Genomic DNA, 144,179 nt, shown 5'->3' with positions numbered 1-144,179 from the left:
CAACCTTAAATATTCCACTTGATGAGTTTGGACAAATACACACACTTGTGTAACCCAAAGCCCTAGAACATTGCCATAGCTCTAGAAAGTCCCTTCACACCTCTTCCGTCAGTTCTTCCCCATAGGCACTGTTCTGAGTTTTTTCACCGTAGACTCAGTTGCCAGATCTTATGTAAATGGAAGGTTAAACATACAGTACGTATTCTTCTGCATAAGGCTTCTTTCATTTCATTTCTGAGCATCCTCCATGCTGGGTGAATCAGTAAATCATTCCTTTTGATGATGGAGTAGTAGTGCATTGAATGAATATATCACAGTTTGATTACACATTCTCCTGCTGATGGACACCTAAGCTGCTTTCAGTTCTGGGCAATTATGAATAAAGCTGGCATGAACAACACTTCCTGTGGACATATGCTTCCATTTCATATGGGTAAATATCCAGGAATGAACTTACTGGGTTCTAGGTTAGATGTATGTTTAGTTTTATATTAAAAAAAGAAAAAAAAATGAAAAGAAAAAACTGCCAGAATGTTCCAAAGCAATTGTACCATTTTACACTCCCATCAGCAATATATGAGAATTCTAGTCCCAGATCCACATCCTTACCAACTGTGGTGCTGACAGTCATTTTACCTTTGAGCATTCAGATGGGATCGCAGTAGTATATCAGTGTAGTTTTAATTTACATTTTCCTGATGACTAATGATATTCAACATCTTTTTTTATGTGATTATTGGCCATTCACTTATCTTTTTTGTGAAGTGTCTGTTCAAATCTTTGTCTATTTTTATTGCATTGTTTGTCTTTTTATTATTGAATTGCAGGAATTATGTATATATTCCGGACACTAGTCCTTTGTCAGATATATGTTTTGCAAATATTTCCCTCAATCTGTGGCTAGCCTGGTTTTTCCTCCATAGTGTTTTTTGATGAGCAGAAGTTTTTAATTTTTATGAAGTCTGATTTAACAACGTTTTCTTTTATGGTTATTGTCTTCCTTAATCCTGTCTAGGAAACCCTTGCTATCCCTAAGTCACAAAGATATTTTCCCAGTTCCTTCTGGCAGCTTTATAGTTTATGATCCATATCAAATTAATTTTTGTGTGTGTGTAAGGCAAGGGCTGAGATTAATTTTTTGTGTTAATATCCAATTCTTCCAGTGTTATTTGCTGAAAAGACTTTCCTTTTCTCCATTACATTGACTTGGTGCCTTTGGAGAAAATCAAATGTTTGTAGGTATATGAATTTATTTCCAGGCTCTCTAGCCTATCCCATTGATATATTTACTGATCTTCATGTTAGTCATACTATTTGGATTAATACAGCTTTTATAATAAGTCTTTGAGACAAATAGCAAAAGTCCTCCAACTTTGTTCTTTTTTAAAATATTGCTTTATATATTCTAAGTCATTTGCATTTCCATATAAAATTTAAAATTAGCATGTCAGATCTGTTAAAAAAACCTGTTGGGCATATGATTGGAATTGTACTGAATCTAAGGGGAGACTCTAATTTGGGGAGCCTTGACATCATGCCAATTTTGAGTCTTCCAATTCATGAACATGGGATATCATTCCAGTTATTTAGATCTTCTTTACTTTTCCTCAACATGTTTTATGTCTTTCAGTCTTGCATTTATTTTCTTAAATTTATTCCTATTTTATGACGTGTTACTATTAAAAGTAGGATTTTAAGAATTTTTCTTCCTGGTATGTAGAAATCCCATTTCTTTTAGTGTTTGACCTTATATTTTGTGATCTTTCTAAAGTCACTTATTAATTCTAGTAGTTGTTTTATAGAACAAGTCCTAATTCCTGAGCACTTTCTATGTAAACAGCCAGATCATCTACAAACACAGTTTTCTTTCTTTCTTTCCAATCTCTATGACTTTCTTGGACTCCTCACTGGCAGTCATGTCCGGTACATTGTTGAATGAAAGTGGTGAGATGAATATCCTTCACGTGTTCTATCTTAGGAATGTTGGGAAATAATTCTCCATAGATCTTATGCAAGAGATTTCTTGTGCAAGAGATTTCTTTTCTGTAAGAGAAATGGTGACAGAGATACTAGCTTCTGGACTATCTTTTATTCTGAACTATCTTTTCAAGAATGTTTATATAGTGGGCCACCTGGGTGGCTCAGTTGGTTAAGCGTCAGACTGTTGATTTTGGCTCAGATCATGATCTCATGGTTTGTGAGTTTGAGCCCCATGTTGGTGTCTGCAGTGACAATGCAGAGCCTGCTTGGGATTCTCTCTCTCTCCCTCTGTCTCTGCCCCTGACCAAATAAATAAATAAACTTTATATTTAAAGAAAGAGTGTTTGTATAATGAACAGCCTAGGAAGACAGAGATAATGTCTCCCTCTGGAAAAGAGGAACAACTTGTGTGCTGTCCAGGATAGTCCTTCCAGGGCAAATTCCAGGCAGATTTCCATGCAACCTCTTATAAAAGATAGGAGTTCCCTACATTTAGCATTCCTCAACTGTGACACAAAACTACCTTGTGCAGAGTATCCATTTAGGTCCAATGAGACCTCAGGGACAATGATGAGAACAGGAAGCTCATGCTACCTGCTGTGCTGTGAGTAATTAAGTTCTTTGTTTCTGACAACAGAGGTCTCCTGTCACCTGTCAGCATCTGCTGTGGATCAAATCGTGTTCCCCCAAATTCATATGTTGAAGCACTAAACCCCAATGTGACTAACCCCAATGTATTTAGAAATAGAGTCTATAAGGAGATGACTAAGGTTAGGTGAGATCTTAAGAATGGGGCCCTGACCTTTTATGATTAGTGTCTTTATGAGAAAAGACACCAGAGAGCTTGTTTCTCTCTCTCTCTCAGACTCCCCCATCTCTCTCTTTCTCACTCTCTCTTTCTCTCCATCCCCCACTCTATCTCTATCTCATTCTCTCTCTGTCTCTCATTCTTTCTCTCTCTGCCACACTCAGAGGAAAGGCCATGTGAGGACCAAGTACTGTCTATAAGCCAGTAAGGGAGCTCTCACCTGAAACTAAACCCTGCAGGAAACTTGATCTTGGACTTTAACCCTGCAGGAAACTTGATTTTGGACTTTCTCACCTCCAGAACTAGGAGAAAATACATGTCTATTGCTCAAGCCACAGTTGGTGGTATTTTGTTAACGGCAGCCCCAGCCAACTAATACAATATCCACAACACTGTGGTAGGCTAACGTGTTAGCTTGCGAGTAGGGTAAAATTGAGATTCTTCATATTTCTTGACAAGAGGGAAAGCATTAAATCTTTACCTATTAAGTATAATGTTTGCTATGAGATTTTTGTAGACATTTTTAATCAAATTGAGGAAGTTCTCCTCAATTTTCAATTTGCTAAGAGTTTTTAATATAATTGGATGCTGCATTCTGTCAAATGCTTTGTATGCATCTGCTGATGTGGTCATTTTTTCTCCTTTATTCTGCTAATATAGTGAATTACACTGATTGATTTTTGAGTGTTAAACCAATCTGGTATTACTGGAATAAACCTTACATAGTCATGATGTCACATAAATATGTATGCATTGCTATACTCATTTTGCTAATATTTTGTTAAAGATTATTATTATTATTATTATTATTAAAGAATCTGTGTTCATGAGGGATATTTGTCCATTACTTTTTTTTTCTTATATTGTCTTTTTCTCATTTTTGGTATTAGGGTAATGCTGACCTCATAGAATTGGTTAGAAAGTTTTCTCACCTTCTTTGTTTTATGGAAAAGCTTATATTAGTCAGTTCAGATTGCCATCACAAAATATCATAGACTGGGTGGCTCAAATAACAAAAATTAATTTTCTCACTTTTTTGGAAACTGGAAGTCCAAAATCAAGGTGCCAGCATGGTCAAGTTCTGATGGGAATCCTCTTCCTGGCTTGCAGATGGCTACCTCTCCTCTGTGTCCTCAAATGGCAGAGAGAGAGAGAGAGCAATGGAGAGAGAGAAAAAGAGAGGCTCTATGGTGTTTCTTCTCTAATCCCATCATGGGGCCCCACCCTCATGACCTCATCTAAACTTAATTACTCCCAAAGATCCCCTTCCCAAATACCAAATACCAATATTAGGGTTCAGGGTTTCAACATCTGGATCTGGGAGGGGGGGTACAATTTATTCCATTGCAGAGTTTGAGTAGAATTGCTATTATTTCATTCTTAAATGTTTAATAGAATTTATGAACAAAATCACCTGAGTTTTCTTTGTGGAAATGTTTTAATTACAAATTGAGTTTCTTTGCTAAATAGAGAGCTATTAATACTTTTCTAGCTATTCTTGAATCAGTTGTGGCAATCTGATTCTTTCAAGAAATTTCCATTTCATCTAAATTATTAAGTTTGTTGGGACAAAGTTATTCGTATTTTCTTACCATCTTTTTTTTTTTTTTTATTATCTTTAACATCTATAGTTAGGGCCTCACCTTATCCCTGAGATTAGTAATTAGTATTTTTTAAAATGAATCCAGCTAGGAGTTTTGTTGTAGCTTTTGATGAATAATCTTTTCTGTCACCTCTTTTAAACTTCACTGATTTCTGCTTTTATCTTTATACTTCTTTTCCTTTCTACTTACATTGTGTTTCCCCTGTTCTGTTTTCCAACTTCTTTTTTTTATGTTTATTTATTTATTTTGAAAGAGAGAGAGAGAATGAGAGAGAGAGAATCCCAAACAGACTCTGTACTGTCAGCACAGAGTCCAATGAGGGGCTCGATCCCAAGAACTATGAGATCATGACCGGAGCTGAAATCAAGAGTTAGGTGCTTACCAACTGAGCCACCAAGGTGCCCATGTTTTCCAGCTTCTTAAGGTGTAACCTTAAATAATTGATTTCAGACATTTCTTTTTTTTTCTAATATAAACATTTAAAGCTATAAATTGCCCTTTAAGCACTGCTTTAGCTATCTCCCACAGATTTTAATGTGGTGTATTTCTTACTATCATTCATTTAGAAATATTTTGTAATTCCTCAATTATAACAAGCAATTATAGCAATTATAAGCAATTATAGCTTCTTTAATATATGATCCTTTAGAAAAAATGCTCAATTTTCAAATCTTTGTAGTTTTTTGGGTATTTTATTGTTATTGATTTCTAATTTGGTTTTACAGAGATCAGAAAACATATTCTATATACCTCCCATCTTTTAAATGTATTGAAACTTGTTTTATGGCCCAGAAAGTTTCCATCTTGTACCACATACCATGTGCACTTGAAAAGAATGTGTAGTCTACAGTTGTTGGAGGTAGTATTCTATAAATATCAATTAGGTCAAGGTAGTTGTTATTTCAAACTTGATTATGATTTTTGTTTCTGGTTTCCTTGCCTAGACCAGGGGATTGAAAACAAAAACAAAATTTGAGCTGCTTTGATCATTATATAAGAACATAAAATTATATAAAGCACGTGGTATATGCAACTTTTAAAAATTCCAGTTATCTTTCTCTTATGTGGCTCCTGAACCCTATGCCAGTCTCTCCCTGAGGCCTGATGATCAGTCAAGATTAATTTAATGAAAGGACAGACAGAGCTCCAAAAATGGAGGTATGCTTTTCCTGGCCCTTGTTCCCTCTCCCCAGTCATCAGACTCTGACCTCACTAGGCTTTGACACATGGTCCTATCTTATCTGCTGCCTGTCTTAAAAAATAGTTGAGTAGAGTACCAGAGGATTTGTCAGGAAGCTGGGGCCAGAGAGCATCAGCCCTGTATGTTGCAGGTGCCACAAGTACCTTAACTCTATATCCTATTTCCATGATGGACATCACTAAATGGTCCCAGCACTTCCTCTCAGAATCCGTGGGTGGTCCCCAGTAGTCATCTTCTCCTTCTTTATTAATCTGTTATTTAAATAGATCCCACACCTCTTAGCTGGGCACGTGGCCTCTCAGACAAGAACTACATGGCTTCCCAACCTCTTTGGCAGGAAAGTGTGGCCATGTAACGAAGGTCTGCCCAATGGAAGTGAAGAATAGGGATGTGTGCAACTTTCTTGTTATGCGCTTACAGTGAAGAGGCATGTGATCCTCTCCCCCTCCTCTGGCTAGAATGCAGATAGGGTATTCATGAGCCATCATCTTGGAGCACCAAGGTAGAAGAAGTTTTGTACTAGGATTCTTGCACAGACAGTCGTGACACTAGGGCTTTTTTTTTTTTTCCAGGAAGCAACTTTATTAGTGTTGGCACAGCTCAGTTGGGTTCGTACCTGAAGAACTGAGCCCCGAACACCACGTGGCATAGTTTTTTACACATTTTCTACTTTTTTGTCTCCCATATGTGGTAACATACACAAATATGCAGTCTGATTAAGTGGTCTCATGTTACAAGGTTGTGAGGGATGTTGTCATGTATGCATAGCTAGGTTGCCTCGAGGTGTTTTGTTTTGTTTTGTTTTGTTTTGTTTTTGTTTCTCCTTAGGGAGGGGACCCTACTACAGTTTGAGTTCTTGGCAACCTTGAGAGTAAGGGAAAGAAGGCAGTCTCACTTGCCCCAGATAACCCACTGTAAGATTTTTAGATGGGAATAAAATACACTTCAATCTTATGTAAGTCACTATATTTTGGGGTCTCTCTGTTTCAGGAGTCTAAATGGAATTCTGACTGATAGTGAAGCTTTCCCACCACATAAGGCCAGATTAGCATTAATACCAATAGATTAGTATTTATCTTGAGACCTAGTCATCATCCTGATTTAAGCTTTAGATCCCAACTGGGTAGACTATCATCTCTGTGAGGCCAGGAGCAGTATTTGTCTAGTTCACCTCCAATGTCTCGCATCCAGGTCAATGCCTGGGTCCCAGTAAGGACTTAATAAATATATGTTGAACAAATATATGAATAAATAAACCTTGTCCTTCACAAGATGCAACATTAGCCATACCATCTCCTCTTGGAGTTAGAATAACTGTTTGTTAAAAAAAAAAAAAAAGTCGGCATGGGGAGCACCTGGGTGACTCAGTCAGTTAAGCATCCAACTCTTGATTTCGGCTCAGGTCATGATCTCATGGTTTGTGAGATCGAGTCCCAAGTCAGGCTCCACACCAACAGTGTAGAGTCTGCTTGGGATTCTCTCTTCCCCTCCCCTGCTTGCTCTCTCTCTCAAAATAAATAAATAAACACTAAAAAAATGATAACTGTCCACTACATCACCTTATGCCCACTATGACAAAGCACAGGGAAAAATTTGGTCAAGTTTCATGACCAAAACAATCCTCACGTCTCCTAAGCAAAATTCCCCAAGATTTAAAAACCGTTAGGCCACTGCTAAAGTTATGATGTATCATTCTTTGGCTGCCAGGAAACTGAGCCTTGACCTTGGACTGCATTATTGCAAATGTATAACACCCTTGGCAGATGCAATATTGGGCTGGGTAGATCCCGCTTTCAGGGGTCAGGTACCCATTCCCCCAGCTGCTCAGTGTTGCCTGCTGGCTGCTCACCAATGAATCCTCCTGTAGGATTTCCAGATAAAATACAGGACACTCAGTTACATGATAATTTCAGATGAACAATATATCCTTCTTTTTAAAAAAGTGTAAGTATATTCCATGTAATATTTGGGACATGCTTATATATGCTAAAGAAGGATTTGTTGGTAATCTGAAATTTGAGCTTCACTGGGCATCTCGTATATTTATTCACTCAGCCTGACAACTCTACCTCTGGCTGAAGAGATCTACTTTGCCCAATGTCATACTATGCCCCCCAGCAGCCCACATCCAAAGACTGATCCATGTAGGAGTGGAATGGCTTGGTCTTGCCCCAATTCCATTTTCATTCCACTTCTGGTTGTAGTGATTGAATCATGGCCCAGCTTCTACTCCTGCCCAGTCCTGCCATTTATCCTTCTCTTTTATAAGTGTAGGTCCCAAGAGCACCCCTAATAAACTCCTTTTTTAATGTTTTCATTTATTTTTGCACCTGTGTGCACATGCAAGAGGGAGCAGGGGAGAGGCAGAGAGAAAGACAGAAGATATGAAGCAGACTCCTCGCTCTCTGCAGAGAACCCAATGCGGGGCTCGATCCCACAAACCGTGAGATCATGACCTGAGCTGAAGTCGGACACTTAACCAACTGAGCCACCCAGGCGCCCCATAAACTTCCTGATGCTAATGTCCTCGGACTCTGTTTCATGGGGAGCCAGGCCTGAGAGGGGACATTTCAGACACAACCTTCCTCACTGGTTTTGTCTCCTTTACCCCTTTTTCCTTTTATCTGTGCTTCCTAAGGTATTTTATTCTCTTTTAATATATATATATTTTTGTAAGGCCTCCCAGATTCTCTTATGGAACTATATATATATATATATATATATATATATATATATATATATCTGCATGAGAGATAGCCAGAAAGCACCCTGGAGGAGGAATCCCAGATCTTTCCCTGCCCCCACAAGTACCACCTGTGATGGAAATAAGTCACATGGCATCTCTAAAGCATCTGTCTAAAAGAGCACGGTTTGCAAGATTTGCCCTCATAGACTTTCTGCACAAGGGCTGGCTGTTGGAGGGCTATGCACAGGGAAAGCCAGTAAACGACTCTAGTTTGGGCTGGGCCTGGACCCCAAACTCACTGACTCCTTACTGACAGCCTCAGGAGGGAGAGCAACTCCCTGCATTCCCATGAGATGGAAGCCAGCATTCTGCCAGTGATGGGCATCCTCTGGCTGGTGTGATGCTGCCTTCTTGCATCTCTCTGCACTAATCCTGTGCTGATACCCTGATACATCTTAAGAGATCATTGAAATGAGCAAGGAAGAGATGCCTCAGCTCTCTGGAAAAGCAAGAAAGGTGCTGAGCTCCTGTTTAAACCTCAGAGCCAAGCACCCACCTGGGATGCAAAGGGCGCTTAAGGACCGTAGAAATGAGCTCAAGGTATCCCAACGGAGCTGGCTACTGGAAACGCTGTGCAGAAAGGGACTCAGGGGACAGTGGTGGTGCTGGAGCTGGCAGGCTGCCATCTGGGCAGCTCTGACACTCCCCCCAGCCCAGGACACAGGCAGCACCAGTGTGGTGGGCTGCCCAGGCTTGGACTCCAACGGCCTCAACCTTGGCATACATAGAATTCCCTGGGAACCAATAAATCTCTTCAAGTGGACCAGGCAGCAGCGCTTCCGAAAGTTCCCCATGTGTGGGTACAGGCACCTCTACAGACCAGCTCTGCTGCCTAGACCAAGTCTTCCTTTCCTCATTGGTAGCAGAGGTACAACCTGCTATGGTTGAGTTGAGTGTCCCAGAAAGATGCTGAAGTCCTAACCCCGGGCACCTGTGAATGTGGCCACATTGAGAACTGAAGCCTTTACAGATGTAATCACATCAAGTTGAGGTCATTAGGGTGGATCCCTAATCCAATATGACCAGGGTCCTTATAAAAGGGGGAATTGGAACACAGAGAGCTGTTCACAGGGAGAACGCCATGTGAAGATTGGCGTCTTGCTGCCACCACAAGCCCAGGAACTTCCAGAAGCTGGGAGAGGGGCCTGGAGCAGATCCTTCACTACTGCCTTCAGATCCGGGAGTGTGGCCCCGTTGGTGCCTTGATCTTACACTTCTGGCCTCCAGAAATGTGAGACAATACATTTCTATTGTGCAAGCCACCAGTGTGTGGTACTTTGTCACGACAGCCCTAGCAAATCAATACACCACCCTGAAGGGGTTTTATAAGACTTCAGAGTAAAGTATATAAAGCCTCTGACATTAACATAGGCACTCAGTAAATTATGATGATGAAGTTACTGTATTTTTCTAAGTCTGTATTTCTTTACATAATGTGGCTATGTGGCTATGGATAAATTACATCATCTCTCTGTGTCTCAGTTTTCTAATCTGTAGAAGGGGCTGAAGTGAGAGCACCTATGTCCACAGTGAGTTCTCGAAAATAGGATTGTGATGATGATGATACACAGTGAGAGGAAAGGACTAGATAATCCTTCTAGAAACATCGCTGGCTAGAAAACCAACCCACAACTGCTTTCAACATGGTCGAACAAATAAAAACTTCTCTGATTTTTCTGCAGGTTGGAGTGAAACTTGTAGGGAAGATTGTTTTGGAGGTGCAGGCAGAGGAGTCCGTGTCCAAGGAGCCCTCAGGTGCCTCTGACATTGGGTCCCGGGACTCATCTCTGAGATGACAACTGCTGCCTGGTCTGGGGTTTGTCCCTTGATGGGTTCTCACTCTGGGGATTGTGATTGTTACAGCTCAAGAGACAATCAGATCCAAGTAGGTCTTAGTATGAGGGGTGCCCAGGGCAGAGACAGATAGCCCTGAGGAGCTGTCACCTGCAGTGGGACCCTCAAGCTCCTTGGGAAGCCAGGGACAGCAGGGGTCTGTGAAGCACCACCCTACTCATTGTGCTGAGCAACCCAAGGGGGCACTGGGGATGATGAAGGTGACAGTGACAATGTCTGAGTCTTCCTGTGATTGGACAACCAGACTAGCCCATATACAACCAAGCTTGGGAGGCCAAGAGGATAAATCTGCCCTTTTTTATTGATGTCTTCGCCTTGTCCTCCCAGAGAAATCTGATTATCTGGGCTATGCTGGCAGATGTCAAAATGAAATGTTTGCTTCCAGGTCCCTACCTGGGGTGGGGCGGCTGGGGCTGGCTCCTGTTTTCCTGTCAACAAACCATCATTAATCCCTCTCTCTTACAGTCGATATCTGATGTCACTTTCCCTGGTTTATGTGGCTCGGTGACCTTCCTTTATTTTGTTCCTAATAAAGACAGCTCCAATGGGGCCGAGCCAGCTGCAAGCCCTTTAATTCAGAGGGTGTTAAATCAGAGGGAGCCTTCTGGGACAGCCAGCACCTCCTGGGGTCAGCACCATGGAGCTCTGTCCACCTGTTGCTCAGGCCACCTACAGTGTATTCATGTGGCTGGGATGTGGTCCTTGCTCCTCTCTTGATAGGAGTTTCTTACTTTCTCTTGGTAAGTAGCTTTCATGGTTTCAGCTCAGCTGCTCCCAAGGGGCATCCTGGACTCCAGGGTTATAACTTCTCTAGGTGCCCTTGCTACACACACACACAGTCCACCCTCGCTTCCCCAATTCTGTCTCCCAAAGCCGAAAGCTTCTTACCATAATGGCTAAGACACAGAGGTTCTCAACCCTGGTTATGTATTAGTATCACCAGGGGAGCTTTAAAAAATACGGATGTCTGGAGAAGAACTTTACCAAGCATTTTACAAAAGAGGCTACCTAAATGGACAATAAACATGTCCAGGTACTCAGCTTCACTAGCCATCGGGGAAATGCAGAATGAAATAAAGTGGGATCCCACCGCACCCCTCATAGTCTTCCTAAAACGAAAAGCACAGTTGATACCAAGACCTAGCCTGGGTGTAAAGACACCAGGATTCTCACATGCTGCTGGTGGGAATATAAATGGGGCAATCACAGCAGAAGCTCCTTGGCAGTGTCTCAACTAAATGTACACATACCTCCTGACCCAGCACCTCCCTAAGGGTGTACCCTCAGACAGGCACACACATGTCCACCAAAAAGCCCATGTAAGAATGTTCATGGAAGCATTCTTTGAAGTAAGCCAAGCCAGAGATGATTCTTGTGCTCATCAATCAGAAAACTGATAGAGGTGGCATGTTCATACAATGAGATTCGAGAGCACGATGAGAATGGACAAATGTAATGACAAGCCACAGCATAGATGCCTCCCACAGGTGTAATTTTCAAGAATGAGGCCAGACATGCCTCACAAATGGGCAGAACCAATCTCAGATGTCAGATGTGGGGATATTGGTTAACTTTAGGGGGAGATGGGGAGGGGCCAAGGAGGATTCCAAGTGGCTGGCAATGCTCTGTTTCTTGAATTGGGTGCTAGTTATGTGAGTACATGAGTGTATCCAGTTTGTGAACACTCATCAAGCATGTACATTTAGCATTCATAGACTTTTCTAGAAGAATGTTATATTTCAACAAACAGACTTAAAAAAAATACCAATGTCCAGACTCTATCTGCAGAGATTCTGATTCCATTAGTCTGAGCTTCAGTCCTGGCATGGGTATTTTGAAGTCCAAATGTGCAGCCAGGGCAGAGAATCCTGGATTTTGAGGGTAGGGGTTTGGAGTCTGAAGCAGTAAGCTTAGAAGACTTCCATAAACGTGCTTATGTGAGTTACTGAGTCTCACTGGATCTGTGCTGGCAGTGTTTTATTTATTTTTTTCCTTTGGGCCTTAGTTTCTCCTGGGGTAACATGAATGAGTTGGACAAAAGAGCCAATGTTCTTCCTATTCAAGAGATACCATTATGGACCTCTGAGAACCCATCAGGGCTACAGAGACCCACCTTCTTTGGCTGTGCAACCCCCCCCCCCCCCCCCCCGCCACAATCCATGTCCTGAAGTCCTGGATGTCAAGGTAGAGCCATTTTGGCTGATGGAACCGGAGTAGGTCCCCTGAGCCCTGGAGGTCTCTGTGCTCCATGGAGGCTGAAGCTCAGGTAAGAGAAGGGAGCCCACACTGATTTTATAAACCCTAAGCCTGACTTCTCCACCTGTCCTTTCCCAGGGAGAAAATGGGTGGGACAAAGAGTGCATGGGGAAGTGCCAGTTTCCCCCTCTGCCCAGGGATCTTTCTCAGCCTTTGATGTTCCTAACTTCTTAGCACCCCAAGCCGAACCCCAAAGACCTTCAGCTCCGGATTTGCTCAGCCAGCCGGGAAGGGGGAAAGGCACTCATTCTTCAATTCCCCACCCACGTCCAGGTGTCAGGAACTATACACAGGTAGAGAGCTTGGAACCCCACAGGTTTAACTGGAACATTCTAGCTTCATTAAGCAAGCGGAAAGGGAGCCAAAGAAAGTTGGTAGGCAGATGTTGCAAGGCTATTCTGCCTTGAGAAAATGCCATGCCCCTAGCGGGGAATGAGGCAAGGGGCCAAGCTCAAAAGTTTCCTGCCCCCTCTGAGTTTGCTGAGGACTTTGTTCCTACATTAGTCATCTGAATGCTTAAGAATATGACAGCTTGGGGGCACCTGAGTGGCTCAGTTGGTTGAGGGTCCGACTTCAGCTCAGGTCATGATCTCATGGTTTGTGAGTTCAAGCCCTGTGCTCTAACATCATGCTCTGTGCTGACAGCTCAGAGCCTGAGCCTGCTTCAGATTCTGTGTCTCCCTCTCTCTGTCCCTCATCTGCTCATGCTCTCTCTCTCTCTCTCTCTCTCTCATATAAATAAACATTAAAAAAAACTTAAAAAAAAGAATATGACAGCTCGGTTCCCAGATAGGGGAGTGGGGGGCAAATGGATGTGGGGTTCAGCTGCCAATCAGCTGATAGAGCAGATGTCTGAGGAGGTGAGCCCTTCCTCACTGACTTTCTCCGGAAGCCAGGAACCATGGGTGGTGGCCAGAGACTGTAACACTGCCCCAGGCCTGGCCTCTGGGGCTGGGGAGGGCCTGGGGGGTTCAAGGAGGGCCAGTCCCTTTAGTGACCTGCAATGCATAGTTTCCCTAAAGTCCTCATGCAGCCCATAAGCAAATTTATTCCATTTGTTGAAGTTAAAGAAAATGGCATTATACAATCTCAGCTTCGGTAGCTACTGAAAAGCCCGGCTCTGAAAGAGAAGGGAATCTGTGTTCCAGAGGAGCCAACGTCCTTAACAGCTGGGAGAAGAAAATTTCATCTGCCTGCAAATGCCGTGTGCTGTTGTTTATCGCCCCTGGACCTAAAGTGTTTCAGAGTTTCAAAACTGAAGGACTTTCTGAAGACCCGGTAGAGACAGACAGGTACTCCCAGAAAGTCAGCAAAAGCTTGCCTCGTATGTGCTACGCATTCTATGTGCATGGAAGGAAAAGAGAATAATAGGGACCAGGTACAGAGAGAGCGACACAAAAGGTAACAGCAACACACACACACACACACACACACACACACGCCCAATAACAAGTGGGGACAAAGAGAGATAGGCACCTCGAAGAGGAGAAGGAACAATAGTAACCCGTGCCTTCGGGGTGAATTATATGGAGAAGGGTATGAAGGGTATGAAAGTCATGAACACCACAGGTAAACAGAGGACGTTTGTTTAGGCCACCTCTTCTCCCCCAGTGCTTGGATCCCCTCACTCATTCCTTGCAGAGCCCACAGGTCCAGAGCCTTTTACTCAGCCCCCACCCCCTTGCTCCAGATCCCCATCCTGGGAGCTACACCGGGATGTGCTGAGTAATTCTCCAAATCCCTGTGTCATTTGCACGTATACCCACTTGGCTGGGGCTGAGTCTTCTTACTGTAAGAGACGAGGTGCATGGCTCTAAGCCCACGTGTGGAGAACAGTACAGTAGGGCCAAGTGGTTGGTTGGTTCCCTGAGGGCTGGAGGGCAGAACCATGATCTTCCCTAAATCCCTGACTTGGAAAACCCTGCTGGGTTTGGGAGAGGGGTCGCTGATGGAAGTACAGTTCCTAAATATATGGGGCTAGACATGCAAGCCACGGGGACAGAGAACACGAGATTCTTCTGATTGGTTAGAGATGGAGATGGAGGGAGGGAGATCCACCTAAGGACCCGTAGAATCAGAGAAGAACTGTTTCTTCTTGGCCTGTGGAGGCATGTCTCTGGGGCCCTGGGGGCGAGACCCCTTGGCTAAAATTCTCTCCCTGGTTTTGGATGTGACTTGAAATCCCTTTGCATCTGTCAGGGTGCTTTGGGCTGTCATTAACAGAGTATCTAATCAAAGCGACACTTACGAATTGCATGACAAAGATTAGAGAGGGACCATTTCAGTGCTGATTATAGGCATTCCCTGAGTTGAGCTCAGATTCAAGGGGGAAGGACACAGACCCCACGCCTTGGTGGGAGCAGTGAGAACAAATTTGAGAAGCAAAACAAAACAAAACAAAATGGTGAAAATAAACATATATTGCTTTAGACAAGTGAATTTGGTCTTTTTAGATAGCACTCTTATGACAATGACCCACTGATCCGTCTTTCAAACCATGCCCTGCTGGGAGTCAGCCAAGATTGCAAGGTCGGACTCATCTGGAGGGAATGGAGCTACAGAAAGGACATTCAAGGGGGCCTCCCTGCTCCCGTGGTTGCTGCCCTCCCCACCTCCTGTGTTCTTTCCCTTCTAGATCACCCGCTAGGCTGAAGGAGCCCCTAGAAGCCCCTCTGCCCTTCTGCTTCCGCCCTCATGCTATGGCAGTTCTGCCGAATCTATTTGCAGACTCCTTACTACTGCCAAAGCTGCACAGTCTCTGGTGGGGCCTCCTCCTTTGTTGCTCGCAAAGCCTCCTCTGCAGAACTTCCTTTCTCAAACATTCCTATTTATTCTTTCTTTGTATAATATGGGTTCCAAAGCGGCCTCCTCCGGCCAGAGGCCAGCTCCGTTGGAAATCCCAAAGGCCAGCCAAGTTGTTGAGGCAGTGAGATATTATCTCCTGCCTTTCCTCTGGGTGGCTTTGACACCCATAACCTTTCATCCATCAGCCTTCCCTGGATGGCTCTCCGCGGCTGGCCTGCCCCCCACTCCAGCTCTGTACTTGTTGAGGGCTCTGGATTCTGGATTCTGGTTCCCACTCCTTGTCCAAGATGGAGTTCTGTTACATCTGGGTTCCAAGAACCCCCTGTATTCAATCAACAACTGAGTCTTAACTACTCGCCATGTACCTGGCACTGTGCTGGACACAAGGACACACAGTCCCAGGCCTGCCCTAGAGGGGTGTGCACGCATAATTGAGAGGCATGGGTAGAAATAAAGATGTGTCATACAGTGTTATTACGGGGGTCTTCATATTTCGAAAGATGTTTCCTGAGCCCCCGCTTTGTGCAGCACACTGTGCTGGGCACTGAGGATACAGCAGTGGCCAAAGCAGATGAAGTTCCTCCCTTGAGAGCTTCAGCCAGAAGTCTGAGTACAGTGTGAGCCAATAAGGAGAGTGACATTCCCCTGAGGGGCTGGGGGTGCACGTAAAAGATGTCGGTTCTCTCTCCACTCGCTGTCCCAGTTCGTGCCCACAGGGCCACACTGCCAATGCTTGTGACTTGGCTCAGAGCTTTCTCCTGGCACGCAGGGTGGACCCCAACTGCCAGGGCATTAATGGGCCCGTAGCAGTCAGTGTTGCATAGGAGTCAGAAGGTGAATATCCTGGCGTCCTCATCTTCAGGTGGGACCACCATTGTAGTGTGTTCTACACAGTGGCCAAGAGGTCCTCAGTGGGATGGAGACCCACTTCTCCATAGTGGTAGCCACTCACTGACACCCCAAATTGTCTCCCTCCCCACGCCTGCCTTATATCCTCTTACTCCTGCTGGCACTTCCTGAGCTCGCCTCCTGAATAAACAAACTAATGGCAGCCAAATCTTTGTTCCAGGTTCTGCTTTGGGAAGAACCCCAAGATACACCTACTAACAAGTAGTGGTAGTAGTAGCAGTCCAGTGAGAGCTCACAATGTGCCAGGCCCCTCTTGAATTGCTTGACTTTCCTGATGCATTCCATCTCTACAATGGCTAAGGATGGCAATTTTCTCCACTTCAAAAGGGAGGAAATAGAGTCATGAGAGAGGAAACTGGCACAAGTTTTAGCCCAAATCCAGGATTCCAGGCCCAGTTCTGGACCGAGCTGCTCAGGGTATTGGACTAGAGCCTCAGTTTCCTCTCTTGCACCACGAGAGGATGCTCCTCGCCCACCCTCCTCACAGGCCTTGTCAAGCTATTGTAAAGAGGTTGTAAAGCTCCAGCAACAGAGAGGGCATGGAAAGCTTTTGGGGAGAAGGAGGCTCAGTGTGAAAAGGAAGGATGAAGAATGTGCTGATCTCTCCTGGGCAGCCGCTCCCAGCCCTGATGATGAGGATTCCATCTAGGAGGGGTGAGATCCCTGTTCCTGCCTCTTCGAATTCCTGAAGCAACTTTGGAGTTCACAAAGTTGGGAAGTTTTTCTCCAGAAGTTCTGTCTCTTCTCCAATATCCTAATCTTGTGTTTGTTGATGTGTTTGTTTAAAATTTCCCCCTCGCTCTTTTTGTGGCACCTCCGAGGTGACTGAACATCTCTTTCCAAGCTACCAGCGGCCGGAAGCTCATTGAAGTGGACGATGAATGGAAACTTAGCATCTTTTATGAGAAGCGGATGGCCACAGAAGCTGCTGACGCTCTGGGTGAAGAATGGAAGGGTTCTGTGGCCCAAATCAGTGGTGACGATGGCAGACAAGGCCTTCCCCCTGAAGCAGGGTGTTCTGACACATGGCCATGTCCACCCACTGTTGAGTAAGGTGCCTTCCTGTTACAGACCAAGGAAGACTTGAGAAAGAAAGTGTGAATCTGTTCAGGGTTGCCCTGTGGGTGCTAATCTCAGTGTTCTCAACTTGGTCTTTGTAAAAGAAGGGGGAGGGGTTGTGGAGAAGGATATTTCTGGATTCCCTGATACTACCAGGCCTCTTTTGGCTGGCAGAATCCATAAACATTTCAGTCTCTCTAAAGAAGACAATGTCCTCCAGTGTGAGAGCTCCTAAACACAGAGGTAAGAAACTCAGGACCAAAGCGCCCAAGATTCAGTGTCTTGTGAATCCACATGTCCTCCAACAAAAAGGTCGGTGTATTGCTTTGAAGAAATAGTGTGCTAAGAAAAGTAAGGAACAGGCCACAGAATATGCTAAACCTTTGGCCAAGAGAATGAAGGAGGCCAAAGAAAAACACCAGGAACACGTTGTCAAGAGACGGAGGCTGACCTCTCTGAAAGCTTCCACCTCTAAGTCCAGTCAAAAATGAGGTTTTCTAAGAGTGACAAATAAATAGGATCAGATATCAAAAAATAAGTGAAATAAAATAAAATAAAATAAAATAGAATAAAATAGAATAAAATAAAATAAATAAAAATAAAATCTCCCCTTCAGCCTGGGGCTCCCTGAAGGCAGGGCTGTGTCTCCTCCCTCAGACTGGGGCTCCCTGAGGGCAGGACTGTGTCTCCCTCCTAAGATTGGAGCTCCCTGAGGATAGGGATGTGTCTCTTCCCTCAAACTATGGCTCCCTGAGAGGGAGGACTGTGTCTCCTCCCTCAGACTGGGCTCCCTGGGGTAGGGCTGTGTCTCCCCCCACAGACTGGGGCTCCCTGAGGGCAGGGTTGTGTCTTCCCCCTCAAAAGGGTCCCTGAGGGCAAGGCTCTGTCTTCCTCTCAGACTGGGGCTCCCTGAGGCAGGGCTGTGTCTCCCCCTCAGACTGGGGCTCTTGAGGACAGGGCTGTGTCTCCCCACTCAGACTGGGGCTCCCTGAGGGCAGGGCTGTGTCTCCCCCCTCAGACTGGGGCTCCCTGAGGCAGGGCTGTGTCTCCCCCTCAGAATGGGGCTCCCTGCGGGTGGGCTCTGTCTTCCCCTCAGACTAGGGCTCCCTGAGGCAGGGCTGTGTCTCCCCCCTCAGACTGGGGTCCCTGAGGGCAGGGCTGTGTCTCCCCTCAGACTGGGGCTCCCTGAGGCAGGGCTGTGTCTCCCCCCTCAGACTGGGGTCCCTGAGGGCAGGGCTGTGTCTGCCCCCTCAGACTGGGGTCCCTGAGGGCAGGGCTGTGTCTCCCCCTCAGACTGGGACTCCCTGAGGGCAGGGTTGAGTCTTCCCCCTCAGACTGGGACTCCCTGAGGGCAGGGTTGAGTCTTCCCCCTCAGACTATGGCTCCCTGGGGTAGGGCTGTGTCTCCCCCTACAGACTGGGGCTCCCTGACGGCAGGGTTGTGTCTCCCCCCTCAGACTGGGGTCCCTGAGGGCAGGGTTGTGTCTTCGCCCTCAAAAGGGTCCCTGAGGGCAAGGCTCTGTCTTCCTCTCAGACTGGGGCTCCCTGAGGCAGGGCTGTGTCTCCCCCCTCAGACTGGGGTCCCTGAGGCAGGGCTGTGTCTCCCCCCTCAGACTGGGGTCCCTGAGGGCAGGGCTGTGTCTGCCCCCTCAGACTGGGGTCCCTGAGGGTGGGCTCTGTCTTCCCCTCAGACTAGGGCTCCCTGAGGCAGGGCTGTGTCTCCCCCCTCAGACTGGGGTCCCTGAGGGCAGGGCTGTGTCTGCCCCCTCAGACTGGGGTCCCTGAGGGTGGGCTCTGTCTTCCCCTCAGACTAGGGCTCCCTGAGGCAGGGCTGTGTCTCCCCCCTCAGACTGGGGTCCCTGAGGGCAGGGCTGTGTCTCCCCCCTCAGACTGGGACTCCCTGAGGGCAGGGGTGAGTCTTCCCCTTCAGACTATGGCTCCCTGGGGTAGGGCTGTGTCTCCCCCCACAGACTGGGGCTCCCTGAGGGCAGGGTTGTGTCTCCCCCCTCAGATTGGGGCTCCCTGAGGGCAGGGCTGTGTCTCCCCCTCAGATTGGGGCTCCCTGAGGGCAGGGCTGTGTCTTCTGCCTCAGTGTATGGCTCCCTGGGGGTAGGGCTGTGTCTCCCACCTCAGACTGAGGATCCCTGAGAGCAGGCCTGTGTCTCCCTCCTAAAACTGGAGCTCCCTGAGGATAGGGATGTGTCTCTTCCCTCAGACTATCATTCCCTGAGGGGCAGGCCTGTGTCTCCCTCCTAAAACTGGAGCTCCCTGAGGATAGGGATGTGTCTCTTCCCTCAGACTATCATTCCCTGAGGGGCAGGGCTGTGTCTCCCCCTCAGACTGGGGCTCCCTGAGGGCAGGGCTGTGTCTCCCCCTCAGACTGGGGTTCCCTGAGGGCAGGGCTGTGTCTCCCCCCTCAGACTGGGGTCCCTGAGGGCAGGGCTGTGTCTCCCCCTGAGACTGGGGCTCCCTGAGGGCAGGGTTGTGTCTTCCCCCTCAAAAGGGTCCCTGAGGACAAGGCTCTGTCTTCCCCTCAGACTGGGGTTCCCTGAGGGCAGGGCTGTTTGTCTCTCCCTCTGCACGGTCCCAATATTGGTCCTGAGCCTGGGCAGCTATAGGAGAAATCTTCAGGCTAGGCAATCCCACCTCAGATCCAAGAACCTCTGAGCAGCTCTGGGGACTGGGGAGTGAGGAGGCTGGATCTTGACCCGGACTGGTAGGGAGCAGAGAGTCCAAGTGTTAACTGAGGATGTCCTCATTCTGTTAGTGTAACTTTCCACTTGACTTATTTATAGTCCACACAGGGTGATTTACTGGCAGTGGTTCTGCCACATCCTGGGATCTCCGTTGGGGCAGGGGCTGGGGGAGAAGAGGGGTGGGGTGGAGAAGGAAAGAGATGGGATCTCCAGGACAGACGCTAAGTGAAATGTACCCTGGGCCCCCCAGTTCCCAGGTTCCCACAAGAAGCTATATGGGCCAATCTGAGCTATTTCACATCATGTTTTCATACCGAAAGTTTTGGTACAGGATGTATTTCTGGAGGATGAAATTCAATTCTGCCTGGAGGCTTGGCCTGGCCCAAATCACAAGTGGATAAGACATGTTTTTGGCTACAGGCCTTACCTCTCTAGGCCCTCCATTGTAGGGTCTGGCCTGCCTGTTCTTTTCCATCCCCCAACCTCAGCGCCCTGTCCCGTTAGTCCTGGTCACCCTATGCTAACGTTGGGTCCTCCAGATGCCCACCACCTGCTGAGCACAATTCCTTAAGTGGGTCAATCCTAGGGAAACTCACTGAGCACTCATGCTACACCAGGCTCTGTTCTGAGCAGTTCACATGCACTAACTAACCTTAGAATGGTTATAACCCCATTTTACAGATTTGGAAACTGAGGAACAAGGAAATTAGGTGATGTGCCCAAGGTCACGCGGCTATCAGTGGCAGAGAAGCCTGGCACCCAGGCGGTCTGCTCCTGGTGGTAACAGGGGATTTAGACTCCCCCTACTACCTGCCAGCCCCCTTCCCTCCCCAGATCTGGCTCTCACCTCCCTTTCCTCCAAGCAGCCAGCATCTTGGGCTATGCTACAACCTTCTCTTGTCTGTAAAGTTTACCTGGGGTTGTCTGTGTTCCCTGCTAGCCTGCAGGCACCCTGAGGGCAGGCACTTCCCAGCTGCGGCCAGAGGACCTGTCACATAGGAGCTGCTCCAGTGTGCTTGTGGGACGGATGAAGAAGTGACTGGGGGGCAAGTTGTCACCTGAGCAGCGGGCTTCTCTGTTTACATAGGTTTCCCCGGTCACAGAGTGAGGCCCCAGACCGGGTGCGTGCACGGGTGTGGGCGAGTACATATGCGAGCATGTCTGTCCCCCTGTGTGGGCAAGTGCACGTCTATGCGCACAGGTGCGCATGCGTAGTTGCGCGCATGTGCATGAATGCATGCGCCTGTGTGGGCTATGCTGGGAGCCGGCTGTGCTGCGTGGCCTGAGTCTCTCAGCAGCTTAATCGTGCCTGACAGGTTGATTAGAGGAGAAAGTTGCTGTGTCTCTATCGCAACAGACAGGGTGAGCGTGTCTCCACTTAACCTTTCCCTTCACACAGGAGGGAAGGGGGTGTAGGCCAGGGTGGAGGAAGGGGTCCGGGCAAGGAAGGTGAGGCAATCTTCAGGGAGGCAGAGGGAGCTTAGGGGGCAGGATTTGCAGGGCAGGGGCAAGCATTTGCAAGACAAGGCAACCGGTGTGACCACAATGTGATCAAAGGGCTCCCGGGGTCCCTGCATGTCCCCATGGAGCTAAGCATGGACCTCTCTCTCCCAGAGGGCTGGGTGAGTGGGTGCTTAGACAATCTGCAGTCCAAGAGCCCATCTGGAGGCCCTAAAGCCTGGCTGTGCTGCGCTCAGGAGGGGCCTTCAGAGCCAGCCATCAGCGGGGGTGGTGCTGAGGGTCACTCTGCCTTCAGCTGGGAGCCCAGAGGAGGAGAGCGAGTTGATAGGGCTGCAGAAAACCTGGAAAAAGAGGATGTCTGTACCTCTGTCCTGTATGGGAGGAGACGACCTAGTGCCAGGAAGGTAACCTTCCAAGTCAGTTACCCACCCAGCACCAGCAGCATCTACCCCTGCTAGGGGCTCAAGCAGGTGGGTGCCCAAGGAGATAGGGTGAGAGTGTGCCCTGGAAGGGCCTTGTTGAGGACCCTTTCCAATCTGTCACTTCTGTCCTGGAGGCCTCCCAGGAGGGGACTGGAAGGGTCTCTAACTGGAAGGGTCAGAGTAGACCCCGGAGAAGGAAGCACCTGCCTCATCTGGGCCTGGGCTTTCCCCACAATCCCACTGCGTCACATGATGCAAAGCAGACCTCCATGTTTGATTTTAGTCCATGCTGCCTGGCTGAATAGGGGCCGTTGCTTTCAGCCACCTGAGCACTAATGTTCTGAATCATTACACTTTTTAAATTGAGAATCTAGTGGCAGATCTTTTATGCCATCAAGCTACCCTTTATACTATTGTTTTGTAGAACTTCTAAATGTTACTGGTTAACCAGGGTAAAAAAAGATCTGTGTATATAGTAGTATAATCTCAAATATTTTATTTGAGAATGCTTAGGGAGGAAAAAGAAAACTAGAACATATCCAGCAGCATAACAGTAGTTGTCACTGGGGAATTAGGTCTGGCTAATTGTTATTTATATTTCTTCGAATCCCTTCAATTTCATCATTAGAACAGTAGGTATTGCTTTCCTAAAAGTAGTAGGCCTGGTTTTGAATACAAGCAGGGTGTCAATTTGGTAAGCAAACCACACATAACAAAATATCTTAAAAATAAAATAAAAAAGAAAGTAACAGTGGCTATGTTTTGAAGCTATGTGTGATGTTTTTCTTTCCTTCAATCTCCCCGCTCCCTGCCCCCTCCAGCTACATTACCAACACTGAGGGTACAGGGTGGGTGTGGGCATGGTGGGGAAGAGGAGGGAGGTATTTCAAACCAGTAAGAAAATTATTCCTGCTATTCTCCCTCACCACCATCAAGAGGAATAGAGGAAGATAATTGTTGCTTTACCCAATGCTCTGGGTCTGGGTCAGAGGCCTTTGGAAGGACACACCATGAAATCAGTGCAACAGTCAGCAGGCCTTGTTAATGGCCTTCCCGAATCTGTTCCCTTCTTTGTGTCTCTGGCAGAGCTTTTGTTCCCATATTTGCCCTACTCCCAGAGGCCCCATGTGCAGGGCAGGTACCCTATGCCCTTGATTAGTCTGGAGTGTTGCTCAGTGGGGCACTATTGGCGTTCCAATTACAGGAAGAATAGCATTTCTGCCCCCAGGGACTGTGTGTTCAGAGGGGTCCCAGATGTAAGGACTTCTAGAAACTCTCCTACGTGCCCCAACGTCCCTGAGTGAAGCTGTTATGTCTTGGTTGAGGGTCACTGGAAGCCAACTGCAATGACTTCATTCCCCTGGCCAGTGATTTAAGAAAAAGAAGGTGTTATGAGCTGAATTGTGTCTCTCTCAAAAGATATGTTGAAATCTTAACACCCTGTACTCGTGAATGTGACCTTGTCTGCAAATAGGTCTTTGCAAATGATTAAGTTGAGGTCCTTAAGGTGGGTCCTAATCCAATGTGATGTGTCCTTATAAAAAGAGGTAAATTTGGACACAGACATGTAATGCGCAGAGGGAAGGCAGTGTGAGAGACAGGGAGAGGGCCATGTAAAGATTGGAGAGATGCCACACAAGTCCAGGAAGGGCTGGGGCCACAAGAGCTGGAAGAGCAAGGAAGGATCCTTCTTCCCCTACAGGTTTCAGAGGAGTGGGCTGTGCTGAAACCTTGATTTTGGACTTCCAAGACTCCAGAACCGTGAGACAATACATTTCAAAGCCACCCAGGTTGTGGTCCTTTGTTCCAGGAGCCTTAGGAAATGAACACAGCCTCTGACTCCATTTTGAACAATAACATTGGAAGGGAAGTGGATTGGGGGAAATGTTTTTCACTACTACAAAGAAACCCAAAGGAAACAATGATTTTTCTGATGATGATGATGATGATGATGATGATGATCTTATTGTGTCTGCCTGTGATGGTGGGGACTGCTGCAGCCATCTTGTGAACATGAGACACTAGACTGATACAATCAGCCTACGGAGAAAAAAGGTGGAAAGAACCTGGGTCACTGATGATTATTGTTGATTCTCTGAAACTTCCTAACCTTGGGACTCCTCGTATGAGATAATACATTCACTTATGGTTGACATCATTTTGAGCTTGGTTTTCTGTTTCTTATGCTGGAGTGCATCATCCAAGACAAAGCATACAGTATCAATCAATTAACAACCTCAGTCTGAGACCAATGGTTGATGCCATCTGAGAAGCTGATAACAATTGATGGCTCAGCTAAAAGTCACCAAACCCTAGTTGTCAATGTTAGGTCTACGAGCACATGTCCCAGGAGAGAAATTTGAGGAAGTCGACTGCTTGTTTTTGTCTTAGTCAATTTTAATTTTTCAGAGATAGTCACAGAAGTGTAGAGAAGCACAGCCTGCCTGAGCAGGGAGAGAGTTCAATGTTCAGCTAATGCAGGGGTTCTCAAAGTGTGGTCCGGGACCTCTGGGAAACTATAAGGTCACAATTATTTTTTATAATCAAACTGAGATGTGACTTGCCTTTTTCACTCTTGTTCTCTCATGAATGTGCAGTAGCATGTTCCAGAGGCTGCATGACATGTGACCTCACAACACACTGCATGCAGAAACAGACATGAGAATCCAGCTGTCTTCAAATAAGGCAGACACTAAAGAGATTTCCAAAAATGTACAAGGTCACTCTCTTTACAAACTTATTTTGTAAAATACAGCTACTTTTCATAAAATACAATTTATGTTAACTAGTGATGGGTTTGTTATTACTATTTAAAAATAATAGATATTTGTTAAATTTCTCAGTTGATAAAAGTAGAAGGAACTCAAATAAGTGGAAACTCTATGGAGTCCTCAATAGCATGCAACAATGCAAAGAGGTCCTGTGACCAAATGGTTTTAGGACTGCTGATAAAGTGAGCCCAGAGTTGACCCAGAGCAAGGAGAAGGGGCTCTCCCACAGCTGGGACTACAGACAGGGGATGGAAACCAGATCCGCTGATAAGAATGGAAGCAAACACTTGCAGGTGTCTGCGACTGATGAGGCATGATGTAGAACCTTTACACCTGTCACTTAGCATAACTCTTACACCGACCATTCGTGCTTCACAACAACCTATGACATGGACAGGTCAATGCTACAATCCCCATTTGGCAGATGAGAAAATTGTGAATCAGGCAAGATCATTCCCTCCCCAGTGTCCTGCAGAATTTAAATCTGATGCCACTGCTAACATTTCTGAATCCTGTGTCTCCACAGAGTCAGGAACTCAGGTTCCAAAACTTCTCTGTGTTTGGACTTCAGTCCATACTCGGAGCTCCCTGAGCTCACAGGATACTCATCTGTAAAATGGACATGATAATATCCAGGTTGAGTCAACAGAGACAGTGAATAGAAGAGCAAATGGTAAAGTCACTGTGATGGATATGACCAGTCATTCCAGCTGTGCTCTTTTGCGGGAACCATTTTTGGGACTACCAGCTGGTTGTGACAATTAAAAACATGGACAACACTCTCATGATTGAACACACATACACACACACCAGCAAAGTGACTTGTGGCATATACACTTTTATATTTGTACTCAGAGATTTGCTTTAATCATAAATGTTTAAGTTCTCCATGTATGTGTATGTGTGTGTGTGTGTGTGTAACACACATTATCTCAGCCGCTTTTGTGAAGGGCAAGGTTGGCCGAATCAGGTTAATAAGAGCACCAATATCCACGGAGCTAGAATGAACGTCAGCCCCAGGTGCTGGTCCACGGGCTCTCTCCTCTCTGGACCACAAATAGTCAACCGCACTTGAGATGACACAGGTGTTTTGCAAGCCTTTTCTGAGTCTTTCTCTCTTAGCACAAAATTAAATAAGCACCATTTCCAGGCACTATTTTGTGAGGCAAGTAATAGAGTCTGAAGCGATTATTAGATATTTACTGTAGCAAAAGCATTGAACTGAGATGTGCTTTAAAAACATTAAACAGTAAACAAGGGAGGGGGTTAGCCCCTGGAGACAGAACGTGGGGACCGACTCTGGGAGATGCAGGCAGTGCTTCACGCTGAGGTCCTGAAGGCTGTGCCTTGGTGGTGCCAGTGCCGTCTCAGCCCTTGCATTTGTGGGGGAAGGGTCTGGCCTGGCTCAGGAGACCAGTATGCCACCACCTGCCGACTCTTCAACAGCATCTGTCCTCAGGCCAGCCACATGCCTTCTTTTGGTCTGTTTCCTTTGCTGTGTACTCTGGGTTGACCAGATGACCCATATCATTCGTTGTCTGTATAGATAAGGTTTCCTGTGGTTACACCACAGGGGGTTGGTGTCCAGAGGGGCAGAGGAGCAGGAGTGAGTGACAGGAGAGAGTGGGCTCTGCAGAGTCTTGGACCAGGTGTTTTCATGCCTCCTGTGACCTTCCCAGCACCCCAGAAATCCTCCTAAAGTGTGTACAGAGGGGGTGGGGGTGCCAAGAATCAGCTCTGGGAGGGGCAAATGCCAAGAAAAGGAGGCATGGACAGAGGGAGCGAGGCCCTCAGAGGGAGCATATGGGGTCATCTCCCTGCCCTCTCATCTCTCTAGGATGCTTCACCCCATAGCCCCCTTAGGCCTGCACACTTTGTCCCTGAAGCCCCTATACTCCTTATGCTTGCTCCCACAACTATCCCTGTCCCTCCACCCTCATAAACTGTCCTGCTCTCTCCCTTTCTTCTCTAGCTGTTGGCCTGGGCTCTCTGAATGGAAGCTCGTTCCTGTTCACTCACAGATCCTCTCTTGTCCTGGATGCTTGGGCACACCTAGTCCTCTGCTCTTGCCAACTCCTCATGTGATGGAAAGAGTTTCTGCTTTGCAGTCACAAGAAGTGGCCTCCAGACCCACTCTGTCACTCATTAGTGGTGGATCTCCAGGCAAATAGCTTATCTCCTCTCAGCCTCAGTTTCTTCATTTGTAATTCAGATACCTCACAGGATGTTCTGGTGGTTAAACATGAAAGCATTGTGGAAGCTGATATGGCATTTGCATGCTGTAATGTAGTTGCATTGAGTTCCATTTAATTTCATTTCATTATCCCCATTACCCCCCTCAAAGCCCTTGTGGAAATGGTGAGTTTTGCACACACAGGCATGTCTCAGAGAGAAAGTCCATTTATCTTCCAGGAAGCTCTTTGCTTCTACACACATACACATACACACACACACACACACACACACAGAGTTGAGGCTCCAAAAGTGGGACTTGGAGCAAGACAGGTGGTGGGGAAAGGGTTGTATACCCCAAACGGAGGAAGGAAGGATACTCCACAGGGAGGAAGGAAGAGCGGGCAGAAGAGAGAGTGGGAGGAAAGGCCAGGGTGTCCTCCTGATGCTGTGCCTTGGCTTTGTCACCAGAATATCCATTACTGGTTGGAAGATACTCTTTATTGGCTGGATTGTATGAAACAGCTCCTGGGAAGTGCCTCCTCCCCACTTCCCTCCTCTTGGTACTCTTTTTACTCCCACATGCCACCTTTCTAGAATCAAATAACCCCAATCAGAATAAAAAATGAGCAAAAATGCGTGTCTGGGTCTAAGCTGTGCAAATCCCAATCCTTCCAGCTTCTCTACCCAAGCTCACCTGGGGTGGAAAAGGCTTTGTATTCACAAAGATGGAGGAAAAAAATGTTCCTGTCTGGCCATCCCGTTTCCACTCCACGTGACAAATGGTCGCACTTTTGCTGCCCGAGTCACACACGCCAGTAAATAGTACAGCCATAGATCCACATGTCTCATGTTTATGGCCTCTGTTCTAGCAGCATCCTTAAGCAGTTGCTTGAGTCCCTTACCTGTCAACAGGTGGAGTGGTCAGGGGAAGGGTCAGTGCCATGACCCTGGGGTTATGCTCTGGAGCTGGGGGGATGTGCTGGGGACCCTGGGCCATGGGCTGATTTCTGCAGGATCTCAACACCTGGACACAATACACCAATCTGTAGGGTGTGAGGCTGGTGGCAATTGTCTACAAGTTCCAAAGAGATAGGATGACACCTTTTGCTTTGTTCTGCACAATATTTAGCTTTGGGCAGGAGAGAGGCATCAGGAAAATCAGAGGACACCTGGCCAGGACCTAGACTAGAAGGAGCTGGAACAGAGGAATATGGATAAGGAGGAGGACAAGGGTAAGACCATAAAAGGTAAGGATGACAAGGAAAGAAGATAAGAGGACAGGACACTGGGTTGACCTCTCACCCTCCTCCCTCCTGTGCTCAGGACAAAGGGAAGATCCTCACAGAAAGCCACCCTGGTTAGTGGACATGTCTCCTACAAATGACCTTGGAGAACTAGTCTGGGGTTCTGGCAGGCAAGTCAGCTCCTGGAGCACCACTAAAAAATGAGTCTACTCTTTTTGGAAAGGTCATCCTGTCAAATGAGCAGAGAGAGACAGAGGGGATGTTTAGGGTAGAAGCATTCTTTGTTGCAGAGGCTGATCCTACATTGTGGGGTATTTAACAACATCACTCTTCCCTACCCACTAGATGCCTATAGCACCTCCTAGTGTGACATCCAGGAACGTCTCCAGGCATCACCAAAATTGCCCATGGTTAAGAACCAGCACTGCAGGGGCCATGGGCTTCCTGACATAGTCACAGAAATAGCCACTCTACCTTCCCGGGTCTCCAGAGGACCTGCCTCACAAGCTGGCCTCTCAATGTGTTTCTTCCACCCTTTCCCCATGTCTGATGGGACACTTCCAAAAACACCAAGAAGGAGACAGTTCGTATAAATGTTAAAGATGGATGCTTTTCTTCATCGGTCTCTGGGGTCCGCTCCTCAGACACCCTGCGGGGTCTGGGAGGGGCTAGAAATAAAAAGCGTTAGCACCAGTCAGCGGGAGGCAGAAGAGAGGAGGATTTGGAATTGACAAAGCCCTGCCGTGGGGATGCTCTGCCTCTGTCCCTGGAGGGCCATGGGCACTTTTGTCTGCTCACCCGAGCAGGTGGAAGCAGAGGGCACCCATGGCTCTCTGTGCCTCCGTCCTTCCATCCATGCAATGGAAGGGGCTGAACTGGAAGACGTGGGGTTTCTGCCCAACTCTGCTGAACCACATTCTGAGATTCTCCAGCTCTAAGATTATAATTAGAAAAACCTGATCTTGTCGTACATCGAGGCTAGGCAGACGTTCCATGAGTTCTCCCACAGTTACCTCTTAATTACCTGAACAAGATAGGCAAGCATTGCTAATTCTAAAGGAAAAGATAAATCAAACTTAGTCTGGCTGGCCCTCAGATGCAACATGAATCTCTTTCTCTGCCTGCCCCTGTCTCTCCCCGACCCACACAAATATCTGTAATAGCAGGGCGACCCCCTTGGACCCATGGAGAAGCTACATGCTATCACTGGTAACTGGGAGCTGACCAATGGTTTGAGTTAAATGTTAGCAATGAACACAAGCCTAATGTGACCTGAATGCCAGCTTAACATTTGAGAGTCTCCCAGCGCCCAGTAACCCCCACCCTCCTCACCAAAAATCTAAGAAAACACCTCTGCCCTCCATTCTGAATCTCCTAACAGCTGTCCCGTTTTCTCTGTTTTCTGCTTCTCCTGCTCTCTCTGTCTCCCTATCACAGCCTCGGTGTCTCTCTTTCCACATGCATCTCTGGTGCCGTCCAGCTCTCTCTCCTTCCTGACACCCCCGGCTTCCTCCCACCAATCACAACAAATTGACACAGAGTAGAGGCCCTGTCAGGAACATTATCTGCCTTTTCAGACCAAAGGGGTTTTATTTGTGCATCTCACTGTGATTCATCTTCAGAAGGGATCGATTCCTGGGCATCCCTCTCTGCGTCTGCAGAAAAACTCTCTCAAGTGGCTGTTTCCCCACTCGGCCTGGACCTCTGGCTCTCATTGGGCAGCAAGCGCTCTGCTGTTCACCGGCCTCCACTCCTCCAGGAGGAAAATCAGCCAGGGGTGGGAGGAGGTGCTGACAACCACCCCCCCCCCACCTCCCGGTGAGCTACAAGCAGCTCCGTGGAGGAAAAGGTGCTGGGACAATGGGCCCTGGGATGAGAACCAGAGCCAGCGCCCAGCCACCTCCACCCACTCGGAGAGTGTGGACTCCCATCCTGTGTGCTCCACATCCTGATTATTTATGGAGTTGTAAAGTGTCCTTCAAGCGGCTCATTCTTCTCAACAAGCTGAAAGGCTGGTGAGGGAAGGCACCAGCCAAAACCGGGCCGCTCAGGAAGAAGTTGGAGGGGGAGGGATGCCGGGAGAGACCCCGCCAGCCTCCCAGGGCTCAACTTGCCCTTCAGGCTGACCTTGAAGAGTGGACACTGGCTCAGACTTTCTGTGCGTGTCCAGCTCTGAGAGCGAGGAGTGAGGGAAAGCACACGCCAGGAGAGGTGATCTGGAGCAGGTCCAGAGGCTAGGCAAAGACAGAGGGAAGTGTCAGCTGGCCTCGCCACCACTGCCTCCCCTCCCTGGAGTTCCTTTGCAAGTGTCCCCACCTTTCCTATTTCGGGAGCGCAGTTGGACTTCAGAGAGTCTTCCGAACAGGGTGGCAATTCCATGTCAGGCATCAGACCCTGCTATGACCAGACCTTCTTCAAGGTCTCTGTCACCCCCTCGTCCCCCATGTGGGGTGGCAGGGGTCTCCCTGCCCTGCCAGGTAGACTGGACACAGCCTCAACACACCCTATTCCTGGGTTTGGGTGAGCAGAGACCACTGGTCAAGTCATTGGGGCAGGGCTGAAGCTCTCTGGACTGAGGTCATGGTAGAAGCCATGAGGGTCCCCTTAGGCCAAGCTAAGGGTGGTAAGGAGCTCTTGAGTGTTTCTGACGATGATGATGGTGTCCCTCCGAGGCCCTCCAATCTGAGTTGGGGTAACATTGGGACTTCAGGAATGGATTTCTTGGCCGCATGGCATACTGACATCTGGGTCACGTCGATTATATTCTTGCCCATGTCTTTTGTACAAGAATACATCACTGAATGCATCAAAGATCTGAATGGAAGTGGACTGCGGGGTTAAGAGATAAGTCCTGGGAGGCCTGGAATGTGAGCCAACTGGTAGTGAATAACTCAGAACACGCAGCCTAGGGCAGGGAGACTTTTGTTCCCGGCTTTAGGGATTAAATGGTTGGTGATGGAGAAACAGAGTCCCCCATAAGTTGGAATGGTCTGTTCACCAGGTTTGGAGTGTAGCATGGTGGGTATGCCCATGATGTCTGGCATCAGATGGACTGGGTTTGAATCCTGGCTCCAGAGCCAACAAGCTGTGACAACCTGGGACGCTCACTTAACCTCTCTGTGCCTCAGTTTTCTTAACCATAAAATGGAACCAATAGCAACCTACCTCCTACATTAGCTGTGAGGATTTAATGAGATAATGGGACAGTGCTTCGCCTACAGTGAATTGTACCTAAGTGTAACTTCTTGTTTTTACAGCTATTACGCGACTCAGAGGGCTTGAATTCGATTTCCACCTGGCTCTAAGCCCACCCCATGAGCCAGGTGCTTAATTTCTTCAGGCTTTGCTTTCTTGTATAAACTTATTCCTGGGTCATAGGGTTGTTGTGGGGATTCAAAGTAATAATGCACATGCACATGTTTACTGCAACTGTACATGATTGTGCAAATGTGAGCTTTTCTCAGAGATCACCAAGTGAGAGGCAGGACTAAGAGATGAGGAAGAAAGGGAAGAGAGCCACAGGGACCACATCTAGATCATCAGGGAGGTATCAGGCCCACCACCAGAGGCAATCCAGGAAGGCTTCATGCAAGAGGAGGGCTGCATGAACCTGTCTCGCAGTGCTCTGAGAAGAGGTGACTCACTCTGGGAAAATGTTTGCCAAGGGGTTCTGCAAAGGGACACCACATACCACAGGCTCTGCAGCAAGTAGCAGAGATTTTAAACCAGGGTGCTGTCCTCCTGGGTCTGCAAAAGGTAAATCCTATCGCTCCCATTTCCAGATGAGGAAACTCAAGCACTGAGAAATGAAGTAACCTGCCCAGGATTGTGCAGCCCACTCAAACTCAATCCACATGGCTCCACAGCCCACACTCTTCACCACAACAGCACTCCAGTGATGTGACATTTCACCTGCACGAAATCTGGCTCCTCTGTAAGGGTCCCCACCTCTCCTGTCTTGGGGAGAGTCAGGACTAAGGTTGGACCTCAGAGCATCATCTGAACAGGGAGGCTATAACACATTGAAGGTGTCAGACCCTGCTGAAACCAGACCTGTTTCCACCCCCACCCCCTGGTCTCCAGCCCCACGTGGCAGTTCCCAGGCTATAATTTCAAGACCAGTTCTGCTGGCTACCTTCTTGAGGTCACCTTGCTGTTCACGGCTACCCAGCAGCTATTGCCTTCTCCCTTCTATTTTGGGTGGGACTGTGCCAAACTCCAGGGGATGAGATCTATTGTGGTAATCCCACTCTGTCTTGCCAGTGATTGGTCTAGGGCTGGGCATGTAACCCTGCTCTGGCCAATGAGACCACAAGGAAACCTGCCAGGGGTGGGGCACTGGGGAATATATTCCTCCTGAATGCCCCTCCCTGCCTGGCCACCTGGGAGCTGGGCAGCCATCTTGTAATATTAAGGGCCAGCATGGCCGCCAGGCAGATGGACAGACAGGAAAAGGCTGGGTCTCATATGGACCTGCCCTAGGTCTCATATGGACCTCTGGTTGTGTGACCTGATAAAACCCCTATAACTAAAACCACTTTGGTCAGATATTTGGTTACTTGCTGCCTAAAACAATTCACCTAAATCAGTTCTCACTGTCTTATTTCTTCCTAAGACCCAGAGAGGCAGGAAATCCAATCAGCACCAAAGTAGCCATGTTCCCACACTTAGGAAGGCCTCCTTGGTAATACCCAAGGAATGAAAAGTGTTCTTTGGGCCAGATCTCAATGACCAATACACAATTAACTGTGATTCACTGCACATTTCACTTTTTGGTTTTTTTAGAGAGAGAGAGGGCACAAGTAAGTGAGGGGCAGAGAGGGAGAGAATCCCACAAGGGGTAGAAAGAGAGAGAGACAGAGACAGAGACAGAGACAGAAACAGAGAGAAAAGCGGGGCTCACCCAGGGCTCATGTTTTTACCGGATGCGGGGCTTGAGCTCACCCAAAGCGAGGCTCACCCAATGCATGGCTTGAGCTCACCCAGTGCGGGGCTTGTGCTCACCTGATGTGGGACTCGAACTCACCAACTGTGAGATCATGACCTGAGCCAAAGTCAGAAGCTTAATGACTGAGCCACCCAGCCACCCTCATTGCACATTTCAAATCAAAGTGTATTCATTAGCTAACCCTAAACACAATCACATGACTTCTCTTTTTCCAGGGAGACAAAACTCTAATAATAAATAAAACTCCCCCATACACAGGTGGACACCTGCTTTCTTTTCCTTCATTCCAAGTGGAGATTATAACAGAAGGAACTTTAAGAAACCTTGTCTGCAGGGCCCTGGGAGGTGTTGGGATGTGTGGAAGGGACAGAACTTTGGTATCCAGGAGGCTGCCTTGACAGGGACGAGAGAAGCTGCATAGAATATGAGCCAAGTCCCCGGGGAAGGGGGCAGTCCCTGAAGCCCTGCCAGCTGGAACAGAGTGGCAGCGCTGTTCAGGGCCTCTAGGACTGACAGGCATGGGTTTTGGAATCCCCATGCTGTGTGGCTGTGTGACCCCCGCACACCACTTCCCTGAGCTTGAGCATACTTAAGAGTAAAACAGAAGCAATGATACCACCCGGGGTTGCTGTGACCGTGGAAGCCTGGAGGAGGAGTTAGGGAAGCCACAGCTGCCACTGCGTCTCTGGCGCTGTCCAGCTTCAGAGAAGGTGATCTCCAGTAGAGCTCTGCAAAGTCCCCGGTGGGGAGACAGTGGCCACCTGGGACAGCTTAGAGAGAAGTGGGTGGCTCTGTCCACAGAAGCGTCCGGGCTGAGCACTAGTGGTGCTAGATGGCACTCACCACTGGGAGAACCACTGTGCTTTTGGGGGGCAGACTCTGGAGTGGAGCTGAGTCTACACCTGCCTTGCTCAGAGGACAAGAGGAAGCTGAGCTTTCGGTAGGGTTGGAACCCTAGGGGATCAGGACAGAAATTTCTCAAGGCAGCATGGAGGTTGTGCTGGGGAACCAAAGATATTAGGATTTTTATTTCAGCTCTGCCCTTGACCTGCTGTGCTGCCTAGGGAAATGTGCTTAACGGGTACTTGCCACAGTTTCCCCACTGAAAGATGGAACTCACATAAAATAAAATAATAATTAAAAAAAAGATGAAACTGGGGTACCTGGGTGGCTCCGTCAGTTAAGCGTCTGACTTCGGCTCAGGTCATGATCTCACGGTTTGAGCCCCACATCGGGCTCTGTGCTGACAGCTCGGAGCCTGGAGCCTGCTTTGGATTCTGTGTCTCCCTCTCTCTCTGCCCCTCCCACACTCATGCTCTCTCTCTCTCTCTCTCTCTCTCTCTCTCTCTCTCTCAAAAATAAACATTAAAAAATTTTTAAAAAAAGATAAAACTCACAGCACCCCCCCCCAACCTGTCATGGGAGTGTCTGTGACAGGGTGTAGGTGTCAGCCCCTGTTGACCAGTCCCATGGCTTCTCTCACTAACTTCCATTTGCATCCCAGGACGGGGCGACCCTCTGGAAGTGTCCAACGTGTGCAGGAAGGAAGGGAATGTTCTGAGTACAGGAGTGAGCAAAGCAGCTCATTTTCAAGTCCAATTCCCACTTTAATTGAGTTTTGCTGAAAAGCCCCATGCAAGCACTTTTCCTGCCATTTTGCCAGATTTGATGCTCACTGATAAAAATGCGAGGGGTGGCAGAGGACAGATTACTGCTATTGGCAGCAGGGCAAGAAGGGGTGGATGAGCAGTGGGTCTGGGGGCAGCCCTTGTAAGCAGAAGGGCCCCTCTCAATGCACCTTCCCCACCATCCCCTGCTCGCACCCAACCTGCCTGGCACTCCAGGGGACAGGCTCAATGTAAACCTCAACCTCAGGGCCACCCTGGTGGAGGAGGCGAGACGACATCCACGCCATATGTCTGTCTGCTTCCTATGGGGCCGCACCTTCGGAAAGTGTCCTCACAAGGATCCTTAGATAGGGTCGGTTCACCAGGTAACCTGGTAGAGAGCAGGACACCAATGGGCTGGGACCCTGAACCGGTGAGCTTTGATAAGGAAAGAGTGAGGAATAGTGCCAGTTGAGGCAAGGGTCAAGTTGCAGGCTTCTGCACTGCGCAAAGATGGGGCGAGGCTCTCAGACATGGAAGACTTCACAGGCTCAGTTTCGAAGAGGGTCGGCCCCACCTCCCTTGCCAGCCACGAGGCCCCAGAGAAAGGTTTCTCCCACACCACTCAGCCCTTACTCGTATCCCACACTCTTCAACTGGGCAGGGAAATATGGGCTGTTGTAGCGTTAGCAACAAGGCAAACTGAAAACCAAACAGGAATAAAAGGATCCAGATGCCTCACTGACAATCATGGCCCTCTTGCCCAAGGAACTCCAGTCATTGGCTCTAACTGGAAGATTCTTATCGAAACAACAACAACTTACCTGCAACTTGAAGACAAATCAAGTTAAGAAATAGAGCCTCCAATATGATTCTCTGACTGCAGAGGAATCCTGGATAAATACACCTCTTAGGTTCTCTTTGGATATCAGATCTTGTAAAATAAAATATTTTGGACATAACCCATGTGACTAATAACACAATGAACGTCAGGTACCCAGCCATCAGGTTATGAAATTAAACATTATAGTTTCAGGTGAAGCCCTGATAAACTTGGCCCAGTCCCGATCCCTGCCCCGGTCCAAGGCTGCCGCACTTCTGAGTCTGGTGTCTGTCATGCCCAGGCCTGTGTGGGTTTGTGTGCTCTTGCATGATACACGTATCCGTAAATAATATGGATCACTGGCTTGTCTACTCTCATGATTTATACAAACGGTATATTAATGGAATCCTTCTAAAACTTGCTTTTCTTTATAGCATGTTACGTGTTTGTGATTTATCCATGCTGATCCATGCAGCTCTGATTCAATCTTTTTTTTTCCTGCTACTTAGTTGGACATTTTGGTTTTCTCCAAAAATTGTGCTTGCAAGACATCCAAGCTCATCTGCTTATGTGCACATGAAGGAGAGCTCAGGGACATAGCTAAAAGGGGCCTGGTTGGGCAGTCACTTCTGTAAGGTGAGGAAGTGGTGCAAGTAAGTGGGTGCCAGAGACCCATTAGTTGAGAACCTCCAAGGTCTACATGGGGCAGTGGCATCCATGCTAACAAAGTCGGACCGTGTTCAAGGTATCCAAAGCTTTATCCCAGAGAAAGAGTAGACAGAAAAGGATGGTGGGGGGTAGGAGCATGCATGACTGTGTGTGTCCGTGTCTGTGTGATGTGATGTGATGTGTGTGTGTGTGTATGTGCATATGTAATATTCATGGGAACAACGTCCTTGTCTGTCTTTCTTGCCAATGCACACTGGCACCTAGAATAGTGCGTGACCTCAGTGTTCATTCAGTCAGTATTTATTGGTGAAGATATACCACCCATGAACATACATATTCATGCAGCCACGTGTGTGTGCTGAGCACAATGTGCATCCCTGGTCAGGGAGGGCACGAGAGCTGGGAATTTGTGGCTGGCAGAAGTGACCTGGCCCGCACCCCCAGCCCCTCCATGCAAATGGAACAGCAGACCACTGAGTCATGCAGAAAAGCCAATCGTCGGAAACACGAAACAAAGGGTGCACACCACCTGCATTTCTGGGAAAGGATCTAAGATGATTGTTGTAATTAGGCAACAGGACACAGCCAAAAGCAAACTCAGAGGACGGCATTTGTTCGTCTTTCCCACAGAGCAAACCTCCTTCTCAGCAAGTTTAAAGAACCAGCAAACTTAAAGCCAAAGAATTAACAAATGGAAGCAAAAAGAAATTAAACAGTGAAACAGACAAGACAGAGAAAAACCGTCCTGACAAATGATACCCAGCAGGCAAGCCCTGAGTCACCACTGCCTGACTGGAGGGGCTCTCAGTACCTGGCAGTTTGTTGCCCTTGACCTTAGGCCATAGTCGTTGCCTCCCCAGACCACAGCAGTTTGGGGGACAGCCTAAGTGTAGGCGATAATCTCAGCTTTTTCTGGGTTTCTGTTGCCATGGCAGGAGTAAGACAGGCAGGCAGGGACTCCTCCAGGAAGGATGACAAGATTGGTAGCAGGAAGGGAGTGGTGATAAGGGGACAGAGGACATACGTGACCTGGGAATCTGAGTGAGCAGGTGGGCTGGAAGTCGGTATCGGGGGTCTGACAGCCAGCTCAGCAGGGATAAGGCTCAGCCCACCAGCAGGCGAAAAGAGTAGGCTTCTGGTGGCTGGCCAGTTCCTGGCAAAAGCAAGACAAGTGCTAATAGAAAGAAGGACGCAGGCCCTGGAGTCGGAGATCCAGGGCCAAATCCTGGGGCTGCTATGCACTGCCCATGTGCCATTGGGCAACTTGCTTGTTCTCTCCATGCCTTGATTTGGTCACCTGTAAAATGGGAACGATGGTTATTGGTAGCATTAACTTAGTGCCCACAATGGGCCAGGTGTTGCCCTAAGAGCAGTCTACACATCATGCAACCAGGGTCCCTAGCTCGACCTACTTTACAGATGAGAAAAGTGGGGTTCAGAGAGATGCTCCTGGAGCTTCTGTGAGGACCTCAAAAGCATAACATGTGTAAAATGCCTCACACATCTGGCTGGCTGTGCTTGGATTGTGGCTACCACAGTGGGGCTGAGGTGCCAGGTGTGTTGGCCAGACAGGGCCTTAGCACAGGTATGGGCCCGGGCATCTCTCACATTCAGGACTCGAGAAGGACCAGTAGCTGGTCTCAGACCCAAGGCAAAGCCTGCTTTGGGGACCTGGAGCTCACCCATTTAGCGCTCCAGCACCATTTCCCTGAGGCCCTCCTGCGGGCCAGCCAGCCGCTGTCCTGAGCACTAGATGTGTGTCTTCTCCTGTGCTTTTCCAGGCAGACAAAACCAGATGGCTCAGTGGCAGAGCTGGGATTCCAGTCCCAACCATGCCTTCCTCTCAACCCTCGGTCTCTCTCCCTGGTCCCACTACCTCCTGCCATCCTAGATGCCTGCCCTTGCTACTTCCTCAACCTCAAGCCCTGTCTGCCACAACCACACCCCTGTCCCACTGCCCGCCCCTACTGTGCTGGGACAAGTCCACATCCCTCAAAAGCAGCCATCCCCAGCCCCCAGGCCCTGTGCTCCTCACTGCCCGAAATGTTTAGAGAATCTAAAAGAGTTGAGATGTTTTAAACACCTTTAAAAAAGAGTTAATTTGCTCCCATAAAAACCAGCCCTCTCTCCTAAGGTAATAGGGCAGCCCATGCTTGGCATGCAGATCACCCTGCCTGGCATTTCACCACCATCAGACCGTGTAACAACCCAGAGAAGGAGCTCAGCAGACAGACACACAGCCACGAGACACCTGTAAGAAAATGCACACCTAGCCACACATGTGCCAGCGGACACAGCACACAACACACAGAGGTTGGGCTCACTCCACACTTGGCCCCTCCCCACCTGCCAACTCCACATGCAGAGACCAGGAGAGGGGCCCGTCTGTCATCTCTTCCTATTGGATGAAGGATGTGGACTGCAGTTGAGGCGGCGGCTGTCCCTCTGGTGGAGAAGGCTCTGTCACCCCCTGACCCGTGCTGGCCCTGGTGCCAGAGGTGGGGTGGAAACGTGAGGGGGAGGAATCTCTCAAACACAGACGCCCAAATTCCCAGCTGCAGCCCAGAGCTTCAAGTTAATCTCTGACCCTGGTGACCAGATCTATTTATTTCCAGCAGAATAAATAATCAATCATTATTGATTTTCTAAAGAAAACACTGCTTTGTGCACTCTGACAAGAGAAGCAAGTGTTAGGAGCTGGAGTCCTGGAGAAGGAGACGCACTAGTCCCTGCCTCTCAGCTGGCACCTGTGTGGTGGCCTCGCCCCTCCCCAGAGACCATTGTGGGACAAGGGAATCGGAGCCACAGGACTTTCTCCCCTGGCTCCAGGAGGCCCTAGCCCATGCCACCCTTACCCCAGAAAGAGACAACGGCACCAGAACCTTGTGGGGTGAGGGCTCTAGATCACTGTTTTGCAATCTTTTTCTTCATTATTGTCCTGGAGCAGTATGGCAGAAACCCCGTAATTAACACCAGTTTTACTCTGCATCTGTGGGGGCCACACAACATTGTAACAGCTGAGATGACTCCCCCCACTCCCCCTGAAGAGCCCATTTGTGTCCCCATAAGGATAATATTGCCCTGGTCGAAGCACTCATGATCTGATCGGTGGGTCCCCGAAGAGAAAGTCCAAGGGAGGCCGGGGCGGGGGGGTGGGGCAGCTCTTCCATCAGAGGAGTTGGGGCATGGGTTGCTGAGAGCAGGCGGGGAGCAGCGAGGAACTTAGCAAGAATTATTAGGTCCCTGGAGCTTTATTAAATAAAGGAGGAAAGCAAGCCCACATTCCTGGTCTCCAACAAACTAAGGAAATTTCAGCAGCAGAGACAGATGCAAGACACTGGGAGGCACTTCCTGGCACTGCAGTGCTGATAAGCACCTTGGGGGCCATGGTAATGACTTGTTTATTGATTGGCTGAGAGTAAGAGGAGCGCATGGTGGGGGAGTGGGTAGAAAGGGAGGGGCGGTGGGGGGAGGGCACAGGCAGACTGCGCACTGTCTGGCGCCCATGCTGTTGGGCTCCAGGGTCGTGGAATGGACCCCAAAGCACATATCCCAGCCTCAGTTTTCTCAGCTGCAGAATGGGGCGAGGCCCATCTTAGGGGCTGGCTATGAGTTCGGTGCTGTAGAGTGCCTAGCACCATGCCTGTGGATTGCCAGCCAGAGCTAGCTCCTGTGTGTGTTTTCTTTGATTCTCTCCCCCACCTTCTCTATCCTGCTCCTTCCTATACCACAGCATCTTCAGGATACCAGGTGTCAGTCAGGGATTCCCATGAGTGTGTGCACACCAGCCCTCTGGGCACAGCCCCGAACCCAGGGCACCAGATAAAGCACCAGAAGAGCTATGTATTATGGCAGATTGACTATGTTCCAGGCATCGTGTGAGGCACTGGGTATAAAGCTGTTTCATTTAACACTGTTCCCATTATCTACAAGCCACCCCAAAACAATGGCCTTGCACAATTCCAGTTATTTACCTTTCTCATGAATCTCAGGGTTGACGGGGTTTAGTTGGGTAGCTCTTACTCAGGGTTTTGTCCACAGTGAGTGATAAAGTCAGATGGAGTCATCTCAAAGGTTTCTCATCCACACATCTGGTGGTCATTGTTGGTCATCATCAGGCCTCAACTGAGGCTGACAGAGGGCACGCTCACATGTGGCCTCTTCATGTGCCTTGGCTTCCCCACAGCATGCATGGTGTCTGGGTTCCAAGAGCACATGGCTGAGAAATGAGAGAGAGAAAGAGAGAGAGGGAAAGGTATAGTGCTTTTTATGACCTAGCCCTGGAAGTCAGGCAGCACCACTTCTGCCACATTTATTTCACTAGAAGCAGGTCACTGAGGTCAGTGCATAGCCAAGGGGAGAAAGTGAGACTCTACCTCTTGAACAGAGGCATACCACAGATTTTACAGATGTGCTCTCAAGTCACAACCATGGTAACAATCCTGCAAGGTAAGCATTCATATGCTTAATATGCAAAAGAGGAAATTGAGGTGTCCTGAAGGAAGTGCCCAGGGACTGGTCCAGGAGGAACTGGAATAAACTGACTCACTGACTTGAGGAAGTATCAGGTGCTCCCTATATCTTCTGTGACTCAGTTAAGAGATCCTGGTTTTTTAACCTGAATTTACTCTCAGTGCAATTGAAGGTCCTTCCACCACTCTGTGGTGAGAAAAAATTGGTGACACCCTACCTTTTTCTGGAGACCCAGGAGCTGACTTAAGGCATCACTCCTGCCCTGCCAAGCTATGGCTGACAGTCCCGGGGGTGTTGCCTGAATATTGACTCTTGGTGACTGAGAGACACTTGTGGGGAAAAGAGAAGTCCTGCTCCTGCAAGACATCAAGAAAGAAATAACCCCAAAAAGTCACTGGAGCCCCATATCCAGTGTGGCCAAATCACTCTGGCAGAGACTACCCTACCAGAGTCCCCCACCTGAGAGCAAACCCTTCTCCAAAGCAGCCATGTCCTTTCACTGGGCAGTCTCCAAGTGACCAGATCCCATGATCCCCTCCCCAGACCCACCACAAAGAGCAGCCTGGGTCAACCAGCTCTCAAAATGAAGGCAAACTGGGGCCAAGACTGCTAGCTGTCACTTAAAATCCACTCTCCCATTTCCTCATTCCATTAGTACTTTTAAAATCAGGCACATAACTATCTTAAATTTAGAATGACAATTTTTCCTGACCTTTACTGCAACTATGTTGAACTATATAACTGAGTTTTGATGAACGGGATAGGAGAAGAAATAAAGTGTGCGACTTCTGGAAGATGTCATCAAAAGGAAGGAAACATGATCATCTGCCCTTCCTTTGACCTGCTGTCTGGAAGGCAGAACTAATGGATGGGGATCCAGCAGCCATCTTGGACCATGAGGTCATGCTGGGATAGAGACCATGAAATAGAGGAACAGGATAGGAGGAGCCTGGATACCACGTAACACTTTAGCAGTCTAAGATTGACTGACTCCTTCTGCATTTCTTAGAAGTGACAGAGAAATATCTATGTTATTTAAGCCACTGTTACTTGTTTATTTGTTTGTTTTCTGTTACTACTGGATAAACTTAATTCTAACTGACACATCCAAGGACCGAATCTAGTCCCCAGGCATATTTTGTTTGCCTACATAGCAGTGTTCAAATATTTTAAATTCAAGTCCAGCATTTTAAAATCAAGAGATTTTTTTTCACATAAAAATTTGAGTTGACTTCTGAAAATATGGAAGATCTGACACCCCTAGACCTGTAATCCAGCCTGGAAAAGTTGGAAGAGGCTGAATAAGCCCTCTCCATTCCACGTTCTGGCCCCTAATGGCTCTGAGTTAGATCCTGGGCAGGTGTTCCTATTGTCCACACTCACTTCCCTGAGAACCCTCCCTTCCCTGCCTTCTCCATATGAGCCACAGGGAGCCTGGGACCCTTATACATCTTCTGCGACCAGTTGGAGTCTCATTCAGTAATGGCCATAGGGAGGAAGCTTTCTTGGGGAAGGGGTTATATCTGGAGGCAAAAGCAAGGTGGGAAACAGGTGTCTGGGACTATGGCAAGAACTTATCCTGGACCATTGGCAAGTCTGTGGCTGAGTAGACTACAAAAATGGTATCCAAAGCCCCAGCCCAGTGAGCCAAGCTCTGGAGCCTATGGAAGTTTCCTGCCTGGAAAGAAACAGTCTTCCTATTCTACACACAAACAAAAAGAAAGAAACAAAAAAGATCACAAACCATTTCCACCATGTCCAGATCCAGGCAGTGGTGGGAGCATGCAGACAAGAACCTGTAGGTGTGGCATCTGGGTGAAGACTGCCCACCTCCCTCCCCTCTTGTATCCTAACCTCCAAAATGCCTGTGACAGGGGCAGAGGCCATCTCACAGCAAGAACAGCTCTGTGCTAGTCCCAGGCTAGGAATTCCTCCTCACAGAGGTTGTCTGTTGTAATTCTTTCATTTTGGCATCCTTGGGGCTAACAAAAGTCTCATATGTGGAAGAGGTTAGAAAACAAACAAACACAAACCAAAAACAACAACAATAAAACCTCCACAGTCGAGTGCATGCATGAATGAATGAGTGAGTGAATGAATGAGTGGATGAAATGGCAAGACTCCAGGGCATTGTGTGATAAACCCCAGATGAATGGCACAGTCCCAACAGCTCACCATCCCCCCTCTCAGCCTCCTGTCCTTAGGAGTCACCAAACACTCATGAATGGGGCACTGTAGGCCTGTTGGTCCCAATCCCTATCCTTCCCTCTACTCTGTGTACTCCTGCTGGGTTGAGGAGAGAATCAGGAAGTGAAGAAAAATTCCCAAGTGGCCATAGCGGCCTCCTTGATGGAGCCTCACTGCTTGTGGTCCCTGCAGGCCTGAGACCCATGCTGGTGCCCCAGTGACCAATAGGAAATTGCTCCCCTACTAGGGTCCTGTGATTTGTCTCTACAAGAAGCAAAATTAACTAGAACGGCTAATTAATCAGAGAAATGTGCAGCATCTCTCTTATTTTTAATTCCTCACCCACATTAATGCGTTATTGGTTTACTTTAGAACTAATTCACAGCCCCGTCTTGATACCCTTATCTCTAGGTTGCCAGCTCCAGGCTGGACGAGTAGGAAGCTCTGAGGCTGATTTCTGCGGGCTTCAAATCATCTCTAAGCACATTAGAGTCACATAAACAGGACATGTAATGAGACAGCCCTACTTTGCTTTGATACTTTTAATTACCAGTCTGAGAAAGGCAGGGAAGAGGAGGGGAGGCCCAGGAGAGATGCCTGGGGCCTGGTGATGCACGGACATTCCCTGCTGCAGAAATAAAGTCACAACCAGCTGGCTCTTCCCTGAGTGCCTTCCCTGCCTCCTGGGTGCCAGCAACAGAGAGACATGGGGAACACATAGGGGAGACATGTGACCCATGCCAATTCAATGCACACAGGACAAGGCTACTTTTTCAGAACCGAGTTTCCTTCTCCTCACAGAATGCTGGCAATTTGGCAAAGAAATTTCCTGGACGGGAGATACCAAGCAGGGACTTTCTCCTTCCTCATGTAATCATTTATTCATTTAACCAACACATTTTGAGCACCTATTATGTATGGAACACTTTTCTAATTATTGATACATCAGTAAACAAAAGAGATAGCCATTCTAGCAGGAAAAGACAAACATAATACTAATTATAATAAATAAATGCATTCCATAGTTTGTTAATGTCCAAAGATAGTTATCCATGGGTCTTGCATTTCTGTACATCTTGCAAGTGAGAAACTGATTGCTTCTTGTTCTTGATTATCTTTTCAAGGCTGTTTGTGTAACAAACATTCCTGGGAGCTAGAGACAGTATCTCCTGATGCAACAGAGGCAGACATACTTACTATCCAGTTTAGTACAATTATTATCTCTTCTGGAGCAAAGGACAGGCATGGTTACTGTCCATGATAAAAGATTCGGGTTCCCCAACACAGGTTTCTCTCCTGTAACATAACCTACTGGGTATACAGGGATCACCTGGTCCTCTTCACATTGCCCTGTGGGAACTGGGGTTCAGGAAACTGGTATGAGAATTACATTAGACAAAGTGAGATGACATTTGTCCCTGATGTTTGTGAGAATGACCAATAACACCACCTCTGCACTCAGAGACATTTGAGTCAGCTTCAACCCACTGCCCTGGGTTGTTCCTGATGGCAGCATTGCCCTGGCCTTTCTCTTGGCAGGTTGAGGTGTGTGACTGATACTATACCCTGCTGTACCAAGAAGGATCCTAAAAGGGGGAGGCAGCATCATGGCAGAACATAGGTGGACAGCGTCATCATCGAGTGCCCCTGAAGCTCCCCCTGATTGGTCTGCCTGTGATGACCACTTAAACACCCCCACCAGCACGATCAGTCCATATCTCCCTACGTGGTGCTGACGATCTTTCTCGTTTTCCCTTGGATGTGGCTCTTGTCTCCCTAACTAGGTTGTAAAGGCAGGGCAGGTACCATGTGCCTATGGCTCCAATCTTTCATACACCTGGCAGACTGCTCTGCTCATCATAAACCATCAATAAATTCTTGGTGACAATAAGAACAAGCCTCCTACTCAATGCCAAACATGGCACCTGTCCTCATCTCACGTAATCTGCGCATGGGTTGGGGAGAGGAAGAGGAAGTCACATTGGAGCAGGGCTGCTGGGGCCACCATGTCCGAGCCACTCCTCCTGCCCAGCCTGCTCTGCTCACCTGCCTAACACCCCCACAGCCACCCTTCTCAGTGAAGGGACAGGCCACTCCCTCCCCCATCCCCAAGCGTCCCAGGAGAGAAGGAGGTGAGGAAGCCTGGTTAAGTACTTTCCCCGTCTGCATCCTGCTCCCCCAGCCTCTGCGACTATTATTGGTAAGTGAACCAATTTTCTCCCCTGACATCTGTAGCTCTTAGCAGTGAATATATTTGAAAAACCCTTTATGATTACTTGAAATCTTCCCTGCAATTTGATTCTTGATATTTCTCTTTACTCACTGAATGATTCTTTTAACTCATTGTTTCTTACAATGTAAGCCTGCCTGTCTCCCCACCACGACATGCCACCTTGGATATTTATCCCCTTTCTCCTACAACCAGGAGGGCATCTCCGCCTCCCCCAGCTCTCTCCCTTACTGCTTCCCAGGCTGAAGACCTCCCCTTCTGGAAGCCTCACACCCAGCCTAGGACTTGGTGAAGAGGAGGATTTCTTGAGGAAAAGGGGTCTCCTCCTTCCTCACCAACTGTGAACCTCGTACAACACCCCCTGCTTGTTCCAATCCCTTCTAGAACATGTAGTGCTCCAGCCACAGTGTGTGAAGTAACTTTTCCTCCAGAGGAAAATTATGGTTAGGTGTTAGTAATAATATTAGTGTTCATGAGAACAATGCAAAGCAGAATGGGTCTCACAATATTCTGATGATGGTGGGGGATGAGGTGGGGAGGATAGGTGGTGCATGAGCCTCATTTGGCCCTAAATACAACATCCTTTCCCATGGTACATTGGTGGTAAAGGTTCTAAAAATGCAAAAATTGTAGTTGGATCCCAGGTTAATGCCACTATGTCTTGTGACTCCAATAAGCATGTGTCCAAACAGTGTTAACAGAGTAAGCACAACCCAGCAGGGACTGTCCTGCTTGAGATCTCTACTGTCTACACAAATGCCAGGCATTTGGGATCCCCCTTGATCTAAACTCCAAATATCTTTTCATTGGCACCTGTCACCATGCCATTTATTCATTTATTTATGAACAAATGGTTCCTGGACACCTGGTGTGCTCCAGGGGTTATGCCTGGAGTTGGAGGGGACAAAGAAGAATAAACCAGATTCCTGCCCCATGAGCTCACAGTCCAGGATGAAAGATGGACATAGAAGTAGCGAGAACACGGCCAGGACAGCAAGAGATAGAAAAGCTGGAGTTTTTCAGATTCAAGAGCCCAGATTCAAGAGTCAGGCTATTTGGGCTTGAATGCCAGCTACTGCTTAGTAGATGTGGGACCTTGGGAAAGTCTCTTAACTTTTCTGGGCCTTAATTTCCCCATCTGTAAGATGGAGACATTAACAGTACCTACCTCATAGGACTGATATGGGTAATATATGAAGAGCCAGTAGGATAGAGCCAGGCAGATGGTAAACACTGTAAAAATGTTAGCTCCCCTGCAAAAAGGAGGGATGGATTCATTTTCCTAGTACCTTTGCTTGAAAGGGGTCTTATTGTATTGATCATCATTTTGCCTTCAAGCTTTCTGTTCTCAGGGCAAAGGGAGACCCAGAGACTCTTCTCAAAAGGGAATGCCAAGGCCTGAAGATGTTGGGAAGACCATTCAGGGGGAAAATGTGCCCCAAGGAAATCAACTGAGTCATGGAGTTAGGGCGTGCCTTTTGCAGATTCCACAAAGGTGTCGCCTGATCCCCAGCTACTCATATCTGGAGAGCATGCTTCTGCTTGTATTCATGGCTCAGGAAGCGGGTGTGGAGTTGATTCTCCCGGGAGGGGCTCACAGGGTGAGGGCACAGACCCTCCCAGATGCCCATCCCCTGGCAGCTGCCCCATTACAAAGGACCATTTGTCTACAACCACTTGGCAGGTGTCTCTAGCTACTTCTGCTCTGGACTCAGGTGAAGATCTCCTGAACTTGGAGACTTTCCACCTGGACCAGGAGGCTCAGAAAGTGGACCATGTTTCCCAAAGTAGAAGGGCCCTCAGCTACAGGATCTTCAGGTACATGGGGATATTCTCTCAGTCCTCAAAATGGTCTCTGCCCATAAGGCTCAGGTCTGATTGTGGGGATGGGGGTGAGAGTCAGGTGCAGTGAATCATGGAAACTTCTCTGAGGCTGGAGCATCCTGTTCTCCTTGATATGGAGCTTATACAGTTTGGGTTCCCATGATGGAACCAGGCAGCCCTGCCTCCCAAGCCTCCATTGCCCCATCCATAGGAACCTCCACCCTAGACTCATCCATCAAGATAATGTGGGCACAGCTGGGGTGATGTATTGCTCAGAAAGGTCCACAGGGAGGAGCCAGAGGGCACTTTGTCTCCATCCATTGTGCAGGGAGGGGCCTTCCAAGAAGTGGAATGGAACCTCCAGGCATTCATTGTTTGGTATAGCATCTAAAGCAATTCACATTTATTAAGTAATACAGTTCAGTCCTATGTGCTAGCCAGGATGGGCCTACCGTCCCCATTTCACAGATAAAGAAACTGAGGCTTAGAAAGGTAAAGAGGCTTACCCTGGGCACACAGCACATAAGGGTAGCACAGACTCCTGATTTCCTCACTCTGAATGCAGTGCTTTTCCTCAGTCCTCACTGCAGTGTGCATAAGATTCCTGTTTGCATTGGGGTTCTTAGCAGGGGAAGAGCTCAGAAACACAGAGCCATAGGAGGAAGGCCAAATGGGATGTATCCATATCTCTGGAAGCCAGAGGACTTCAGCTGTCCCTCTCCAGGTCTTATTTTACCCTAGTCAGACAGCCTGGGGTAGAAGTTGTGGGGTGAATGTGCACGGGAAGCTGCAGAACGACACCCGTAGCCCAGCACGGCAGGGCTGCTGTTGTTGGAACTATTACAGCAGTAATTAATTAGGCGCTTTCCATTCAGATCCTCTGGGTTCCTGGGGCTGCCTGTCAAAACTGCAGGGTTCAGCAAACTGCAGGGCACCAACCCAGAACTACCATTGGGACCTGCTGGGCAGAGGGGGGGTGGGGAGGCAAGGAAGAGTCTCTGATATACTGAAGATCTGTGCCCTGGCACAGAGGTGGTGGTTGTAGGAGGTCTTTTCTTGCTTGCCTTGAAAAACTGAAGGACTTCTCCAGCTTCAACTACCATTTATTGAAGACCTCAGCTACTTTCATGAGTTACCATGCATCATCCCCATAGCAACCCCATTTTCCAGATGAAGAAACTGAGGCTCAGAGGAGTAAAGCAGCTGCTTGCAGTCATGCAGCATAAATGAGAAAGCAGAGCAGGGATCTTTCCTGCTCACAGTACTAAGCCCCTCCAAGCTACTTTATCAAGACTGAGAAAGAGGAGGGGTTCTCATAGTTTCCAATCTGGTGACCAGGTCCCTCCCTTTAATCCTGCTCTTTTAGGGAAATCATTCAGGAGTCCCCACATAATCACACTCCTCCTTACTTTCCTGCATCCAAGATGCACATGTTCTTCCAGTCCAGGCGGGAGGTGGGGGCGGAATAAGTGGGAAAGGCAGCAGTGGCACCTTCACCCAAGCACAGGCAAATGGAAACAGCCACCTGCAAGTGTCCGCGTGCCTCCTCTCCAAGTACAGGTTGGAAATACTTGAATAACAGACTAAGGTCATCCTCACTTCTAGACTACTACAACTCTCCATTTTCTCTTAATAAACTGAGGTGCTCAGGAGTGTTAGGATCAGGAGTTAAGAGTCAGGCTGAAAACAAAGGCCATGAATGCCCACGCCGAATGGAGCATTGCCACCTGTGGAACCACCAGTCCCTTCCAGGTCTAGGTGTACTTCAGAGGCTACCAGGCAACCCCAAGCATGCGCATTGAGTGCAGCTGGGTCTGGAGCAGATGTAATGAGGAAAGAGTTTGCCTCTGTCTTCAAGGAGTGCACCCTGATGGAAGAGAAGGAAGTGTGTGGCTACTACTGCTCTGTGAATGGTACTGACTTGATGTGTGCTAGGTATTAGGCCAGACAGCAGCACCCAGCATCTAAGGCTGTGGGTGGGGAGGCAGGCAGAGGACCTTTCAGAAGCCAGGGAACAAGGAATGGAGATAAAGCTCTCACTGCGGTGTCTGCAGTGAGGACAATAAGAATAGGAGAAAGGTGGCTGAGAAGGAGCAGAGGGCATGGCATAAAGCCAAGTGCCGCAGTGGGAGGTGTCAGGCAAGCCTGGCATGATGCAAGAGAGGAGCCCATGTCACTGAGAACTTAACGTTTATTATCGTGGCAACACTGTGGAGATAGAGATGGTAGTATTCCCTTTTGGGCAGTGTGGAAACTGAGGCTCAGAGGGTCTCCTAACTAGCCCAGCCTCACAGAATTAGAACGGACAGGGCCAGGGCTCATGCAGGACCTCCAACTCTGCCCATCTCTGCCCTCCTGCTCTGCGGGTCCGATTCACCACTGGGCCAGCTGGCAGAGGGAGGAGTGGGAGGCCAGTGACTGCATAAGGGGTGACTGGTTGGATGCAGCTACACTGATGGACACTCTGGCTACTTGGACAATGTTTGACTGTGATGTTGCCCCACCAAGGCTTCATGTCTGTGGTGAAGTGGCTTTCCTCCAACCAAGTATGAGCTGCAGGGCTGTAGCCCGGGCCCAAATTGCTGAAGATGAATAAAAGCGGAGAGAGGTCAAAGGGTGGGGGGGACACAGTTCACCCTCTCTGGTATCTCTCTGTATGGTCTAACCTCCTCTTCCTATAAGGACACCACTCAGATTAGGTAGGACCTGCCCTAACGGCCCCATCCTAATACATTTACCTCATTAGAGGCCTTCTCTGCAGAGACTGCCACATTCTAAGATCAGAAGGGTTAGGGCTTCAATGTATGATTTTGGAGGGCCATAACGTTCTACCCTCTGGATCCCTCCAAGTCATGTCCTTCTCCATGCAAAATACATCCCCCAGTCCCAAGCCCCAGAGTCCTAAACCACTCCAGCATCAGCTCTGAGCTGCAAGGCTGTGACCTGGGGCCCAAATTGCTGGAGATGACTCAGGGTGGAAAAGAGATGAAATGAGAAAGGAGGTGTTCCTGGGCCTGTGGCTCCATAAAGCAGACTCTAAGCTTTGGGTGGGGCAGCCAAGGATGCATCCAAAGCAAATGGTCTGACCCTGAGACTTCACCAGGCCAGGGCTGTCCTCATGGAAGAGAGTGGGCCAGTGAGGACAGGATGGGAGAGTACAGAGGCTATGCAAGACTTTGACTATAAGAGAGTTGTTTGCCTGTTCAACCCCTGTGTGGGAACAACTGTGTGTGTGTGTGTGTGTGTGTGTGTGTGTGCGCACACGTGTGGGTATGTGCATACTCAAGCACATGTGTGTATGTGCATGTGCATGTGTGTGTATTTAAATACCATTATTGGTTTGTGTTCTCTGCATCTGCAGCTCAGAGACACAGGGGCCAAGATGATGGATCTATTGATTAACATTTTCATTCACTTCAATATATGAAATGTGAGTCCCTTTGAGACACATTTTGCTGGAGGCAGATGCCTTTACCTTGAACGTTATTGAGCAGTTTTGTGCCTTAACCTCTAACAGAAGATGTGGGTCACGCCTAGGGAGGCAGGGGGGACCTGATATTGTGTGGCCTTTCCAGAGTGGGATAGAAACACCACAGGGGCCTGAACCTAGGAAATATATGGCTTCCGGGGTGTGAGAGGCTTTTTAGTTAGCCCCAATCTTGAGTCTTTGGTGACCTTGAAGGCCCTCAGAGTGACAGGTTCCCAAACTTTGCTATCCAAGTTCCATCTGAGGAACTTGTTAAAATAATGGACTTCATGTCTTTTGTGTGGAGGTCCCTGGGAGTAAGGTACAGTATCCTGCATTTCACCAAGAAGCTCAGGGGAATGTGATGGCCTGTTGACCAGTATTTTCATGTTCTCTTATTAGGGTGGTTGACTGGAAAAGCTGGGTCCCAGAAAGAGGTTCTCAGGCTGACTGCACCACACTCTGATCACTCCATATGTCCTTCCAGGAGAAAGGAAGACCCCTATGGAGGGGAGCAATAGTAACTTTTTCAGAGGCACTAGAAGTAATGTTCTCCCACATCTCTGTCAGTGCCCTTCAGCCAAAGGGCCCCAGCAACGTTGCAGTAGGGGAGCAGTGGGTTTATCACTTGCTGCAGTCAGGAAGAACATGCACCGGGGGACTGTGGGGCATCTCAGGAAGAGGACAGAGCTGGAGAGAAGCAGTTCTAGGACTTGGGCTTGAGTTAGGTGATTTGGGGGAGGATCCAAGGAGGCAGTGGTTTGCCCAGGATTGAGTGTTGTTGGAAAGCAGGGACAATTCTACGATTGGGTATCAATCAACTTGATCTATAGGCTGGGCAGCCTGGAACAAGGCTAAAGCTGTAACTGGCTGGGGGAGGGGTGTTTGGCATTTTATGGTCTGGACAATGCTCATGCTCTTTCCGCATTCAGACATGATTGCAGAATAGAGTTGGTTTTGTCTTGATCTGTCATGGTCACGGGTGGCCTTGTCTGATGTTGATGTCCTGTGAAATTGTTTATGTTCAACAGGAGGGCACCAAGAGCAGCTCCCAGACTCCAGGGGTTGCCTTCCTCTTTCTCACCACCCCATCCTGCCCCCAACTAGGGAAATTGGGTGGTTAGCAGACTATCCAAAGGCAGGAGCGCATCAGCCAGTACAACCCACTGTTATCTCCCACACTCCAGCCACACTGACTGATTCCCCATGTAATTTCCAGGGTCCCTTCACCAACTCCAGGCATGGGGTCTGCTACCTCCTCTGTCTGCTCCCTTCCCAGTGGCTGATTTCCCCTCCCATCCCTTTATCTAGTTCTCCTCTCACTACCAAAATGTCCCATGCAGAAATAACCCCTTTGTTGGGGCGCCTGGGTGGCTCAGTCGGTTGGGCGTCCAACTTCGGCTCAGGTCATGATCTCGCGGTCCGTGAGTTTGAGCCCCGTGTCGGGCTCTGTGCTGACAGCTCAGAGCCTGGAGCCTGTTTCAGATTCTGTGTCTCCCTCTCTCTGACCCTCCCCTGTTCATGCTCTGTCTCTCTCTGTCTCAAAAATAAATAAACGTTTAAAAAAAAAAAGAAATAACCCCTTTGTTCCTTTGTGTCTTGGCTTTGTGTTGCTGCTCTGTGCAGGGTTCCTATGTAGGTAGGATTGTCTCTGGTGAAAGCCTCCATGTACCTGGGTACTTGGCCCTATGATACTTGGCCCAGCCAAATCCTCATAGAAGAGTAATGAGGGGAGTGGATGGTGTGTGACATGTGCTAGTTGGTGCTATTCTAGTGTAGATTTGCGTAATGGTGCTCATAGTGATAGTGATCACCCAGCAGTGGCAGTAATAGCGACAGGAGGGGGTGTTAAGGATGCAGGTGGGAGTAGTGATGGAGGTGATGGTGGCGATGATAGAGTTTATGACCATCACAGAGATAGGGATGGCAATAGTGATGATTATGACAGAGATTCATTTGTAGACTGATACCCTTAGGTCCTTTCACGGTGCTCATGGAATAATCTCGGAGTATATTAAGTCATCCACTTCTTTCTTCAGGCAAGAAACTCTAAATCAACTTCTTAAGGTTGCTCATGGGCAGACAATGATGCAGAATGAAGCTGGTATGACAGATTTCCCATGGCGCCTGCTTCCATGTCTGCAGCCCCAGGCTTGCCCCATTTCCAGGCCTGTGGAAAGGAGGTGCAGATGCCTGCTGCATTTCTGGCAGTGTCCTCGGACAGAGGGGGAACTCGCTGATGGGCACTGGCAGCTGCAAGGCACCTGTGGAGACTCAAGAGACCAGTCTCTAACAAGGCCTGTCATATGCAGGTGTGGTCAAGGATGGAAACAGACTAAAGATCCTGGAGCCCCAGAGCCAAGTCTGCTCCATTGGGCAGGGGCACATGGAACAGATGGTCTGGACAAGACCACTCACAAGCCAAGATACAGGAAGGTTTGGTGAGCTGAATCTAAGTGAACTGGCAGGAGTGGAGAAGAGGGAGCTGACAATCAAATGGAACAGGCTGGGTGAGTTTGGGAGAAGTTCTGAGTGTTTTTCACTTGGAGGATCTTCCTGCTGACAGAGAGCACATATTTTTGCCTCTCCCCATTATGGGAAAGTCAAATCAGGTCAAAGATCGCTTCCAACAATGGACTGTTATACCCTCAGACCCCCTGCTATAGGAGCACCCAGTGACTGACTTCTTGGGTCAAGGTAAAGCCCGTGCCACAGACTGCTAACACTCCACCCTCGCCTTGACTATAGATGGAGACCATGCAGGGATACCCAGCACTCCAGGGCATAGAGATCATGCACCTGAGGTTTGGATGGATCCTCAGGGAATTGTGAATCACATGGGGACCTTCAAGAAGCTTGCCCTCAAGGGAATCAGCCACATAAATTCCCTAAGTGGAGACTATGTTCTGTATCATTCAGGATCCACTCATGAAAATATAAATGACTTTAGATATTCACAACAGAGGTCAGGAATACAAGAAATTGGTTGCATGAGTGCTGGAAGAGCTGAGAAACCAAAAAAGGCAGGGGAAGCAAACAGTAGGAAGCCACTATGACCTTAGGGCTGGAGCGAGGACAGGAGGTGCTGGTATCAGAAACCACATGGCAAGGCTATTTGGCAAAGGCTGGAGCCATGCTGGAAGTTCAGCCACCCTGAAGACATCCATTGAATCAGGATGCAAGAGGGAGAAATACCTTGGCTTCTCACTTTTTTGTTCCTGAAGTCTCCCTCTGTTGCTCCCATTTACTAACCCTGGCAAAAGTCTAGGAAATGTAGCATGCAGAAGGGCAGGGAGTAGATCTGAAAGCAAATGGTCATTGACCACTCTTGTTCCAACCTTAGGAAGTTGAACTACATTAGGGTCTTGGGGAAGTCTACTATCCCTTCTTCCACACCCAGTTCAGAGCATTCTAAGAAATAGATAATGGAGGGGCGCCTGGGTGGCGCAGTCGGTTAAGCGTCCGACTTCAGCCAGGTCATGATCTCGCGGTCCGTGAGTTCGAGCCCCGCGTCAGGCTCTGGGCTGATGGCTCGGAGCCTGGAGCCTGTTTCCAATTCTGTGTCTCCCTCTCTCTCTGCCCCTCCCCCGTTCATGCTCTGTCTCTCTCTGTCCCAAAAATAAATAAAAAAAAAAAAGAAAGAAATAGATAATGGAGCCAAGTAGCTGGAGACCAAAATATTATCTTTAATGCCACTACAACAGTGGTGACTGTACCATTACATTACGGGTTGGCTTGCTAACACCTCATAATTTTGACAAGACTCAGTGAGTCTCAGGCAGAGCTGGCACCTGCGGTCCTACCCCAATCCTGTGATGGGGAGAAGCAGAAAATATATGTCTTCTGTCAGCAGAAAGATCTTCAAAGTGGAGAACAATCAGATTCTTCCCAAATTTGCCGACAAAGAAATTACCTTCTCCCAAGGACAATGAGAGACTCGATGGAGAGAGGAGAGGATTCCTTCTCCAGTAAAGGACCCTCCCCAGGGAACTGTAGATTAGCTGTCAGGAAATCATAAGGTCTCCAGTTGGGAGTGCCAAATCACCTCTACTACCTCCCCGCCACTGGTTGTTTGCCACTCTTGAAAATGGTCAGTGGTGGGGATTCAGTACCATCTGAATTATCCATTCCATTGTCACACACTTCTGATGGTTAAAATATTCTTTATATTAACCTAAATTTTCCTGTAATTTCTATTTCTCCCTTGGGGACTTCACATAACACCTCTGATCCTTCTTCAACAAGAAGATGTTGAAGATGTACTTAAAGATGACAAGTACATCACCCAGAGACATAACTTCTCCAGGTTAAATACTTCCAATGTCTTCTATTTGCTCTTACACGCCCATGGTTTTCCAACCATTCAGTACCCTAGTCACCTCTCTCTGGACAAACTGAGTTGGTCAATGCCCTTTTTAAGGGGGGCACCCAGAACAAACCATACTGAGAAATCACACTGTCATCTCCACCAGCCAAGTGGCCACCCTGGAGTCCTTCATTGTAGGGCTTTATATATTCCATCACCAATCCAGTGAGATGGGTCCAACTGTTTCCTCATTTGGAGCTGGGGAAACTGAGGTTCAGAGAAGGTGTGACTTACCCAGTTTACATAGATTGCAAGTGGCTTGGGTGTGTCTGATCACCAAGCCCATGTTCATTCCACCACGACAAGTTATTCCCAATGCTAAAAGCATCAGGGTACTTTCAGACTCCAAGGCTGAAGAAGTACAGAGGATTGTGAGAGCCTGTATCTCTGGATTCCTCTAGAAGGAGAGGAAGACAAGGAAAGGGAGCAAGAGGGATCCTGTGCCCAGGTCCCTCCTCCACCCCAGCAGAGACACTGCCTTGTCAGCCTATTGGTGACCCTGCCCTCTTGGTTGGGGGAAATGACCCTTCCTCTCCCAACAGACCTGGAGATGGAGGTGCACAGAGCAGCAGGATCTCCTACCTCCTCACCAACAGGAAACCCCAGCACACAGAGCCATGGTTCTCTTGGGTTTATCTGAATGTGTTTTAGGCAAATAGCTTCAGTAGACACATTCATCTCTGACTATAGCTGAATAAAGCCTTCAGCTGCTCCCATTGCCTGAGACAGAAAGGAAATCACGTGTTAATAATTCATCGGAGGTGTGTGTGTGTGCGCGCTCGCGTGTGTGTGTAAGGCTACCTGAGAACAAGTCTCATATTTCTCATTTATAGCCTCTGATACCATCCGACAGAAATCCATTCTTAAGTGAAATATTGATAGGTTTACTCTGCAATCTTAAGCAAGCCTTCTCAATTGCTGTAATTAAGGCTAGCAAAGAGGGGAGGCAGCAGAGAGGGGAGACCAGAGATGCTGGACTGAGAACACACACACACACACACACACACACACACACACACACAGCTGCCCTGAACAGAAGGGATGGTTGAATTCCCAAAATGAGTTGTAAACAGTTGCTCATAGTGGTCAAATAGCCACCCCCATGAGCACATCTGCTTGTCACTTGTGGCTCTATTGACCCAACACATGGGGACTCTGAGAACCAGGAGGCAAGGAGATGTCTACTTCAGGGGGAGAGCCACAGCACCCCGCTCAGGAAGCCCTCCCCCCCCACCCCCCCCCCCACACACACAAGTGGGCTGACTACATGACCCCAGCTGCCTGGGAATGTGGAGATGCTGATGTGGGTGGGTCAGGAGGGACAAGAATTAGAAACGTTAGAAATACAGCCCCACCGACCAGAGTGAGGAACAGGCCTGGGGGACAGTGCAAGGATCATCAGGGCCCCACTTTGTTCCTGTGGGGGTTTCAGGCTGGTTTATTTCTTGTTCTCCTGCTATTGGTCCTTTTCTCATTGTGTGCCTTTCCCCCTCCCTCCCTCCTCCTCCCTTCCTCCTCCTCTTCCTCCTTCTCCTTGCTCTTATCCCACTTCCTTTCTCCTTTCTGTCTGTCTTTCCCAGGCACCATCAGAAGTAATGCTAAACACTTGTCAGAGGGACTTGAATTAAAACATGAAAACTCACGTTTCAGCCCAGCTACTTCTGGGCACTGTGTGTCCTCCTAGCTCTTCATTATTTAAGGAAAAGAGTGGCCTTCCTTCCATAAAGGAGAGATTACCATATTAATGGGAGGTAATTATGCTCTAGCCCAGGATCTGGGTTGGGGAGTCCTGGAGTCCTAGCTTCAATGGCTAGTCCCCCACACCTGCTCGGCTATGCTTTCTCCCTCCAGACCCCTGAGCAGAAGCCTGGAGGCTGGTCTCCCCTCTAGAGACTCTTTCTCTGTGGAAGAGCTCTCCCTCCTGATAGGGCAATGCAAGAGCTAGAGGAGGAGGAGAGGGGAGGCAGCAAAGTGTAGTGATGAGGAAAAGTGGGGAGCAGTGGAAACAGCCAGTGGTGTGGGAAGGGGGCCACACTGTAATTGTCCGTGAAAGGCTTTCAGCCGCTGATGCAAAAGGACATGGCAGAGGGATCAAAGGGTTGGAGTGGGGGACAGGGGCAGGGTGGGAGGAGTGTGTGTTCATTCATTCATCCATCAATTTATTCATTCATCAACTGCTATTGGACATGAGCAAAATACCAGACACTGTATTAGGCATGGGGCGCCAGTGCTACAAATTCACCGGCCTTGGCCGCAAGGACCAGCCTGACATCCTGGTCATTAGTCTGTCTCCCTGAGACAGACACTCATGTTCTCGGCATTTTTAGGGTGCAAGGGTCATCAGAAGGATGAAAAGCATGACAGGCCTAGAGGTGGGCAGGGAGAGATGCCCCATCCCTACAATACCCACTATTCACCCTAAACCAGGGAGGTACACAGACTGGGGACCTTCAGTGCCGTTGGATTAGTATAAATGTCTCCTTGGATAGTGGGGAGACTGAACCCAGACAGGGTGTGACACTCCTTGAAAACTACACAGCTAGTCTTAACTGAAGGGCTACTAAAGCCAGGATAATCTCCACAGATACTTCTTAAGTGGTGACATCAGACAGGGGGGATTGTCCACAAGAATGCACCCATGTCAGACCAGGTTTCTGTTTGCTCAGAAGCTGGCATGATGCTGTCCGTCTAACAGGTGTTGACTCAGAATTATGAGAAGAAGGAGATTATCCCAACCATGCCACCTTCCCACTAGCCTGGCTACATGCCTGGAAGCCAGACCTGGGGCTTGAAACTGTGGCTCAGAGACTTTACAGGAAGCAGTATGCATCTAGTTCTCAATCCTCTGTCCTAACAAAGGAGATCAAGTCGTGTGTGTGTGTGTGTGTGTGTGTGTGCATGCGCGTGCATGTGTGTAAAAGAATGTGATCACATTTTGGAAGGAAAAGTGGGGACGGGCTGACTTTCCCAATGGTGTTTGGAAGTAAAGTATGAGAGACAAGATCTGGATCCAAATCTCATCTCAAAGCTTCGTTGCCGTGTGGCCTATGTTAGTGAAGTTTCTGGACTCTTGCTTGCATCATTTATAAAACGAGCACAATAAAGCCTATCTTCCCCAGGAGATATAAAGTTTAGCCTATATGTAAAGCTGCTGTGATGGTTCAGCGAGCCCCAGAAGGAGATCAGTAAAGGTATCACTTCAGCTACTAGCTTCAGCCACCGGGACAAGAGGCAAGCGTCTTCTGAACAAGCACCACTCAAGCCGGTGTAAGTGACTCAGGAGTTTCTGAGAACAGGACAGAAAATATTTGGATTTTTAAAAAAAACATTCAACAAATGATCCACTAATATCATTCAATGTAGATAATTAACTCACATTTCGCAGCGCAAGGCATTAGGGACAAAAAAAAAAAAAAGCAAAACGAAAACACGATGTTCTTCATATTACCATACACAAGAATTACCTCAGTTACACCATGTCTATACTCTAGCCTTCTCTATCTGGAGAGAGCCAGGAGACCAGCATAGGGTCTATGAATCCCTGATGGATATGTTGTGTATCTGTTCATTTTACAGAGAAAAGAGTTGGTGCTTTTCCTCAAGACTCCTTCCCTCAGGAAATCCTCACCCTGATGGGGGGACATTCATATGCTGCCCTCAGTCTGAGGGGGGCAACACAATCCTGTCCTTGGGAAGCCCCAGTCTGAGGAGGAGACATAGCCCTCCCCTCAGGGAAACCCATTCTGGGGGGGGAGACACAGTCCTGCCTCAGGGAGCCCCAGTCTTATGGTGGAGACATAGCCCTGTTTCAGGGAACCCAGTCTGTTGGGAGACACAGCCCTGCCTTAAGGAAACCTCAGTCTGAGGGGGGAGACACAGCCCTGCCCTCAGGGACCCCAGTCTGAGGGGGGAGACACAGCCTTGCCTCAGGAAGCCCCAGTCTGAGGGGGACACACAGCCCTGCCTCAGGGAGCTCCAGTCTGAGGGAAGACACAGTTCTGTCCTCAGGGAGCCCCAGTCTGAAGGGGAGACACAACCCTGCCCTCAAGGAGACCCAATCTGAGGGGGAGACATAGCCCTGGCCTCAGCAAACCCCAGTCTGAGGGAGGAGACACAGCTCTGTCCTCAAGGAGCCCCGGTCTGAGGGGGACACACAGCCCTGCCTCAGGGAGTCCCAGTCAGAGGGGAAGACACAGCCCTGCCCTCAGGGACTCCAGTCTGAGGGGGGAGACACAGCCTTGTCCTCATGGACCCCAGTCTGAGGGGGGAGACACAGCCCTACCCCCAGCAAGCCATAGTCTGAGGGAGAGACACAGCCCTGCCCTCAGGAAGCCCAGTCAGAGGGGAAGACACAGCCCTGCCCTCAGGGAGCCCCAGTCTGAAGGGAGACACAGTTCTGTCCTCAGGGAGCCCCAGTCTGAAGGGGAGACACAGCCCTGCCCTCAAGCAGCCCCAGTCTGAGAGGGGAAATGGAGCCCAAATGCCTGCTTATATGACAAAAGAGGAAATATGCAGGGACCCAATTCTGAGGGTACAAATGAAATTCAGTGAGCAGGACACAAGGTAAGGGAGAGCCTGTGGATCAGGGCTGGACAAGTCTCGCTCGATATGCTAGGGTTGGCATGTAGGAGTCCTGTCCAGACAGGCTGAGCCTGTCCTTGGGAGGTCAGTTTCCAGTGGCCTCCTGATGAGGAGGGCCAGGGCAAAGGTGGAAGCAAGAGCGGGGAACAAAGTAAAGTGACTGGGGCGGGGGCCAAATAAATTGGAGTTGTTATTCTGAGAGAGTGAGGATCGCAATGTCAGTAAATAACACGGAGGAGCCTTGGAGCCATTAACTGTCCCCACCACTCTATTATCAAAGGTCCCATTGCAGGAGCTTCCGGAGAGATTTATCTCCATTTCAGTACCTGGCTCTTCTGAACTGGAAATTACAGTGAGACAGAGGAGCAGAACCTGGGGCTATGGTGTGGGAATGGGTACTTATGAGGAGTAGTCAAAGAAAAAGCTAAGGCCTGCTCAACCACTGGCTTTGCAGATGGAGAGGGATTTTTTTTTTTTTTTTAAAGAGAGAAGTAGTTGGGGGAAAATTTCTAATGAATCCTATCCAACCATAAAATCATGTAGAAAATGAATCCTATCTGACAATAAAATAAAAGTGAAACAAATTACTAAGTTCTCATATGTGTAGGACAAATTAATTTCATGTTTAGAATACTAATTGCTCGCTGAAGGGTCTGTAACCATGTGCTGCCTGAATTTAGCCTGAGCCTTAAAGTTGGGAGGGGTTGCAGAGGAGGGGTGTGTTGGGGGTGGGGGCGGTGCTGCAGCCCTGCCCCTGGACCTTGCCTTTGCTGTGTCTCTCTCTCCAGGGCCCAGGGCTCAGACAGTAAAACACTGCTTGGCCTGTGTGAGAGCTCTTCAATTGTTTTCTAGATTTTCGGTTTCCCTCAGACTGAGGTGTGCCTAGGACCAGCAGCTGTATCCCCCTCCATCAGAGTTCAGCTACCTGAGGGCAGGGGGTTTATCTTTTCACTGAGCTCCCTAAGGCAGGGTCATGTGTCTTCAGGAGACTGGGGCTCCCTGAGGGCAGGGCTGTGTCTCCCCTTCAGACTGGGTCTCCCTGAGACAGGGCTGTGTCTCCGCCCACCCCCCTCAGATTTTGGCTCCCTGAGGGCAGGGCTGTGTCTCCCCCCTCAGACTGGGACTCCCTGAGGGCAGGGCTCTGTCTCCCCCTTCAGACTGGACTCCCTGAGGGCAGGGCTGTGTCTCCCCCCTCAGACTGGACTCCCTGAGGGCAGGGCTGTGTCTCCCCCCTCAGACTGGGGCTCCCTGAGGACAAGGCTGTATCTCCCCTTCAGACTGGGTCTCCCTGAGACAGGGCTGTGTCTCCGCCCACCCCCCTCAGATTTTGGCTCCCTGAGGGCAGGGCTATGTCTCCCCCCTCAGACTGGGACTCCCTGAGGGCAGGGCTGTGTCTCCCCCTTCAGACTGGACTCCCTGAGGGCAGGGCTGTGTCTCCCCCCTCAGACTGGACTCCCTGAGGGCAGGGCTGTGTCTCCCCCCTCAGACTGGGGCTCCCTGAGGACAAGGCTGTATCTCCCCTTCAGACTGGGTCTCCCTGAGACAGGGCTGTGTCTCCGCCCACCCCCCTCAGATTTTGGCTCCCTGAGGGCAGGGCTGTGTCTCCCCCCTCAGACTGGGACTCCCTGAGGGCAGGGCTCTGTCTCCCCCTTCAGACTGGACTCCCTGAGGGCAGGGCTGTGTCTCCCCCCTCAGACTGGACTCCCTGAGGGCAGGGCTGTGTCTCCCCCCTCAGACTGGGGCTCCCTGAGGACAAGGCTGTATCTCCCCTTCAGACTGGGTCTCCCTGAGACAGGGCTGTGTCTCCGCCCACCCCCCTCAGATTTTGGCTCCCTGAGGGCAGGGCTGTGTCTCCCCCCTCAGACTGGGACTCCCTGAGGGCAGGGCCGTGTCTCCCCCTTCAGACTGGACTCCCTGAGGGCAGGGCTGTGTCTCCCCCCTCAGACTGGACTCCCTGAGGGCAGGGCTGTGTCTCCCCCCTCAGACTGGGGCTCCCTGAGGACAAGGCTGTATCTCCCCTTCAGACTGGGTCTCCTTGAGACAGGGCTGTGTCTCCGCCCACCCCCCTCAGATTTTGGCTCCCTGAGGGCAGGGCTGTGTCTCCCCCCTCACACTGGGGCTCCCTGAGGGCAGGGCTCTGTCTCCCCCTTCAGACTGGGGCTCCCTGATGCCAGGGCTGTGTCTTCCCTACTCAGACTGGGGTGTCCTGGGATTCCCTGTCATCAGTGCTAGAGATGGTGTGGACACAATGGGTGATCTACTTTGGGCCACAACTCACCTTGCCAGAGCTTTGGTGGAGAAATCAGTGTTGCCTGAGGGAATGGCCAGGGGCTTCCTCCTCCAGAGGTGACAGCTTCTAAGTCTGATTTTCCTATTTTTATGTCTCCTTGGGGATACCTTCAGTGGCACAGTCCCAAACTACTTACCTGATGGGGAAACATCAGGGGTTGCCACCAGCTAGGTACAGGCCAGACGCCAGGAACTCAGCAGACCTCAGTGCTGGGTCAGCTCCAGCCTCCACCAGCCCATCCTCCCTCCACAGGGGGTTCCCGTGGCTTCCCTCTGGTCACTGTGAGGCTTCCATGAGAGAAGGCAGCTGAAAACAACCAGCCCAGAGCCTGGCTTCCCACAGGCCCTCCTGCAAAGTGGCCTTCCTCCCTGCTCGTCTCACTCCTCTGATCTTCCACTCCTCAGCAGACATGCTGCCTCTGATGCCGCTGTAATTTGCTGGTTACATAACGTGTGTCCTCACTGGGTGGCGAGTCTCATTCACTGGAGACATTCCAAATTAATAATCTATTATTTATGCCGTCCACAGTGTCTCTTCACAGACAACATCGGTAAGAAAGAAAAGCTATATGCAAAGGAAAAGAGAGGGAAGGGAGGGGATCCCTGAGAGCAAGGAGGGCTTGAGGACTGAGGTCTTTGAAAGGCTTGAAGCAGGACAGAGCCTCAGCAGGGGGCCGCTGACTTGACAGAGCCCTTCAGGGTGTCTCTGAGGTGCTTGTTTTCTTTATTTCCTGAAAGGCCAAGGTCAAGAGCAGAAGAAAGGACAGGAAGGAAACATGTCCTGGGGGTTCACAATACTAGGCAGAGTCTCCAACCCCCACATGTAGAGTCCCTTCTTAGACACTGAGGTGGGGCAAAGGGGAAAAGATGAAAGGAGGAGACATAACCCTGCCCTCAAGGACCCACAATCTGAGGGAACAGACACAGTCTTGTCCTCAAGGAGCCCCAGTCTGAGGAAGGAGACATAGCCCTGCCCTTAGGGAGCCCCAGTCTGAGAGAAAGACAGAGTCCTGGCCACAGGAAGCCCCAGTCTGAGGGCAAGACACTGCCCTGCCTTCTGGGAACCCAGTCTGAGGGAAGAGACACAGCCTTGTCCTCAGGGAGCCCCAGTCTTGTGAAGATGCACATCCCTGCCTTAGGGAGCTCAGTGAAAAGATAAACCCACTGCCCTCAAAGAGCTCCTGGATAAAGAAAAAACAAACAAACATAGATCCTGCTCCCCCAGACTCTGAAAACACATTTTCCTGAGGGCAACTGAGAGGAGATAGCTATTACTCTGAGACAGAAACTAGAAGACAAGGGTAAACAGGTGTAACAGACATCTAGACTGTTCCTCTTTAAGTTTGGTGGGGGGAGGGGTGAGGGGAGGATTTTAAGGACTCATTTGTAAATTTTCACAAATGGAAAATCTGTCATAGTTTTTGGCTGAACATAGCAGATGGAAGACAGTCACTTAACTCTGATCCCCCCAAAAGTCTAAAATGTGAGTAAAGGAATAAACAAGAGAGAGACAATTATTAGCTCTAAGAAAATTAAAAATAGTTTAATAAAGACACTGTTATCGTACACAGCTCTTTTCTAAACAGTATTTATATAATCATAAATGTTAATGTAAACATCTAATACTTATTTTTAACCAAAAATTGGGATAAAACTCCCCTGGGAGACTGGTGGGGAACGTTATTAAGCTGCTGGGGGTAGAGGGTTAGAAGGAGAAATATCAGAACATGATCAATGCTTAAACTCCATGGTAGGAAGTCAATAGCTAACGTCTCAGAAGGGAAAAATCAAGGAAGAGTCAATAACAAGGAAATAAATACCAATGGAAAAAGCTACAGAGTTGAAAAGTTACTGCTGAGGAGGGGGGATTCTGGGTGGACAGCTTGTAGCTGGGCACTGTCGCTTCGCATTAAAAACCTATTTAATTGAAATATATAAAACCCTGATAAAAATAAAAATTAATGTTTTTGCAATGGAAGGAGGATGCTGTCCAAAATTGGCTATCTGGAGGACAATAGGTGCCCGGTTGTTGATCCAATCAGTGGATAAAATGTCAAAATCGCATAGCGTGGAGTTGTGGGCACAGGCCAGGTCAGAGGTACTGAGAATCACAGCAAACATCCTGCCCAAGTGCACCCTGGGCAGGGGGACAGGGCAGCGGTCAGAGAAGCCAGCTCCAGACTAAAAATACCAGCCACAGACGTTCTCAAAGTGAACAATCCACTGGGTCAAGTCTGAAGTCCTTTTATATCCAAAACACAGGGCTTGGAGAATAAAGCAGTTTACTTATGATTATGTCATAATAAGAGGTGAAGATGGGCAATATCCACAGTTCCTACCTGCTGGCACCTTGAGGCACCTACACCTCTCTTTCTTTCTTTCTTTCTTTCTTTCTTTCTTTCTTTCTTTCTTTCTTTTTTAAGAAAGAGAGAGAGAGTGTGTGCAAGTGGGGGGGGGGGCAAAGGGAGATTGAGAGAGAGAATCTCACTCAAGCAAGCTCCAAGCTCAGCATGGAGCCCAACACGGGGCTCAATCCCATGACCCTAGGATCATGACATGAGCCCATATCAAGAGTTGGACACTCAACCAACTGAGCCACCCAGGCGTCCACCTGGAAAGCTTTAGAAAATTAACCCATGCCCAGACTCCACCCAGCTGAATTAGAATTTTTGTGATGGTTTGAAGTATCCCCAAGGTGATTCTGATGCCCTATACCAGGCTGCCTCTGGTCCCCCTTAACTCATGAACCCCATGTACCACTACTTATATATACCTTTCTGTGGACATCAGGGAAGGCTAGGTCATCACAAGAACAAGGACCAGCAAAATTTCAGTGGCTCAATATGACAGTTCTAAATTTATGACTCACACAAAATTCACAGTGGGTCCAGGCAACTCTCTAGGGTAGCTGTCCTCCCTATGATGGCTCAGTGTGCTAGGTCCCTTCAGTCTGGCAGCTCTGCCATCTACACATAGGCTCCTGACGTTGCCGTGGCAGGAGCAAAAAGCACTGAAGACTTGTAGCTCCCGTTAAATGCTTGAGCATGTAAGTGACATGCATCACTTCCACTTGCAACCTGTTGACCAAATTGAGTCCAATGACACCCACCTAACATAACAGCAAATGTGGGGGTGGGGGGTACCAACCTTTCATGTGCCCTAAAGAGAGAAAAACCAATGTGGGTAAGTAATAGTAACATCTGCCACGCATTTCATGGCACCCTGGTGGTGCTGGCTGCCTCTTACATGGCTATCCCCTATCTCCTCCATTCTTCCTTCTCTTACCACTCTTTAAGGCCTGGCTGGAGTCCCACCTCCAGCTTGAAACACTCTTTGGCCATTGCTTTCTGCACACATCCCCTAGACCTGGCCAACAACAGTTATATCTGTGGATGCATTTTGGCATTTATAGTTTATGAAGAATTTTCAGGGTCTTTATATTTCCCCTGTTGGGAATGATTTAATTTTCTGGACTTTGGGCAAAGTATCAAGAAGGATTGGTGTTCTGGCCAATAGAGAAAAGGAGGAAGGATGAGAGTATGGGGTTACCCCATGACTTCTGAGCCTTTGTGCATTGCAGGGAGGGGAGTCAGAGACACAAGTGAACCCTGGGACTTGGAAAGATTGTTTTCAAAATCCCTCATCCTGAGAAGCTTAGGCTGAAAAGTGAACACCAATCAAGAGTTGGGCCTCTTGGCAGGAGAAGACTGACCTTAGAGCCACTAAGTATTTTAATGAGATACTTAATGAGTATCAAAAAAGACCACAGGCTGCATGGGAAGCCCACCAATGAGCCCGGGCCTGAAAGTACATGTACAAAAGATGTACAAAAAAAGTACATGTAAAAGACATTGCTCCCTCTGAACTCTCACTGCACCCTGCACCCTGCAATTTCCACGCGCTCTTGTCACTTTCTGCTGACACGGCTATTTATTTATTTATTTATTTATATAGAACAAACATAACACTTACTATCTGGCAGGAAATATTACATGTGCTTTACACTTTCTGGCTCATCTAATCTTATTTAAACCCCATGTGGACCGTTATTCCCCTTATCCCCTTAACAGAGGAGGATGTCAAAGTTAGGCAACTTCCTTAAGGCCATCACTAGTGAGGGGCAGAACCACTGGCTCCTTTACGGCATGGGCATATCTTTATATGCCCAGCAACGAACAACAGCAAGCACACAGGAGGCATTTGAGAACCTTCTAGATGAACAAGCGCTGTCTTGTTTCCCTCTGAGGCCTGACTGTCTGGGCTCACATCACAGTTTTATCACTCATTAGCTGTGTGACCCTGGGAGAGTTAGTCACCTCTCTGCACTTCTGTTTTCTCATCTGTAAAATGGGGCTAATAATAGGCTTCACAGGGTTGTTGTGAGGATTAAGAAAATTAAAGAAATTAATGCATGTAAAGGGTAGCACAATACCTGGCACGGAGGAAACCTTAATTAAATGTTGGGTACTGTTATTCATACTTCAACTCATCAAACTATAAGTTCCTGTAAATCCACAGTAACCATTGCTTTTCATTCCTGACACTGCCTAGAACGTGATAGGCATATATTTCTAAATATTACCCTAGCATAAGGATTGTCTTTATCTATTGCTGCATAACAAAACTTAGCAACTTAAAACCATGCACATTTATTTCCCCACAGTTTGTGGGTCAGGAATCCAGGCATAGCATAACTAGGTCTTCTGTTTCACGATCTCTCACAAGTTTATAATCTTGTTGTCAGTCAAAGCTGCAGTTTCATCTGAAGTCTCAACTGGGAAAGGGCTTGTTTCCAAGTTCACTCTGTGGTTATTAGCAGGATTCAGTTCTTCCGTGGCTGTTGGACTGGGGGCCTGGGTTCCCTGCTGGCCATTGGCCGATGGTGGTCCTCAGCTTCTGGCAGTATAAGCCTCCTCACCTTGTTTTATCAGAGCAAATTCATGAGAAGAGAAGCCAGGAAAAAAGAGAGAGAGAGAGAGACAGAGAGAGAGAGAGACAGAGAGAGAGAGAGAGAAGAGAGCTAGTAAGATGGAAATCACAGTCCTTTATAACTTTACCACAGAAGTGACGTTGGTCACTTTTGCCATATTCTGTTGATTAGAAACAGTTACTAGGTCTAGCCCACACTCAGGAAAAGGGATTACACAAAGGCATGAACAACAAGAGGCAAAGATCAGAGGACCCACGTCAGAAGCTGCCAACCCCACGGCTCAAATGTATTTGTTGACTGAACTCAAGAGCCAGCAAGCTCTGCTTCAGACAAAAATGGGCAAAGCAGAGAGGCTGACGTTTAAGATTCTGACTGGCTCTGCCTCTAGGGCAAGCCTCTTTAAGCCCTTGGTGTCCACTCCTATAAAATGAGCAGCATAGACTGGAAGATGCTTCAGGTGCCTTCAATTCAGCACACTAGAATTCTAGGTTCTTTGAATTTAACAGATCTTGATTTAACTGAACTGACGAAGTTAGATTTCTCTGCACTCTTGGAAAGTAGCCAAGTACACGATCATGGGAATCCCTCCAAGGTTCTGAGGCTGACCAGGTGATGACGGATCACTACCTCCCTCCTACCAACCGTGCTGCCTCATCCCACCAGCCTCAGTGGAAGTAAGGAAGCAAACGGGCAGGCTGAGTCTTCAGGAAAGGAAAGGTCCCAGGCATTTCCATTTGCCTTCTCCACCTCCTTGCCCTGAATTGCTCTGGAGGCTAAACTGTAGCCCAGCACAAGCGGCCAGGCAGGCTGGCATCAAACCCTTGGCGAGATGAAAGGCCCTTTCGAGGTGCATAATTCAGAGCAGCAAGCCCCGCACAGAGCATGTGATTAGAATAAATGTGTGTCCCTGAGGCTGAACAGGCTCTGCAGCATGGCAAGCTCCTGCATGCCCCCCTTGGAGTCCTTCTTATCTCTTGTCCCATCATGCAGTTCCTCCCTCTGATAGCTCAGCTGCCCACCCAGCAGGTTCCCCCCCCCCCTTTCAAACAACACCCTGCTTCCCTACAGAGTGATGAGTATGGGGAGCCAGAGAAACATGGTGGGAGATTGGGAATTTGGAGAACCTGATATGAGTCCTGGCTGGGCCCCTAACTGGGGGTGGCACTGAGTGAGTCACTTTCCCCATGGAGCCTCAGTTTCATCATCCATTCAGTTAAGAGGTTGGGGTAGGTGACCTCCAGAATCTCTTCCAGCTCTGAAATCCCAGGACTCTTACATTGTCCTGAACTGAGCAGGGAAATTGGGGATCACTAGATGAGCTAGGATGTGTCTGGGTACAAGTAACAGGACCCCCAATAAAATGTGGCTTCTGCACATTTGTCCCATTTAATCAGAGGTAGAGGGATAGGAGGTTTTAGAGTTGGGGCAGCAGTCCACCAATCTCACTTTCCCATTTCCTTTGCTGCCAACTTTAGTGAGAGATAATCCCCCTCCAGGGCCCAAGATGACCATAGCTCTCTTCAAGTTTCCCAGGATGGGATCAAGCACAGGATGGAGGCAGGGCAGTGGCTCTCTTTGACACTGCTGCCTTATCTGGGAGAAAATCTTCCCAAAGACCCCCTCAGTCTTTTTATGGTTGAAATTGTGTACCCCTAAAAGACAGAAGTACCTCTGAACATGAACTTATTTGGAAATATGGTCACCCAGATATAATAGAGGTAGGATGAGGTCATGCTGGAGTAGGGTGGCCTCTAATCGGTTATGACTAGTGTCCCTTTAAGAACAGAAGGAAGACAGGGAAGAAAGAGATGGCCATGTGAAAACAAGAAGAGTTACAAGGCACAAGGACCCACACAAAGCCAGGTAATGGGATTCTAGCCGGGGTCGTGGCTGCGGCTCCTACAGGGAGCTTCCCCCTGGCGTCGCAGGGTGTGGAACTAGAGAGCTTTGTAAAGGGGGTCCTTGAGCGCTTTCCCCTTCCCAGTGGGCTGAGTCCCTAGATGCTGTCCTGCAGCTCTGCTGGAGTGAGCTGTGGGCACAGAGAGAGGAACATGCCTGGCTTTGCTTCCAGATGTGGCCGGTTGAAAGGGCCACGCCTGGTGTGGCAGCCCAGTGTGGGAGAGGGACGAGTGCCAGGTGGGGGGAGCGCAGCATAGGCATCGACCCTGGATGGCTGTGGTTGAGCTCCTGTGTTCCCTCCCTCTTTCCAAACCCACACAGCACATTTCAATCAGTTCTGAGGATCTGTTCAGCAGTGACAGAGCCAGGCTGCAGAGATGCAGAACATCCGGCCACGCCTTCCCCAGCCCCATACACTGATTGGAAATAAACACGAGGCCGATACACAGCAGACTACTTCTCATTGTAGGCGGCAGAAAACTCTTTCTAGAACCAGGCCCAGAGCCAGTGGGCAGGAGGGGTGAGTAGTTAGACACTTAGGGAAAGACTCGGGGTGGGGGGTCTTGGGGTCAATTTGTCCATCCTTCTGCCTCCAAGAAGAACTTCAAAGATTCCCACCCAGACAGGGACTCTTGACTCCACCAGGTCATGAGACACCCCAAAGAGTAAGGTGTAGGTCTCCACATGTCTCAGGCAGAGGCCAGGATTAAACATAAGAGGAATTTGAACCGGTGCAGGGGAGGGCAGAAATCTCTCCTGCCAGCTGGAAATCCACCTTGGAATCCTAGATCACCACATGGTGTAGTAAGGAAGGGTCAGGCAGAAGGAGTTCTGAACAGTGGAGGCGAGGGTGGGGGTGGAGCAGAGTGAGGAGATTGCAAGGTCAATGCTGCCAGGGATATGATAACAATGAACACCTATCATTTATGGAGCACGTGCTAGTGCCAGGTACAGTGCTAGGTGCTTTTATTCATTATGCATTTCATCCTGGAAATAACCCTCAGAGGTAGCTACTATTGTCCCCATTTTACAGAAGAGGGAAACTAAGACTCAGGTAAAGAGACTTGCTAGGGTCACATAGCTAGTTGTGTGTGAGTGGCCCAGCCAGACCTGGAAACCAGGTCTGCTGGCCTTCAAAATTCATTACCACAGCTGCAGGTGGCTAGCACGGGGGTGACTCTAAAGCTGGGGATGTCAGCTTTAGACATCCCTGGGTGGAGGGATCCCAAGGGCCCCAGTCCACCTGCTTGGAGGCCTCATCATCTCACTTTGTGCCTCTAGCATCTTTCCTGGTTGCTAAGGGCAACTGGGGGTCCAGCTTCCCCTCTGATCCTGTAGCCTCACAGAACCAAGTGCTTGGCACACCCCCTAAACATCTTCCCCACCATCCCCTGCACTGCCTTTGCTCAAAGTCTTGCCATCTCTCTCTTGGCCGAGGTGGGCAGCCCCCTGCCTCTGACCCACCTTCCACCCAGCTGCCATTACAATCCTCAAGGCAAATCTTATCATGTTACCTCTCTTAAATTCCTCCAGGACCACTTTTACCTGTGGGATAAAGCCCAAATTCTTTAATGTGGCATTTGAGCCTTTCCCAAGCTGTCCCCGACCTACCCTCTCAGGGGCCTCCCTCTCTACACCCTCCATATTCCAGGGAGCCTAGAGGCCTGGCCATTTTACATTTGCACGCTTCCTTGCCTTTGTTCCTGCTCTCTCTGCCTGGGTCAGCTTCCCTGGGCCTGATTTTTTCGCTCAGCAAAATGTCACCTTTTCTGCCCAACCGAAATGTCATATGCTCTATGAAGCTCCCCCCAGCAGCTTTTTCTACATGCAAACTCTTCCCTGAAGACTCCTTCTGAGTTTGTGATGAAGATTGTAGTGATCATGGTAAGAAATGCCAGCTACCACCATGGAGGTCTCGCTCTGCACCAGGCACCGTGCAAAGCTCTTTTCATGCAATAAATCATTGAATCCTCACAGAGACCCCAGGAGATGGGTGTGGGGTTATCCCCATTTTGTCGATGGGAGAATGAAGGCTCAGAGAAGTTAAGTAACTTGTCCAAGGTGAGAGAAGAGAGGCTGGCATCCAATCACAGCTGTGTGGTTCCAGAGCCTATGCTCTTAAGTATCCCTGGAGGTCGCTCCACCAAAAGCATCCCTGAAGGTACCTGTACAGGAGCAGCGCTCACCTTATCTCACAGGTCCTTAGTCACCCATATCCCCTGATGGTCTATGAGCTCCTTGAGGGCATGGCCTGTATTATGAGTCTGTGTGTCTTGTGTCCAGCACAGCACTGAGGACAAGGATAACAAGGCGTTCGTTGGCAAGAACAAATGAATGATATGTAATGATAATTATTTAGAGCACTATTCTATCTCAGTCACTGCAGGAGAGAGATAAGCCCCCAAAATGATGACCCAGTTGTGAGATGACCCAATTCTCTACTGTTTCCCAGGCAGGTGAGAAATAAGGCCAGGAAAAGTCTTCTCTGTAAGGGTCCTTAATGAGGCTCTGTCCACATGGTGGGGTGTGTGCGGGTGTGGGGGTGTGTCTCAGGCCCCTTCACTGTCCCTTAGGCCAGGGCTCAGGGCAGGGATCGGGCGCACCTTCTGCTTTTTTCCCAGATACCCAGGTCCTTGGTAATACTTCTTGGGGTCTACTCTTTGTAGCCTCACCAAATTCCAAAAGCAGCCCTAAATTTCCCTTCTCTGACCCACATGCTCAGCTGTGGAGGGGACAGCAGAACTAGGACTTGCAGAAGATGGTGGGGGAAGGTGATAGGTGCTGTAAGTCTTGGATTCATCATGCTCCACCCTGAGCCCACCATCCACACCCTCTCACCTGCTCTCCTACAGAGTCCCCGTCCCTACCAACCAAGTTATCCAGAGGGGAAACCTAGCCCCCCACTAACACCTTCCTTCCTCTCATCCCTACACCCAGCCAGTCCCCACATCCTGTGATCCCATTCCCTAAATATCTCCACACTTGCCCTGGCTCCATCCCCAGGACCCCAGCTCAGGGCACATCACACCTGGTCTAGAATAGGAAAGCCCCTGGCTGGTCTCCTGGCCCCCACTCACCCCCACCACACCTTTCTTCTAATCCCTCTTCTGATGCCTCAAAGCACCTTATCACTTATGAATGGGATCATGCCTTGTCCCTGTTTAAAGACCCTCCATGGCTCCCCACTGCCTAAAGGATGACACTCAAGCCTATAACCACCTTCTCCCCTCTCCCCTGCCCCTGCACATTGTGTGGCTACCACTCCACATGGGCTTTGCCATGCATTCCTTCTGCCCAGAGCCCGCTACCCCCAATTTGCACCCCTGAAATCTGGCCTCATTCTCAATGAACTCCCACCTACCCCTTTTGTATAAATCTCGTGTGGGACTCATCAAGTTTTACTGAAAGCACTCCCTTGCTTATGTTGCCCCCATTGAGCTGTTCCAAGGGCAGGAACTCTGTCTTATTAATCTTCCATTTCCTGTCCCTAGTTCAGCACCTGGGATGGAACCTAGCAGGCACTCAGTGAATGTGTCTTGATTTGAACTGAAAATAGCTTTGAATCATCTACCCGTAAGTAGGCGAGCTCCTAAGCCTACCTCTCGGGGCTGCCTGCCGTGAGAACAAAGGGAGAAAACACTTGTGAAGTGCTTAGTGTGTGTTCATGAACACACAACCATGGTTGTTCACTGCTCTCATGATCACTATTACCATAATCGAGGTAATGTGCTTGAAAAAGTGCCAGACCAGGCATTAGGAGACGTACATTCTAGTCCCAGACCTGACATTAACTATCAGGGTGACCTTGGGCAAGTCAATTATCCTTTCTGAATGAGTCCTTAATAAATGTTATTTTCCTTCCTTGCTTCACTTCCATTATTGAATGATTCCCTATATTATCCCCACCTCTCCCTTTCTTCAGTACAGATAATTAAGAATTTACAGATAATTAGTAGCATATCTTGACTTTTGAGCACTGTATTTATGAATATCCCAAATACGTAAGCAATCACTTCAAGACCCACCACAGACCTCTTCCCTACATCCCCACCCCCTGAACCTCCACCCATAGTCCCACATATCCCATACATTTTTATATCAAAAAGCAGGAAAAAAAATAAAACCAAAGGACAATCATTCAACAATTTTTTTAATGTTTATTTATTTTTTGAGAGAAAGAGAGAGACAGAGCATGAGCAGGGGAGGGGCAGAGAGAGAGAGAGAGTCACAGAATCCAAGGCAGGCTCCAGCCTCTGAGCTGTCAGCACAGAGCCCACTACAGGACTCAAACTCATGAACTGCAAAATCATGACCTGAGCTGAAGTTGGATGCTTAACCGACTGAGCCACCCAGGCACCCCACAAAAGCCAATCATTTAAATGCCTTTAAATTTATATTTATTTATTTATTTATTTATTTATTTATTTATTTTTAATTTTTTAAAAATGTTTATTTATTTTTGAGACAGAGAGAGACAGAGTATGAACGGGGGAGGGTCAGAGAGAGAGACACACACAGAATCTGAAGCAGGTTCCAGTCTCTGAGCTGTCAGCACAAAGCCCGATGCGGGGCTAGAACCCACAAACTGTGAGATCATGACTTGAGCCAAAGTTGGACACTTAACTGACTGAGCCACCCAGGTGTCCCACAAAAAATAATCATTTAAATGCCTTTAAATTCATGACAAACAAGCTACATATTTTTTATTTTCTTATTTCTTTGTGGACTGGTAAACTTCACTGTGAACAAGTAAGTACCAGACTGGACCACTGTGCAGGAACCAGGCCCTGTGGCACATTGCTATCGTGGTGTTTCCAGGGAAAGAGCAAGCAGTCTCCTGATTATCACATCCCACTCGACCACCCAGCCCCAGCCCCATGCAGTAGGAAAATACAACATCCATCAGGAGAGAGGGGACAGAATCTTATCAGAAACAGCCATTGCATATCTGTAGCAAAGAAACCCGCTCTTTCAGGAAATCACTAAACTGTGCTAGGTTATGAAGAAAATTGTTCCTATTGTTCCAATGATACCATTACTCCCACCAGTTCTGAAGAAAGGAGAAGGATTCCTCCTCACAGAGGCTACTTTGAGGTTTGAAGCCATTTTCTTCAGTGAGGGCAGGGAGGAGGCATGGAACTACATTACCCAGAATCCCTGTGGCTGAACCCGGGCCGACCCTGGCTTCTATTCTGACTGCCAGTAGCCTGAACTAATAAGCCAATCAGAGCCTGAGACTGAGACTGGTGTTCTCCTCTGCCCCACAGAGAAATTCAGGGTGGGAGTGAGGAAGGGTAGATAAAAATGTTGGGTTTTTCTGAGACATTGATTTTAGAAAAGAAAACTTGAGCAAACAGTCTACTGGCAACAAGTCCCTAAATCTAGCATGGTGGAGGAAGTGTAGAGCCCAGACTGACAAGACCACCCCCCTCACCCCACCCCCACCACAGAGGGCACTATTTGTTCTTCTTCACATCAAAGGCAGGGAGAAAAAAGATCTCTGTGCTCAGAGAACCCTTAAAGGGTTGTGAAGGTCTGTGAAGCCCTGCCCCCAAAGAACTCCCAGGTTGATTGGGGAGACACATTCTCTGCCCCCAGGGAACTTCCAGTCTGATGGAGGAGAAGCCCCTGCTGCTAGAGAACTCCCAGTCTAATGGGAGGAGACACACTCTCTGCCCCCAGGGAGCCTCCAGTCTGATGGGGGACACAGTGCTCCCAAGTGATGGGGGAACTCAGAGTCCAGCCCCAATTCCTGCCTCTGTCCAGCTCTCTGCACTTCTTCCAAGGTGTCCTTCCATAGCCAGCTGGAGCTGGCCATGCAGCTGTGATGGACACAGGTGGCTTGGCACTTGTCCTTGTCCTCGCTCCACTGGGCCTGAGGTTGGGCTGGCTCCGGAGATGAATGGACAGCTCTCATGCCAGAGAGATGAGCTATGAGGAAGCAGACCGACCCAAATGTAGCAGAACTTTACAGCTTGAGCAGGTGGCCCACCAGGGGCAAACTTCTCCAGAATTCTTCCTGGGCAGAAATCTTTATTCTTAGCCCCCGCCCCCAATACTGCTCTCTATTTCCTCTCTTCTTTCAAAAGCTGGCCTGGCTCACCTTGCTTAGGAAGTTGTCAGGATGATTGTCTCACTTCTTCCTCTCACTATGCTTAGTGCAGGCAGCTGCATAGGGCTGCCACAGACACAACCTTTCCCCATGTGACATCCCTTCCTCTTGTGGAGACCTTCTGTCCTTTCGGCCCTTTCAGAAACCCCTTGGATTCCCTCAAAGCATGGGTTGGGTGTCCCTCTTTCAGATTGTTCCTCTCCCATCTGGCCAGGTGCTCCTCAATTCCAGGATTTCTATCTCCACCGTAGCCTGGGGTTTTCACAAGTGGGAGTCATCACCTCTAGGGGACTTGGAACAGAAACCCTGTTATTTGAACCCTATCATTGTCTCACAAAAGCTGTTACTTTTGCTAAGATACTTCACTTCTTCGAGCCTCAGTTCCCTGGAAAATGGACAGAATAAGAATATCCACACACACACACACCCCCGATTCAAATGGTGGTGGAATTGCTTTTAACACAGCTAAGAGCCCTGCAAATGTTAGCTACAATTATTGGTTAGTTGAGTATTACATGGGTGCAGCCAACATGCAGAAACCTCATTCCTAATGTATAAAAACAGATAAAAGTAAAGCTAATCAGTTTACAATCGGTTCCTGGAAGACCCTTCTTCACAGCCTACTTCCCTCCCCACTGAAGACCCCAGAGTCACCAACGAGCTTGGCTACAGGTTAGAGCATCACCAAACAACATAACCCAGCTCCGAAGCTCTGTACAGTACCTGTGATTTGCCAGCTTGGACCCCAGTAAGGTCTTTATCCACAAAACAGGAGGAAGGGAAGCAAAAATAATATAAAAGCAAGGAAGGGGACAAAACATAAGAGATTCTTAACTATAGAGAACAAACTGAGGGTTGCTGGAGGGGTTGCAGGTGGGGGGATGGATGGGCTAAATGGGTAAGAGGCATTAAGGAAGACACTTGTTGGGATGAGCACTGGGTGTTATACATAGGGGATGAATCTCTGGAATCTACTCCTGAAATCATTATTGCACTATATGCTAAGTAACTTAGATGTAAATTAAAAATGATTAAATAAATTAAAAAAGAAGAAATGATCAAAGCCAAGTGAATAACAATAACAACAACAACAACAACAACAACAACAAACGCCCTCCTTTGGAGATTGGGAAGATGTAAGTGGGCTGCTGGAAAATGAGAGAAATTGTTGTTACAGTTATACCAATATACCTCTCTCCCAAGGTTTTTGGTGATTTTATTCTGGGTTTTTCCTTGTACCCTATATGGTAGGCTGAGTATGTGTTTGGTATCTCCAAGGATGACCTGGAAAGAGGGGCTGTTGAGGAGACATGGAAGACATTGCAGACACCAAGGCTGAGTCCACGGAAGTGGTCTTTCCCATTTCTTTGGCACCTAGAGAAACGATCTTTCTTTGGGCAAGTATTGGACAAGATGGGGTTAAGATGGCAAGAATCTGAGAATACTCAGCTTGCTGAGAGTCAAGGCACCTCTCGCCCTACAGAGAAGAAGGGACAAGGAGAGGAGTCCTGTAGGCAAAGAGAACCTGGTCAAACACCACATCTGTGAAGCCACTTCCACTTCCTCCAGTTAACAACCAGGTAGGAGATCCATGACGATCCAGTGGCTTTTCCAGCCATATCTTTACGGTCTGTTTTTGACTCACCAAGTGCATCATTAGAAATGCATTCAGCTGCAATTAACAGGCAACCCAACCACACAGCTTAAATTAAAAGGAGGTTTTCTTCCCTAAATAGCAAGTAACCAGGGACAGGTGTTGCTGGTATTGATTTAGCTACTCAGTCTTTCCATTAGAGACTCCTCTCACGCCACCAGCCCCAACATGCTGGCTCTCATCCCTATGCTCAGTCTAACGGTCACAAGAACAAGATGGCATCTGTGGCTCCAAGCATTACAGTCTCATTCAAGAAAGGAGGGAAGGAGCTGGAGAGGAGGGAGAGCTGGTGTCAGGGATAAGGCTGTAGGGACTTGACACAACCAGCAGGTTGGGCCCGTCCACCAGCAGGAGCAGGCAGGACTGCAGAAGTGCCTCAGCTTTCTAGACCAGCAGCCTCACCTCTTGCTGCTCACCCAGCTCATGTTTCCAAAGGGTCACCCATGCAGGCATGTGTTTATCAAGTGTAAAACCTTTATCCCTCCCCAGATGGAAAGGGCAGGGGACAGCAGGAAGGACTCTGTTGCTGAAGCATCCTCCACCTCCTGGGTGGCATTCAGACTCCTCTCAAACTCTGGACACAGCATCTCTGGGGACAGAACTGTGCTGGAAAAGATCTTTCTTTGGGCAAATATTGGCAAGTTGGAAGTTGCCAGCTTGGTGACTGTGCTGATTATTTACCTCACCTTCCTCCCACTGCTCCCTCCACAGCAAACCGATGGGAGGTACACAGTGTGCAAGGCACAGCAATTAACCTTATTAGAGATGGAAGAGCAAAAAGACCCCCTCCCTGTCAGCTGTCTCCTCCACGAGGGTTCTAGTGCACAGGTTTAAAATGGCAGTGCCAGCTTCATTAACTAATGCTTCATATTGATTTTACTGCCTTTTATCACAAGCACAGGAGGTGCTGAAATAAGCACTGTGCTGGGAGCCCAGTCCTGGTCCTATCACTGAACTCACCGTGTGGCCTTGGGCAAGGCCCCAGTCAGTCTCCTCTTCTGTGAAATGGAAATGATAATCATGTGCATCATGAGGAATATTAAACCACCTAAATCCCATGTTAGGAACTTACTTAAAAATTGTTTATCCAAGGGGCACCCGACTGGCTCAGTCAGTTGAGCGTCTGACTCTTGATTTGAGCTCGGGTCATGGTCTCACAGTTCGTGGGATGGAGCCTCTGCTCGGGGCTCTGCACTGACAGCGTGGAGCCTGCTTGGGATACTGTCTCTCCCTTTCCCTCTGCCCCTCCCCACCCATCTCTCTCTCTCAAAAAAATTTGTCTAAGAAATTTCTGTAGAGATTGATATAAATGCTGTGGGCTGAATCGTGTCACCCATCCTCAAAAATCTTTTGTTGAAATATTAACCCCCAGTATTTCAATGACTGTGTATTTGGAGACAGGGTGTTGTACAAGGTAATTAAGCTAAAATGAGATCATCAGGATGGACCCTAATTCAGTCTGACTGGTGGCCTGTTGGGAAGAGGAGGTTAGGACACCGACATGCATGGATAGAAGACCATGTGAAGACCTAGCAAGAAGACAGCCAGCCAAAGAGAGAGGCCTGGGAAGGAACGAGCCCTACCTACCTCTTAATCTCAGACGTCTAGCCTCCAGAATTGCGAGAAAATATGTTTCTATTGATGAAGCCATTCAGTCTATGGTACTTTACAAATGAATGAGGTGAATATGATATATTTTTAAAATCCTGAGGTACCTTGGGAAGGCAAAATGTCCCTTACCCACCAGCACAACACAGGGAAACTTAGTGGAGGATCCCGCCCTGCCATGCACTGAGCAGGGTCATGCAGGCTATGTGGTAATCCACATGGAAGGGGAATGGTGCCCTTTCAGGTTCTCCCCACCATGAGCATGTGCATGGCCCAGGCGAGCCATGCTGATGCCACATGAGCTCTCAACAGCAACCAGCTCATCCCAATCACCGAGGTGAGGATGAGTGTGTCATTCATAATAATCAATAATACATTGATTATTGAGTCACCTGGGTGGCTCAGTCAGTTAAGTGTTGGCCGACTCTTGATTTCAGCTCAGGTCATGATCTCACGGTTTGTGGCATCAAGCCCTGTGTCAGGCTCTATGCTGACAGCGTGGAGCCTGCTTGGGATTCTGTCTTTCCCTTTCTCTGTCCCTCCCCCACTTGTGCTCTCTAAATAAATAAATAAACACACTTTAAAAAATAATACATTGGAAATGACAAAGCTTATGGCTAATTTTATTACTTAAAAAAATCAGACAAGCTTCAGAGCTAGGCCTGAGGTACTGTCATTCCACTCATCCATTCATTCACTCATTCACTCCTTCCACTTGTATTATTTTGCAAGCCTATGGTGTGCCAGATACTGTTTTAGGCTCTGGGACCACAACTGGAGACAATCAACTTCCCTGACTTTATGCAACTTACATTCTCCTGGCAGGCAAAAGGTGTTGAGCAAATAAACCAGTACACAACACATGAAAAACAAAACTGGATAAGGGAATGTCACGGGCAGGGCATGTTATTTTATAAAGACTCATCAGAGAAGAACAGAACTCTCTACTTGCCATTTGAGATAGACTTGAATGGTGCAAGTGAGAAAACCATGTAGATTTGTGGGGGAAGAGCATTCCAAGAGGGGAGAACAGCAAGTGCAAAGGCCCCGTGGTGGGAGTGGGCTTGGGGTGCTCAAGAAACAGTGAGTAGACCATGCCAGCTCATATAAGCATGATACAGACTCAAAATTCTGTTTGGAGTTTGGTGTAAAGCCCCTGGAAGATTTTGCACAGATGAATGGCATACTTTAAAAGGATCCCTCTGGCTGTGCTGTTTGGGTAATAGACCATAAAGGGCAGGAGTGGAAGCAGGAGGCCAGGTAGGAGGCTCTTGTCCAAAAAAGAGACAATGGTCGATCAAACTGGGATGGTACCAGTGGACAGTGGGATGGGGACACATTGAGGCAGACTCTGAAAGCAGAGCTGGCGAGATTTGCTGATGGCCTGGATGTGAGATGTGAGAAAAGGGGAGTTAAGATTATGCTAACATTTTTGCCTGAGCTCTGGGAGAATGGGAGGGCACCCACCACTCTGACATGCTCTCTGCGGGAAGGGGCAGATTTGTAGCCATTCAGTCTTCCAAGAACCACGCATAACCCACAGGGCTTCCTCTCTGGGCCACAGTCTGGGATGGGGTGGGACACGGGACGTTCTCCATTTCCGGGTGCTGAGCAAAAACCACTGCCCTCCACAAGGCCCCCAGAGAGAGAGCCTTTATGCTCTGCTGAATGGGGGGGCTGGAGGGGTCCCGGATTGCAAGCTGTGAGGATCTCAGGCATGAATATAGAACACACACCCCAGAATCACCTGGTACATATGGAGGGCCCAAGTCCCTCCTATTTCTCCTGAATCAGAACATCAGTGTCTGGGGACTCCTGGGGGGCTCAGTTGGTTGAGCGTCTGACTCTTTATCGGCTCAGGTCGTGATCTTATGGTTTGTGGGATTGAGCCCCACTTCGGGCTCTGCACTGTCAGCATGAAGTCTGCTTGAGACTTTCTCTCTCTTCCTTTCTCTCTGCCCTCCCCCCCCCATTTTCAGGCTCTCTCTCCCTTTCTCTCTTCCTTCCCTCCTCCCCCACCCCGCATCAATGGATAAGTAAACTTAAAAAAATGTTTTTGGGGGCTAGAACCGTCCCCCTCTGGAACAAGTTCTCTGGGGGAACCCCATAGTCTGCCAAGTCTCTGAGCCACCAGCACTCTAACTGGAGCCCTTCAGTCTGCAGGTGAGGAGATAGGTCCTCATTACGAGCCCCCACCCGAGGCCAGGTCCCTTCCCACACTGCCAAGCTACCAGCGTTATGGCCAGAGTCCACAGTGGCCCAGTGGACATCACTCTTCATGGCTTCTCCAGTGCTCCGCCTCCCCTCAAAAATAGGACATGTGTCACAGGGGGCGCAGAGAGGACATGTGGGGTTCCATCCCCACTGCCGGAGGACAGGACCATACAGTGTCTTCCCGGGTGTAGAGAACAGGACAGGGGAACTGATGGAGGAGCATGGCAGACTCACTTTGAGGGGGTGGGTGCTAAGCCAGGCGCAGAAGTGCATGGGGACAGGGTCCCCACACTCCTGACGCCATCCCTACTGAGCACGTTGCAAGGACTGGAAGACAGTGTTGTCACCATTTCCTTCCATGAAGCCACCCGCAGCACACTCAGCATCAACCCCGAGGGAGAAAGGCTGGGACCAGGGCTCTGACTGCACCATTTCATTGATCCAGGGCTGCTTCCTGATCTACAAAATGTAGCCTGAATCCTTTTGTGGGGACGGCTGGCTGGTTTGCTCAGAAAACCTTAAGTCAAACATGGCACAGGAGGCAGGCAGCACACGGCAGTCCCAGCAGCTTTACAGTTGGCTGACTCCCTGTCCCTAAAGCCCCCAGCCTCCAAGGAGCAGGGATGGCAGGAAGCCCCAGTGGGGGCCCAGTGGTGCAATGAACTAACCAACCCACCCAGTATGCTAATGTGCAAGAATTCAAGTGATTCAAATCAGCCAGAGTTATCCCTGGCTCTGTTGGTCTCCATTAAACCATATAAGTTTAATTATACTAATAGGTGAAACTTTGATTCTCTGCCTCTGACCCTGGGGTCATCCAGATGCCCACCTGTCCTCCCCTCCCCAGCCTGGCAAGGAGGCCCCTGCAGCCATGGGAGAACGTTTGTAGCACCTCGGGGAAGGTGAGCTCCTTAGCTGTAAGGCGTGAGTGCCCCATTGTACCTGGGAAGGGGTGAGTCCCCCACTGTCAGGAAGTTCCTTGTCTCTAATTACACTCAGGTTACCTATACCCCTGCATGTTGATGCCCTCATGCACTCACACTATACACAGATGCATACACACACACACACACACACACACACACACACACATAACCCAAACAGGCATCCACAGAGATATACACACAAAACACATGAAATAAAAGTAGCTTTCACTGTAAGTGCTTACAATATGTGTGTCAATGTTCTTTTTTTAATTTTAAAAAAGTTTTTATTTATGTATTTTGGGAGAGAACACAAGCAGGGTTAGGGGCAGAGAGAGAGAGAATCCCAAGAAGGCTCGACACTGTTAGTGCAGAGCATGATACAGGGCTGGAACTCACAAATCGTGAGGTCATGACCTGAGCTGAAATCAAGAGCTGGACACTCAACCCACTGAGCCACCCAGGCGCCCCATCATGGGGCAGTGTTCAAAAGGTTACCTCATTTAATCCTGGCAAGAACCTTTTAGGATAGGTGCTGTTATGATTGTCAGGTTGATTTCACACATAAGAAGCGTGGGGTTCCCAGCTGTAAGTGGTAGAGCCAACATTCTAGCACTCTCTGGGCCCCATACTCTCAACCACAGCCCACCGTTACACACACTGCCCCTGGCACATCCCCCCCCCCCGCCACAGATCCCCACACCTGCTCTAGGTAACCATGCACACAGACACGTGGGTGACTAAATGCACTGTCTCTGGGGGGACATGCAGCCCCAAGTCAGGGTATCCAGTGTTTCTTCAGGTCCCTCTCTGGCAGGGGAATAGCAGCGCCTGTGGATGCCACTCAGGGTTCATGGGTCTCCCTCCCATCCTCAGACCCTGGAGCCCCAGCAATTGCCCATTTGTCTCATTCAAATGCAGGCAAATTGCTGAGGTGGGTTAAGTCTTTGTTGGGGCTTCCGCTATAGATAGGCAGATCAAGAACAGACACATGAACTTTAAATCATCTAAGTCCACAACATTTAATAAATTTGTGGTCAAGAGATTTTTCTCTAGCTGTTGGCAGTTAAAGACAAGGGCAGTTTCACAGCGAAGCACTAATATGCCAGCTCACAAAGAAATCACTCCTTGTTCAGACTTATACTCCATTATCACTTCCTTAAGCAGGGATGCACTGTTTTGTTCCGGCACTAATGCCATTAGCTCAGTGTGCACTAGAAATATTTAAAGGATGAAGGGACTTCCAGTCTCTAGCAAGTTCCTGGGGTGCATGCCCCTCCGGATGGGATGGGAGCTGTGCAGAAAAAAAAAATGGTCAGGAACAGCAGCTACAGGGGTCCTACTAAACACTTCTCTGTAGGGAGGACATTAGCTGCCCCCCTTCCAGTCTGTCTGGAGGACACCTGAGCTCAAGGCTGGACAGGTGTAAGGGACAAGGTTATCCACTCCTCTGGGGCTGAACTTGGCTCCAGGAGGTATCAGAAACATAGGATCTGGTTTGAAATCTGACTCAGCATACTCTGAGGCAAGTCAATCTCTCAGGGCCTCTCAGGGATCCAATATATAAAATGGGGATGTTGAAAATAGTGCCTGTCACACGTGAAAGAATTCAATAGAAAATGGGTTTACTCTTAGGATTCTTTTCCTAGAAAATATCTCACCCAGTGGCAGGAACATTTGGGGAAACCTTAGGAGGATTTGGTCTCACCTACAGTTTCCTTGAAGGGAGAGGTGTCTCTGGAATGACTGTCCTGGATCATAGGCAAAGAATGTCAGAATTTAGAGGAGAGGGTGGTCTCGGAAGCCAGCCTCCAAGCTGGTCCTCAATGATTTCACCTTCTGGTGCTCACCTCCTTGTGTGGTCCCCTCCTACACTGAATCAGGGTGAGCCTGTGTGACCTAGAGGTTGCCATGAATTTTTGATGTCTGACTTCTAATGCCAGGCGGTGAAGGCCCATAGCTTCCATCTTGGTGGCTGGGGTCATTTGTCCTGGGAGAAGCCAACCACACAACCATGGGGTTGCTCGAGCAAGCCTGTGGAGATGCTCCTGTGGAGAGGGACTGAGATCATTCTGCCAAGGGCCAGCACTAGCTTGCCAGCCATGTCAGTGAGCCACTATGGAAGTGGTTGCTCAACCCCAACCAAACCTTCCAATGGTTGTACGTAAGGGACTCTGAGGTAGAACCACCCAGCTAAGCCACTCCTGTATTCCTGACCCATGGAAACCATGAGAAATAACTTAAAACTTATTGCTTTAAGTTTTGCGGTGACTTGTTGCATAGCATCAAAACTCTTATTTTATAGATTAGGCATGCCCATGAAAAATGGCTTGCCCAAGGTTGATAAAAACACAGAAACTAGAACCCAGATTTCTGGGTGCTGAGCTGGCCCTTTCTGTGTGCTACTTTGGGTCTAGAGCCTGACCTTGCCTGGTTTCTGGAAACTGGATTCAGCATAGCCAGAGGAGTTTCACTCACCACCTCTCCCTGCAACCAGCCTCCATTTAACACATTTCAGGCTCTCAGTCAGAGACAAGGTTATTTTAAAAGTTGTCATTAAATTGTGTCAGGGACAGTTAGTACTCACCAAACATCCATATGCTCTCCTATATCTCCCAACTTCCCTTGAAGTTAAGTTGGGATGTGTAACTAGTTTTAGACACTGGACTATAAAGAGAAGTGATGTCACTTCCAGGCTGAAATATTTGAGGGTTCATGCCTGACTCTCAGCTCTCTCTCTTCTAGCTTCAGCCACCTGGAACTCACCTATTCCAGAGACTGTATCTCTAACATGCAGCCTGGATCACGGAGTCACTGCATGGAACAGAACTTCTTTGGAAAGCCAATTGACCCACAGCGGACTTTGCATGAACCAAAAACAAACGTTTCTGTACTAAACCACTGAGATTTCAGAGACTGTTTGTTATTGCAGCCTAGCCTTGCTCAACCTGACTAATACACCATGTGTTCTAGATCTACTAGTTGGGGTGGAGTTACTTAACCCACATTGGACTATGATAGTGTGAGGAATAAGCTACCATTGGGCTAAGTCACTGAGATCTCAGGGTTTTGTCTATTATTGCCTCAGAGTCTCCTTACTCAAGAATAAATCAATCACAAAGGCACCTTGTAACAGAAAGTAGTATAATTAAAGAGAAAAACAGACACAGATATTTTCAGTAAGTTTCTATGTGAGTGCAAGTAAGAGCAAATCAAACTAATGGTAACTAAAACTATGAAGGCACCTATTGTTTATTTGGCAAGAGGTCAGAGGTAGGTAGTCCAAATATTAGTTCAGCAATTCAGTGATATCATCAAAGAGCCAGGTTCTTTCCCTCCCACTTCTATGGCTTCTCAGCTTACTGGTTTTCATTCTTGTTGTTTTATGGTCAAAATATGGCTGCCACAGCTCCAACCATCACATCCTCACCTAATGACTTTTTAATCAAGAAGGGAGGGGATAAAAAAAAAGTAAAGTTTTCATCAGAGAAGAAAGTCTTTCCCAGAAGCTCCCAGAAAACTTTCTTTTGTATCTCATTGGCCAGAGCTGATTCATAAGCTACTCCTAGACAAAAAAAAAAAGGGGGGTGGGTTCACCTTCTCATTGGGTTCAATGTCACATGAGAAAAATCAGAATTCTTTTAGCAAGAAAGGAGGGTAACAGCTATTGGGTTAGGGAACAACAGCCTCTGCTTCATGTATAGATAATAAAGTTGCATAGCCTAACACTACAGCATTAAATGCAATAAAACAAAATACAATAAAAATGGGGTACGATAATGGTCAGAACACCCTGAGGCTCAGAGAAAAGAAGGCCTTGTCCAAAGTGTCCTGTTGGTTGATAACCAGGCTGGGTCTGCAAGCCAGGTTTCCTGACTCTTGGACCAAGATTAGGTCTATGTCAGAATTTTTCACTGTGGATTCCAGGAAATACTTTTCACGAGGTGCTTGCCAAATCAAAAAGGGTCCAAAAAAAAAAAGGGTCCAATAATCAAATACATTAGACAAATGTTACCTACTAAATCCTATCTTGGTGATTCGTTATATCCATTATCATATTAAAGTCTCCAAGAAGTCCTGCAGCAAAGAACACATAATATTTAACCTAGTAGTTCCCAAAAATACATTTGAGCATGGAATTGTCGCCTTGTGGCTCTGATTAACACCTCAAGGGACTGGCATTCTGAAGAACGGCCTTTGGAAATGCTGCCTTAAACAGGACAGCTCCCAGTTACCTTACCCCATAACACAACCACTGTGCTGAACACATCCATCTGTGGAGACAAGGCTAATTAGTCCGGCATATGCCGCTCTGCTCGCTGCATTCTGGCACACGTTCCACTCAGGTGGTACATTTTTTTCCCCTGGTTAATGAAGAGGTTTATTTTTGTGTGCTCATTTAGGAATTGTAATCACTTTCAAGAAAGAATGAAAGCGTGTCATCAGAAAGAATGAGAACCTGGGAGGTAATGGAGAAACCCATAGATGTATCTCTGGCTCAGAGACTGCAATAGTGGTCCACACAACTCTACCACACCACCAGGTTCAGGGCACCTCTGCTGATGCCATCCAGTCGATTCTGTAATCAGATGGCCTCGGCTACCTCCTTATATGTGGCCAAGGTAGGATCACTGGCTCTGCCAGCCACCGCATGTCAGCCTTGGGTAATTTCCTTCTCCTTTGGTCTGGGTTTTCTTGCTATCTACTGATAAGGACACTGAGGTGTGGAGTGCTAAAGCAGCCTGAGCTCAGGGTCCAGGTCTTGAATTCTGGACTCTCTTCCCTCCACAAGGGAACAGTAAGAGACACAGACCACCTGATATTCCATGATCACTTACCTTGTTTAACTTCTTGTTGCAACATTCATGCATGCATCAGTAGTGGACATCTCAGTGAATTTTCACAAATTGAACACATCAGTGTAACTAGGATTCAGATCAACATACCCTTACCAATACCTCAGAGGCCACCTTGTGCTGCCTTCCAGTTACTATGTTCTCAAGGGTAACAACTACATTCATTTTGTCTGTTACTAAACTTCACATAAATGGACGCAAAGAGTATACACATACTCTCTCATATCTGGTTTCTTTCACTTTAGAGTATGATCATCAGGTTCTACCACATTGTTGGGCAAAACTGTAGGTCCCTTAATTCTCACTGTTGCGTACTATTCTACTGTGTGACTATACTACACTTGACTTATCCATTCTACTCTTGGCAGACATCTTTTGTTTGTGTCATTTCCAGTTTGGCTCTATGAAAAATAGTGCCTTAGAACCTTCTAGAAGATGTGTTTCAGAAGAGCCTATGGATGCCTTTCTGTTGGATACACTATACCCAGGAGTGGAAATACAAAATCATAGGGTGTGCATTGGTTAGATATTTCCAAAGAGTTGTCTGAAATGGCTTTATCAATTTATTCTCACACTAGCCATGCTTGAGAGTTCAGTGGCTCCTCATCTTCCTCAGCACCCAGGATTTTCCATCTTTTTCACTTTGGTCATTCTGGTAGGTGTGCAGTGACACCACATTGTGGTTTCAATATGCATTTCCCTATAGACCAATGATATGGAACACCTTTTCTTGTTTACTAGCCATTCTGTTATCCTTTTCTGAGAAGTGTGAAAGAAGTGTGCAAGTTTTTATCCATTTTTCTCTTGAATTGTCCTTTTCTTATTGATAGATTGTAATGTTAACACGGAGCCTGGTAACAACCCCCACCCCCATATTCATCACACTCTAATTGGCTAACAAAAACAAGAGGGTATGAAAACCAAGCTTGATGTAGGCAGAGAATGCTCCCTTTAGTAAAGATGTTTCCAATGGAAGTTGGAATGTCCCCTCCTCTTCCCAAGGCCAGACTAGGAGATGAGACAGAGTGAGAAGAAATGCATCACATACATGTAGGGAATAACTGCCAGGTCCATGCTATGTCTAGAGCACTACTCTTGGGACTGGAAATGCTGCAATGGACAGAACAGGACAGACCGTCTAGTCCACAGGGACCCAGGGCACTTAATTGAGCATGAGAAGGGTACTCAGCCTTTCTCTTCCAGATCTGAGCTAACCTTTGCCACCCGAGACCCTGGGGGTAATGAATAACACCCCTGGCTTATAATAATGATAATAACAAGCCACTCACATTTATTGAGCACTTACTATGTCCCAGGTGTCATTCCAAGTACATCACATGTGTTAAGCCAAACTCAAACTCAAGCTTCAGAGTTCACAGGCATTGTCTAGAGGGCATGTTCAGCACAGACTGCTGCTGAGTCCTGACGGTTTCTGACTCAGGGGATTTGGTCTGGGAGGGACATGAGAATTTTCATTTCTAGTAAACTCCCAGGTGATGCTAATGCTGCAGCCTCTTAAGCTATCACCTTGGAGCAAGCCTATGGGGTGAGCACTGTTATTATCTCTGTTGCTTAGTGAGGACACTGAGGCATGGACAGGCTAAGCAGTATCCGTGCCTGTGGCCACACAGCTAATAATTGGCAGACGTGATATTGGAACTGAAACCCTGTGACTCCAGATTCTGCACTCTTAACGATTAACTACACCCCACTATGCCCCAAGTAGCTTGCTTTTAAAGGCTCCGTAAAAAGTCCAGTGTAACTGCCAAGATAAGAGCCAGGTGTAGCATGCAGCCTCAGATTCCCATTAAATAAATCTGTCCTTCCTGGCGGGTTCTTGGACAGGCTGCGCATCTGCTCTCATCTTGCAGAGAGATGGATAAGCATGGAGGATGGAGACACATATTTTGGTTTTGCAGCTTAAAGGTCTACACTTGAATCCCAATCCCAGGCCTCACGACCCTGGAAACCTTGGGTGACTCCATAAAGTATCTGAGCTTTAGTATCTTCGTTATTTTTAAAATATAAAGAGAAACATAAAATTATTCAAAACCCCAGCTAACTAGAGCTGCTTTGTCCTATAGCAGCTGGAAGAGCATTATTCCACTGCAGGCAAATGGCTCCTTTGTTGAGAAGACTGTCCTGATTGGGACTCTAAGGAGAGCCCTTGAAGGGGAGGCATCCATTCTCAAGTCCAAGCTTCTTGGGGAAGGGGAGAGGCACGGCCCAGAACAGGACACAAAGGGCCAGGGGCAGGGGGTCCGGGAGAGGCAAAGACAAACCATTTCAAAAATTGTTGAGAGTTTGGGGCTTTCCATGGGGATGGCAGACAGTGAGACCCAGCAGAGGGATGTTAAGAAAATCAATGTCTAATATTTAATCGTAAGTAATTTGCTTTTCCATGGCACAGTGTCACCACCCCTTCCTTCCTGTCCTCTCCAAATTCTACTCCTTAGGTGGTTTTGTGTTCCTGGTGTTAAACAGAGTGACTGAGGAATGGAATTCAGTGTAAAGACAATTCTCCCATCCCAGGGAAGTCAGACAGATTCCCACACGGCATACAGGTGATCAACAACCATCATGGGAAAGCGCACTACTGATTTTAAAATCTGTTTTTAAAATTGGCATTAGTGTCTAGACTGAAGGACCCCTGAGAGTAAGATCCAAGCCAAAGAACCCTTCTTGTTCAGGTCCAATCAGCTAGATTGGTGTGGAGGTGGTGGCAGACAGGCTAGGTGATCTCCAGCCTTTTCCTGCTCTGGGTCCTTTCTTAACCCAGAACCTGGGCTGGAAAGCTGAGTGTGCTGGCTGAGGGCAGGCCTGGGGGGCTTCTTAAATGCATTGGTCCACTGAGGCCAGAAGGCAGATCCGGGAAACTTTCTCTCTGTAGATGTAGTCCAGCTAAGAAATAAAAAACCCAGCTAATAAATGAAGAAGAAGAATAAAATTAGGGGCGCCTGGGTGGCTCAGCCAGTTAAGTGTCCAACTTTGGTTCAGGTCATGATCTCGTGATTGGTGGTTTCGAATCCTGTGACGGGCTCTGTGCTGACAGCCCGGAGCCTGGAGCCTGCTTTGGATTCTGTGTCTCCCTTTCTCTCTGCCCCTCCCCGCTTTCAAAAATAAATAAACATTAAAAAAAATTTTTTAGATAATAAAATTAAAATTGCACCACTTTGCAATACCTATGAATTAATGGATCCAGGCTTTGCTTATTAGGCCACTAATATCACAAAAACAAAGACAATTAGAATTTTGTGCCTTCTGATGGATGAATACATATTACTTATGATGTAGATTTGGAAGGAAGGAAGGAAGAGAGAAAGAGAGAGAGAGAAAGAGAAAGAAGAAGACAGGAGGGAGGAAAGCAGGAGGGAGGGAAGGAGGGAGAGAGAGAAAGAGGGAGACCTGCTTCAAGCCTGTGGATGTAGGTTTCACCTGGCAGGAATTACAGAGGACAAAAGAACATATCAAAGGGCACCACAGGGCTGCAAGCAATCTCTATAAAACAGAAACTCAGGGGCGCCTGGGTGGCTCAGTTAATTAAGCTTCTGACTCTTGGTTTCAGCTTAGGTCATGATCTCACAGTTCATGGGTTTGAGCCCCATGTCAAGCTCTGTGCTGTCAGCACTGAGCCTGCTTAGGATTCTCTCTCTTCCTCTCTGCCCCTTGTCTGTTCACGCTGTCTCTCTCTCAAAAATAAATAAACTTGAAAAAAACAACAACAGAAACTCAGTTCATCAGTACGTTGTGAGAAAAATCAAAAAGGATGTGGGAATTTACAGCTTGTGAAAGACATACTGCCTTCTCTCACTGAACCAGACACTGAACCTGAACCTGGCCTGGTCAGGGGAGAGAAGGGTAGGACTGAGTTAGTCTGACAGAGGGGAGGGGGCTGAGGCTGGGGATGCAGGAGCCTCTTCCTTCTGGGAGAAGGGAGACAGTTCACCAGGGAGAAGTGAGGAAATGGCCTCAGGGCTTGAAGGAGGAGGTCGCCTCAGGAGGAGGACAGGAGGTGAGAGAGAGAGAGAGAGAGAGAGAGAGAGAGAGAGGTGTCAACCATGTGGAGTCACCTTCTGAAGATGTAATTCACAAAGAGCTTTTGTCCTGTGGAGAGAAAGAACAGCTACTGTGTTGAAAGAAGGAACAGCCTCTTTTCTTCCCACCTGCATGGCTCTGACCCCTCAGGGAAAGGCTTGTGTCAATGGGAACACAGCCAGGATCTACCATCGGGTCCCATGGGCCCTGGGTCTGCCCAGGCCCCACTTGGGAGAAGGTGCTCCAGCGCCCCTGCCAAGCCCTGCCTTCACATCCACAATGCTGCAGAGCATGGTAGCAAGGGACCTGAAGAGCCGAAGCTCTCAGGACAGGGATGCAGACCCCTCCCCATGTGTGGCCAAGCAGAGACAGGACCAGAGGGGCACAGAGTTCCCTGTGGCTGATCAAATGGAATCACCAACTGGCTAACAGCCACAGAACGATCTGTGAGAGAGAGAGCAGGAGCTAAATACATGCCCAGGCTTGAGAGATAGGAAAACGAGTCCATGATTCTCTCCCCAAAGTTTGTTAAGGAACACTTCTGATACACAGACAGTGAGAGTGTTCTTCCCGGCTTTGGTCAAGCTAGTAAAATTCTCAAAGCCCCGCTAGCCCATTTACAGGGCTTTTGTGTGACCAGAAAAGGGTGGCACCTCTGGGCTTGGCCATGGGCTGGTGAGGAAAGAAAAGGTGTTCCTCCCTCCAGCTTGACCAGCCCAGATCCAGGCAAGCCTCACTTGTACCTCAGCTGGTGCTTCTGTGCCACCCCAGAATGGCACGGCCATATGTGGCCCTCCTGGTAAAAGCACTGTGTATCTCCCACAGACAGGAGCGCTGGGTTGGAGAAAGGGCCCGGGCACCCAGAGGGACGAGAAGCAAGGAAGAGGGCCAATTCCACAGGCTGTGGGAAACGGTCTTCTCCTGAGTCCTCTGTCTTCTTGGGCCTCCTCATGCACCCACATTCCTTTCTGTAGCCTGGTGATCTGGGATTTGTCTGCATAGAGATCAGGATGGTGAAGTCAAGCCACAGACATAGATAGGCTTGTTTCCCTGGTGGGTAAAGGGAATAGACTGGTGACTGGGGTCCCGCAGGAAACTGGCTCCCACTTAGAGCCACTTAACAGAGCTCATCCCCACCTCTCCCGCAGCACACTCCTCCCTCGCTCCTTGGCATCGGGGCTGCACAAATAAACCAACCCCGTCTGGGCTGGAAGCGGGCAAGTGGCAGGGAATCAAGGAGGAGAGACAGGCAGCCTGGTGCCCCATTGGTGGAGAGATGGAGTGGGAGACTGGGCGCTCTGCCCTGAGGACTGCAGTGGCCTTCACCGCCCCTCCCTCAGCACCTGCCCCCCTCCAATGGCGTGCCTGTCATCTCCAATGGTTGACATTTATTGAGCACCTGCTATGTGTGTTCCAGGCACATAGCCAAACACTTCACACACTATCAGGCTGGGCTCTGAGATGCAAGCAACGGAAAGCAACTCTGGCTGATTTAAACAGGAAAAGAATTCACTAAAAGCATCTTTGGTTCCTCATAGAATCTCTAAAGGGCCTAGAAACCAGGTTTGGGGCTACACATTCAAGAATAACACCAAAAGTGGGCTGCTAAAGTGATCCAAATTTGGACACCACTGCTGCTGGGCTGGCCCCACACTTGGAGCTTACACCACGGGTGCCAACTGGCCACTGGCCACCAAAGCAGCAGCTTGGTCACCACCATCTCTTCAAGCCATTGCAGCAGCCCGAGATAAAGCTCCAGGGTCTGGGCTGGTGCATCCGACCAGCAAAGCCACGTCTTCTGCCGCAGAAGATGAGCTCTGCCACCTACTGAGGCCCTAAGACACACGGGGAGAGTGAGGCGCTGGCCCCAAAGAAAGACAAGTGTCCAGTGCACAGGTATGGCCTCTATTATCTCTTTGAAATCTTGCAAGAACACTGCAATGTAAGTGGATATGTCACCCTCATTTATCAGAACAGGTAGCTGAAGGTTGGAAATATTAGCCAAGGGGCGCCTGGGTGGCTCAGTCCGTTGAGCGACCAACTTCAGCTCAGGTCATGATCTCCCAGTTCACGAGTTCGAGCCCTGCGTCGGGCTCTGTGCTGACAGCTCAGAGCCTGGAGCCTGCTTTGGATTCTGTGTCTCCCTCTCTCTCTCTGCCCCTCCCCACTTTGTGCTCTGTCTCTATGTCTCTCTGTCTCTCAAAAATATGAACATTAAAAAAATTTTATAAAAAGAAACATTAGCCAAGGATGCAGAGCTGTTTGGCATCAGGAGGCACAGGAGCCCCCATCTCCTAACCATATTGTCCCTAAGCCTGCTGTCTGCAGCCCTGCCAGACAGAAAGGAGCCTGTTTAAGATAGCCGTCCACAGGAGAGAGAGTGAGAACCAGAACAAGAGATAGAAAGAGAGCATGTGTGTGTGGGAATGCATGTGTCTCTGTGTGGGAATGTGTGTGTCAGTGCATGCGTCTGTGTGTGTCTACGTGAATGTGTGTGTCCCGTGGGTGAATGCGTGTGTCCACGTGGGTGGAATGTATGTGCCTGTGTGTGTGAACAAGTATGTCCATGTGGGTAAGTGTGTGTCCATGTGTGTGAATGCATGTGTTTTTGTGTGTGTATGTGTCTCCATGTGGGTGAATGTGTGTCTCTGTGTGTGAATATGTGTGTCCGTGACTGTAACTGTGTGTCCGTGTGGGTGAGTGTGTCTCTTCAGGTAATTGTGTGTCTCTGTGTGTGAATGTGTGTGTCCATGTGTGTTTGCGTGTGTCTATGTGAATGTGTGTGTCCATGTGGGTGGAATGTGTGTGTCTCCGTGTGTGAATGTGTGTGTCCATGTGTGTGAATGTGTCATGTGTGTGAATGTGTGTGTCTCTGGGAATATGTGTGTCTGTGTGTGTGAATGTGTATGTCTCTGTGTGAATGTGTGTGTTTCTGTGTGTGAATGTGTGTCCGTGTGGATGAATGTGTGTCTGTATGTGTGAATGTGTGTGTTTCTGTGTGTGAATGTATGTGTCCATGTGGGTGAAAGTCTGTATTTCTGTGGATGAATGTGTGTGTCTGTGTGTGGGAAGGTGTGCGTTCACATGGGTGAATGTGTACATCCGTGTGTGTGAATGTGTGTCTCTGTGGGTGACTGTGTGTCTGTGCGTGTGAATGTTGGTGTTGAGGGTCAAGGGTGGGTTGAAGATCTCTCCCTGACTTCATCATTTGCGGTATCACAGACCCGGCCATAACAGCCCAGTAGTCAGGCCCGTCTGCCCACTTCACGTATACGTGTATAGCAGGACCTCAAGGCTCTCTAACTCAAGCTTAGTGAAGCTGATCAAAGGCTCTGTAAAGGGAACAGCATGCAGGGTGTGTAAGCGGCACTGGCCATTTGCACACTGCCCCACGTGCTGAACTGATGCCCTTTCCCTAACAGCAACCCTGACAGTGTGCACTTTGGAGCGGGTATCTGGAAAGCACACGGACTCAGATGGAAATGTGGGGTCTTCTGAAATCAGTCCCACTGAACCATGAGCCTCACATCTGTTTTTCTTGTCCCACAAACCCTGCTGCCCATTCCCAGCATAGAGGAGGTCCTCAGTAGCTATTTGTCCAATGAATGGGTGAGTGAGTGAATGAATGAATCAGCCTCCTCATGGATGATGTCATAATGCCCTTAACCAGCAGAGACCCAGTGGGTTTCTTCCTGCAGTTCTCGTCTGCTTAGCCCCTCATTCTTCTGATCCCCACGTGGTCTGACTGAAGCTTTGATGTTCATCTCTTGCTTCTTCTTACTTGTTCCCATGTCTTGGTCTTTGCTTATTCATTTGCTTAAAATACTCGTTCAGAGTCTGAAATCTGTCCCTATTAGATTCTGCGGGAAGGCTTTGATTCCTTCCAACAACCTCTGGAAATTCCAAGCAGGTGGACACAGCAGCTCTCCTGCCTGGAGGGGCTGCCCAGGGTTTGTGGGCTAGGGACCAGCAGCAGAAGACAGGAAGGGGCTGGACCTGCAAATGGGATGGGGCAATCCCCCCACCAGTCTGGACTCGAGGGACCCTGAAGCCTGCACAATAATGGAGCTGGGTGGTAGATCACGCTGTGATTTCTACACAGCAGTCAAGATGCCTAAAAAACTAATGTGTTTGACACACAGGCAACCCACTGCAGACCCAAGATCCCCAGGATTTCAACTCCAGGCTTGGAGGAGAGCCCACTCTTTCAATGCCAGATGTGCCCAAAAAGGAGGTTACCTGTGTACAGCACCCAGAGGAGCAGCAGCATCCTTGCTCTCTATTGCCCAGACGTCTCCATTCTCTGAGACTGGTTTTTGCACACCTGAAGCACGGGGATTTCCGGGAGGAGCCTGCAGTCCCCTGTGCTGGAGGAAGCTTGCCAGAAGGGAGGCAGCCAATTTCTAGCCTCAGAGCAGGGGGTACTGCGCAAGCCGGTTCCACCTCCCTTCCACCCGTTCCTGCTTTTGTTACTCTCTCTCTTCTGGGCCAGCCCAAGCCCTCTCTGGCAGGGAGGATTGGGTCGCAGGAAGACAGGCAAGTGGAAAAGTGACAGTCTGACCACACTCTATTGGTGCTCACAGCAATGGGGCTGTGGCTTTCTCCTGGACACTTCTGGTCTTCCATCTTTCAGCCCCCATGTCTGTTCACCTGCAGGGGGGTCTGGGGAAGGAGCAAGTCGTTAGTGGCGAGGCAGGGCATAGGTCATCTCACTTGCCACTGGTACTGGGTGTCCCACTCACACCCAAAGGCTCCCATGGGGAAAAGACACCTCACCTTCCCCCTTTCACAGGACAGACGTGACAGCCTGCTCAACTGGTTCTGGAAGCCACAGCACTATCCCCTTACCTCCCACACACCCTGGCTGGGTGAGGTCTTCATGCACTGTCTGATTTATTTATTTATTTAACTCATTTATTTATTTATTAAATATTTATTCAATTTTGAGAGAGAGAGCATGAGCAGGGGAGGGGTGGAGAAAGCAGGGGGAACAGAGGATCCAAAGTGGGCTCTGTGCTGACAGCAGCCAGCCCAACGTGTGGCTCAAATTCATGAACCGTGAGATCATGATCTGAGCTGAAGTCAGACGCTCAACAGCCTGAGCCACCCAGGCACCCTACCACCCTATTTAAATTTGCAGCCCACCCCTGAGCCCCAGGTCCCTTGGAGCTTACATATGGTGGGGAGTGGGCAATGATGAGTGTCACAGAAGAATAAGGCAGGATATGGGAGTTGCGAAAGGTCTTATTTTCTTATTTTAACTGGGGTGATCAGGGAAAGGTTGATGTTTGAGCAGAGACCTGAGGGGGTGAGCCAGGTGGACCCTGGGAAGGCCCACTCCAGACATAGGGGACAGTGTGTCTCAGGGCCCCAAAGAGAGGGAGGTGTGCTGGCACATTTGACCAAGAGCAATGATGCAGTGTGGACTTAAGTCAGGGGACCAGGGGGAGATCGATGAGACAGGAGCAGATCAGGGCAGAAAGGTGATGTGCTTCTGGAAAAACTCTCCTGGACATGTTGCATGTATTAACTCATGTAATTTTCTCCCACTAAAACACTCTGAGGTGAGGATGATTATTATTCCCATTTTCCAGAGGAGGAAACTGAAGAACAGAGAGGTTCAATAATTTCGCACGGGTCACACAGCCAGGATCCAAGCAGGTTTTGCCTGGAGTCTGCACACCTACCTGCTTTGCTATGTGGCCTATAATAATGACTCAGCAGCTTTAGAGCTGAACAGACACGAATTCCAGTGCTGGGCTACAGTGCAGGGGCTTTGACCCTGGCAAGTGAGGTGCCCTCTATGCACTTCTGTGTCCCACTCCTCACAGGTTACAGTGAAGCAGAGAATATGCTCACTGTACTCTGTGGGTCATCGTTCCCTTCCCTGTCCTGCTTCCAGGCAGATGACACAGATCCCCAAGCCAGGTGTCATAAACAAGGACAGTCCAAGGAGCAGTGGGCAGCTCAGCCACAAAAACCCAGGAGGGGAGAGAAGCAGGGCTCAAGTGGAGGGCGCTAACTTCCTGTCAGGAGGTCACCGTTGAGACTAAGTTTCCAGAGAGCTCTGGGCCCAGTGCTTCCTGTGAGAGGCTTAGCTCTGGAAGGAAACCCACCAGAGAGGAAGTGAGAGCCAGCTCCTGTGAAGGAGTTTTAAGCTAAAGGAGACTCAGGGCACCTGGGTGCCTCAGTTGGTTAAACGCCCAACTCCTGGTTTCAGCTCAGATCATGATCTCACAGCTTTGTGGGTTCGAGCCCCGTGTTAGGGCTCTGTGCTAACAGCAGAAGCCTCTTTGGGAGTTTGGGATTCCCATTCTCACCCCCCACCCTCTCTCTCTCCCTCTGCCCCTCCTCCGCTTGTGCTGTCTCTGTCTCTCTCAAAATAAACAAACTTTGATAAATAAACAAACAAACAAACAAACTGAAGGAGCCTTGAACCTGCTGAGACAGTGAGGGCAGATAGGGAACCTTGGAGAAGGTCATGAGGGATGGATGCCCTCAGAACCTGTGTCTGAAATAACCAGCCGTGACCCCCAGCTTGCTGTCCATACCCTGATTGCAGCTACACTGGCTGTTTGCAGAGCTTGGCACTGTGCATCATTATTTACAGAGCTTGGAGCTGTTTGCAAAGCTTGTCACTGCTGGTGCCACCATTTGCAGAGCGTGGCACTGTTTGTCATTTGTGGAGTTTGGTTTTGTTTGCAGGGCTCAGCATTGTTGGGAGAGGCTAGCACTGTTTGAGTCAATGTCTGCAGTCCCTGTCACTGTCTCTGTTGGTGGCATGGTGTACACAGGGCCCATTCTTCCTGGTTCCTGTTTGTTGAGCCCATGAGTGTTGATGCCAGAGTCTTTGAGGATGTCCAGAATCTGTCACTATCATAGGCATTGTGAGCAGTGCCCCTCGCTGCCTGAGGCCATTTGTAGAGTCCGTCACAGTTAAGGTTATAGTGTCTGCACCCTGGGTACCATGAAGGCAGAGCCAATGACTCTGAGCTGAGCCATATCACTGTTGGTGTCCCTGTTAGTGTCATGGTTTATGGAACCCATTGCTATCTGTGCCGCTGTTTGCAGAGCCTCTCATGTGTCTGTACCACAATAGCAGAACCTGGGGATATTCTCCACAGGTCACCACACTACACTGAAAGCCTGTTTCTGAGCTCCGGCAACCACCTCCCCCCCAGACATGCACCTTGCCTCATGTCCCCCTGCCCCCCAGGCCTCCCGACCAGTCTTGATCATTGGTTTCTGGGACCTCTTAACCAAAACACCCCGCCTCTGCTCCCTGGCCTACCCAATGGGCCCTATGACCTGCTTCCTGGGACTCGACTCCACTGCAGAGTCCAGGCCCCATGAGACGGCTTTGGACCAGAAGCACAAGCAGACCTGCTGAGGAGCCAGGGTCAGCAGGAAGGGGGATAAACGATACAGAAAGAGATGAGCCATCGGGCAAGATTAAAGGGTTTTGCTTCTTCATCTGACAGGGCTTGAAGGCTGTCATTGGGAGGGAGATGGCTTCCTGTGGCGCAGGGTGTAATTAATTAAGGGCAAGGGGAGGCTAGTTCAGGCAGCTGGTGCTAGTGATAAAGTGGCATCGCCAAGCAAGTCCCCAGTGGTGACAGAGATTAGAGGCGCCCATCACGTGCATGCACTGGGCTTATTGGATTCAATGTCGGGAGAGGGCAGGGCTCTTTTGGACAGAAGGGCAGGGACCAGGCAGAAAGTATCTGTGGGTGACGCTCTGCCTCCTTCAGACCCCAGCACCTTGAAGTTCAACCCCCCCGGGTAGGAGAGCCAAAAATACCCATTATGCCACTGCTCGTTTCGTGTAGAAAAAAATCCGGAAAATGAGAGCATGTGTTAAAGGGGAAACATTGAAAGGAATGGTTAAAAGAAAGTTAAAAAAAAATTTTTTTTAAAGCATAAGAAAACCATAGACTATTGAAAAAAAAATAAAGAAAATCCTCATTGAAAGCCAGGAAAAAATGTGCGCTGAGGATCAAAAAGACTAGTTTCTGGAAAGGAATAAAAAAAAAAAAAAAAAAAAAAAAACCTCAGCATAGCTAACTAGCAGAGAAAAAGAGGCCGAGCCCAGGAGAAGGCGCAGGTGACACATAGATCATCTATTCATGTGTTTACATTTTGTCATTAATTATTTCTCACGGGTAAAGGCCAGAGGCAAACTTGAAGTCAAATGTCCAAGAAAAGAATGTGAGAAGGCTCCTGGTAAGGAATTCCAAAGCTGCTTTAAATACTTCAAAGTCAGGAAAGCAGGTGAAGAGCATGTGGAATCAGAGTGCAGAAGGTATATACAGCATGAAAAGGGTCCAGCCGACACGATCAGCAAACTGTGCCAGGGACAGCCGCCCAGAGTCCTCCACTCCCAAACAGACTTTTGATGCTGAGGCTGAACAGAGAGATGAACTACTAAACGACAACGGGAAATCCTTACGTTGCTTTATGGTTTACTTTTATTTTTTCCCCCTTTACATCAACTCTTTTTTAAAAAAAAATTTTTAATGTGTATTTATTTTTGAGAGACAGACAGACAGAGCATGAGCAGGGGAGAGGCAGAGAGAGACAGGGAGACACAGAATCTGAAACAGGCACCAGGCTCTGAGCCGTCAGCACAGAGCCAGACATGGGGCTCGAACCCATAAACTGTGAGATCAGTGACCTAAGCCAAAGTTGGACGCTTAACCAACAGAGCCACCCAGGACCCCCTTAGTAGCCCCATTTCTTAGATCAGAACACTAAGATCAAAACTGGTTGAGAGGCAAGAACCCTTAATTAAGTGACATCAACGGTAGAAAGAGAGCCCAGGGCTCCTGACCCTGAGACCCAAAATCTTAGCACAATACCATCCATCTTGGTTTCTTGTAGAAGCAAAGATATGGCACAAGTAGCTAATTGGGAGATAAAGGGACAGAGGGACAGAGGAGGGACAGAGAAGGTGAAGAACCAACATGGGCTGTGCCATCAAGTGGGTTAACATAGTGGAAGTTGGACTTCAGACCTGGAGGGGACCTCAGGTGACACTGGCACCGAGCCTCAGAGGTTTCCTTCCTGGGGTGAGGGAGCTGAGGTATGTATCCACCAGCTTCCTACAGCCATGGAGGGCTGTTCCCAGGGGCTGCAATTCCCAGTACCTCTGTCCTGCCCCAGCAGACTGCAGAGAGGGCCTCATGCCAAGTCACAGGTGCCATCACCTAGCATTTGGGCCAGTACAAGGGAAGGTCAAGGGCTGAAACAGGTGGGTACCGACAGCACCTGCGATGCATGCTGCCCAAAGACTGCCTTTCATTCAGAAATGGATGTAGGGACGCCTGGGAGGGCTCAGTCAATTAGGCGTCTGATTCTTGATTTTGGCTCATGTCATGATCTCAAGGTTCGTGAGTTTGAGCCCCACATGGGGCTCTGTGCTGATAGCGCAGAGCCTGCTTGGGATTCTCTCTCTCTGTGTCTTTCTGCACACCCCCCACTCTATCTCTGTCAAAATAAATAAACAAACAAACAAAAAAAGAAATGGATGTAAACAGGTCACCAACACCTGCTGAAATCCACTTGGACCTCCTGGGCAAACTCGAGTATGGAACAGCAAAACTATTGTCCAAGCGACATTACTTGTGGCTCTGAATGGCCACTGTGTTTATGGCCTGGCAGACCACCAACCACACTGGTTCCTAACAAATGGCCCCTCGAGGTGGGTATTACCTCTCAGATACTATTATTATTATTTTGTAAGGGGGATGCAGTGAAACCCACACTTCACACATGAAGAAACCGAGGTTCCAAGAGACAAAATAACTTGCCCAAGGACACAAGGGAGAGCTGGATGGATCTTTCATTCTAGAATCCATGCCAGCTTCTCCTATGCCTCTCAGAGGTGGTCCTCCTAAACACGAAAAGGTCAAGTTTTCCTTTTGGAAAGCCCCTTCCCACCTCCTCTCCCCCCATTAGACAAAAAAGTCAGAAGGAATAGAAATGAGTGAAGTATGGGTTAGGGTAGCTCCTGGGAGACAGATGGTCACTGAGATAAGAAGGGAATTTGGAGCCTGTGACAGAGTTGGAGCCCAGGAACAGTGGGGCTACCATACCTCACAGGGGGTGACAGGGGAGTCTGATGGTCTACCTGCATGTGGGGTTCCCGGTGGGTGTAAGCACCAACCTTCAGGGGGACCCAGATGAAGAGAAGGCTTGTGCTCTGGATCTGGAGTCAGGTGAGGAAAGGCGTGAAAATGACCCCCAGAGCATCCTGGGACTGAGAAAATGCTCACTTCCCTTCACACTCACTTCTGCCGGCCTAACCTCCAGCCCCACGGCCTCGCCACGGCCTCTTTACCCGTAATTCCTCTTTTTTTAGAGCAGTCAACCCAGCACTGAGAGGCAGTAATTGGGAACCCTTTGTACCACACAGTCTCTGCCACGCTCCTGGGGTTGCAAAGGTACTTTCTACTGCCAGGCACATGGGGTTTGGCCTTTTTCATGTATTTGAACATTTACAGTCAGAAAGGGAGGGGTGGGGTATGGGGAGAGATGGAGACAGGTTGACAGAGGGAGACCTGAAGGGAGACAGGGAGAGGAACCGAAAGCAAGATCAGAACACTTGGAGAGAAAGAGGCAGGCAGACACTAGGGCGAGAAGCAGGAAGTGGAAAAAACACTAACAATGAAAGCCTGAGAGGCAGCGGGAGTCCAGGAGAGCAGGACCTGGGAAGGAGGGAGGGAACAGGGAGGAGAACAGACAGATGCAGAAAAGGAGCACACGTGTGAATCCACGCACACCGGGGTGGAGGGGGGAAGGGAGGGAGAAACAAGGGGAACACGCGAGCAAGGTGATCCCCCCCACCCCCACCAGACACCCTGGTTCCCAGAGTCCTGCAGTACCTGCACACCCACCAGCCTGGAATGTTAATTACACACCACACCGTTCTTTAACAATCCTGAGAGCTTTTGGGTTCCTAGAGAGGGGGAGCTGGGAGGCATGGAGGGAATCTTAGGCAGTGTGTAGTGCCTCCCTGCCCTGCCCAGGCAAGGGAGCAGGGGAACCTTCTGGTGACATCACAGAGAGGAGCCAGGCATGCAGTGGTCCCTCAGAAAATGGGGAGAGGCTGGCCAGCTGCGCTTAGGAGAGTCTGGATGGAGAAACCAGGGAGAGAAAGAACCCCGGGAAGAAGAAGCTCAGGAAGGTGAGAGAGCAGTGGGGTATGGGGAGACTGAGACCCCCTCCCCCACCCTACCTTTTGCAAAAAATAATCCCCTTCAGCCCCTTCCATGCTGAGATGGGGCGGCCCCTCCCCAACTGCACCCAATGCCTCCTTTCAAGTTCATCAGCACCTTCCCCAAACCCAGCCAGCTCCAAGTAGAAAAACCTGCCTCTTCTTCTCAAGGGCCCTGTAAAAACTGAGAATGTAACTCCCATCTGGGTGATGAAACCGTCCTTTTATGTCTGGCCCTTCAGTCCACGTCATTGCTGCCTCCCCAGACCCTTCAGACAAGGTCTGTTGGTCTCTAAGGAGGGAGGAGGGTGACCAGCCTTGGGGATGCAATCCAGGGGATCCACCTGTTACTGTCTGCCCCTCTCTTGGGAAAGGTAATGCACATGCCCCCATTTCACTCAGTCTCTCCTCCATCCAGCTGCCCAAGAAGCTCCTTCTATGTTTACCCTCTTCCTCCCTCCCCAGCCAGCTGCCAGCCCCTGCTCCAATGGGGAAAGGAGGCTGGACTGGTGCTTACAGGGTTCACGATAAGGTATAAGGGGCTACAGTGGGGAAGCCTTTGACCAGATGGAGGGCAGACAGAGGCACTGACCCCCTTAAGCCCCTCACGAGTGATGATGTTGGATTTCAAAAGACCTGGGCCTTTCCCACCCTCCACACCCTGGCCCCCCAGCCTCCAACAGCTTCTCAGAGATTCTCGTGTGGTCTGGGCACCCAGCACAAGCTTTCTGTCTGCCCTCCTCCTGCATCCCATTGGCATCTTCACACAGGCACCCAGCAGCCGGAACCACCCAGCCAGGCCTGCACAAGATGTGTGACCACAGATGCTGGAGGGCACTTGTGCGTGGATGTATGCCACGTACACAGGTATGCATGCCTCCCTATAGACAGAAGTGCCCACAGAAGGTGACGTTCAAGCACACGGGCCCCTCATAGGCAGGCAGCCCAGAGCTCCATAAATATAAATTAAATTAAATATGCACAAGCACACCCGTGGCAAGTCATTGGGCCCCTGCTCTGCCCAAGGCAAGGATGTTTGGGCTGAGCAGTCTCTGCACAGCTAAGGAGCCTTTGATTTGACAAATAAATTACATTTCTTTCACATTACAGAAGAGGCTTTGAAGAAGATTCAAAGCCTCGGGCCAGGAAGCGGTGACCACCCTGGGGGACAGGGGCAGCAGTCAAGCTCTCCTGGCCCTGCTCCTGTCACTGCAAGAGTGTCCCCTTTCCTGAGGCCTTGAAGGGCATTGAAAATCATGATTATGGGAGGCTGAGATGGGGTCAGTGGGTTCCAGGAGTCCCTCTGCCTGGCAGCGGGAGGGCACCCCCCCCCCCCCCCCGCCCTGCCCAGAAGTCACTGTGCAAGCTCTGAGAGCTCCCGTAGCCCTGGGGAAGGAGCTTACCCTGAACAACAGCATGCCATCAGCCTGTCTTGGGGGCCTTCTCCCTTCTGGGCACCTCCTCTGACTCTTGACTTTTTGGCGCAGGTTAGGATCTCACAGTTCATTCGAGCCCTGCATCAGGTGCTGTGTTGACAATGCAGAGCCTGCTTGGGATTCTTTCTCTCCTTCTCCCTCTGCCTCTCCCCTGCTCTCTCTCTCCCTCTCTCTCTCAAAATAAATAAATAAATAAGCACTAAAAAAAAAAAAAAAAAAAAAAAAAAGAATGCTCCTTACAAGCTAGTGCTTCAGGGAAACAAAACGTTACCACTCTCCCAGCTCAGAGCACTGTCAGGCAGAAGTGACCTCAGCACTACCTGTTGTTGGTGTCCAGGACACCTGCCAGCCTACTTTGCCACTCCAGGACACCTCTCAGTGCCTGCTGAAAAGCCTCCCACATTGATTGGAAATTTAGTTAAAGCTTTTGAAATGGGCGATTTTCTACAAAGGTCACTGCAACTCTACGAATGGTCTGTGCTGTCTGGTGACCCCCGGAAGGCATTGGAGGGAAGGGTCAAGATGTGAGAAGGAAGACCATGTAGTTTGCAGACCCACATGTGCAGCCCCTGCCCACACCCACCTGACTTTCCTTTCCCCTTTGTCACATGAATACCACACATACAAAACCACGGTTCAGTTGATGGGGGGTGGGAGGGAGGGGAGGGTGGGTGATAAGCATTGAGGAGGGCACCTGTTGGGATGAGCACTGGGTGTTGTATGGAAACCAATTTGACAATACATTTCATATTAAAAAGAACACACAGTTGGGTCGTCAGAGTTGAGGAGAACCTCAGAGATCACCCCAGTCCCATTGTTTTACAAATGAGAAAACAAAGCCCAGAGAGGTGGCATAAATTGTGCAAGGATGCACAGCTAGTCAGGGTCAGAGCTGGGGACTGAACCTCCTTGTTCCCATCCCATGATCTTTAAATTTTTTTAATGTTCATTTATTTTTGAGAGAGACAGAGACAGAATGCAAGTGGGTTAGGGGCAGAGAGAGAGGGAGACACAGAATTGGAAGCAGGCTCCAGGCTTTGAGCTGTCAGCACAGAGCCTAACGCAGGGCTCGAACTCACAAGCTGTGAGATCATGACATGAGCCGAAGTCAGATGCTCAACCGCCTGAGCCACACAGGTGCCCCAACCATCCCCTGATCTTTAAATGTTAACTTCCAAAACACAGCAAGACTCTCTGAAGGCAAGGGAAATTAAAGGAAAAATGAACTATTGAGACCTCAGCAAGATAAAAAGCTTCTACACTGCAAAGGAAACAATCAACAAAACTAAAAGGCAACCGGCAGAATGGGAGAAGATATTTGCAAATGACATATCAGATAAAGGGTTAGTGTCCAAAATCTGTAAAGAACTTACCAAACTCAATACTCTCCCCAGAATCCTGAAAGGCTATTAGCTCTTCTTGGGATGCCCTCTCTCCCACACTCTCCCAAACATTTCTCTCTAGCAAACTCCTATACGTACACCAAAGCCCAGCTGAAAGATCACCTGCTCCTTGGTTTCTCTCTCCCCCCATCCCCCACTCAACCTCTAAAAATTGAATCACTTCTTGGGTCTCCATAGCCTTTCATGTGACTCCACTGGGAACTTAACAACTGGAATTGATTACTGACATGTGTGCTACTTTTCCTGGGCCATGTGCTCCTTCTGGGGGAGAATCACAACAGAGTCTAGCACAGTGTCTGGCCCAATTGACATTACTAATTAAACATCAGTTGTCTGTGTCACTGGATGTGTGGAGGGAGGGACAGTGTGAGAATGGTCTTCAGGATTCAAGGTCAAATTTCTAGAAATAGGGCTCAGGGTGGGAATGGTGATCCTGTGGATTGGGCTTTCTCTCCACATATATTTGTATCTGTGAGGACCCCAGCATCACCCACTACAACCAGGGCAAGATGGATCCAAGGAAGGGGAATGCTCCAGTGGAGGGAGGCACCAGGTGACCTACGAGGCCCCTGCTTCATCCTTCTCTGTTGGGAGGGGGTTGAGGCAAAAGGAGTCCTTGACCTGAGCCCCCAAACACTGGTCTTGCTTTGCTGGTTCTGGGAGATAAACAGGGTTGTTCTGCTCCCTCTCCTTTCCCCATGAGGGTTATCAATGACTTACCCACCCTGAGTGAGTATTGAGATGGCCCCTCCCCTTTGACAGCAGGTACAGCCCACAGTAATGAAGCAAGAAATGTGAGTCAAAAGTTAGGTTTGAGGGCAGGGTCTCCGACAGAGTTGCATGGGGTTTGAGAGATCAGGTTAGGGATAGATTTGAGAGACTGGCTGTCACCATTCATGGAGAGCTCCCAGCCTCATGAAGGAGAAATAGTTCCTGTCCTTGGGAAGTTTGCGGTCTGACCAGGAGACAGAAGGAACATATGCAAACACGGACATCAGGGCCCATTGAATAAATAGCGCTGAGACATGGATGGAGAGGATGGGCAAGGGCGGGAAGCCTCTGGAGGAGAGGCAGAGACAGGTAGAGAGAACAGGTCTGCCTGCTCAAGCTGGTGGTGAGCCTGGCAATGAGCAGTCTCTCTCTAGGAGTTCCTGTGGCATGTAGATATATTGCTGTGTGTGTGTGTGTGTGTGTGTGTGTGTGTGTGTGTGTGTGTGTCTGTATGTCTGGGTGCCTGCCCGTGTGTGTGTGTGTGTGTGTGTGTGTGTGTGTGTGTGTTTCTGTTTGGCAGAATGGGGAGAAGTGGAATAGAAATGGGACAGGACATTTGGAGATGAGTGACTAATTTCCTGTTAATGGCTGGTTGCTTGGCAACCCGGCTTCTTTCTGCCTATTGCCCTCAAAATCGGACTGTGGAATTTTTAATGTTAAAGCGCCTCCCATGGAAACCCAGTTCTGTGAGAGGCCAGCCCATCACTGTCCCACCCTGCCCTGCTGTACCCCGTGTGGTGACAGAGCAGAGCACAGGCACAAGGAATCAAAGCCGCGGTACACACACCGCCTGCCAGAGTCTCCCATTCCATCTTTCCTGCCATCTCCTCCACCACAGTCATGTGCACATGCCTATGCACACATACGGGTTTGTACAGCATGTGTGCACACACACAAAAATGCACTTGTATGTGGCTCACACTTACATCATCATCATAAGAAGCCACTACCATATTTGAGCATCTACCACATGCCAAAAATCTTGCTATAAGTTTTGTATTAACTTCTTGTTATTCTTCCCTGTGGCCTGATGAGTCATATTGCCATCCACATTTTACAGAAGAAGGAAACAGGGAAACTTGTACAGGGACCAGAGCACTCATATGGAGATGTCTCAGAAGTCCAGGAGTGAAGGGGGGCCACCCTAAAGTGACACCAAGGTGGCCTCTATCCTCATCCTTCACCTCTACTCCCTCACAAGCCCTTCAAGGATAACTCCATCTGGGAAGTAAGAGCGCCAACAGCCAGTACCTCAAGGATGCCCTATCATCTGCCATCATCCACCTGAGTCAGTTAGACCTGGGACAGGTGCCTGAGTTGTTCTGTGCCTTTGCTTAAGTGACAGAGATTTAATACCAAATACTCAGTGTCTCTTCTATGAGAATCACAACGTATTTAGAGTAGAAATATGCCATTTAAGCCAACAAACAAAAAACAAACTGACATTTCTCAGCCTTCTTTGCAGATAGGAATGTCCAATGAACCATAAGGGAAAGTCACTGGGTGGGGCTTTTAGAAAAGCTTTTTAAAAGAGGGGTTCCCCCCTGTGGAGAAAAGGAATTCCTTATCCACTGTGGTGGGAATGTAAACTGGCACAGTCATTATGGAAAATGGCATAGAGTTTCCTCAAAAAATTAAAAAGAAAAAAAAACCCCAACCATGTGATCAAGCAATCCCACTTCTAGGTGTTTATCCAAAGGAAATAAAATGACCATCTCTAACAGATATCTGTAATTTCATGTTCTTTGCAGATACCTAAGTGTCTGTCAGTGGATGAATGGATTAAGAATATACATTCCATATATCCCATTTGTGTGTGTGTATGCTATTGTAGATATATATAGAATATATATGGGAAATGGAATATATATATGCACATATATATTGTATACATGCATATATACACATATGTACATATATATGTATGTGTATACACACACGACGGAATATGATTCAACCTTAGAAAAGAAGGAAATCATGATATTTACAACAACACGGATCAAATTGGAGGGCATTATGCCAAGTGAAAGAGGCCAGACAGAGAAAGACAAATACTGCATGACATCACTTATGTGTGGAATCTGAAAGAGGAAAAAGTCAAACTCACAGCAACAGAGTAGAATGGTGGCTGCCAGGGGCTAGGAGGATAGAGAAATAGGGAGAGGTTGGTAAAAGGGTATATATGAACTCTCAGTTCTAAGATAAACAAGTTCCAGGGGTCTAATGCACAGCATGGTGACTACAGTGAATAATACTGTGTTGTATACTTGAAATTTGACAAGAGAGTGGATCTTAAGCATTCTCACCCAAAAATAAAAAACACCCACCAGAACAAATAACAAGTAACTACATGAGGTGATGATTATGTTAATTAACTTGATTGTGGGAATCATTTTACTGTGTATGCATACATATCACATCATCATATTGTACACTTTAAATATTGTCAATTATACCTCAACAAAGCTGAAAAAATTAAATAAAAACATTTTAAATGGGGGACAGGTACTCTTTTGCCCTCCCCAATTCCTCCTACTTCCTGCCTTGAATTCTATGTGATGGCTGGAATTCTAGTGGCCTTCTTAGCCCATCAGATGACCTTGAGGGACAAAAAGACGAATAGAAGCTAGGACATTAATGGCACCAAAGAGCCCTCTTGACAGGCATGGGTCGCTGACCCCCACATTTTTTTCACATGACAGAAAAACAAATCCTAATTTATGTAGGCCAACATAACACAAACACAATGTGGATACACACATACAGGCATACCTCATTTTACTGCACTTTGCTTTATTGTGCTTCACAGACATTGCATTTTTTCTACAAACTGAAGGTCCATGGCAACCCTGTGTCGAGCAAGTCTGTCAGAGCCATTTCCCAACAGCATTTGCTCATTCCATGCCTCTGAGTGCCTTTTGGTGATTCCTACAAATTTTCAAATATTTTCATTATTATTGTACTTGTTAGGGTGACCTGAGACCAGTGATCTTTGGCGTTACTATTGTAATTGTTTTGGGGGAGCCACAAACTACACCCATATAAGATGGTGAACTTAATCAATAAATGTGTGTGTTCTGAGTTGTTCCACCAACCAGTGTTCTCCCGTCTCTCTCCCTCTCCTTGGGCCGCACTATTCCCTGAGACACAGCAATATTGAAATTAGGCTAATGAAAAACCTTGCAGTGGCCTCTAAGTGTTCACGTGAAAGGAAGAGTCCCACGTCTCTCGCTCTAAATCTAAAGCTAGAAATGATATGAACCCAAGACAGGCCAAAAGGTAGGCCAGTTAGCCAAGCAGTGAAGGCAAAGGGAAAGCTTTTGAAGGGAATTAAGTTCTACTCCAGTGAATACATGAATGATAAGAAAGTGAAACAGCCTTATTGCAGATATGGAGAAAGTTTGAATGGTCTGGATAGAAGATCAAACCAGCCACAACATTCCTTAAGCCAAAGCCTAATCCAGAGCAAGGCCCTAACTCTTCCATTCTGTGAAGGCTGAGAGAGGTGAGGAAGCTGCAGAAGAAAAGCCCGAAGGTAGCAGAGACTTGGTCATGGGGTTTAAGGAAAGAAGCCATCTCCATATCATAAAAGTGCAAAGGAAGCAGCAAGTGCTGGTGTAGAAACTGCAGTGAGTTATCCAGAAGACCCAGCTGAGATCACTCATGAAGGTGGCTACACTAAACAGCAGATTTTCAGTGTAGACCAAACAACATTGTATTGGAAGAGGATGCCATCTAGGACTTTCATAGCTAGAGATGGGAAGTCAGTGCCTGGCTTCAAAGCTTCCAAGGACAGACTGACTCTCTTGTTAGGGCCTAATGCAGCTGGTGATTTTAAGTTGAAGCCAGTGCTCATTTACTGTTCTGAAAATTCTAAGGCCCTTAAGAGATATGCTAAGTCTGTGCCCTGTAAACGGAACAACAGAGTTTGGATGGCAGCATATCTATTTACAACATGGTTTACTGAATATTTTAAGCCCACTGTTGAGACTTTTGCTCAGAAAAAAGATTCAAAATATTACTACTCATTGACAATGCACCTGGTCGCCCAAAAGCTCTGATGGAGATAGGCAATGGCATTAATGTTGTTTTCATGCCTGCTCACACAGCATCCATTTTGCATCCATTTCATGGATCCAGGAATCATTTCAACACTCAAAATGTATTCAAGAAATACATTTCATGAGGCTATAGCTGCCACAGATAGTGATTCTTCTGCTAGACCTGGACAAAGTAAATTGAAAACATTCTGAAAAGGACTCACCATTCTAGATGCCATCAAGAACACCTGTGGTTCATGGGAAGAGATCAAAATATCAACATTCACAGGAGTTTGGAAGAAGTGGATTACAACCCTCATGGATGACTTCAGTGGAGAAAATGAGTGTGGATGGGGTGGAAACAGCAAGAGAACTAGCATCAGAATGGAGCCTGAAGATGGGACTGAGTGGCTGCAAGCTTATGATCAGACTTGAGTGGATGAAGAGGTGCTCCTTATGGATGAACAAAGAAAGTGGCTTGAGATGGAATCTATTCCTGGTGAACATGCTGCGAAAGGCTGTTGAAATGACAACAAAGGATCTAGAATATTCCATAAACGTAATTGACAAAGCAGCAACAGGGTTGAACAGGATGGACTCCAGTTTTGAGAGAAGCTCTACCGCAGGTAAAATGTTATCACACAGCAGCACGTGCCGCAGAGCAATCATTCGTGAAAGGAAGAGTGAGTCAATACAGTAAACCTCATTTTTGTCTCATTTTAAGAAACTGCTACAGCCACCCCAACCCTCAGCTGCCACTGATCAGTCAATCAGCAGCCATCAACATGGAGTCAGGACCCTCCCTCGGCCAAAAAAATTATGACTCGCTGAAAGCGCAGATGATAGCACTTTTTAGTGATAAAATATTTTTAAATTAAGTACATTTTTTACACATAATGCTATTGCACACTTAAGGGACTATAGTATAGTGTAAACATACCTTATATACACTGGGAAACCAAAAATTCATTTGACTCTTTTTATTGTATTTGCTTTAATTGTGATGGTCTGGAACCTAACCCACAATATCTCCAGGGTATGCCTGTATTAGGTTTTTGCATGAGGGGAAGCTCCAAAACACTGTTCTAGAATCTTTTAGAATCACACACGATAAAAAAGCAATTCCAGAATCTCATTCTTAGCAGATGTCAGTCTGCGTAACAAAGCACATGGGGTATGCAATGAAATTTAATGTTCAAAATGCAGAATAAAATATTTTTATTTACATGCCTTTTACACTCCCTATGTAATAAAAGGAACGGTATTTTCCTGAATGCTTTACTTATTCATTGTGTAGCTCCCTTCCATCCCCACCGTCTACCACTTTTCCTGGTTTCGTGTGGGTCTCCACCAGCAACATTTGGGAGCAGGGGGAACACCTGGAGAGCAAGGGATGGGCAATTTACTCTTGACCAGTGTATGGAGCCATGTAGCCAGTGGCAAACCTCCTGGTCTATTCCTTATCTCCCCCTAGTTGTAAGGAATGGGAGGAGGCCTGGGTGGCTCAGTTGGTTAAGCGCTGACTTCAGCTCAGGTCATGATCTCACAGTTTGTGAGTCTGAGCCCTGCATTAGGCTCTGTGCTGACAGCTCAGAGCCTGGAGCCTGCTTCAGATTCTGTGTCTCCCTCTCTCTCTCTCTCTCTCTCTCTCTCTCTGTCCCTCCCCCGCTCATTCTCTCTCTCTCTCTCTCTCTCTCTCTCTCTCAAAAATAAAATAAACATTAAAAAAATTTAGATATGTTCACAGCGCATAAGCCATCTCTGTTTCCCCCCCTCTTTCTTATTTCTGTGACATAATAATTAATTGCTTGATATTTGCTAACAGGAAAGAGAACCAGGTCAAAAGAGGAGAGTTTCTTCTACAGACAACTCTTCTGTTTCATGGGCAAATATTGGTATTGTGTTACAGAATGAAATAATTTATCTATTTTGAATGCTCATTAACAGCTGTTAAACTTTATCATTTATTAATAGACTAATAATTCATTCGATTAAAAAGTTAAATATAGAACCACTAATGGACTAAATTTAAATAATTAAGTCTAGCATAAGTGGAGAGGGACTGCACGGGAGTCCTGCGTTCTGCAAAAGTGCTTTGCATGTGAGAAAAGAAGACTGGGTTGGGACTCCAAGGTCACACGTGACACACACATTTGCACAGACGCACAAGAATCAGGGCATTCCAGGACACAACAGGCAGAGGTGAGGCCCAGCTTGGACTCCCCCCCAGCCCCGCTCCCACCCCAACATGATTTCAGGCCCTGAGGATTAACCCTTGCATGCCCATCTACTGACAACCAGGGAAGTCCCCGGGCACAGGTGAGAGGGAAAGAAGGATGCAAACCACCTTTGCCACGGGACCACCTGCGATGCTGCTGTGTCTCCAACTTTTCCACCCCTGCACACTGACCTTAGGATTTAGCCCACAAACGTCTCAGAGCTGACGTTCCTGAACGTGACCCTTGTGTGCTAGACCTGTGGAGTCAGCCGGCGCCATGAAGAGTTTTCGAGCAACCCCAAACACTCTGTTTATGGCTCCTGATGCCATTGCTTCTCACATGCTCACACACACACCAAAAATTACTTGGGGATGTTGTTAAAATGTAGATTCGGGTTAGCAAGACTGGGTGGGCCTGGGAGTCTACACTTCTAAAAGAGCTGTTAGGAATGGGCCAGGACCTCACTTGGAGCAGAGAGGTCCTTTCTTTTCCCTGGAAGCTCCACTTCCCAGTGACTCGTTATCCAACCCCGGGCTCTCTTACAGCTGCAGCCTTTGGGTTTGGAGCTCATCTGTCTGGTGGAGGACAGCATGAATTGGAGCACAGCAATCTCGCCGTTGGTGCTGAGTGCCCAGCCCTCTCCTGAGGCTGACAATGGAGCAGGACTGGCCGGGTATCCCCTTGCCCAGGGGAGTGCACAGGCCCTCAGGTAAGAAGCCATGGGCAATCCTGAGGGATGCCAAGTATGGAAGACATGTGGGGCCTGGGGGCTTATTGAAGGGATAGTTATCGTGACCCAGCTGTACAATCCAGGCCTCTTCAAGGAAGAGAACCCTTCTGTGGAGACTGCAAGAGATGAGTTGGTGTTGGCCAGAAGAAGTGGAGTGGAGAGGGAAGAGAATGTTAACAGTGAGAGCAGGTGCGGAGGCCCAGGGTAGTGAGATGACCCTTTTCTCTCCTGTGATACCTGTTCCTGAAGCCATTTCTGAGAAACACCCCTACCTCCTTTGAACCCCTAGTGTTTTACTTTTTCCTTTCCTATGGCATTTGCCTTCTTCCCTTCTGATGTAATACCCAGGTGTGAACTGGTTGAATTGTCACCATGAGCCACCATTGTGGTCCTGAAGGCAGGAGCCAGCTGTCACGCAGCGGCAACTTCAGCAAATCCAGACAAGCCTCACATCACAGGGCCATAAACATCAATGAAGTTCTGGCTTCTCAGGCACCCAGCATCATGCGGCTCCCATCAGGCCTCAGGAACTAGTTACAGAATACAAAATGAGATTAAAATCCATATTCTGCAGCCAGATTGCCTGGGTTCCAACCCCTCAGTTCCCAATTGTGTGACCTCAGGCCACTTAACTTCTCTGGGGAGCCATGTGCCTGTCCATAATACAGGGGAAATACCTAACTCCTGGGCTCATGAGCATTGAATGAAATACTATGTTAAATACCCTTACGTGTGTATCTAAGAACTGCTTAGCACAGGAGTTCAGTGGTAGCTAGTATTACTCTCTATTATTTGTCTGGTGACGGGGGGGAAATAGTCCTCATGTCCAAAACGTTCTGTGAGCTCAGCCATCTTTGACTCTGAAATCCAATCACCATTTTCACAGGAAGATAAGCCAGGACCATGCAGGAAACCTTCCATTATCCGCTTCTCCTCCCAGAAGCCAAGGCTGAGCACTGGCTTGCCTGCCTTCCGTGTGTTCAGCACAGCAGTGATGGTCCTAAATTGCCGAATGCACCCAGCATCCTTCCTTGAATCTCTCAGGCACACTAAATTGCATCCGGAAGAGTTTTTTGATGTTCTCCAGGTTTTGCAGCATCTTCCTTATTTGAAAACTCATTGTGTGATGCTTACAGGGAGTCTATTCCAAGCAGGAGTGGTGATTAGGAGTCCCACAGGGACCAGGGCCAAATCCTGGTCTCATCACCCTCCCCCCACAGTGTCACACCCACGGCAGAGGACGGCACTCTGCTCTCAGGAGTCAGCTTCAACTTGATTCCTTACGTTTTCTGAGTTTCAGCTTCCTGATCTGGGAAGCTGGGCTGCTAATGGCATCCCCTCCAAGGGTTCTTGAGAATAAAAGGAGGTGATAAAAGGGAAGCTTGTGATTACCCAGCCTGCTAACAGCGACGTGTAGTTCTCAGTGTACCCACGACTCCTCTTCCAGGGCTCCCTCCAGCTCAGGATAGGCTGGGCTGGGAGGAGGCAGGGTCTGCGGGAGGGAGAAAAGAGCAGTGCAGTGGGCCCTTCTCTTCCCCAGGCTGGCCTTTAGTCCTGGCCCTGTTGTCTGGAAGCATTTGCCGCAGGTATAAAAAAAGCTTAAAGAGGTAGAAGGTGCCAGTCTTATGAGGGGTTGATTGAAGATGGCAAGGGCCCCATTAAATGATCCTCCTGGGGAACAGTGTTGGGGAGACCCTCTGGAATAGGAAATCACTGCCCCCGGGTCTAGCACCTGCTAATGGGGGGGGGCAGTGGTTGTCAGGGGCTGGCAAGAACAAGATTTATTCTGGGTGAAAAACTGCATCTCTTTCCCTCCTGGTATTTCTTTTGCCTCCCTTGAAATGTAAAAAGCCAGTTTCAACAAACTCTGTGGCCTCATGAACTCAGACATCCAATTTACATATAAATGGAGACCAGGAGCTTCAGAAGGAAAAGGATGTTGGGGAAATTATCCCTTGAGGATAAGGCTTCAGGGAAAATCCAGAAGAAGAAGCATCCTAAGGGAGAAGGGCCTGAGAGAAGGAGCCTGAGGTTCGTTCTTATGTGTCTACCTGCTCATGAGGACCCTTGCTTCCAAGAAGCTTGGTCAGGGGCGTCCTTGTGTCAGTGGTTTCCAGGACAGTTCCCCAAGCGTCTAGGTGCGAAAGGTAATCCTAACAGTTAAGACGGACACAGAGACTAAGATTTGCAGGACGCAAGGTTCTGAGAGCTTTTCCATTCGCTGCCATGTTTAGTTCTCAAACAGTCTGATGGGTTAGCATTATCACCATCACCATTCTACAGATGAGAAAACTGAGGTCCAGAGAAGCTAAGCAATGTGCCGAGGTCCCCCGGCAAGGAGGTGCCAAAGGGCAGCTCTGATATGCTGCACAATGCTGCCTCTTGGGACTGATCCATGCAGCAGGGGACCAAAGCCCTCGCCCCCTCCCCCTCTCCCCCCCCCCCCCCGGCCCTGCCCAGCACTGCCAACCTGACTCCTGTTGCGCCCCTGGGTTTGCTGCCTATTTGACCAGTTTGCACAAATCCCTCTCATGAAGCTTTGGATTTACCGAATTAATAAATTAGAGAAGAGATATAGCTTTCATCTCACCAATATAGAAATTCAAACACACACACACACACACACACAAACAAACAAACAAACAAACTTGCAAAACCCTTACAGGGAAGAGGTGTCTATCAAGAGAGAAATGTTTTCTAATTAGGCAGGAATAAAGGGGGAGGAGAGACTGCCCCAATTTTAGCAGTTGGGTGAATCAAGAGAATCATCAATTCTTAATGGTTAGGAGGTTGGTTTGAAGGAAAACTGCGAGCAGAGGCACCTGGGTAGCTGGGCATATGGTTGTTTTTTTTTTTATTTATTTAATTTTTTTCTTTTTCTTTCTTTTTTTTTTTAAGGACATTGATAGTTTTCTTCAACATTTATGCTCTCTCTTTTTTAAAATGTTAGTCTGACTGGGACTCTTTGCATTGTGATGAAGCATCTAATAGTTGCCGCCTCCCACCCCACAGCACCCTCAAAGCATAAGGACATACAACAATGCTTAATACATGCTTGCTGACCGAATGGGCCATTCTGTTTGAAAATGTGTTTCTGGCTCTGGTCCAGTATCCGTCAAGGACATAAGAAACCCACAGGCCCAGAATATTTGGGTTGGAGGTGACATTAGAGACCTCTTTATCCCATTTCACAGCAGAGAGAGTACGGGAGAGGGGACGAGAAAGTGCCCAGAGCACACAGCAGGTTGGAGATGGGGACACATGGGAATGGGGTCCTCTCACTCCCAGGCCAGTAAGTCCTTAGCCCTTTGCTGATGGAGTAAAATCAGGAAGCCCATTAAAAACACATTCCATTAAGGGCGCCTGGGTGGCTCAGTTGGTTGAGCATCCGACTTCGGCTTGGGTCATGATCTCACAGTTCGTGAGTTCAAGCCCTACATTGGGCTCACTGCTGTCAGTACAGAGGCCGCTTTGGATCCTCTGCCCCCCTCTCTCTTTACTTCTCCCCAGCTCTCTCTCTCTCTCTCTCTCTCTCTCTCTCTCAAAAATAAATAAACACTAAAAACACACAACACTCTCCATTAACAAACCCAGGAAACCTCATCAGTTCTGGAAAGCAGAGGCCATGAGCACAGCGTTGGAGAGAGTAAGGATGCCCCGCTTAGCACCATCGTAAACATCTCATTTTTAAACTAAATAATTTTACCCATGAGAGCCCAGCAAGAGTAGAACAAGCCTTGCTGAAGTCACCTTAGGGGTAGGGTAGGGTCTTGTCCATGAGAAAAAGAAAGAAGGAAACTGACATGGGCTGAGGGCCTACCCTATGTAAGCCTAGTTGATTCTATAACTTGCATCTTGATCTGTTTGTTTGTTCACATATCTTCCCAACTGTCCATCCCTTGTTCACTTTTTAATCCATCTAATTTTTTATGCACTTCAGCCCTAAACACTTCAGCATGCACATCGTATCATTGACAATCGTGTAGCCCAAATCCTTATCAAGCTACCCAATGTGCCATCACGCCAGAAAGTTTTTGCCCCTTTGCTCTTCACAGGAAATGCAAGAGGTAGAGGTTTTTTTTGTTCTGTGTTTATAGATGAGTAAACTGAGACTCAGAGAAGTTGGGTGCCTTGCCCCCTATTACACAGCAAGTAAGTGGCTGAGCTGGGTTTCAAAAACAGTAACGTTATCTGATGCCCGGCGTGAGGCCCTTCCTGCTCATTCAAGGATCCTGGGGACAGGTGGAATCCAGAGCCATCCATTTGAAGGAAAATGTGAGTGTACTAGAAAGAGTGCTGGACTTGGGAGTCAAAAGACCTGGAGACTGTAGCTTTCTACAACGCAGACCTCACGCTGTCTGGTGTCAGCACATTGCTGGGTATGTCGTAGAGGCTCAATAAACACTTGTTGAATAAATAATTACTACTGTAGCTGATGAAAGACTTAGATGCAGGATATATATAAAGAATTCCTAATAAGTCAATAATTAGAAGATAAACGATCCACTTAAAAAAAAAAGCAAAGATTTTAACAGACAACTCACCAAAAGGCCTGTAAGCACATGGAACAGGTGAATAGCATCACTACCCATCTGAGAAATCCGAATTAAAGCCATAATGAACTATTATTACACACTTACCCATTAAAAAATTTTAAAGGTTACCAACGCAAAGTGCAGATAAGCATGGAGAGCAACTGGAATTCTCTTACACTGCTGGTGGGAAAGTCAAATGGTACAGCCGCTTTGGAAAAGGTCTGCAAGTTTCCTACAAAGCAAAATACACATCAACTTGCTGTCCCAACAATTCTACTCTCAGGTCTTTACCCAAGACAAGTGAAAACACGTATCTTCAAAAAGATATACAAAGATGCTCATAATAGTGTTAGTCACAATGACTCAACACTGGAAACAACCCAAATGTTCATTAACAACAGGAGGAACAACCAGCATGATCTATCATCTATCTATCTATCCATCCATCTAGATAGATGGATGGATAGATAGATAGATACATCTCCTGTGGATGCCATTCAACAATAAAAAGAAATTAACTCTTGATATGTACAACAACATGGGTGAATCACAAAAACAGGCTGAGTGCAAGAAGCATTGCTCAAAAAGGGATATACACTGAATGATTCCATCTATATGTAGTTCTAGAACAGGCAAAAGTAATATATGATGCAAAATATCGGAATAGTGGTTGCCTGGGAGTTTGAGCAGAGATTAACTGAGAAGGGGAACAAAGGAACTTTCTGGCATGATGGCACGTTCTGTATCTTGATAAGAATTTCGGCTACACGATTGTCAGTGATATGATGTGCATGCTGAAGTGTTTAGGGCTGAAGTGGATAGAAAATCAGATGGATTAAAACATGAGTAAGGGATGGATAGTTGGGAAGATATGTGAACAAACAAACAAAGCAAGATGTTAGTTGTAGAATCAAGGTGGCAGGTATATGGGTGTCCATTGTGTATCTTTTCCGTACGTTTAAAATCGTTCAGGAGGTCTGGGTGGCTCAGTCGGTTGAGCATCCGACTTCGGCTCTGGTCACGATCTCACAGTTCATAGGTTCCAGCCCCGCATTGGGCTCTGTGCTGACAGCTCAGAGCCTGGAGCCTGCTTCAGATTCTGTGTCTCCCTCTCTCTCTGTCCTTCTCCCACTCATGCTCTGTCTGTCTCTCTCAAATATAAAAAATAAACATTAAAAAAATGGTTCATATTACAATTATGAAAAAAATGAGTAAGACTTGGATTCCACTCTCAGATTAAATGTGCATAGTCTCCAAGGCTGCTTGGGATCTCTCCCTGCCCACTTTGCAACCTCATTTCTCTCTACTTTATACTTTGCTTTCCACATTGTCGTCACAAGGATCTTCTTTCACTTCCTCAAACCCACCAGGTACCACCTCAGGCCACAGGGCCTTTGCATATTCTATCTTCTCTAAGAGGATCTCCTGCCTTTTCTCTCCCAGATAATGTCACAGACTTCAGCTCAAGCAACCTTCCCCTGAGTGCTTTCTCTCTCTCTTCACTAGCTTCACTGCCTTAGTTGTTGGAGAAAGACTTTTTCTGTACTAGTCCTTATGGCTCAGCTCTCAGTGCTGCTACTCTGTTCGTTCTTTGCCCCATGAGACTAACAGCTCCATGACAGCAGGGCCATGTCCATGTGGGCTCACCAAGGCACAGCCATACTCAGCACAGTGTCTGGCCAGAGCCCATGCCCATGGTGTATCTACAGAATGAATGAATTTTTCTGAGCAGCCCTGTGGCCCTGGGAAAGGCCCAGCCACCCTTGGCCCATTTCATGCCATCAAACGAGATTAGTGAGGAGCAGTCTTTCTGTTTGCACAGGACCATTTCGGCATAAATATTCCTAAACCACATGTTTTTAATTCAAAATGGAAACAACTTTAATGAATCCTATAGAAAATATAATGCATATTCCTTCCACTAAGATTATTCACTTTGTTGAATAAAAGAATTTCAATGAGAAAATTGATGCTGTTTTTTAGCCAGTAAAATGTTCCTACTTGGGCATTTTGAAAAGCCACCGTGAGGATCAGAGGCAGCTTTCCAATCTTGCACCTCTTATGATTTGCAGGGCATTAGAATCACAAAGCTCATTCATAGTTATTTTCTCATCCCTTCTTCTAAGTAGGTGATGTTATTATCCCCTCTTTGTCGATGGAGAAAGTGTAGCTCAGAGAGGGAAAGGGACTTACCCAAGGTCACACAGCAAGTTGATGACAGAGTACCCTTGGGTTCATTCATTCAATGGACAGAATACTTTCTGAGCACCCACCCCCATCCTGTATGTGGTATTATGCCAGGGGCTGGCAGTGTGGTGACAATAAGATGTAACTTCCCGTCTTTCCTGGTTTGCACCCCTACCCCTCTTGGTTGTAGGATTTTCTCTCCACTTGGACAGAGCAGGGAGGGCCGATCATCTGAGGTGTCCGGACTGAGTTCCCCGAAGCAGATTCTAAGACAATGATGTCAGGACAAGTAGTTTAGTGCAGGGGTGACAACAGGAAGTACCCACAGAGAAGACAGGAAATAAGGAAGGAGAGGAAGCTAAGATAGGTGTGGGCGACTGGGGACTGATCCCCGCCCCCCTGCCCCGGGGAACTCTGGAATGCTGTGTAGGATATGCCTCAGAGTTGGTATTGATGCACGAACTGCCACTCATGATCGGTCAGGGGTTAGTCCCCAGGGTAACTGTCTGGCACCTCTGCCTTGTGGGAGGGCCCAAGTGTGCTCTGGTGGAACAAGCCCTTGGGCAGCACCCACACATGCTTGTAGGAGGGAGCCATTACTGTGTACGGAAATGATGTAGAAAGGTGTAGGCTAAGAGGTGGGGCATCTATGCCAATCAGCCAGAATCCTGGAAGGACCGGCCGCAGGCTCTGTGGCTGCCGTGAGCCATCCTGCAGCCTAGTACTCACCTCCTGCCACTGTAGTCAGGCTGCGGGCACCAGCCCTGCAGAGTGAGGGCCTCAGCCCTGCCTTCTGAAGGGACCCATCCCATTCCTAGGTGGCATCAAAGCAATTCAAAATCTCTCTGCCTCTGAGCTGCTGGCTCTGGGGACTTTTCCCTTGATTCTTGCTATTCTGTGGGAACAGAAAGGCAGAGCTGAAATGTTTGGGGAAATAAACCTTCCTGCCATGTTTCCTTTATCTATGACAAGAACTGCAAACCATGACCCATTGTCCAGTTTCCTCTTCTTGGTTTTGGTATCACCCAAGTTTTGTTTTGTTGTTGTTTTTTTTAACATTTATTTATTTATTTATTTATTTATTTATTTATTTTGAGAGAGAGAAAGAGTAAGGGAGGGTCAGAGAGAGAAGGAGAGAAAGAATCCCAAGCAGGCTCTGTGCTGTCAGCTCAGAGCCCTACGTGGGGCTCAGTCTCTCAAACCATGAGACCATGACTTGAGCCAAAATCAAGAGTTGGATGCTTAACCAACTGAGCCATCCAGGCGCTCCTCAAGTTTTAAATATTTTTTTTTCAACGTTTTTTTATTTATTTTTGGGACAGAGAGAGACAGAGCATGAACGGGGGAGGGGCAGAGAGAGAGGGAGACACAGAATCGGAAACAGGCTCCAGGCTCCGAGCCATCAGCCCAGAGCCTGACGCGGGGCTCGAACTCACAGAACGCGAGATCGTGACCTGGCTGAAGTCGGACGCTTAACCGACTGCGCCACCCAGGTGCCCCATGTTTTAGAGGAGCCTATAGCTGCCCAACTACAGACTGCATTTCCCAGCCTCCCTTGCAGCTACCAGTGGTCAGGTGATGAAGTTCAGGCCTTGGGATATGAGTGAAAGCATGCACCTAAGCATTGTCCAGGGTGTACCCTTTAAAAAAAAAACAGGCCCACTCTCCACTTCTTCCTAATCCTTTCCACACGCTGGCAGTTGGCCTCCCCTGGAGCATCTCTCTTGGACTCAGTGATGGAAGGACCATGTTGAGGGGGACAGACATGTACCCACAGCCTGGGACTCTGGGTGTCAGATCATCCACCAGTCTGTGGGATATTTCATAAACTCCCATCAGCCACTGTCTTGAGGCTCCATATAGCAGCATGGCCTTTGGCTAATTCAGCTATGCCTAAGGTCCTTGCCACCTCTAATGATAGCTATTTCCATGAGCAATATTCTCACATTCCAGGTCTCAGGAAAGTGACCACTTCACCCTGACTCCCTTAGGTCAGGCCTTAAACCATTGCTCCAATCCCCAAAGTGTGCGGGTGGTTCACTGTCCCCCTGCACCCCCTATCTCCCCGATGTGTGACACAGCTTTTACCAGTGAAATAGATATCTCACAGATCTTGACTCTGGATGCCTGGAAACCTGTCTTCTGGTCATTGTTTTCAGGGCTTTTTAGTGTGCAGAAACCACAGAGATGCCTGGCCCCTGTGTAGCACAGCAAAAGTAAAAAAAAGCAGAGTAAGTAGGTTGGGGGCACTGCTCCTCCACAACACTCCAAAATGAGAAGAGGATACAGGAGGTTTGGAGGAAAGCTGATCATTTAAAACCGAGATCTCTTAAGAGCAGGGGTCAGGTAAACGTGATGGGTTTCAGATGGCTCTTCCCAGAAGGTCAGGGTCTCAGCCCAGGCACCTGTATACCAGGAGTTGGGGACAAGGCCACATGACCCACAGGTGAGTTTTGTTCTAAAGCTCTGGAATAAATCAAATGAGAATTGCTGAGAAGTCTACAGGCCATGAGCTGCTTGAGAGCAGGGATTATGCCAAGGCCCCTCTCGAGCCCCCCAATATTATATAATACTGTACTCTAGTCTCCAAAGATATTTATTGAACAAATTCATAGATAAGTAAAAAACATCATTATCCAACACTGTTTTCTACCTGTTCCTATCATTTTCAGGACTCCACAGTGAAATGGAGACATGGGAAACCTGAGAGTAGAGGAGGAGCATACCAGCTTCTCCAAGGAAAGGTTAGATCATATCCTCCCCAGAACCGTGAATTCACCTTGCTTACAATCACTTATCAGAGCTTATTATAAAAACGTTTATGTATCTGCCTCCTAAATAAAATGGTGTTTTTGAGGGACAAGGACTGAGTCTTTTAAGTGAATTCCCCAGTGCTTATTGGTGCTTGCTGTGAACGTTCAACATGTGCTGGATAAATATTGTTGAATGAATGGATGAATGGATAAACAAATGAATGAGTATAGTTCCCCATTGAAAATGGAACCCTCAAACACATTTCTCTATTAGAAAGTCACTGAGATTGAGCACTGTCTCCCAGATCAGAATGGAACCTTTGTTCAGACAGGAAGTCCTTTGAGAGCAGGGTTGTCTCTTCCCTCAGACTGGGACACTGTGAGGGCAAGAGCTGTCTCTCTTCCCTCAGACTGAGGATTCTTTGAGTAAAAGCCTATGTCTAGAGTTCCCTGAGGGCAGGCCTATCTAATGCCCCTCAGATTGGGCTCTCTGAAGACAAGGCTGTGTCTCCCTTTCTCAAACTGGAACTCTCTGAGAGCAGGCCTGTGTCTCCCTCTCAGACTGGGACTCCCTGAGGACAAGACTCTATTTCCCCCTCAGACTGTGGGTCCCTAAGGGCAGGTCTGTGTCTCCTCTCAGACTGGGGTCTTTAGGGACAGGACTATGTGTCCCTCCTCAGACTGGGGCTCCCTGAGGACAGGGCTGTGTCTCTCCTCAGACTAGGGCTCTCTGAGGGTACGGTTTTGTCTCCCCCCTCAGACTGGTACTCCCTGAGGGCAGGGCTGTGTCTCCCCTCAGACTGGGGCTTCCTGAGGATAGGACAGTGTCTCTCCCTCAGACTGGGACAGGGTTTTGTCTCCCCCCTCAGGCTGGTACTCCCTGAGGGCAGGGCTGTGTCTCCCCCTCAGATTGGGCTCCCTGAGGGCAGGGCTGTGTCTTCCCTCTCAGACTGGGCTCCCTAAGGGCAGGGTTGTGTCTTCCCCACAACAGACTGGACACCTACATCCAGCCACTGGCACACTGCAGGGCAGCCCATCTGAAAGGTCCTTCTTCCCCATCAGTATGCTCCTGTTGATGAGCTCTGAATGGCCCTGTCCATGTCCTGTTGATGAGCATTTTTAATGTTTCAATCTGAATGTGTTGAGGAATCATAAACACAGGGAGAGAAAAAAAAGAAAGGAAAAGGAAAACAGAGAAAGAAAGGCCAAGTTGTGGCTAAGTTCATTCCAGCAGGCGGCCCTCAGCCTGGAGGGAAAAGTCTAATGCATGCAAAAAAACCTCATGAATAATTATTTCTGAGTGGCTCAATATTTTAAATGCTGATTTTTTTTCTCCTCTTCAGAAGAATACCACAACTATTTATTGCAAAGCAGAAGCCGGATGGAAGGCAATTAAGTTTGATTTCTGGGTTGGGGGATGAGCAGAGGAAGACGGAGTGGGGGTAGAGAGCAGGGGTGGATGGTGTGGGCAGGGGTGAGCAGATGAGGCCCCCTTGGCCAGCATCTCGTGAGGGCAGAGAAGAAAGGTCACCCCTCAACAAATAGGCCTAGAATGGATTACAATATCTTCTTCCCCTGAGGAGCTTCCGGCTTGGTGTTTCTGTCCTCACCCCTGGGACATCCAGGGGCAGATAGCGGAGGTGAAGGAAAAATACAAATGTCAGCTATTTGCCCCATGGTTAATGTCAAGGCTTTGGGGAAATTAAAACTGAAAAGTAAAGGAAGTCTCTAATCCTGGGTGATTATATGACTGTCCCTCTCCCCAGAGCAGGGATAAAAGTTCCCCAGCTCTTCCTTGAGGGGGTCAGAGCTTTGACTTCTTCTCCAGTGGCTCTGAGGACTGGGGGTTCCCACACTGGCTAATTCATACAAAGATCACAGCAACCTGTCTGGCCCTTCCTCCCTTCCTTATTTTACTCTGGCTATGGTCCTGTGAGGCCGGAGGATGGATGCTATTATTCCCATTTATGTTTAAAGAAACTGAAGCTCAGAGAGGCCAGTGAATTGCCCCAAGAGGAAGCACAGCAAAAGGGACCAGGTGTTTGGACTTCCAGGCAGCCCTTGTCCCTTGTGCCATCACTGCCTTAACTGCGAGGTGCCTCCAGGGTGACAAATGGTGATGAGACACTAGGTGTATCAAATTCGAAGAGCACGCCAGGCCCATCCAGGCACGTGCAGGCACCACGTTCCCTCCCCAATCCTCACCCGGTCCCTCCAGTCACCTTGGGCTGCTCCAGCCTTTGCTGCCTGCACTTCCCCCGGGGTCCTTGGTTACCTTAGTGTCACGCTTGCCCATAATGCAGGCCTGAGCACCGGTGCCTGGGGATGCACATGTGGCCTCCTCAATGGGCTCCTTGAGGCCAGATGTCATGTCTTATGCTGCTCATATATCCCACACAGGACGTAGAGCAGCCCTGGGCACAGGGACGGGATGGAATGGCATCTATTTGTACATGGTCATAAAAATAATGGCTGATGGGGCGCCTGGGCAGCTCAGTCGGTTGAGCGTCGGACTTTGGCTTAGGTCATGATCTCACGTCATGGGTTTGAGCCCCGCATTGGGTTCTATGCTGACAGCTCAGAGTCTGGAGCCTGTTTCAGATTCTGTGTCTCCCTCTGTCTCTATCCCTCCCCTGCTCATGCTCTCTCTCTCTCTGTCTTTCAAAACTGAATAAACATTAAAAATTTTTTTTTTAAATAATGGCTGGCATTGTGGAATGCTTATTTTGTTCCAGGTACTGCTGCCAGTTGTTTATAGACATTAATTTATTTAATCCTCATAGCAACCCCATTCAATGGGTATCATTATCCTCCTCCTCATGTACACAAGTGGGAGCTGAGGTTTAGAGAGGTTAAGTAACTTTTCCATAGATATAGCACGGAAGTGACTGAACCAGGATTTGAACCTGGACCATTTGGCTTTACAGCCCTCATTCTTAGATCCTACATTATATTGCCTTTCAGCATGGGGTGCATGCGTGTGTGCTGATCTCTGCAAATGGTCGGTTCATCTATTCATTCATTCATTCATTCATTCATTCAGAAATAGGCTTCTTTCATTAGTAGCTACTACACCCAGGGTGTGGTGTTGTGCTCCATGCACACCTCTAACTCTCACTGTCAATTGCAAAGTTGAGGGGTTGTTTCCCCAGGGTCACACAGCTGGTAAGTGTAGGGCTGGGATCTCAAACCAGGTCTGGTCTGGGTGGCTCCAGAGGCTGAGATGTTTTCCCCCAGTCATGCTGCATCAACCTTAAATTACTTATTCACGAAACTCAGCCCAGCTAAGAACCCAGCACAGAGGAAGTGCTGGCAGGAGGAACTAGAGGCCTCTGGTGACAATAAAGATGACTTTGGGCACACCACCACAGCCTCCATCACTCCAGACTACATGGCCATTCTAAGCTGACCCCCAGTGATGGCCATTTTCCAGCACATGTGGGAATCAGACAAGATAATATATGTGTGGCAAGGTCATGGACATACAGTGTGCTCCGATGTGCAAGAAAACCACTTTTCTTGATTTTCCATTAGCTGATTGGAGCTGTCTTCTGCTCTCCTATTTTGTGGGTAAAGGGGGAAAGGGGCAGCTAAGTGTTAGCCCAATGCAGTGATCTAGATCTGACTAAATGATTTAAACAGTCTTTAAAGGAATGATTCGATTTCTTGTGGACAGAGTGTTGATCTCTCAGTTTTCTGCCTCTCTTCCCCTCCTGCGCTCCAGGAAGGCATCTACATGGATGGGCGGTGGCTTGTATGGCACTGGGAGGGAAGGGCACCTTTGGCCTCGAGCCAGTTGTTGGGTGTTTGTGTGTTGGTGCCCATCAAGATGGGGTGGTGTGGTCTACCACACTACACCCACTACTACACTGCTGTGTATTCAGCAGAACTTCCAGTGCTGATGGGAAAGATTGATAACCTTCTGGTATGTTCTTCCTCCACTCCAACAAGGCTGAGCTGTCTTAGCACTCTATATAGAAGTGGTCCCAGGTTGCCTCTTAATGATGCTGGGAACCCTCTGAGCTCCTGCCCTGCAGCCTTCTCTGAACCTTCTGAAAAACTCCCCGACCCAACTCACATAATTTCAGGTGCTTGGAGACCCAACCTCATGCCCTCCCTCCTCTATCCATACCACACAGCTCCTGGATGACCTCAGTGCAGCCACCCTACTTTGGAACAGGAGCAGCCTGAGAGGTGATGGCCTTTTTGAGTTCTAAATGAGAAGGGAGTCAGAATCTCCTCTGCCCTTGGTGTTTCCTCCATGAATCCATCATGCCCTTCTCCTTGGGTGTTCAGCCTGGAGAAAGATCAGATGTGAGTCTTATTGCCTACCTGCCCATCTCCAGCTCCCTCTTTCCCCTAAGCCATCAGGACAGGAACAAATGGGCTCCCACTCTGTCTGAGGGACATCCGTTATGTAAAGCCCAATGAGCAAGTCCCCCAGGTCTGCTACCGTTTCTGAGGCACTTATTCTGTAGCAGTGTCTACCTCACATCTACTCTACCAAGAAGCCACTAGTATAGCCCAGGGTGCAGGTGAAAGGCTAGGCATCACAGAGAAGTTCGGGGCCCAGGGTCACAGAGATACAGTGCAAACCCCCCTCAGTCTGCCGGAACACTCTAGACCACCGAGTCTCCGTTCAAAGCAGGCCCGCCCTCTCCTTCTCTGGGATGACGAATGCATGGCTCAGCCTTGGAGGAGGAAGGCTGCGTGGGAATGCAGTTTAGTGGGGGAAATTACAGCACATTGATCTCATATTTGTAAAAGTGTATCCCCCTCACAAGTTAGGTAGGTGTGGTAAACTGTAAAGCCCTGAACAAAAGTGAGGAATGATTGTCTTTTGTGATGATGCACTTCCTGGAGGAAGTCAGGGGCGCTGGAAGGAGAGGCAGGCTGCTGGTCATGCTAAATTTTTTTTTAATGTTTATTTATTTTTGAGACAGAGAGAGACAGAGTGTGAGCAGGGGAGGGGCAGAGAGAGAGGGAGACAGAGAATCTGAATCAGGCTCCAGGCTCCTGCTGTCAGCTGTCAGCACAGAGCCCGATGCGGGGCTCAAACCCACGAACAGTGAGATCATGACCTGAGCCGAAGTTGAACGCTCAACTGACTGAGCCACCCAGGTGCCCCTGGTCACTCAAAATTTTAATAAAAATCAAATTCCCTTTGCTCCCTTGGACATCCAGTCCAGCCCCTCTGCTCACCCTAGAGCAGCCGGGGCCCTGAGTATGGACTGTATTCTGCTCTCTAGCGGATGGTTTAAGTTTGAGTCTGGTGAGAGCAGAAGAGCTCTGGGGTGAAGTGCAGAATCAGCTCCAGTCTCCTTTCTGTTCCAGACAAGAAAGGGTTTCATCATGGCCTGGGACCAGGTTCCCTCACCTTCTCCTTTTTCCTCTCCCCACCCCCAGTTTGTTGCTTCAGAGACCTAGACGTGCTGACTTTTATCTCTACCTTGAGTATTCTGAGTTCTAATTAAGTTCATTTCAGCCCTCTGATTTGAGAAGCCTTATCAGGAATACTTAACCTGTGCAAATAATATGTGGAGCCAGCCAGCACTGGTCCGGCATGCTAATTGAACTTCACACAGGAGCTCAGACAGAACTAAGCGGCCAAGTCACCTCAGAACTCTTGGGTGGGGGAGGTCAGAAAGGAAGGCACCCGTCTTAAGGACAGGAGAGGAGCTGGTCTGGGTCCTTTGGGACCCAAAGCCCTAGGTCATCTGGCAAATGCATTGCTCAGTAATTGGGGTTTAATAAGTTGGGGTGAGTCAGGAGATGGACTGAGGCTTGTTTTGGATCCCAGATATCCCTCACTGCCCACAGGCCAGGCCAAGCTTCATGGGCTGTGCCCTGCAGCCCACAGACTGGCTCCTTGGGGTATGTCTGGTGGGCAATGGAGAGAGCCAGCCAAAAATGACCAATGGACACCAACCTGCCCCTGGGGTTTGTGGCTTGTGAGGACTTGCATGGGAGGCCAGGGAAGAGGAAAGGGCACCAGCTTGGGAGGGCCAGTCCCTCCTCGGCCAGTAAATGGCTCAGGTAGGTGGCCCCCTCTGCAGCCTCAGCGTTCACCCTAGGGTTGGATGAGCTCAGGGCTTTGGCCTCATGCCACACGGAGCCTTTGGTTCCAAGGCCTGAGGACCATCAGAGGCTGAGCTAGTGGAACTCCAATCCCTCACCGCTTCAATCAAAGCAGCTGCTGTTTATGTTATCTGTGGGAATCCATGAAAGATTACATTTGTGGGAAATGAAAGAATCTGTAGCCAAAACCTGGTGCGAACCATTACCCTGGGCGATTTCTTTGCTTCTTTCCAAATCGAACAAATTTAGCTTCCAAAATCCTAACAACAGGACCCTGGTTCAGTGGTCTCTCCAATCCCAGAGCCACAGGATCCTGAATATATTATGTTTTACTTCTCAGCAATGTTTCTCTGGTGTCTGGCCAGATGCTTCTACAGAGCATCCTGCCTTACCCCAACCACACACGTTTCCCAGAGACATTGACCAAGTTGGTGCAGATGGTGGAGGGAGAGTTAGGGTATATTCCAAAGAGACTCTCCTTGGGGGTGATCACAGTCCAGGGGACCAGAGCTCACCCTGCAAGAGCCATATCCAGAACAATCTGAACCTGTGAATGATGGGCTGTGGAGTAGAGGCAAATGACTAGGAAGGGATAAGCCATGAAAGCTTCCTGGGAGGAAGGGGCAGAGAAGGACAGGTATCCACTAAATGACAGAAGAGTCCCGAGTGAGGGGGTAACATGTCTCAAGGATGCCCCACTCCAGCAGATTCTCAGATCCTGGAAATGATGAGAGTCGAGACAAGGCAGGCCTGTAACACCTGACACAGGTGGATTCTCTCCTCCTCAGGAGGGTCTGTGTCCAAACTCCTCTGAGGTTCAAAGCAGCTCTAAGAAGCTGAGTGCTGCTTCTTGTCTGTATGAACATGAAGGAGACACACATTTAAACCAGGTTCAATCTGTCAGACTAGTTCCCCTTACCTAATAAGCCCTGAGAGGCCAATAAGCCTTGAAGAAGGTATGGAGAAAGGAAGGACACGGAGACAGGGCTAGCCAGGCTGGGTGTACAGGGAAAAGGGAGGCCAGGCTCAAACAGCAAACACAGGCTGGAACTTGACCCTCGCCCCACCCACCCATTGCTCTTTCTCCACAGCCCACAGCCAAATGTAGAGGTCAAGAGAATGACTGGAGAGAACTGTGCTGAGCAGCTTCTGCTTGTCCCTCTGTATCTGCACCACTTTTTCCTCCCCCTGTCTATAATGCAGGAGGCTGCTCTATGTGGGACCCCTCAATAGGCTTCCTGCCCCCTGGCTTCCAGTTGGGTTTGGCCAATGAAGAACACCAGTAAGTGATCAAGGGGAGGGAGAAGATGAGATTGGGGGGCTTGTTCCCCAGGTCCCACAGGGAGGGTCACAGCTCCTGGCACGAGGTCCCCTCCACACAGCTTGCTCTGCCTCTGGATCCCCGTGACTGTGACTTTTTGTTGGCTCTTCAGATGAATGAGTGGGAATGGCGCCCCTGTTACCAGTCCTCGTCCTGGACACTGCATCATCCCCAGTGGCTTGTCTGCACTCAGTCCTTACCTTTAATGGACGCAGTCTGAACGTGACATCCTTCTCCTGCTGGCACCCTGGTTGTGATGTGAGCAATCTCCACTTCAGCCTGGGGCTTCCAGGCCACAGGACAATTTACCAGTCCGCTTCCCCTCCCCTCTCCGTTTCCAAGCGCAGGCACTGCTGTCCCTCTCCTCGGCATTATTTCCAAGATCCAGACTCTGCTCTTTGAGTTCTGTACCTGGCAGATCACTTCTTTGTGAGCCTGTCCCTCTCATCACAGACACTGGCACAATTTGATCACATTAAAGAATAAACACAATGCCAGTGCTTAGCTCCTGAAAACACAGCTTTTCTCCTGAATTGCCTAGGTGCAGGCTGCGTGGAGCGGAACCAGGTTGATCGAAGAATTAAATAAGGATTAAGAAGTCGGAAGGCGCCTGCTAATCCAGCAATCAGACAAACGTGTGCAAAATCATCTTGCTTCCTTTCCTAAAATGAGTTTAAAAAAAATCATGCAATTGGATCTTTTGTTCATTAGAAGATCAGTAAAAAGTGAAGAGTCGGGCAACCACATCTAGGCGGGGAGGGGAAGAGAATGGAGGTAGACAGCTCATGGAGAGCCACGTTAATAGGGAACCCACATGCCTCGGAGTCAGTCTCCCAGGATGACCTCTCAACCTCTAAATCTGTCTTGAATTCCTCACCCTCTCTCACAGCCTGGATTTCAAGCTGCCACCAAAGCTGATCTCTTTGGTTGGCTTCCCCATGATTAGAAAGTCAGGGTCAAAGGTCAGTATTATATTCTCCTTCCAAACTCACTTCCCAGGAGGACTACACATAGGATACAAGAAAGTATGGGATTTGGGGTCAGCCCCAAATTCCTAGGATCGACTCTCAGCACTGCCGCTGAATGCCTGTGTGATCTCAGGCAAGCAGTCCCATCTCTCTGGAACCTCAGTTTTCTCATCTGTGAAAGGAGTCTTACACCATGGGGGCTATATAGTGAAGATAAGGAAAGTGACCCAATAAACTACCTGGCACACAGTAACTTAATTAAATGCTAGTGACTTTTGCTCCCCATCCTCCTTCAAAGATAAAAAGCCATTCTTGGGGCTAGGTTTTTCCCCATCTAGATTATTGAGATTGCTTCTACATTCAACACCTATTATCCCTTTGGTATGTGCCAGATCTGTTCTGGCATTTTCTGGCAGCAGGATCCACTGGTCTTTCACTCCTTCCTTTAGGAAGAGGCTCTTCTCAGATTCCATCCACTTCTTACAGGGCCCTTACCCCCAGGACTCCTGCCCCAGCACATCTCTAAGTCACAGCCATTGGACCCTGGTGCAGGTATGTCACCCAATCAGAGAATTTCCTCCCAATTTCCCCTTTTCTCTGAGTAGAATATGAAGATATTCCCCCAGAGCAGCTGTGAGCCATCTCCCTAGCATGGAGAGGACCTCAAGAACATGATGAGAAGAGGCAAAGAGAGTCTTGATAGGCTTAAACCCAAAGCAGTCACTGGGGTCACCAAACCTTTCTCTTTCTGTGAGTCTCCTGATGAGTTCCAGTCAATTCTTTTGTGCCTGAGATAATCAAGGTTGTTTTCCAATGCTTCCTCTTAACTGGCCTCCTGGAATTCTCTTTTGATCTACTCCTACCCGTTCTCCATACTCTGTACAAAGTAGACTTCTAAAAGCACATCCAATCATGCGTCTTCCTTCTTAAGATGCTCCCATGGTGAGCACCTGGGTGGCTCAGTTGGTTAAGCATCCGACCTTGGCTCAGGTCATGATCTCACAGTTCGTGAGTTCAAGCCCCATGTTGGGCTCTATGCTAACAGGGCAGAGCCTGCTTAGGGTTCTCTTTCTCTGCCTCTGTCTCTCTCCCTCTCTCAAAATACATTAAAAAAAATCAAACGCTCCCATGGCTTTCTACCACTTTCAGGATAAAGACCAACATGTCTACCATGGCCTGCCAGGCCCTCCCTCACCAAGTTGTCCCCTGACTCTGTGCTCTCTCTGGGTTCCAGCTGTTTCCAGGTCTTTGTGTTCACAAGATGGAATATCTTCCCACTTGCTCTTCACTGAGAAAACTACTCAGGCTTCACATCACAGGGAGAGCCTTACTTCCTTAGGGAATGCACTTCTGTCCTCTTCCCAGTTTGCTCAAGCACCTGGAGCAGATTCTCCTTACCATTTGTAATCTTGTGCTGATCTATTGTTGTTGCATTAATGCCTATCTCCTTTTCCAGACTACAAGATTTAAGAGGGCAGAGACCACACCTGTTTCATTCACTCCACATCACCCCTGCTTGGACCAGTGCCCTGCATAATAGATGCTCATAAATGTTTGTTGAATGAATGAATGAATCAATGAATCAGTGGAGTGACCCATTCAATGAGTCCAACCTATGACCTAGTCCTGGTTACTCTTCATGTGGGAAATCTCTCTTTCTGGATGCTTTCCAGAGCCCTGAAATTACATTGGCTTCTTAATTAGTCTCTCTCTTCCTTCCTTCGACTAATCTATTAGATCACTTTTGTCTTTCTAAAACCACCTGCCCAATCACCTCCAGTGGCTCCCTGGTGCCCAGCACATACCAAAAAATCCACTCGCTGGAGTTCTCCAAATTGATCCCTGTTAGTCAGCTGCCAAGGTAACCCCCTGCCACCCTACCTCCCACTCCCCACATTTATCACATGGTTGTTCTCACTGTGTCCTCTGCCTGGAGGGCCTTCCTTCTCTCTCTTGCTGTCCATATCCCACACCTGCAAATCTCTGCACAACCGCTGCCTCTGTAGAGCTCCCATAATTAAACTGCCCCACAATAAGTCCTTCTGTCTCAGTTCTTGCAGTGATCCACTGAGTATATTTAAGCTTAGAACTGCTTTCCAGGGGTGCCTGGGTGGCTCAGTCAGTTAAGCGTCCGACTTCAGCTCAGGTCGTGATCTCTCGGTCGGTGAGTTCAAGCCCTGCGTCGGGCTCTGTGCTGACAGCTCAGAGCCTGGAGCCTGCTTCTGATTCTGTGTCTCCCTCTCTCTCTGACCCTCCCCCCATTCATGCTCTGTCTCTGTCTCAAAAATAAATAAATGTTAAAAAAAAAAGAAGAACTGCTTTCCAGATATTTCATAATTGGTGTAGTTCCTTCCAGGTCACTAGCCCTTTCACATACATTATCTGATTTGATCCTAAAAACTTTGTGGGAAAGTTGGGGCAAGTATTTTAGGGAATAATTCAACCATAAGCATCAGAAACCCACTGAGTTAGCTTAAGTAGAGGGGATTTATTGCAAAGACACTGGTAAAGAGTAGCGGATCCTCATTTTAGGCAGTGCAGGAGGGTCTCAAGGGGACTAGAAAGGCATCCAGAGACCTTCTTTCTCTTTCTCATGTCTTAGTCTCTCTTCTCTGTCCATCTGTTCTCCCCTCCTCTCTACAAACCAGCCTCCTTGGAAAAGGTCCCCATAAACTTGATGCCAACATACTTGGAGTTGCTATGTGCCAGTTCTAGCCCCAATTCTAACCTTATCCCCCCCAGGTCCCAACACCATCCAATTGGTCACCCTCCATATCTCAGTTCAAATTCTCAAGATGAATTCTCTGAATGGGTGTTGGCCAGCTAGTTCAGTGGCTGGTTTTGAGTCACCTGCCCAGCCCTGGTGCAAACAGCTGTAGGACAGGTCATACTGCCCACTGCCCATTCAGCAAGACCTGGAGGAGGGCAGGGCCATGGGCTGAATAAGCCAAGTACCAGCGTAATATCATGGATATGAAGGTGAGCACGGAAGTTAGGCCAGCTGTGTATAAGTCCCAGCTACGGTCATCACTGGCTCATGACCTTGCCAAGCCACTTCATCTCTGTCCAATTCCTCATCTTCCAAAAGCATCATCAGTACAGGATCATTGTGATGATTCAGTGAGAGAGCCACTGTAACACATAACCCAGGGCCTGGCACATGGTAAGTGCTCAGTAAAAACTAGCTTCTGCTACAGTAGGCATCATTATTCTTGGTGTATTGCTGAAAGTGCCCTAAGATCCTCAGTTGAATCAGAACCCTGCAGGACTGGGCCTCAGGAATCCATGTTGTTGCTGTTGTTTTTATGACGTGTGTTTATTTTTGAGAGAGTGCAAGTGGGGGCAGGCAGAGAGAGGGGGACAGAGGATCCAAAGCAGGCTCTGCGCTGACAGCAGTAGGCCCGATGTGGTGCTTGAACTCAGGAACTGAACCGAGAGATTACGACCTGAGCTGAAGTCAGAAGCTCAACCGACTGAGCTACCCAGGCGCCCCAGGAATCCATGTTTTGAAAGAGTCTCCTGCGGTGAGTGAACCTGTGTTCACCAATGGTGAGTCTAACCCAGCTCCCTCTCTTACAGATGGAAAACTGAGGTTCAGACAGGCAGAAGGGCTTTCTCAGGTCACACCACGAGCTGGTGTCTGGACCTGAGACCCGAGTCCTTGTGCACAAACTGAAGACACGGTTCCCATGGGTGGGGTCTGCACACACTCCCATCTCCAGGTCCTCGGGGAGTGCCCAGAAGGACTTGGCCCAACATGCCACCCTCAGGCAGTGCCACGCTCCAGTGCAAGGGCTCTGGGATTAGCACATCTAGGCCGGCACCCGGGTCAGCCTCTCACCAGCTTCATAACTTCCAGGGAGTTAGGTTTTGTACCTCAGCTTCCTCAATTCAAAAATAAGCTGCTAGTACTCATGTCATTGGATTGCTGTAAGGACAAAATGACTTATGGTATGTGAAGTTTTTAGAACGGTGCTTGACACAATGCTATAACCATCAGCTTTTATTATTGGCAAACATAGACCTTCTGGGTCTCTTTTTGGCCATTAGCTGGTAGGGATAGATACTAAAAAAAAAAAGAAAAAGAGAGATACACTTGGACAAGTGTTTATAAATCACAAATATATAGGGGATAGCACACGTATCTGATTAAAACCCTGAGACCCAACCTCTACGCACAAAGTTTCCAGTGGAACTGGGTGCAAATAACCACAGATACCCACACTGGTAGCTTCTCTCGACACAAAGTGAATTGGCACGGATGCATTTGAAGACACTCACTGCACACACGGACATCTGATGAGGAACTCCCTAAAGGCATCTCTGTGTCTCCCCTCAGACTGGGGCTTCCAATGGTTACAGATCATCTCTCCACATCCAACTTGGACAGGTGGGGGCCTCTAGACACCCACTACTCCTTCATTCCTGACCTTCAACATCAGGGGCAAGGCATTTACTGTCCAGTAAATTGGACTATTCCCAATTTCAAATACTCACGGCTGATGAGGTTTTTCAATGCCATTTCCTGCCACTCTAATTGCTGCATGCCATGTTTTATGTATTTTAATTAGGGCTTTAAATTTTACACCTAAATCTCAAGGCACTCTAGTAAAAGGACCCTCTTTAGAAACTGGAATAAATAAATAAAATCTTCCCAGGCAGATGACAGCCAGGAACCTTGAGATAATTCATATCAACCTGTCACTCTGCCACCACCATTCTGTCATCTGGTGCAGCCTTGAGGGCGTGTGTCTGGGGTCTCCCCAGTAACACTTTCTGTCTTATTCCTACCACCTGAGAGGCATGACTATTTCCAAAGGTGCAGTCTTGATGGTCATAACACTCCCCAAATACTTTAGTTTAAGACACATGTCCCAGGTTTGCTTCGTTCAAGTGCTATGGCAGCTGCTGTCCAGTGTTGGTCCCCAACCTGTGGTCAGTTGTAATTACCTGAATTGTTTATAAAACATACTGATGCCCAGACTCCTCCACACTGAGGTTTGGGTCCTATCGGTCTGCAGTGGGACCACAGCATTGCTAGTGATCTTGCATGACTGCAGGTGACACTATCCTGCAGCCAGAGTGGAGAATCAGCACTGTAGGGAACTCATTGTTGAGCAAAACCCATGCCGGTTTCCCTCCCATGTTGTGGGGGTGGGGGCACATTCACCGACCCCAATGAACTGCGGGCTTGGCGAGGACTGGGATCCCATCTGTCTTGTTCACTGCTGTATCTGCAGTAGGAGTGTGCTGTGTGGCATGCATGAGGTGCCCTGTAAATATTTACTGGATGAAACCTAAGCCACCCCTTCCCACAGACCCCCTGAACTCTTCACATTTCCAATGTAGGTTCTACCACTTGGCATTGGGGGCCTTAAGCAAGTCAAGCTATCTTTCTAAACTTCAATTTCTATATCTTTAAAATGGGGATAATGTCAGTAATCTACCCACACAGAGAATTCACTTTTCCCCATGCTTGGCACCCAAGTGGCCAGCAAGCCTCAGTGATCAGCACTGTGACATATTCACCTGTTGCAGGTGAGTTCCTCGGCTTCTCTGTCCTGCTGGCGGGCTCTCTGGACTGAAGTCACACCCAAAGAGGAAACATGTGGTGTTCAAGCAGGACCAAGGGCCTGCGCTGAGAGCCTAGGAACGCGATTTGGGTTTCTCCTTCCTCTGACCCACTCTGTGACCTTGAGCTCGTCTCCTGAACTCTCCAAGCCTCTGAACTCCACCAGCTGCCCTCCCTCCACTACCCCACCACCCCCCTCCCCCAGGCATTCCGTGGCTCTTCAGGTTAGGAGATCACTCTGCTGAATGTGGCAGCTGCCTTTGAGACTTCCATGCAGTGTCTAAGCAGCCGCAGCCAGCCCTGAATGCTCCTTGGATGAAAGTGAGGCACACACACGCAGCTGTGGAGAAAAAAGTCCCTTGATTCAACAGCCCCTGGAGAATTCCTTTTCTAACAGACACAGAAGCTCTGTCCCCCAGACAGCCTACAGCGCCAGGCAGACTCGTCGGCTCTCTCTCTGTTCCATCACTTCTGAGACAGAGAAACAAGGCATGGAGGCCATGTATGCTCAATCAAGGCATGATAGAACAGCCCTCTCTGAAGGGGTGCCCCATCTGGATGGGAAAATGTGTATCAGTTGGAGCCTCCTCCCTTAGGTCCTAGGAACCGGCTGGATTGTCTTCCGTCCTTACAGAAGAAATGGGAATTCGTAGGATGAGCTCATGGTGGAGAGGGGTGAGGGGGAGTCTGGAGGTGGGGGAAACAAGGAAGCAAGCTCTCAGGCTTTTTAATAACCTACCTCAAAGCAGGAAGCTGTCCTGCCCACCCAAGCCTTATGCATCTTCCTACTTAGAACTCCCAAGCATCACACGCTGTCTGCTATGCAGAATTACACACTCCTTTATATGACTTGGGGCTGTTTATTTACAACCCTGGGGTTGTGTCTTTCTTAAAGAGGAGATAATACAGCAGGCAGCACAAAAGCACAGAATCTGAACAGGGACCAAAGCCCAGTTTTGCTCATTTCTAGCTGCGCAACCCTGGACAATTTACGTTTTCCTTTTTGAGCCTCAATTTCCTCATCTGTCAAGTGGGGACAAAAATACCCAACCCCATAAGATTCCACACAAGATGAAATTGAAGACACTATAATGTGCCCACTACAGTGCCTTGTCCATAGGACATACTCAGCAAGTGGTAATAATAATAATAATAATAATAAATAATAAGTCCCAATTATGGTCCAACACCTTGAGGGTAGGGGCATGTCTTGTGGCTCTGTAAATCCCCTCCACACCTAGCTGAGGGTCAAAGAAGACTAGAGGGTTTTCAGAGCTGTGGTGGAGGCGCCTGACTCACTGGCTGGCAGGAGGCCCTTACATGCCACACATCTATTTACAACTGCCCGTGCAGATTTCTGCTCCCAAATGCCGTAATTAATACTAATGCTTTACCTCTTCCGCCCAGTCCCCAGGCCCCGCTTAGGCAGGGAGGGCGCCTCCCGGCCTCTTGCCAAGGAGGCCGCGGGAGAGAGGCCAAGGCCGAGGGGCGGCGGGCGGGGGGCACCAGCGCTGGCGCGCAGGGCTGCGGGGGTGAGTGCCGTTACCTTGGCAAAAAGGGGCATAATTAATCCGCCGCGCTCTCCTTTCATTAAGCCTTCACGTCTATACCTGAATTAACTTTTCACATCCAGTTAAGGCGCGTGGGAGGCTCTGGCCGCCGCAGGCGTGACAGGCGCGTGCTGTGACTGTTGGTGGAAGTGGGGCTGAGAGGACCTGCCACCCAGAAGCTGGAGGCGCCCTAAGCTTGGGGTGGATGTGGGGGAGGGTAGAGTTTCCAAGCTCCGCCCCGCCCTCCTTCACTCAGGCAAGAGAGGGGCGTTAGAAAGGACAAGGGGGAGCTGCCTTCCAGCCCTGGGATCGCTGGGCCACAGGGCAGCCTTCTGCTGAAACAGAAGGCCTCTGGTTTGTTCGGCAGGGATGGGGGCGGGGCTGCACCTGTTCAGGCCAGGCAGCGATGTATGCTCGGTGTGTTAAGTGTCTTCCTCCAGCTGCTTTAGGACCCAGCACAAGAGCGGAAATACACACAGGGGAGAGTGCCTGTGCACAGGCAGATATCGGTGCAAGCGTCCCTGGGTGGTGGCTTTCTCTAAAGGGGACCCACCTAGCTTTAGTTCTGTGGACCCAGAGCTCATTAAACTGCCAGCCTTTTCTTGGCATCATTTGGGAGTAACAGTGGACTTCCGGTGCTCGTCCAGTAACGGGAACCGGAACTGGGAACAGGACCATGTCAGGGCATCTTTTTGCAGGTGTCCTGCTTATCTCTTGAGAAGCCTTCCTGTGCCTCATCTGAGTGAAAGGTTTTCTGGGAACTACTTAGCCCCTCATTTATGACAGAAGAGGGCCACTTATCCTCACAACACCTCCAAGGTGTTCCTTCCTCCTCCTCTTCACCTGCCTCCTCCACCTTGTGCAAGACATTCAGGTCAGCTCAAGAAGCAGCTGTGCACGCCCCCAGCCTTGTGCAGGATACTTTAAGGTGTTTGGTTGACAGAGAGAAGGGAGGATGCCCACCAAGGTACCTGCAATGTCTCGAATTATTTGCTTCATGATCTTTGTTCTCTAGTGGCTTAAAATCTAATGGGAGAGCCAAGACAGGCAACAAAGACGTGGCTAGCACGTGGGGGATGAGGGAGGCTCAGAAATGGAGAGTGAGTCAATGCCGGAAAGAGAGTTTGGGCCTCCAGTCACACCCTTCCGAGGAGGGAAACTATTGTGGGCTGGCTCTGAGTCACCAGAGATTTCTCAGGGGAGGTAGGATTTGAATTAAGCCTCCGAGCCAGGCTGTGAGCTAAGTGCCTGACGCCCATTATCTCATTTAATCCTTACAAAACCTCCATGATCTGGGTGTTATAATTATCACTCCCATCTTATAGATGAGGAAACAAGCTGGGGGGTGGGGGTTCAGGGAACTGCCAAGGTCACAAAGCTGGTAAGAAGATTTTAAGCTGGGCCTCCATGACTTTTAAGCCCTTCCTCTGAATCTTAATGCTTTATGGCTTCCTCTAACCTTGAAAACATGTAAAATTTCCAGTGAGGAGACCCAAGGCAAGAGCATGGCCACAGAGGCAGAGTGCTAAGAAGATGGGAGAGTGTCAGGGGGGTCAAACTCTGGCCAGAGTGAATTCCCAGGCCAGGGGAAAGAACTAGCAGGTACATGCTAATATCCCCAGCTCTAAGAGCTGTTCATTGGAGGAAAGAGGATTTGGGGTTATTTAATTTCCTGGCTGAGAAATCCAAACCGCTTTTGAGTGAGAGCAGGGGGCAGAGGGGTCTTCTTGTCAATCCTGTCCCCAACAACTTCAGGGTATTGGGGCTTTTAGACACTCTGCAACCCAGCTCATCCAATACCTTCAATCCAGATCAATAAACATTTATGTGCCAGACACTAAGTGCTGGAAATGATTAAGGGACAATTCTTGCCACCAGGAAAATTATAGTCTAACAGGGGTGATGGACACAAAGAGAAAATTCACTATAAATGAGAAATGTGAAGATTGAATGTGTGGTCCCCTCACCTGGGACATCAGCCCAGGTGGAAAGGACACAGGAGCTGAACCTTGAAGGCAGAGCAGGTGATAGGGGAAGAAAAGGAGTTAACCCATGCACCCCGGGTTAGAGGAAAACACCCAAGCAAGGTCATGGAGGTGTGGAAGCATGGTTTGTGTTTGAACTTGTAAGCTGACCAGTTGATGAGAGCATGAGCTTGGAGACAGGTAGTGACATGAGACAAGGCTTCAGAGGTTGGCAGGAGTGCGGGCTCAAAAGGCTTTGCAGGTCTGGCTAAGGAACATGGACTCAATCCTTCAGAGGCCTGAAGGGCTTTCAGCAGAATCTAATATAGTCACGTCACATTCTAGAATCCTAATTCTGGCTATGAAGAGGGAAGTAGCTTTCCCTAGGATAGACTTCATCCTAGGAGGCTGTGAAGGAGAACTGTTACATTTCATCCAAGATATGATGAGGTCCCCGATCAAGGTGCTAACAGTAGAACTGGAGAAGGGACAACCGGGTCAAGGAACACTTAAGAAAAGAACAAGACGGGAAGTCCCTGGGAGGAAGAAGGAAGAGCCTGATGGTCTCCAGACTGCATCTTGTGGGACTGAATAGGTATCTCTCATGAAAATTTGGGACACCAAGAGAAGCAGACTGGGGAGAGGGGATGATAAATCAGTTTGGGTTTTGTTGAATTGATGATACTCAAGTGACATCCAGGTGCTCCCAATAGGTACCTGGACTTAAGTCAGGAAATAGGCTGGAGACATAGAATGGGAAGGTATCGGCAAAGAACTGGGGTTAAAACTAAGAAGGTAGATGAGCTCAAATGTAGAGATCATGTCAAGAGAAAGGAGAGGATCCATAACAGAACCCTGGGAAATAGCCATGCTCAGGAGCATACAGAAGAAGAGACATCCCCAAAAGAGACTAAGCAGACACACCCAGAGTTGGAAGCCAAAGGAACAGGGGGTATCAAGGAAGAAGGAACCCCCATGTTAAATGCAGCCAAGAGGTTGAGGAAGATCGTGACTGAGAAGCATCCACCATCCTTGGCAAAATGGAGGTCACTCTGGCTGTCTTATCAGGGTCCTAGCAGAATAGAAAGAACACTCTTGGGTTGGGAAGTTTCAGATTTTAACAAAGGGTCTTGGTAACAGTGGGGCCTGGTCCAGGGAAAGCCTCAGGAGAGTGCATTGGCTGATGGGGAGGATAGCAGGGAAGAGTTTGAGCAGTCAGCCCCCTGGGCCAAAGGACCAAGAAGAGGGAGGAGTTCACAAACCTGGAGGCAGGGAGCTTTGTCTGACAGGCTCATGAAGTTGGTGAAGGGACACAGCCAGCCAAGAGAGACCCCAAAGGTAGGAAGTTGGCAAGATAAATTCCCCAACCTCACTCCCCCTCCTCCTTCCAGCTTCCAGCCAAGGCTCTGTATTGACCACACTCAACTGGAAGCCAGAAGACAGGTGAAGCAACAGGTAGATAGATGCAGGTCCTCCAGCTCAGCCTGTGGGGGCAGACAGAAAAGTGGAGGAGGGTGGACAGACATGGAGGGACAAAGAGAAGCTGCCCAGAATGGTGGTCTTCCCAGAGCACTGGTGGAGCAATGGAAGACCTGGAGACCCAAGGGCAGTGGGTAAGCATGAGCACATGCTTATCATGCCTGCCAGCACTCCCAAACACCCTTCTTATGCATGGTAAATTTCCCACCCTGTGAGCCTCTCTTCCTGGAGAAAGATGCCCTTCTCCCAGCGGCCCTTGCAGCTGCAGCCCAGCCACGTGACCTGGGCTCCACCAATCAGCCAAGCCAATGGGATGCTAGGTGCGGAAGACCACAAGGTGAGGAAACAGGCACCACTGTGTAGAATCTGGTTTCTGGAGTGGTAGGGAGGTGTGCACTCTGGGGTCAGCCATTCCGGACTGTTTTGGCATCCAGAGCCAATGATCAGTGGGGCCAGCCACAGTTCAGGTCCCCGCAGCCAAGGTCAATGGAGCTGCCAGTGTAGACCAGTGTTGGGCTGTGGGCCCTGCTCCTCACGCTCACACTCCGTGTCTTCTCTGGCCTTCCTGGAGTTTCTGTGGAAGATCCCTGGGATCCCTTCATCTGTTTCTCTTCTGTTTAAACTGGCCAGAGTAGGTTCTGCTACTTGTCACCAGGACACTGACTGAGGGGAAGTGAATCGGCTGTGCGGACAGAGACATAGGAAGGCGGACTAAGCTTTCAGGAGAAAGAGGAAAGAAAGAGTGTTGGGTTCGAAGGGTACTGATAGGAAAAGAACACTGGCGGGCTCATGAGCTGAGGGAGAGAGCACCGAGAATTGAGAGGTGAAGGAGAGTAGTAATTTCCCCATCTCAGAGCTAAGGAAAAGGGTTCGGGGAGGTAAAAAATCTTCCCAAGGCCGCGCTGACAGTGAGCAGGGGTGCAGGAACTCCAGCCCGGGCCGGCTGGCTTCAAAACCTCCGGCCACAAGCATCACTGCAGCAGCCACACCAGGCAGGCCCGTCGAGGGTAGTTTTCATCGGAAATTTTTGAAGTCATACCTGGAGCCCAGTTTGAAAGGACAGAATGGCCCCTAAGGAAGTTGAAGAATGAGCTGGCCGGCTAGTCAGAGTGAAAAAGAGACCCAAGTTCTTGTCAAGTGAGTCAAGCTGCCTTAAGACATGAGGACTGGGGCGCCTGGGTGGCTCAGCCTGTTAAGCATCAACTTCAGCTTAGGTTATGGTCTCAGGGTTCGCATGTTCGAGCTCTGTAGGGCTCTCTGCTGTCAGCTCAGAGTTGGCTTCAGATCCTCTGTCTCCCTCTCTCTCTTTCTCTCTCTCTGCCCCTCCCCCACTCTCTTTCTGTCTCTCTCAAAAGTAAACATTAAAAAATGTATTTTTTAAAAAAAGATATGAGGCCCAATGGCCTATGGTGCTTAGCCTCTCCCCCCAATCCTGGAGGAAAATTGCTGTTCCCCACGTAGCTGACTGGGCTGTATGAAGTGCCACCCCAAGTGAAATCCAGCAGAGGGAAGGAGAAAGGAAAGGGGCTACAGAGCACAGTCCACCAATCCCTTGGGAAGTGGGCTTCCAGAACACTGTGGAAACTCCTGAGAGTGGCTGGTCTGCTTCATTGTGGCTGGACCTTATTTACACGGCATGTCCGCGTGTTCAAGGGGAGGAAATGTAGGAAGGTTTTGATAAACGAATATATGGGAAGATTCTGGATTTTCCCAGAAAGCATCTCCAGACCCAACAGAGTTTGTATAGTGTATGCACTCCCGTTGTATTTGAGCCCCTTCTGCATAAAGAGCTTGTTGCTACGTGTGCAGTGTTGACTCTCCCCGGAGGTTTGGACCTCTGCACAGGGCCTGCCTGTGTGTACGTGCAGAGCTGACCCACATGTTAAGTTTTTGTCTCATGAGGGTGGAGTCCTTTTGCCACCGGCCTCAGAAAGACCAGTCCTACAAAGAAAGTCTGTCGCTATATCCCAATTAAGAGGATAATTTCTCAGGTGCTTTTTCAATTGGCCATATCGACAAAGTCTTGATATTTGGTTATTTTAGTGACACATAAAGCTTTTTCCTTGGTTAACACATTTGAGTTTAATTTCAGTAATATTTCCATTAACAACCTGTAATTAAAGCATCTAATAAAGATCAGTAATTCACTTAGCTGGATTTGCATTTAAAAAAAACAGAAAGGATAAAAAAATGCATTTGTGGAACTCAAATTTCATTCTTCTGTTAAATGAACATTATGGTTTTTCTGGGTATCTTAATTGAACCTCATTTTTTAACAGGAATATTAAACAAATTAAATTAAGCAAGTAATTTCCCTTTTAAGGATAAAAAAAAGTCTTCAAGTGGAAAAGCTCCCTCTAAAACACCCATTATTGGGATGGGGTGGGGCCACAATGTGGGCAAATGTGCTGGTTCTGCTTCAGCAGCAGTGAGCTGACAAGCTGCCATCCTGAGCAGGACCCCGCACCCACCCCCCCACCCCAAGAGCTCAGCCCTGAAGGACACTCAGTCCTGAGGACCTGCTTGGCTGGGATCCCATAGGCTCTGGCCCAGGCTGCTGAGACTCAAAGCAGGAACCAGAGAGGTGGAAGGAGCTGGGATCAGATAAGTCACTAGAGTCAAGGGGAAGCTGCCCAGGTAAAGGGCTGGAATCAGCTCGAATAAGGCAAGGTGCACAAGGCAAGCTTAGGGGTGAAAAGCCTCATGAACTGGGCTGTTTACACCCACTCATTTAATTATCCTACCATCAGTCAGCTCGTGGGATGGAGTGGGAATTACTTGCTTTAACTTAACAGATGCAGAAGCCACAGCCCTGGGAAGTCACCACGTGAAACCATATCTGCCGGGCTCCAAGATGGGAGTGTTAGTCTGGGTCGTCCCAGAAGTGGACTCCGACTTAGGACAAGGTGTGCAAGAGGTCGATCAGGGGCAGTGTCTTTGAGGGAAAGCATACGGGGAATCTGGGGGAGGCCAGGAGGGCTGCCCGCCCAGGGGGGTGCAGGCCTGACCCTGGCAGGAAGCACAGAAGCAAGGAAGGAAGGTCATGTGAGAGCGTCTTGGGCTATAGTCCTGTCCAGAGAAGGCTCAGCCAGGTCAGCAGAGTCCTCAAGTCAAAGTGACCCATCACAGGGTTTCCACATGTCCAGAGAGGACCAGTCTTAGCAGCTCTGCCACACTCGGACACGGCTGGGAGTACAATGACGTCAGTCAGAGGTCTGGAAGGTGCCTTGTCACAACTGCTCCATCTGTGCACTTCTCCGTGGGTTCAGATGGATTTGATACCAGGGACTGGCAAGGACAGGGCAGATTAGGGACATCAATTCCAGAATCAAGGGATTTTCAGGCAGTGTTTGGGACTTAGGACAGTGTTTGCCCCAAGAGGCAAATACCTTTGGGGTGAATGGAGTGGAAAGAAGTAGGACCCAGCCAGGCTGGGGAGGAGGCAGGGCATGGTGGACAGGGTTGTTGGGGGCTGGGATACCCAGTCACTGGTGTGGAGGGCAGGATTTCCTGAAAATCAGCAGGGATGCTCCACAGGGTTACCTAACACCAGAGATCCAGGCTTTCGAACTGGCCCACCCAGAGGTCATAGGGATGAGGACCCCCAAGCCACACCCGTAATGCATTAGGTCCACAGGCTGGTGGGAAGCATCAAGTCAACAAGGGGAGGCCCACAGCAGCCACCACTGCACACATCCCATGCCTGTGGGGAGCCTTGCCTCCCTATTCCACTCTCTTTGGTTTGCAAAGCCTTAGGGGGAGGGCAGGGCCAGGGGGCATAGTATGATAAAAGAAGGGGATCTTTAGTGGGGAAGGCACTGTCTCCGCCTTAGGGGAACTTCCAATCTTAGAGAGAAAACATAGTTTACTCAAAGAGTCCCTGGTCTGTTGGAAAAATACAGCCCTTTGTTTATTCATTCCATAAACATTAATTGAGCACCTACTTCACACTTGATATACACCAATGACAAAACAAACACAATCCTTGCTTTCTAGATGACCTTCTATTAGGGAGATAGATAATAATTAATATAAATGTGTTTCTGGTGTGTAATAAACTGAAAGGTTCTATGGGGCCAGAGAAAAGTAGAGCAACGTAAGGGAGGTTGGGGGGCAGTGGGGGAGGGTGTGTTGAGTTTAAATAAGGTGGCAGGCCAGCCTCTCTGAGTATAGGACAGGCGGAAACAAGCCATGTGAAAGTCTGGGTGAAGAGCTTTCCAGCAGGGGGAATAGCCTGTGTAAAGCCTTGGAAGAGGTGAGGTGAGCTTGATTTG

The 144,179-nt window shown here is 48.5% G+C and overlaps 1 pseudogene; it reads left to right on the top strand.

Moving 5' to 3' along the window:
• Positions 1–16,988: 16,988 nt before the first annotated feature.
• Positions 16,989–17,578, top strand: LOC109271386 (40S ribosomal protein S6-like; annotated as a pseudogene).
• The last annotated feature ends 126,601 nt before the right edge of the window (positions 17,579–144,179 follow it).

Source organism: Panthera pardus, unplaced genomic scaffold, assembly GCF_024362965.1.
Source record: "Panthera pardus isolate Hobbes unplaced genomic scaffold, ASM2436296v1 HiC_scaffold_17, whole genome shotgun sequence".
NCBI classification, from domain to species: Eukaryota; Metazoa; Chordata; class Mammalia; order Carnivora; family Felidae; genus Panthera; species Panthera pardus.
The sequence above is the reverse complement of the archived record's forward strand: the minus strand, read 5'-3'. Positions and strand labels throughout refer to the sequence as shown.